At 46.0% G+C, this 144179-nt stretch overlaps 1 protein-coding gene across 7 annotated transcripts; it reads left to right on the plus strand.

The window, feature by feature from the left end:
- Positions 1 to 62246: 62246 nt before the first annotated feature.
- Positions 62247 to 118021, plus strand: FGFR3 (fibroblast growth factor receptor 3). Of its 7 annotated transcripts, none has more exons than XM_064448959.1 (18): positions 62248 to 62452; positions 62633 to 62858; positions 84681 to 84944; positions 89366 to 89419; positions 95474 to 95643; positions 100167 to 100290; positions 100718 to 100908; positions 104610 to 104760; positions 108713 to 108906; positions 109813 to 109958; positions 110050 to 110171; positions 111393 to 111503; positions 111660 to 111850; positions 113265 to 113387; positions 114967 to 115037; positions 116469 to 116606; positions 117061 to 117166; positions 117253 to 118021. In XM_064448959.1, the coding sequence occupies exons 2-18, from the start codon at positions 62681 to 62683 to the stop codon at positions 117415 to 117417; spliced, it is 2499 nt and encodes an 832-aa protein (XP_064305029.1). In that variant the 5' UTR covers positions 62248 to 62452; positions 62633 to 62680; the 3' UTR covers positions 117418 to 118021. The 7 variants fall into 7 exon arrangements, with proteins under 7 accessions (XP_064305035.1, XP_064305029.1, XP_064305030.1 ...); XM_064448960.1 differs by having other exon boundaries at positions 108713 to 108900; positions 109810 to 109958; XM_064448962.1 differs by having other exon boundaries at positions 108713 to 108900.
- Positions 118022 to 144179: the final 26158 nt, after the last annotated feature.

Here is a 144179-nt window from a genome sequence, read left to right on the forward strand (position 1 = left end):
TCCCTCTCTGAGCTGCTGGGTGGAAGGAGAGCTGTCATGCTGTTCCCCATTAACACCACCACCAGCCTCTTTCTCACACCCAGACTTTCTCACAGAAATCCAATGCCTTGCATGAGCTGTAGGTGGATTTCTAAAACCTAAATTTCCCTGGAAGCATGTTCATTACTCATAAACAACATTTTACAAAGGCCTATCTGTAACTCACTCTCGACTTGGGTGCCACGTATCTCCACGGGCTTGCTCCTGTCCTGAGCTTGTTTCCAGTAATCTGCTACAAATAGCATCATTTCACTTGCATGCAAGACACTTCAGTCAAAACCTTAATCTGAACCCTATGCACTGGTTCTGAAGAGCTTCCCCCTCCCTTTCAGCATGTTGATTTTAACCTTCTGCATGGAAAATGCTGTTAAACCCATATGGTCTGATTTTGCCAGCACCAGCACCATTCCAGCCTTTATCCTACTGTGAAATGCTGCCAGATCAGGAGAGTGGTGTTTTACTGTCACCCTGCCCACAGCAACTGACAACACTGGACAGGCAACAGTCCCATGATCCATGTTTAACTTAATCTATGGCTGTCAAAATTACTGGATACTATCAAAATTCAGGAAGAAAACAAAGGAAAATCTTACTTTCACAGGGCTGTGGTCAACTAAGTGTTGAAACTGATATGGTTGAAATGAGAAAGAGTCAGAGTGAGGCAGCATATAAATAGGAATTAATTAAAATGAGAATGAGCTGTGAGGATAACCCAGGTCTGCTGTGTGTCCTGCAGTCCAGGCTGCAAGGTAAAGCTCCTCACAATGTTAGGAGGGCACCAGATGAGCCCAGACCTGGGGCTCAGGGCACCAGAGCAGCCAGAGCTCTGCTCTGTTCTCCCAATGGAAATGATGCCATGGGCAGGGATGTGATCTGTATTTCTGGCTCTAACTCTCTTTGTAGCTAATGTGAGACTTACGCTAGGTGAATATATTTTCAGGGAGAACCACTCTGGTTTCTAGCTGAGGTCACCTCTTGCACGCCTTAACTTTGTTGTAGAAAGCGAGGTCCACAGGGTGAAACACTTTGAGACGAGGACAATGTAAAGTAATGTACGTATGGCTATACGTCATCTTACACACCACACGCAGACCTCAGCATGCTGTGAGCGTTTTCATACCTGTACCCACCCTCCAAAAGGTGCATCCTCATGGCTTTTTATGTTTTAGCAAAATGTCTGGGCAAATAGTGAGCGATGATTTCCTTCAATTGTTGCCGCCATCCTCCACCACCCTCAGAATTATTCATTCTAAAGGAAATTTTAAAAAGCTTTTGTTTGAGAATTCCCTCCCTCTAATTGAGTGCATTGTACAGAGATCAAAGCACTGTTTTTAGTGGGTCTTGGTAGGCAGGAGTTTTTCTGAACAGACTCCAAGCTTTTGGTGTAGAATGGGTCAAAATGACCTTTGCTTTCCCCCCCTCCAGCATTCATACATTAGTGACTGTTAATTCACATTAGCTGGCATGGACTAGACTTAGTTTCTACATCAATTATTCTTACAACCTTATAGTTTTTGCATGGAGTGGAAGAGTAAACAGCACTCCTATATTGCACACATCTGAATCTGAGAGTGTTGCTCTAGGAGGGACAATATCCCCCTCAAAGTCTTTTTGAGGGATACATTTCACCTCTGCCAGCTTTCTGCTTATGGGACCAGAGTGGAGGGAATGGAGGGAAGTGGAGGGAAGACTGAACCCACAGCAAGCTACCATCAAAGAGATTCAGATTTCATATGTGGGTGAGTTTCCCGATGCATTACTCTCATTGGTGGGCAGAGCAAATAATAGCTCATTTTATACCCCTGAACACAGAACTCTAATATCAAATTTCAGCAGAAACATTCATCACAATGAGGAACATGGACTGCAAAAAAAAAAAAGTAAATTTTATACATTACCCCTGGGGAAAACCTCCTCCCACAAAGAAGTGTCTAGTCTTTGCTTGACTGTTGCCTTAAATGCTAAATCCCTAAAAAGGGAAAGGAGATGGGCACCTTAGCCTGGCTGGTTTTAAAGCTTTGTGTAGCTAAGGAGCTTTGGAAGGAGCCACTGTCATCTGCAGGAAGTCCTGCATTTAGAAGGGCCAACGGGTTATCAGGGGAAAGCAGCGGTGGGATGGCTCCAGAGAGAAGTGCTTAATGGAAAAGGGCAAAAAAGAAGAGCAGAGCAAGATAATGTGAGGGTTTACTCGTAAACAGACGCATTTCTGTGCTGAAAAATTAACAACCTTACTAATGAGGGTTTAGAAAGTCTCTTGCCAAATAACTAATATTACAGTGTGTGAAAAAGCTCAGGTTTTCTAAATGCATGCCTCTAAATCTCCAGCCAAAACCAGCTGAATGCTTCCTCATTTAATACTCAGTAAAATATTTTATTTAAATGTACCACAATGCATTCAGTGTTTCTATTACACTGAAATGCAATTTGTATCGTTTAAATCCTGAAAATACCACCACTTTGCAGGTTTGTTGAAGCTTCCAAATACATCACATTGCCCACCGCTGCTCTATTGAGGAGTATTTTGAGGAGACACAGTAGTCCAAAACAGTATTCATGTTACAGTAGTTTCCCAGTCTCAGACAATTTTTTTCCCTAATTTTCGATGTCTGCAACAATCCATCTGGAATTTTACATCCATGATCTTCTGGAAGAACGGGCCTTTCTTTCTGGAAAGTTTGAAGTAAAAATGGACAAAGCGCCTTTGAGACCTGGAGGTTCAACAAATGAGGTGTTTTCATTCTTGGAAAAGTTGCCCCGTTTGTGTTTATTTTGGCTCGTTTGATCGTATATGGCTAAAGCTACGGACAACCGGGGAGGATCAATGCTTTTCACCAGCTCTTAGTAATGTTTAGAGACAAGGACTGGAGGCCTGGCCCAACAGACGCAGTTAAAAAAAAATGGGCCAGCATGCTTGAGTTTAAAGCTGAAAATCTTAACACGGAAGATCACTGAGTCCAAGAAACAACTGAATTACATTCACCTCAATGGATGAGGTTCCTCATATGGTACTCGGTGGTGGTTTGAAAGGGAGGACGACTGTCAAACTCAAATTAAACACAACACAATTTTACTACTGGTTCACTTAGACCTTACTCCCTTGCAGAGCTGTCTCCTGAGGCTGTGTGAGATGTCCTGCTGGGCTGCAGCTCTTCCCTTAGTGCCACCTCTCCTTCCCAGCAGTGCGGTTAATGTTCTGCCTCTGCTGCAGATCCCCAGCTACACGCACAATACCCCTTGGCTTTCTTTGACTTTATACCTGTTTTCTTCACCTCCTTACTCATTGAGGTCAAATAATTTTTTACTTTTTTAGCAATTGGAAGTCCATTTCCCCCCCGATCCCGCAACCATCCATTTGTGACTATTCTTGCATTACATATTTGCAAAGATGCAACCAGGCTGAGAAAGTCTCTGAGCCACAAACTGTTGAATCTTGTTGCATGCTTACCCTTCTCCTATGCTCTTTCTTAGGCATCAACTACTGGCCAAGGCTCAGAAACAGGCCGATGGGCTACTAGGGCCTTTATAAAATCATTCTCATGATCTTGTGCTCTTATAATGCAGCATTTATGCTATGGTATAATAACTGTAAAACTGTGTGAGTGATGAGGCTGTGTTATTTTCAGGAAAAAGGATGTTTCTTCTTTTAGGTGGAGCACTGATCCATGTGTGTTTATAAGCTATTCTTTCTGTCTTATCCACAGAGGAAGTGAAATTGAGACTGTCTACTCAGCAAAAGGCGTGACTGCAGTCATGATAGCTGGATCTAGGGAGGCTGTTAACAACAGCACTGACAATATGGTGATGCTGGCTTTAGCCATGGCACTGTAAGTAGCATGGTCCCAGGAGAATTCATATGCTGTCACCAAAGGTCTTGCTGTGGGGCCTTTGCTGCTACTGCAATTTATTCCAAACATGTACCATCTGATTCCATTTTCTGCTGGAAAGCTAAATCTGGCTTTAAAGACTCCTGCTCTCCCAAGCGTCACACCCAGTGTGAGCCCGAACTAAGGGTATCCCAATGGCCAAAGTCGTTCTACACCTCTACACACAACTTGGTTTGTGGATTGTAACCCTAACTCAACCTACAGACACTGGAAAGATGAAAGCCCTGCTGAAACCATGTGGCTTCAGTTCCACAGGACTGCAACAGTCAGCCCTATGGCCTTCGTGATTCCAAGATGGAGGAGTCACAGGAGGATGAATCAACCCCTCACCCTTCCTTGCCATGCTCTACCAGTAGAGGGTTAGACAAAAGTTTGCTGTGTCATATTGCCCAAACCATTAAAGACTAGCATGAAATGACACATGGCAAATGCCCCCTCCAGCCAAAAGATTACCAACATGTAATCATGTAAGATTTATGTAATGATAGGAAAATAAAGCAGATATTTTTCTTTTCTAATGAAAAATATGCATATGCAGCTACACTAATAATGTTTGCCTGTCCTTGGCAATCCGCTTCAGTAAATGCCATGCAAAGTACCCCCTAGGAAGAGTTCAGGACACTGAAGAGTTTGGAAATTGCCTAGGATAAATCATAAACAAAACAGCCTGCCCTCCAAATTAAAAGCCAAGCTGATGGAGGAGTAGAGTTCCCAAATATGACACGCCATGATCACAAGGTTGCCTGTGTTTGGTTGTACACACACGAGCGTTGGTGAAATAGCAAACCATTTACGAGGAGGAAAAACATCATTTCAGGTCCTGGATGGGAGGGTAGATGGGAGAGGAGCTGCATAGTCAAGGCCTGTGTCACTTGATCTGCAGCCTTCTAGGCAATGTAACTATTCTTTTCAATGTACCGCATAAGCTGCCTGGATAAAGAAGCTGTTTCTCCGCAGTGTGAGGGTACTCTCTGTCTCTGGAAAGTCTCAGTCACTTGGAAACAGAAGTGGCAAATGCTGGCAGTGTTAGCATAGTCATTTTTCCATCACCCATGCTGAAAGTTGTTTTCTGTCTCCGATCTCTTCGACATGAATGGTCTGATTTTGAAAAAAAAAAGTGTGTATGCAAGGGAAACCACTGAATGCAATAGCAAGAAAACATGTTTAATGTGCTCACTTGGGTGCTGTCATAACCTGGGTACTTTCAGGGTTCACAAGCTGCCCAGTCCATAGCTGAAAAATCATATCTAAAAGCCTTCAAAATTGTGAGATCATCGTAAAAAATCATGAGATGGTTGAAAAATTAGTAACAGATTTTACTAATTTGATTTCTGAAGATTAAAGTACCATGGCTTATATTCTCAGCCTCTTCTTTGCAACAGCTGCTTGTATTTTTGTTTTCATTAAAACTTGAATTCTTGTGTAGTTGCCCATAGGAAAACAGTCATAAAAATTCATAGAGGCTAGTGATTTTGGTTTAGTCACACACTTGCCCAGATATACGCAGACAAAAATGTCATGGTCTTACTACAGGTCTCACGATGTTCTGTGTTTTTGCTAAAGGTTCACCAGCTAGAACAGAGATGTGTATAAAAATTCAGCTTTCCATTAAAAAAAAAAAAAAAAAGAAACCTCTAGGAATTAACATTACAGAGAAATATTCATATGCGTGAAGCTGAGAGTCAGATGGTAACTCGGAACTTAAAGGCTTGACTTGTGCAGTGAAATGTCACAATTTCCAAGCAAGTCCCTTAGATATGAAGGCCTGGCTCAGGGGTTAGATCATGGGGTTGCGATGTTAGCAGTATTCCAAAACATTCAGATGATCTGGGGAAAATCTGGTCTGGAGTTAGGTGCACGGGCAGGACATTGGTTTATACATGTGCCTCTGTTACAGGAGGGAGTGTATAAACGCAGACCTGTCTGTGCACATTAAAAAACCCCCTGTGTGTTAACAGCAGCAAGTTCTGGGAGCATTGAGAAGCCAGTCCACCCCCAGTTGCTTACGTGACTGTAATGGTGTAATGTAGTGGTGCTCCTGGCTTGCAAACCTGGGATACAACGGCTGCGATCAAGGACTGCACAGCCTGGATCCATCTCAAGCAGCTGTGAAGGCCGAATCCTAAAGCTGCCATGTAAACAGCAGCACATGGAGTGAATTCCCAGCAGGACTGAAGCTGCAGCAAACTCCCTTTCTGACAAAGGGAAGGGTCCTCAAGCCCCAGCAGGTGGGATTCAGTCCTGAATAAGCAATCTGGCCTCAAACTGGTCCTCCCAAGTAAAAAGTTTGGCTGTTCATTGTGTTGCCTTCAGAGCCATCCTGCTTTTGGAGAGGGATCAATGGTTTACATCTCTGAGCCTTGCCATTTGGGAGGTGACTGCAAGAAGCCAAGTTCTGGTGCTTTCAGAGCATCCAGAGGCACCCAGACAAAATCACCTCTCATACACACCCCACAGCAGAGTCCCCATCCCAAGTCTTAAAGGAAGAGGTCACACTGAAGGGGCAATGATAAACCAAAGGCTAGCACATGAAAGCTGATATTTTGTGATATTTATAAACCATCCACAATGAATACTTCAAGATCTCTCAAATCAGTTTCCTTTTACCACTCATATGAGCCACTAACCAGGTTTAAACCTGCAGTCTTTCACTTCCTTTACGCTAAGTGCCTGCTCCTTGTGTTATGGTGTAGGTAGCATCTGTCCCCAGTGTCCCCACCAGTGCAGGATGACACAGGCATATATGCTTACACAGTTACTTGTAGGATGCAATATGGTACCAAGCACTGTGGTTTGGGCTATGCATCCTTGTAGCAGTAAGCAACTTGCAGACAGCCAGAGCGATGGCTTTTCTTGGTGCCTCTGCACAGAGGAAATAGGCACCACCACATCTACAGACACAAGCCTAAGAATTAGCTCTTCTGCAGCAATCGCAGACAGAGATTCGTAAGTCTGTATGCAGCATGAATATGGGCATGTAGCCCAACACCAAAATAAAATTCCAGCACCAGGCCCCTGAGGCAGCAAGTTGAGCCCATGCTTTCTGAAAGCCGCGGGACAAAGCGGATGAGTCTAGCTACGGAGGGTCAGACCTTTGCTCAGCTCCTACCTCTGCCCACAAGGACCTCAAGCAAACTATCTGTTAACTTAGGTGTCACATGGGTGAATGATGGGCAGCTCCTCCACAGGGCAGAGGCACAAGGTCATGGCTCTTAATACAGCTATGAACAACACATCAATATTCACTCCAGGCTGCAGAAGTGCTGGGACTTGTACTGTCTTTGAGCTGGTACATGAGCACATTCCTCCCAGCTACAGCGTGGCTGCGAAGCCTCTTCAAACACAGGCTGGAGCTCTCTGCATGGCTGCAGGCCTGCCAGCAACAATGAGGAGAAATCCCAGTCAACAGCCCTGGGATGGAGCAGCCTGAATCCATTTTCCCAAATTTTTATTCGGGGAATGTTTTTGTTTATCCAGCTCACCATTTGCTGCTTTGCTATTTCATCTCATAAGAGCTTGCTAAGCAATTCTTCATGGCTGTGAGCATTGGCAGGGTGCAGCCTTCCACCAGACGGTTACTGGGACTTTTCTCCAGCTCTGCAGAGTGAGTCATTCCAGCACCCTCCTCCCCTCTTGTCTCTCTCCCTGTGCACAGAGACATTTGTGAGACACAAAAGGATAAAAGTCCTCCTGTGAACTGCTGGGCGAGTGCTGACACTTCTTGCTGCACAACTGATAGCACTGAGTTTATAAAAATAAAACTCCACCATAAAGAGCTCAGGAGATTGTTAAACTAGAGAAGAGCCATTTTGTCAGCTGGGGAAGTCTTCTGGAAATCTCCCCCCAAGGGATTTCACCCTCATTTCCTTCTGTTGAGCCAAATCACTTTTATTTTGATCGAAGTATGACTTCCAGAAAAGTGTTTAGTATTGATTTGAAAATGTCTTGCTTCTCCTTCATAGTTTGTGCTAAGGGTCAATCAGCCTTGCTGTTTTAATTATTTTTTACATGCTTTATTTCCCCTGTGAATTTGACTGCCCTTAACTTCCAGGCTGAGCTTCTTCTTACTGGTTCTTGTTGTGCTGCTTTTTGGCTGAGTTTGAAAAGCCCTTGTAGTGCCCGGTATCTCTGGAATGTACTTGGACACTTCATCAAGTCAACTCCTCGATCTTTCTTTTTATTGTCCTACTTATCTGTGGGACAAGAGGGAAATCGGGCATACACTGGCCACCCCAGGGAAATCACAGGTAGCTGGGGCTGTGTCCAGCTCTGGAGGTATTACCCCTGCGCATCACAAGCTCTTTGCAAGCCAGGAAAACCTGTGGACCATTCTGGTGAAGTCTCCTTTCTTCAGTGACTCCCATCCCTGACCCAGAGAGCATATAGGTGGCCTTACAGGGAAACGAAGTGACATGATGGCACATTGGGAGGACCGTGAGCCCAGCTCAGTAACCAAAACACTCTACCAAAAACCTACTTTTATTTGTTTTAATTACTTCATTCCCCTTCACATAGCCAATTACCTTTGCTTTGGCACCTTTAGCCTCAAGGTCTGTTGTCTTCATTTTTTTTTGTCTTTTCTCTCTGATTCATAGATTACAGACTCCTGGGAGAAGGATCACGATCCCATTATGTCTACACAGCACCAGAGGAATCCCCTGTGCATTGTGGCGGAGCTGTGCTCTCAGCATGAGTCATGCAATGTATCAGTGGGCATGGGCCTCCAGCCCTTCTCCGGTGCGTAGCTCCTCACATGAGTCTGCTTCCCAACTTCTTCAGCAGCTTCCCGTGCAATCTGAAGTAGGGGTCCCTGCCTCAGTTTCCCCAACTTGTGAAAGCATTTCAGCGAGGTTATTGGTGTTATTCATGGGGGCACACACTCTCATGATGGCAGTGTGACCAGAGGTCTCATGAAGAGGTGCTCGAGGTGGTAGTGGTGAGATATGAAGTTGCTCTAGTTCCCAGCAATCCACCTTTTTATTCTCTTGCTCGTGACCTGGCTGGTTCCTTAGATTTCACAGGGAAAGGAACAGCCCTCACCACTAGCAAAAAAAGGGCACTTTCAGCTGCAAATACAGAAAGCTCCCATTTTGCAGGCTATTGGCAACTGAACTTCACACCCTTTCACTCTGAAATGGACCTAGGATTTCTTCCCTCAATTTTGCTGCCTCAAAATCCAGGTTGGTTTGTTGAAATAAGATGTAAACATAATGACTTTAATGTGATGAGCTTGTGGGGCTGTTGGCTGACTGAGGCCACCCAGCTAGAGTTCAGCATGAGACAGTCTGCACCTTATAAGGCCAAGAGATGAAGGCATTTAAAACAAAAAAATAAAGGATCTGAACATGTTATTTAAATCACGGTGCAGGCAATTTTTTTTAATTCTTTTTTTTTCCTTCTGGTTCATGACAAAACCTGAAATATGCAAGTGAATAAGTGAATATAACATCTAACATTTGTTAAACCCAGACTGAAGGCCAGCCAGATAGCACTGAAAACAAACTGTGAATATTTTAAATGGAGTGAGATATACATGACAGAGTAAATAAAGGGCACATACCACATAAGAAAAATTGGACAAAGTTCAAATGCTATTCATCTTGGAGAATGACTTTTGAGCAGAGCAGTGCAGCTTGGAAACACTTGCATGTGCATTATGGTCCATTATGGTCAGACAGCTTTTGGGTGCAAGGGGACTCAAATCATTAAAAAGAAAAAGGAAAAAAAAAAAATGACATCCCAGGTATTGCATGCTATTAGGTAATCATGACTCTGAAGAGCTAGGAAAAGAGAATAGGGGTTGTATTAGGCAATAGATGGAAGTGATCCAACATGTCAAGAGTTCAATGCTACTTCTAGGTCTTAAGTGCTAATAAAATAAGCTCCTAAACTGCTGAAGGCACATGTCCAGCCCTGAATGCTTTCCAGTTCCTTAGCAGCTATTATTTTTTCTGTCTGATACAGCATTTTTAACTCTACTTCCCCAAGCCCAGAGATAGTCCCACATTTTGCTTGTTTTATCTTTCTTTGGGTGCTTTTTTAGTTGACTCCACTTTGGAAATTGAAACTATTGAACTGACATTCCTGCTATGCATAGTGCCACTTTTCCAGTGCTTAAAAACGTATCTCACTCTACTTGTGCATTTGGTGGGAATCCCAGCTATGAAAAAAGGCAACACACAGAGTACATACAAGGTGGAAAAAAAACTGGATATGATCTACCCATAAATCAGGAGTTTGCTCTGTGCAAGCAATAGGCCCAACTCTATGACAGGACAGAAGTTGCTCACAAGAAAAAAAATGATCCTTCACACACACAGAGAAGGATCTGAGAATAAAATTTGTATTTCTGGAAATGTTAGGACTGGGCTTTGGAGCTGTCAAAGAGAAGTGGTAGCTCAACACTCCGGTACCACTGATGGAAATTTTGAAACTCAATGTAGGGTTGAAACAAGCTGCTTCGGGAAGTTTGCAAAGAAGTTTATTCTTGAGAGAACTGGAGGCATACTCGCAGGTCAGCAGGAGAGTTAACAAAACTCTACCCGTTAACTTGTGCTCCTGAGCCATCCTCGCAGCCCCTTCCCCAAATCCTGGTGCATCAGCCTTCTCCCTCAGCCAAAAACTGACAGCTCTTGGCAGCTCGGCTCAGCCTGGCTGTTGGTTTTAATCACATTGCTTAATTTCTGTTTTCACTTCATGCTCGTGTGTCTGTTGCCCGTGAACTCTGCATTTTAATAGCAGCATGTCAAAAGAGCTGTTTAGATGTACTTTGGTGTATGAGCAGGGAACGCTCATTTGTCATCTTCCACAATATCGGGCATCTCTGGCCTGTTTGGCTATCTCCACGGGACCTGTTTGCAAGGGTGGAAGGCGACAATATTTTTCCAAACACTCTTCTCTCAATCAAATGACAGGGGTCTTTGTGCTACCTCATGGGAGTCCCTCTCACCCCACACTGCCCTTGGAATAAAAAAGCAGAGAAGCACACTGTTTAAATATGCATATAAAGCTCTGCTGCACAATAGATTAACTGCCATCAGCTTTCTATTTGGTGCAAGGAAAAAACAGTAGAGATTTTTAATTGATAATTCAGAAAGACACCCCATTGAATGGTGTTAATAATTACATCTGCCTATTCTGAGCTCTTCATCTACGCAGGGGTAATAGAGCCTTGTCCCTCAGGGACTGGAGCCCAGCTGAGAAGGCGGGACACCAAGCAAAGGAGTTGTAATTTGTATTTTGTCAACAAAAGCTGCTTAATCCTCCAGAAAGGCATCCTTCAGAGAGGCAAGCCTTTGTCCCAGGGTTTTCAGAGTGGAAGGGGAGGATGGGGAGGGAGGGAGAGAGGGAGAAAAGGGAATTACTGGCCACATGTAATTTATGGTTGAAAAGGTTCATTTATAGCTATCCCACTGTTGTATGCTTAGCCTGAGACCCTACTAGCTTCTCATTCTCTCATCAAGTTTGCCTTTTGTGGCTATATGAATGGTAATGATTTGAGAAGAGGTTGGTCATGGTTGTTAAGAGTCATCTAGCATGATCAGAACTGAAGTCTCAAATTGATATTCATGTTTAAATACATTTCACCAGCATGAAATTTGGGGTCCCTGCAATAATCATCTAGGAGCAGGCAGTCATGATGCAGTACTATGCATATATGTATTTATTAGCCACGTTTCAGTTTGTTTTCAGTAAGTTTCAGATGACACAAAGGGTCTTTAACATCTGGTAGAGATTATTAAGTGTATGGGAGGAATAAATAAATAATAAAAAGATTAAAACTGGAGTCTCAGAGCTGAAGCCCTCTGAGCTCTGGTGACCTGAACATATCATCTGGTTTTGCTTTCAGGTCAGATCCAAACCAGAAGACACCTATTTCTGTTTGGGTACAGCGTGAACCCCTGAAACATGAAGCTAGAAGCCCTGTAACTGCAGCAGCTGTGTGACATTTGTGCCACATAAGGCTGGCGTCTCATGGGAACAGACCCCAAAGTAGCATTACCCTGTTCTCCCGTCTGACTTCCAGCCTGGAAGACCTACTCAGGTTCCCAGCCCAGAAATAAGAGCAGGCATATACAATCATGAGAGGTGTATCAGCAGGCTGGCTATAGGCTAACAACCAAGCTGGATGTAGCCACAGCTCTGACTGATGTGCTCACCCTGAACCTTTGCAAGGTGTGACTCCCCATGCGTGGAGTCAGGCTCATGTCCAGACCAGTGCAGTGAGGATCCTCTGCCTCAGGAGGTTTGCTCAGAAAGGTGGAAAATAACCCACAAGTGTTTACCACGGAGTGATCTGCAAAAATGCTGGGCTGGAGCCAACAAAACTTCTGTCATCCTCAACTTAAAGCCAAGGGCCCGAGCCCTTTGCTGTAGTACCTCTTCAAAAACACTGTTTAGATGCACTTTGGTATATGTGGATCATCATCTATCCACCGATGGGTGCCTAGCCAGGCTGGTTTTAGTAGCATGTCCTTTTTTGCAATGGGCTCCTCTTGGCTTCAACTCAGAGAAATGGCTGTGGGATAGAGGCTGAAAGAGGAAGATCCTCCTTCGTCAGTACAGGACAAAGAAGATGTCGGTAGAAATGGAGGTCCATATAAGCACGGGGCATTAGTGAAAATAACATACGGGCATTAGTGAAAATAACATACAACAGGATTTGATTACAAAGCACAGCCTGGCCAACAAAGTGTTTACTCTCCTCCATTCTCAAAAGGAAAGCAACCTGTTCTCCAGGAGTTCAGAACAGGGTGTATAGGGCTGTGGCTTAATGATTGTTCAGGCATCTCGTTATTGGAAATGTGATGCCAAACTGCACATCTAAACACACCCTGATCTGAGGACACTGGAAATGCAAACATGCAGTTTGATCTGCATTTTGACACTGGGTTCTGGTTCTGTGACCAACCCAAAAGCCTCATTTCAATATATATCAACTTCACACCATGAAAATCAGTTATTCCAAGCTAGGCTGGCACCTATATCAGCCAGGCTCCAGAACTGGATCTGAACTTGACACTTTTGATCCATCTTTATGTGGTTTCCTTCCCTCCAGCTTCCTCCTTTCTTCCTTCGTCTTCCCTCTCATCCTGCCCGTCTTCTCTCCATCTTTCTACATGAAATTGCACACCCTGTCCCATTTCTAGATGATGGCTTTTTTTTTTACTTCAGAAGCTAATTGTCATAGAAACTGTAAGTAATATGAAGTCACCAGCCTAAGTTCAAGAGTAGCTTGAGGGTTTCCATTCTTCAAAGAATTTCATTTTAAAGGATGAACAAACGCAGCAAGGGCATTTCTGGGACAAAAAGAAAAGTCACTTTACAAACCAAATCAATAAGTGTTCCTGCAACACACCAATCATTAATCGATTCATACGGCATTTTATCAGTGCACCCGTTCAACAGGAAATTCACTAATCAGGCAGTTATTCTCCTCTGTATAGTACATACCACAGATTATGTTTTCACTCATTGTTTGAGAGATCGATGGGACTAAGCAACTGTCATGCCACACTTATTGCACCACCTTCACTGAACCCCTCACCCTCAAAACCTCTGTGAGGTTTTACCTAGCTTGCAAATCTGCGATACCAGTGCTTCTTTATGTCCTGATACCTACCCAGTCTGTAAGCATGTTAGAGTGCTTTTTCATCTCACTTCTTAGCAAAGAGAGTGTAAGGCCATTACCACATCCCTATATTCTGTCTAGCTTTTTCTCAGGTTTCACTGCAGTCTGAGTTTCAAAATGTGGACAGGGACAAATACTAGTATGTGCATATGCACAGGGCAAAAGTCACTTCTGGAGTGAATCCACTGAAGGCAAATACTAATGTAAAATCATTACCCAGGTAATGAATTTTTCCCTTCTGCATTATCCCTGCTAATACGTGCAGTAAATGTCTCTGAGTAAATGTCTCTTAGCAAATGTCTCTTAGCAATGGGTTGTCATGCACCTGTAACTGTGTTTTAACGCAGCAGCTTCCTTGCCTGTACCTTTCTAGCCACCTTTGATCTTGCATTTGAACCATTAGGGCTAGGTTATTACCTCGTTACTCATCTTGGGTCTGAGTAATTTCTCCATGGCATTACCTGAGTTAACAACTGAATCATAGTCAGGGAAAAGAGGGCATGGTGCATCATGTAACCAGGCTGGACACCTGGGACCCTTCTGCATGGCTGAAGTACATATGGTATTGGTGTATGGTACAGTATTGACTGATATTGATGTATGCTTGTGTTGATATGCTGCACTCGCAGTACCAGGGGTTACTTGTCTATTTAGAGGCGTCACGCATTGTTTAGTCCCTTTGGTCATTTGGTAACTATTTGCATTACCTTCCTTTGCCTTTATTATTACTGAAGGGGGACCAGTATGCTCTTAACTGTAAAAAAGAGTTGGACAGGTACCTGAGAAACCAGAAAAACAGGATAGGAACAATGTCTTGAGGGAAATGTACTGCTTTTACAGAGCCACCGGTGACTAAGCAGAGGAGCTGCTGAGAACGGGACCAAGACCTCCTCCCAGTTATTTCCCTCTGTATTGCCATATCTCCATAAAGTATGAGAAGTTTTCCTGGTCTGTAAAAAAAAACAGGACCAGAGACCTTTTTTTTTCCTCTCGTCATTCACAAGATGATGACGGAACATCAGATCACTTAAAAACCCATTAACTAAAAGCCTTTTGCTCAGGCGGGAACAGAATCAGCTTGATGAAAACACTCTGCTCTGCACCTGCATTTGTGAGAGGATGACTCCAAATAACACTTGGAGTTTACTCACAAAACAAAAACACTGTGTTTCTGTTGAGCCAAAGCTTGTTTAAGGTTTTCATATGCAGCAGACCAGCTTCAGCCGGAGAGACAGTGCCAGACTGCTGAATTCACTTAGACTTTCAGTTTGTCTAAATCAAAAGGGAAAAAAGGCACTTTCAGCAAGGGAATTAAATAGCTGTGCTAATCTTACCCCTACCCATGTTCCTTAGGCAGTGTGTCGAAGGGAACTCTGCCCATGTTTTTAATTTTGGTCATGGGAGGGGTAGGAGGAAGAGAGAACTAAATTCAGTTTATCCTTTCATAACCTACCAAACACTGTCTGCTCATGGCTAACAACTAAGGTGGTCCCTTTCCAGACTTACAGGGTCTTATCCTATATAGCTTTTCTGGTTTTTTGCTACATTTCAGGGAAAAAAATTCATTTTGTCATTAAGAAATAAGGTTTAGGACCTCTGAATTCTGTCCCCTGCTCTCAGGACATGCCATCCCTTCCAGAAACTGCCCAAGAACCATGCAAGCTAAGCCCAGCCCTTGCTCCCTCCACTGGTGCTGGAAGCCTGTTTCAGAGCTACGCTGCTCAGGTGGCTGGAAAACATCTCCTAATTTCCTGACTATGTTTATTAGTGACCAGTTTATATCCATTTGTTCTTGTGCCAGCCCTGCCTTTTGCTTTAATAGCTCTTTTCCCTCCTTTGTATTTACTTCCCTGATGTATTTATAGACAGCAATCATGTTCCCTTCATTTTGCTAGGCTTAACAAGCCAATCTCTTTGAGACCTCCCTCATAAAACAGGCTTTCCAGGGCCTGATTATGCTCCATTTTAGTTGCTTTTCTCTGCACCTGTTCCTGTTTGAATTCATCTTTCCTGATGAAGTCAAACCAGTTTAAAGTCACTGAAGTATCCCATTGACTAAGGACTGGGTTTGATTATTCTTCCAGCCAGAAGCATTATAATAGACCTCAATATTATTTTAAGTGCTACGAACAAAGGCTACCCATTTTTTTAAATTCAGGTATAATCTAATTAGTACTTGAAGGACCATGATATTAATAAAGCGGCTGTTCTGACTGCCCAGGAGACATGTGACCATGATTGGCATGAAGCAGATGCTTGCTCTGCCTGCGACATCGCTCCACTCAGTGCTGGGGGAGAATCTATTTATTTAACTCTACCAGTTAACCTTTATTTTTTAAGGTTTGCCATATCATCCATCAAATTGGGAGGATTGCTTTTCACAGGTGCAAATGAGTCATCACATGTTTGCCAGCTTGGAAAACATTTAGAAAATTAGGGGCTAGAACTTAAAAAAAACAGGAGAGACAGGAGACATTACAGCCAGTCTCATGGCCCTTGCTGGGATGCGGCTATCCTGCAAGAAGTAGACATGGGTTTTCTTCCACCACAGGTTTTGTGCTGGTTTCTGAGATCCTTGTCAGCAAATGTCAGTGGCTCTAAAGCTGAGCCAGTCCCGCAATGAAACAGTTATCCCAGCCTTAAAGGCGGGATTAGCTACCCAAAGTGAAGTAGAGAGCCCCTCTGCACTTTTTAACACCTCATGAAGAGATCTGGCTGCCAACAAAAGGAAAATCCTAATGTGTAAAAAATGCATAATAATAAGGGCTTTGGCTGAGTGGAATTCCATCACGGATCAGATGAAATTGCCTTGTGCAACTTGCTGAGGGCTTCATGCTATGCTAAATGACCTTTGTACCATGTAAAATGGGCACTGCTGCAGGATGCGGGGAGAACCAGGGGCTGGGCTGCTCTTTTCTCCCCCCGCCCCCCCCCATGGAGTTCAAGCTTGTCAAGAATACAACAAAAACAAGGGGGAGAAAGAGGGGGAAGAAATGTCTTATTGAATCTTTCATGAATGATTTTTGTCAGAGGAGAAGGAACATCTGTGTTTATGAAGGGTCTGGGGAGGGGACACAGCAAAAGCAGGATGTGACCGTCTAGCCCTGGGTACCCAAGGACACATGCAATGCCCCACACAAATGGTAAAATCCAACCTGTGCTGCAACTTTTTTTAAGGCTACAGCTGCAAAGCACCCTGCCATTTCCCTCTGCGTTGCCTCCCAAGGCTACCTGCTTTGCACTTCTGAAGGGGCAGTGAATCCTGGAGAGGTTTGGGGCTGAGGTTTTCAGTGGTTTTCACTCTAAAAATCAGACCCTTGCTGCCTCAGAATTATGAAGAATCCATGAGTGCCCGATTTGTTGGTCTGTCCAAGAAGGGCTGTTGAGTGACCAGGCTGGGTCATCTCCCTGTCCACATGGCACTGATCATCACCCAAGGCTGTTCATGTGTGCCTGCAGAACCTGGGAGAAGCTTTCCTTTCTCCTTTTTTTGCTGGGGTTTCCTCACCTTCCTCAGAGGCACCTGAGAGTGACAAGAGCTGGAAAGAGGAGGCAGGGAAGGACATAGGTGCTGGTCCTCCTGGAGGTCTTAAACACTCCCAGGACAACGATCCTCTTGGATCACACACTCGGGGCTACACTTGGCACCAGATCTAGGACCAGGAATCAGTCTCCCTGAGCTCAGACTGGGCAGAGCTGTGGGGCTCTTTCCTTTCGTTTGCAGTAAGGGCTGTGACCCTTTTTGTAGAGTTTTACTTAACGATTTACTTAACGATTTCTCTCCTGTGTCATGACTGAAGATGCCCTTGAGCTCTCCTGCGTCTTACAATGCGGCTTTGAGTCTTCGACTGTAAGTCTAAAGTTTGTCACAGGGAGCAGGGTGGCATATTTTGTCCCATGGAGGTGAAGACATGTGGAATAGCTCTTCAGTGGCAGCTCTGGGGCTGGCGGTTGCAGAGCTGCCTGTGGTGGAGGAGCACTGATCTCAGCACCAGCATGCCTATTGTCAGTTCTGCCTCCATCCTGTTTACTCCAATTAGGACTGGGACTGATGTGCTAGGAGCTGTACAAACACAATGCAAAAGCTGATGCCTGCCTACCCAGGAATATTGCACAGAGAGTGCTCCTAACAAGTAAACAGCACAGGATGTTCCCTTAAAAGAAAAAAAAAAAAAAAAAAGGACACTCAGAATCCAAGATATCTCAACAGCCACAGTGTACATGTCTACAGAAGCAGGCTATGGACATGTGTTGTCATACACCCAGTGGTTTTGTATTTGATCTGGCTATCTATCAAGTTCCCAAGAGCTCACCATTCAAACCATTATCAGATTTCAAAATAAATGGTTTTAACCAGAGCTCACCCAAGTCAGCAGCCCCTGAAAGTTTGCCCAGGAGGGTGACAAAGGGCTCTGAAAGAAGCAAGCTGACTGCAGGTACAGAGCACTTGAAAATCAGCCCTTGAGTTGTTGTCAAGACTTGCATTTCTGATGTTGCCGTCTGCTCCCAAATAATCCCATACTGCCCCACACATACACACCCATATATCCCGAAGGGTGAACAAGCCTGGACAGGTACAGATGAGTATCTGCTCAATGGCATTAGATACCTAAATTGCTTCAGTCTCCTGACAGCTCTTCATGCTGCTTTGCAGCTCTTTAAATAAAGATGCCCCAAGTAGAGATAAAAAACTCGCAGTACAGCTGGAGTTCCTGAAGGTCAAATGGCACGAGGAAAACACAGCCAGAGAGAAGAGATGGAGCTGGGCTCCTGCGTTCTTCTTCTACCCGCTCCAGTGCCATTTTGCATGACTTGAAGCTGTTTATTCGCTCTACCTCCAAATCTCTTTCCACCTATCTGTGGAATTCATACTGACCCGCCAGGAATTTTTCATGAGTTAATTTGGTCTGGGAACGTTGGAAAGGCCGCTACTTAAATGCAAAGGGGATTTTTTAAAATATTATTATTATTTTTATTAAACATTGTTCCTTCCCCTACCTCTCCCTCCACCCACTGCCTGTGGCCAGAAGGTAACTCTGCACCTTCTGAGAGCATTACAGAGCAAGTGCTTCCACAAATCTCCTTGAACTTTCCTCCTGAAGGGCTGGTATTGCATACTGTCAGAGACCTGATCCATCTGGAGATAACAGAAGTAATTTATCCTTTGCAGCAGTTCATGTTCTTGCCCAGACATCCTCAGTGCTGAAGCAGGGTGGAGTCCCTGTCTTGGAGGACAAGCAGAAGTTGCCCCTGATGTCCCTTTTTCTGGTGGTAGCAGCAACATTTGATGACAGTGATGTCCAATGCCTCTTCCCTAGCTGAGCCAGCCTCTGAACAGACACAGGGACCGCATGCATTGGCCTCACAGCTCCTCCTCCCATGCTAGCATCTCCTTGGAGAGGTTTTTTGTTCTTGATGCCGAGTTGAATCTCTGGGCAAAGACTAAGGGGGATGGAGGTCCCCTATGACCCATCAGTGCTGCTCATGGTTGCACACCCACCATACTCAACGCGGTAGCAGCAGGGTGGCTGAGCAAGCTCCCTCCAGCTCCCCAGTGCTGAACAGCAGGCCTCATACCTCTTAGGAAGGACCATTCCCCAGGGCCATTACTGGACACTCAACCCCGTTATGCGTTTTTTTTGCCAGCACATTGCAAGCATCATACTGTGCCCCGCAGTGCAGAGTTAATGGTGCTCTTCCAGACCGCACAACTCCATGGACACAGCACATTTACCCGCACGCACTGCACAGGGCAATTCTGCACAGTGCCTTCCCATTGTACCAACCAGTCCCCGCACAGCAACCTCTTTCTTCTTCAGTTCAAAGTGCTCTGGCACTTCATCTGGAAAATCCTTTAAATCTACATTACCTCTGCCTTATTTAATCTTTTCGGGAGCACTGACATCCAGTGCATGAAAAAGAGATTTTAGGCTGAAAGGAAAGCTGTCTCTGATCACTTCTTGGGGCTAAGTTGCAAACTGAATTGGAAACTGGAAGGTGAAAAGAATAGGTTACCTTTTAAGTGTTACATTTTCCCCTGCAAAAATGCCTTTTAACTGAGCCATTGCAGAAGGAGTAGAAATAGCATCAGACCACAGCCTTAGATTTTGCACTGTTCTTTGAATGCTCCTACACAGGTGCCTTTGTTATCTGGTTTGGTTTTCCAGAAACACGGGCCACTGGGCACATATTCAGAATCTGAAAATCCCTCAGACTGCAGAAGGTTTACAACTCTCTGTTGAAGCGCTGAACTGAAAATGCCCATTGCTTGCAACACTTCATAGCACAAAACAGATTCATCCTCAGCATCAGCAGCAGAGGAACAGCCCTGGGCACACTGCAAATATCAGAAAGAAAAGCACAGAGAAATTTATAGGCAACACCAATGTAGCTGAACATCATAAATCTCTACTTATTATACCTGGAACCCAAACCACAATGCTGCTTGGAGCTTACCTGGTTTTAAACTGAGGTGTTGCTGACTTTTTGTGTCTGAGTTTAAGGATGGGCAGCAATTTGTTGAACAAACAGCCCCTCCATGCTGTAGAACCCAGGGCAGACTCACATGATCCTGGCTGGATCCCCATCAGCAGAACTATTTTAGGACACAGTCAGCAAGGACACATCCTGCAGCACATCACTTCTCCGGCAGGCACAGCTGCCTCCTGCTAATTATTGACCATAGTCTATTTGAGGTCGCTATACTCCCAAAGCACCTTCCTGCATCAAAACATCTATTTACCTAGGGTGGAAAAAGCATCAGCTGGCCCTCTGCAGATCTCAGCAGGCCTGTCCATCCACTTGTCCTGGTAGATACAATGTTTTTAGGTACCAGTGACAGAGAGGAGATGGGCAAAGGTGCTAGGACAGGACAGGGAGATGCACTGACTTGCTAAGCAGATCAAAAGCAGGTGGGAGAAAAGACTTGCTGAAAGCAGCTTTTCAGGGCTGTTTCTTCTCTGTGTATCTCAGATACCATCATCTTCAACCTCCTTGCTGCAGCTGCCCCTTCAGCCTGCACCCACAGGTGCACCAGGGCTGCCTGACCAGGCTCGCACCCTCAGGGTCACCAGCCCCTGCGGAAGCTCCTACACGGTGGCTGTCTCCTGGGCCCCTTATGCAGGGCACCCTGTCCTCATGATTCTCAAGTTAGCTTCTGACAAAATGCTGTCTGCTCCCTTTTCTTTTTTTCCCCCAGGACACTCACCTGGGCTGGGACCCATGCATTTTGATAGAATTTATTTTTAGTAGGAATTTTGTCCAATTAAGAAAAAGAAAGCCCTATAGAAAATATAATCACAGTTGTTTGTGAGTGAACAGACTAGGATGCTGATAACATAACAGAGAAGCGTAACAGAATAAAATACTATTTATATATCAGACAGGCTGACAAATGCTGATTAAAAAGTCTACTTTTACAGTCAAATGGCAAATATAAAGACATATCTTTTTATCTGTGAAGGAGCTTTCAAAGCGGCCCAGGCCATAAACCCTTTGATATTATACAGTATCCAGACATGTAAGTACTCTTTACAGAAACAGGCACAAGCCTTTGTTGCAGGAGATCTTGGCTCAGTCCTTCCCTCTGACAGTGACTCACTTTAAGAGGTCCTACTACGGCTCAATTCAGTTGCTTATGCATGGGCATCTAGTGCCATTGGGCATGGCCTTCAGTGTTCCTCCAGCCTCCAGAAGGACACAGATGGCCCAAACCCTTCCATCTGATGGGTTGGTCACCTTCAGGTGTTTGAGATACTCCCAGTCTTGTCCAGAGGCAAAAGATAAGCAGACCAAGGTGGTCAGGTTGACCGCTTAATCCTGCCATGCATCAGGCTGCTGTCAACAAAACTTGAAATATCTTTTCCTCTTCGTTTTTTAAAACAGTCAGCAAGATCTGGGGATGGAATCTACAGCAGGGCTCCCTCCTAAGTGAGAACTATTATGTCCGTCTGTACTACACATACTGAAAGCAACTTCCAGGACAGCTCTTTCCCGGTGCACTGATTAAAGTTTTATTGGTCTTCCTTGGGAGGCTGGTGATTTCCCCATATGTGTACCTCCTCTGCATGCTGTGAGCCCACTGAGTACCAAAAGAAAATACAAACAATCAAGAACAAATTGCTTTTTATTTATGCAACAAAGCTAATAGACGTGCAGGGCAGAGGCAAAGGAAGATCCATCTCCAGCTGCCGAAGCCCTCCCTGCGAGCATCAGGCAGAGCCTGCCCTGCCCTCAGCTTGGTGAGGCCTCATCCTGATCCAGCAATCCCAGGTAAAGCGCTGGGGTCCAGTTAGTGGAAGGAAAGAGGGTGAAGCACAGGTTGTGTTTGCACCAGAGTGCTGCATCTTGAGACCTACCAGCTTGCACGTTATGACAAGTGGTGGATGCATGAGCAAAAACTTAGGAGCAAATACCTGACCTGAACAGATGCAGACAGCCAGGAGCTGGAAATGAGCATCTGCTACCAAACCAGCAGGGCTTGGCTGTAGCTGGAGGCAGGGCTATAAGGAAGGGCTATGTATAAGCAGCTCCATCAGAGCAGCCCCAGGACAAGCTCTGGTTCAGACAGCTCTGATTCACGCATCCTCCCAGCTTTGTCCTGGAGCAGGAGTGGAGAGCAAGCCAGCACCAGCCCCAAAATGATGGTGCATGTTGCCCCGTGGCAGCTATGCATAGATGGGGGCAAGGGAAGCTGGAACCATGTCACTGCTCATGGCTTGCCATCCTTTCCATCCCACCTCTTGCATAGAGAGGATGAACAAAGGAAGTCCTGCTCACCACTGGACCTATAGCCCAGGACTCTCAACAGGGTGCTGGGCGGCAGCAGACCAAGGCCAAGAGACTTAGAGCACAAAAAGACAGTAGCAAAGCAGGGAGCAGAACACAGATCCCTTGGGACAATCCACCCCCTTGACAGGAGAGATTCCTTCTCCTCTATAAGGGAAAGCACTCCGGTTGAACACCTATTTTTCCAGTGTTTATGCATGCCCGAGTTTGCCTTTCATCACCACCAGTGCCCACCTCTCCCAGAGCACCCCAAAGGTGCAATTCATACCTAGAGCTGCCCGCGGCAGGACGGGCTTGGCTCTGACACCGGGCAGACAGGTGAGCGCTGCTGGTACCTCAGCTCCTCCGGGGGAACGACTACCTGATTTATCTCCAGCCAAATCCTTCCTGATGTAAATTGTAGAAGCTCTCTTGGCAGGGAGCCCTATCCCCTTATATAAGCTGAAATATTGGCCTTTGAGATTTATCCATTACTGCCAGACTGCTGAGCCGTCTGTCTTCAGCAAGGGCCCCAGAAGAGTAGAGGATGGTTGTGTTCGTACCATTTTTGTCTGTGCAAGGTAAATATTATTGCATATTCTCCACTGCGGCAGAGAGCCCAGCGCTGCTTGGACAAAGATGCCTCCACTCTGTTGTGCTGAGACACTGACTCAAGTGCTAGGAATTTAATTTGACCCTGTAAATATCTTTCACAGTTAAATGTTTGATCTTGGGTGGGGGGGAAAGGCTCTTTTGGGGGACTGAAATTTATATACACACCCATTTACACACCCAGAGAAAAAGATTTCTTAAGAAAAATTGAAAGCAGCAAATCACTGTGCACAGAAGAAAAGGGTTTTCAGTAAATGAATCCCATACCCTTTCTGACCTTCCTCCCCTCCTTCCCACCCACAGAGATACGTGCACACACACAAGCACCCTGCGACACCTCTGGTCCCCACCAGAGCTGAGTTGACACCTGGCCCCCGCCCGGCTGCTCTTCTCCTCAGCCAGGATCTCTCCAGTCATTTGTGCCCCTGTATGTCAGAGGGATCTGCTCCCCATCACCGTGCTCCCATTATGACTAGATTATGCTGTTGAACCAGTTGTGTGTGGAGAGCTACGTGTTTAAACCGTTGGAGAGATGACAAGCCCGGAGAAGGAAGGTGGCTATTCCCTCTGCAGAGCTCTGATAAGGTCAAGGGTCTGGTTAATAGATCTGGAGGGGCTGACGTGGTCTGCTGAGTTTTGAAGTGCTTATTACATACCTGCAGATTGCAGGAGAGCAAAACTGGTGCCCAAGCAGTGTAAACCCAGAGATGGTGACAGGTAGCCTGGAACTACACCAGCTGAGACATCACTTCCCTCATCTAATTTCACTTAAGCTGCCACTTGAACTTAAAGCCATTTCCTTGCACTGAAGTTTAATAAGTGCCCTGTGGCTGTTATCATCCCTGAATCCACTGTCGGGCACTGCACAAGGGGAACTGGTTCAGAGAGGCTCTCAGGTGGGACCTTACAGCAGAGCTGGTTTGGGTCTTCCCGACTCAGTGACAATTCACAGCTCTGACTGAGAACTATTGTCCAGGAAAGGACACCTCTTCCCTTTCTATCCTTGACTTTTGGAAAGACCTATTTCAGCTCATCCTGCCCAATCCAGTGCTTCAAGCTGGGCTCTGCTCTGCCATTCCCACATTGCCGAGGCAAACCACTGCCTCTCCAAGGGGAAGCTGGCTCGGACATGATTTTCTCTAGCTGCAAGGGCCGAGCGCGGCGGCAGGGAAGTGAACTGCTGGCTGTACTGGCACAACTCGCTGTGCCCCTTCCCGGTGCTTCCTCTGTTTGACACCTCTCATTTCAGACCTCTGCCAGCTGGCTGCAGGGAAGAGCCTCACCTGAACCCAAAAAAAAAGTAAAACTGGGCTTTGAAGCATGAGATCCTAGACTAGGTAAACCCCAACTTACAGTAAGGCAGCCCCCCGTCCCCTTCAGCATACTGTCGTGTTTCTCAAGGGCTGGGGACCATTGTTAGAGAACAATGCAGCATTTTTATAAACGAGGAGAGCACAGTTAATAAGTTCACTAACTGAGAAAAACACGGCCTTTTAATATCTCTCTTTGTGACTCATAGTGTGAGAGCCAGCTGTTACTACTGGAGTGAAATTCCTTGCTGATTAGTCTTTTAAAGGGCTTCCCAGATAATTAAATAATGATTTCTCTCCCCATTCATTCTAAGTGACAGGAGAGCCTGGCAAAACCACTAAGCATGGAAGGGCAGCATGTTTTCCCAAGCCTTATAAGAGCTTAGCTATTCTGCAGTTAATCCAGTGCTTCACAGATCCCTGCACCAAGGGACAGGCTGTCCCACCTTCTTGGTGCTCCAGGGATGACTTGGGTTTTGCTGCCCAAAACACTGAAACAAGGCATTAGGCCAGGGCTGTGTTTTCAATATGAAGATATGACAGGAGGGATGGCCTCACCTGGGCAGACAAATGAAGGGTTTTTTTGCCTGAGCTTCCAGGTTTTTTCCTGGGGTTACATGAGCTCAGCAATGCTGAAGTTTAATTAATCCCAGTCCTTCCCCGGGCTGTGTTCAGGGCCACAACTAGAAGGAATGAGTGACCAATCTGGAGGCCATGTCGGGGTATTTCTGGGACAATCTGGTCTTCAGCACATCTAATATTTCTGCTGCATTTCCAAGTCATGGCACGATTCACAGTGATGTGCTCAGGCAAGCATTTCAACCATACGATCGTGTGGCCTCTCTGGGCACAGCTCCATTGGTCTGATGGAGCTATTCTGGACTTTCACCAAAGCATAAAAGCCAAAGGAGAAACTGTATTCCCCGGGTGTAACACCATGGTATAGCTGGTCAACACCAGCTTCAGAAGCAGGTGTGCCTACACTGTAGTAACTGCATCCTCACTTAGTTTCACTTGTTTGGCTTTCAGAGAGGCTCATACCTTACTAAATCAGCAGGAAATGTCAGGACTCAATAACCTCTGGAAAAATTAAGGTCAGAAATTTGTTATTTTCACCACCAACAAGAAAAAAAGACTTAAAACGTATTTTTACCAAAGAAGAAGTCTGGTTTGTAGTTTCAGTTATGCTGAGACATATTTCCAGTGAGCAGATGCTTTTATTTAATTGAAAACCAATCAGAAATATCATATGAGACAGTAAAACATTGACCAACCATATAAATATGTGGAAATGAGCTTGCAAGGTTTGCCCAGTCCTAATTAAGAATCTGTTCCCATGGTTAATTGAGAATCTGTTTAAGGGCAAGACAAGGGTGGGGTAGATAGAAGGGAGAAAATATTTAAGAAGCAAGTGCTCTATCAGCAACATACTGTAATGAGTCTAGCAAAAAAAAAAAAAAGTATGAATTTTATTTTTTAACTAAGAGCCATCTGGCCATCTTGGCAAGAAGAAAAGATGCACCATTAGCAAAAGAGTCTGAAGAAGTTATTCCAACCTAAGTTCAACCTACTAGGCGTGTTCAGGCACTTGGAAATGTTATGCATGTGTAATGTCCCCACATGTAATGTCCCCACTGTTATAACCACTGAATTGGCAGGTGAACTGAGGTAGAAGGTGGTTAGCCGACACTACTGCCGGACAAAATCAGTCAGTGGTAGAGGCAGAAGTGCTTCTCCTCTCTTTGCTCCGATGCTGAAGGAAGCATCCCCCAACTACAGTGTAACCTGGAGATGGACTGAGCTCTGTCATGGCAGGAGATTTTAGATTAACTCTCCCCAGACCTGCAGCCATGAAAGCAATGGGCATTTCAAACCTTTGCATGAAAGCCTGCTGGGGGAGGAGTCTTCTATAGAAAACTTGCATTTAAATAGCATTGAGCACTTAGCCTGACAAAAGGCAGGAAATTCAAAGCAAAGGGTGACACTCTGTCTTTAACGTACATTTTTATGCCTTTTATTCCTTTCTTCCCCACAGTGCAAATCAAGGACAGGGGGTCAAATCGATCCCTTTGGGAAGTCCCTGCATTCAGTGGTGTTCCACCAGAAATGTTTGGTGGCCCAAATCATCAGACTAAACAACTTTTCCTGGGAATAGGAAGCTTAGACAGAATTTTCTAATGCACAGCGCAGAAGACCTCCGTAGCCACCCTTGTCCCAGGGTGACACCGTGCTGCCCAGCAGCATGGGTCCCAATCCCTTGCCTCTGGAGAAAAGGTTTGGGAGACAGAAGTCCTGGAGACAGGAAGCAAGGAGGGATGCTTTGTAAATCTATAATGTTCCCTTTGATCTGAGAAGAGTGAAGGAAGGCAGAACCTTTTTCAGATAACCCATGGAAAGAGAGCAGTCTAGAGCATGAAAGCTGAGCTTCAGCAGCAGCTGGAAAAAAGAGGGACTTCTTGCTAAAAGATAAATACTTCAAAACTCCAAAGCTGAGCTTCCTGGGCAGGAGATAGCTTCTCTACCATCATCTTTAATTCAACAAGACATGTTTCTTTACACCTGTTGAAACCATTTTTTAAAAATGCTAAAAAAACACCAGCAAAAATCACATGAATTCAGGGAATTATAGAGCTCTGCCTGGAGTCCCAAACATTGGGAAGAAGTTACAGTCAAAATGCTACCATCCCTAGTTCTTTTTTATTAGCTGAGTTGTTAGGAAAAAAAATTACCTCTTAAGCATCACCACATCATTTTCCACATGAAAGGCCCTTTTTTATCTGCCTGTGAAGTTTCTAAGGACTCTCAGAGTGGAGGCATGACAGAGGACTCTTCTGCCTTTCTCACCAGAGCAGTTTAGGATGCTCTTGCCCTCAGCTCCCTCTCCCTGCAGCACAGCCCTGACTCCCGTGAACTGAAGGGAAGGGGCAATGTGAGCACTTGTTAGTCTGCTCCTGTGCAAAGGCAGCCACAGACCACCTTTCCTGACGGATCAGAAGGAAACTGAACCTTGCTGGCAGAACCAACAGTGCATACAGCAACCAACATCTGGGAATTAAGGCTGGCTATTTAGCTTTCTATTGTTTGCAGATTTTCCCATGCCTGTAGAGTCCTCTATGTGCAGATTTAAAACAGGTTGAGATGAGCCATTGCTTTGCTCACGTAGGGCTGAAATGCGACAATTAGTTTCCTCCCATGGCCTTAAACATATACAAGAGCCTCCTTGTTCAGGGAGCTGTGCCAGGAATCACAGGGCAGGTGTTGTGGTGTGGAAGTGGGGCAAAAGCAGGGGTCATAAGGGTAAAAATGTCCAGGGGATCAGAGGCAAATTTAGGGACTTTGAGAGTGAGGCTGCAGTTGCAATGCCTCTTCATTCCCTGCACCAATAAGGAAAAAACAAGATAACTGCAGACTGACCCAGCTTGTGATCAGCCAGCACACTGAATAACAGGTTAGAAAATCCCCGCTATGCTGTGAAAGGTGCACTGTGATGAAGTCTGCCCAGTCTTATCCACTGGACCAAATTCTTGTGGCAGGTACGTGGGACAACCTCATTGCTCTGAGCACACAGTGCCATTGGGCAATGCGGCAAGGTTGTGCTGTTCTTGTACACTGAAAAGTGGGTTTTACCAGCAGAAATCTGCTCACTAGAGAAGGATGGGTTTAGCAATAGCAGTTTTGCTGCCATAAGTGCGACACACACCGATGGTGTAGCACAGGCCTCCTAGCACAGGCTTGGCTCCTGCACTGAAAGAACAACCATCAGTTAACCAAAGGGGCTGTCACGCTAGCAGGAGAAACCCTCGAAAGGATTTGCACTGCTTTTTTGAAGAGAGCCTCCAGGTGAATGATTATCCTAGGTTGAATGTTGGCCTTCCCAGTCTTGATGGTCCCTTTTTAACTGCACTGGGAAGGGAGCAGCAGTGCCACAATGATGCTGTTCATGTTTTCAGAGGGAGCTGCGTGTCTAGATAACTCCCCTTCTGTTCACCCACCACGCACAGCCCTGGCATTGTGGCTGACAGTAAACGACTGATTTTTGGTGCCTTCAACTGCTTGTAGCAAGTACACAGCAATCTCAGCTGGTAGCGTATTGATAAAGTAATGGAACCACGGACATGAGGAACGGTATTTTCTTCAGCCTGGGGATCTGGGGTGGGTTGGGGCTTGGTTTGGGCTTTTTTTAACTACTAGGGGGGGGAAATTATAATCACATCTCTCTGCCACTCTTAATTAGCAAAGGGAAAAAACAGTGCAAGAAATAATTAGCAGAGACAACTTTGTTTTAATATGAGACCACAGTTGGCCACTCCAGGCGATCCAAACACATCTGATCATGCAGGGGCATTCAAAGTCAGCTACAAAAGCAGAGGAACCCCTCCACATCCAAATGTTACTGCCCTCCTTATATTGCACTATAAAACGGGGGTGTCAAAAAGGCTAGAGATTTTACACTTAGTGTCAGTGTTTTATAGTCATTAGACTAATTATGCTGGTGTTTTTACCACCTTTATTCTACTAATTGGCCTAAAAGCCAAACAGGGACATCATTACTTTACACAAACAAGCAATTATTGGGCTATAAACACACCCTGGTTTGTGTTCCCTGGGTGAGGAGGGAGCTCCTAATGCTCTCTCTGTGGTGTCTGCCACAATAACAGGCATTACAGATGCACTTGACTTTAGCTCTGCTTACAAAGAGGCCTCAAAGCTGTTGATACAGGAGAGAAACTGGATATTTGTTACCTCCCTACAAACAGATTAAGGAAAATGGCATAATTCCAGGTTCAGCCCATGCATTGCTCTTTCAGTGCCAGGGTAGCTTGGCTTCATTTTTGGTTGGGATTCATCGTGTATTTGCTTTCCTAGAAAGGGACAGCTCAGTGAATGTGGCCAGAATAATTTGTTTATGAGACACTCATGAGAAATGTTTTATTTCCAAGAAATTTGGTCTCCTTGCAGGCTACTGGGTGAAACATTAGCTACAACTTTCCAAGACTTGTCATTGCCTAGAGCCCAGCAAAATACATCTGCTTTGTCTGAAAGGGCAGCGTCTTCCCAGGTTACACTCCCTGGCAGTTCCTCACCAGCTATTGCTCTCCCAGCTGCACTGTTTCAGTAAATGCTTCCAAAAAACAGCAACCGCACTTCGTTCCTCCTTGCATTCCTGGGAAGGCCATATCTGCTGGCTAGTACTTTGTTCTAAGGCTTGATACACTTTGTGCATGTAAGCACTGCCTGCATTTGGAATTAGACTTATTGGAGAGCAAACATTTGCACGGCGTTAGATGAGCTGTGTTATGTGTCGCCTGGCAGTGGGACTGCTGGGGCTCAGAGACCTGGGCTCTGCCACCCACAGCAAAGCTTTTCAGTACTGTAACTCCTCATCGAACCCCTGTCACACCTACTGCCAGTGGCCATGTCTGCAAGGGGAATTTCAGTGAGGTATGAAGAAACAAACGTGAAATCCACCCCAATATTACACACTGGCAATATCAGTAATATCTTGGTCTAATACTTTATTTTACCTCCAGGGAGACAGCTCCTCCTCAGATGCGGTTATAAACTTGAGTTTATCTTCAAGTAGACCAAATGTTGACCATTCATTGTCTTGAAGATGCCATAGTGCCTTTCTGTAAGCACCGGGATATCAGTGAAAGATTAGGGCAGTTTGGAAGGGGGAGGTTTATCTCAGGCAATGCAGGGAGTGACCTTGCACCTCCTGAAATTCCCTCCTTAGTTTCCCCCTGGTGTGACAGTCCTCAACACCAACACCGACAGTAAACTGAAATGCAGCATTGCTATGAACTAATAAATAATAGATGTGCTTCCTATGAGGGAGATCTGCTTTTAAAGGTTGGTTGAAACAATCTGTGTGATTAGTCTGAGTTCTGATGCTGAACACATCAGTGTTTTGCCTAAATAAAGTGCTCGTGACTGAGGCCTTTTTAGGTTTCTGAATGGCTTTGAAATCCTTGTGTCCTTACCGTGTCACTGGTTTTTTTAAGCCCTTTCCCTGCAGACTTCATCAAGGACTCTTCAAAACTGATGACACAATATGGTTCATTAAAGTTAAATTACATATGAAGTAAAAGTCAAATGCTCAGTATTTCGCAAATGTTTTCTGCAGCATGACTCTGGCTGCTGTATTTACTGAACGCATCAGATCTTTGACTCTATAGTTTCTCAAACAAGCCAAGTTTCTGTTTTGTCTTGTTTATGTTCCATAAATCCATTTAAACTGAATTATAATGGTTATTTTTAAGCTATCTCTCAAATGTTTCTAAGGGACTTCTGGAATATCCAACAGAGCTGGCTCCTCTCCTTTGGAAACAAGAAACTGCAGCTTCAGTGAGAAACACTATCTGAACAATGTCTTCTTTAAACAGCCCCCAGAAGCACTGCATTTCCAACTCTAAGGGGAATTTGCATGTGTTTCAGCATCAAAGGTTGATACGACCCTATCACCTAGGGACTGTCATGTTATCTAAGTGCCTGCATATCAGGAGCAGGATAACACTGTGTGGTTCACAGCTGCTACAGAAACTACATATTTTCTGAATTAACCTAGGCTCAGATTTATATAAACTATCCCTGATAACATCTGCCCAGGACCCTCCTTTGAAAATGCGCAGAGATCCTACCCAGGCAGGCTCACGTCTGCATCTGAGAGCCTGCAGAATAAGGCCAAATCAAAACACCTCTCTCCCTGGAAAAAGTCACACTTGGTTTCGTGATGCCCACCCCAAGAAACGGTGCAAAAAATGTTTAGCAGTGAAGGTAGAACAATGAAGATGTCAAGCGGCTTCTTGGGAGTGAGCTGCTGTGTCTTGTCATGCTTGGACATGAACGGGGAAAAAAATGTCTTTATTACCCAGAATGGTAACCTTGAAGTGCACTGGCTGCTTGATCCTATAACTTTCCCATTAGAAGAGGGCGCCCGCAATCCTAATGAGGCACAATAAGTAGATTATGAGACTCCTTTTGTTTTGCTAAACAGCAGCTTTTTCTGCAGGGAGTATCACAAAGGTGTGCGGGGCCCTGGTGCATGGGGCCGCTGTGACTGATACGCCGATTTGTTCGGTAGGGCCGGGGAGAAGAATTGAAGAAGACAGCAGCAATGTGCAGTAGAGCCATGGGGGGCGGGTGCCAGAGCTGCCTAAATTAGACTCATCAGTATAGAGGCTCTGCCCATTGTATCTGGGCTATAAAGCTGTCAGAGAGGAGCCCGTTTGAATGTTCCCTCATTCCTATCCTGGCGCTTCCTCCACTCTCAGCAGAGAGCTAAGCCCCTGAATCTTTTGTTTGCCTGAGAAACCACTGGCATCTCACATTTATAAGGACTTTTAAGGCTCTGCTATGAAAAATAACTTTGTCTCGAAAATACAGAGGATTTTGTTGTCGTTGTTTTGTTTCTTTTAATTGTATGCAAACCCACTAGTGAATTTGTGTGCTCCTCTGAGAAGTTATTTTTACAGAGAGATCAGTGGTCGTTTAAGATGCAAAGGAGAGCGCAACTTTTTTACCAGGCGGCAATCTTTCGACCTTGCATATTCATTTTGATGCCTAGAGGATGAGACTGCTCTAGGGGATTCCTGCCTCTGTGAAGGGGATGGATCTGGTGGAAAGATAAGAGGGAATAGCAAGTGGGCCCACCACCCCTGAAATGGGCTTCTTAGCAATGTTCCTTTAACCATTCCTGTGCTGGACAGATGTGGCGAAGGTGTTAGGAGTGGTCAAATTAACTTGCAGTCTGGGATGCAGCGTGCAAAATTGCATTCTTGTTTGCCATTGGTTTTAATTAGGCTGCCCAACCTCTGAGGATTGAGGTTGTGGAGTTGCAGGTCAAATGAGGACCCTGTAGTGTGGCTGTTGATGTGAAAGGAGAAAGGCTGCACAGCCAAGCGGGAAGTTTCATCACAGCCGGCTCAGATGTTAGCTGGCTGCTTGTCATCACTCTGGTTGAACTGGAGATACATGGAGAAGAGTCTCTCCTATTCTACTTTGGACTCTCCATGAGAATCTGGCAACAGACAGAGAGATCTTGAGAAAACAAGTAAAAGTAGCCAGGCTTTTGGATCTCTGGGAAGCTCTGATTTGTGTTACAAAGACACTCCTGGTGCACCATCAAGAGGGAGAGGTTGCCCTGGTCTCTGGACCTACTTGCTCACAAGGACAGGCTGTGCACATGTGTGCAAATCTCATTTCACCAGCAAAGTACTTGAGTGTCTGGACACAAGGTATATGCAAGGATTTTCTCCAACTAGAAGAAAACTTTGATGCATTGAGTTCTTTGGATGGATCTGGAATTATTTGCTGGTGATTTTCCCTGCCAGTCCTTAGTCTGGAATTGCATCTGAAATACTGTTTTTCTGTGGATTTAGTAGGTTCTGAGTTTTGTAATCCCCCAGAACCAGTGCAAGTGTTTCTACTGAACTCGAACAGCAAGAAGGAGAGGAGGCTATTCAGTTTGTCACTGCGTGCTCCTTCTTCAGTATGATTACTACTTGCTATCTTAATGCTGGTATTAACCCATCACGGATTGAGATTCCACTATGTGAACCACTGTATGAGGACAGATGGACATTGGAAAGCTAGCTCCTTTCCCAGAAAAGGCTGACCCTAGGCACCAGTAGCCAAACATGAAGGCAAGTAACCAACTATGCCACCCTCCAAGAGCAGACTTTTTCATATCTAGCCATTTCTCACACCCCAGAAAAGAAGATTCAGTTACATGGTCACATCAGACAACACTTGAATCAGTGGCAGGGATCTTAGTCAGCTGAGATAAAGTACAGCATAAATGTAATGGAACTCATCAAAGCTATACCAAAAATGATGCACACAGAAGGATTTTAGATGTCATATATTTTGAATCTTCTCTGTATTTGCAAAAAAAACAAGCAATCTTTTCATACCTGATCCAACACTGAGACATGTTACAGGTGTATTGTTTGGACCTACCAGTCCTGCATTCGTTTGCTGCAGTCTTGGTCTGGACCCAAGCTGTAATGATTGACTGAAAAAGCCCTTCTGGATGCATCTTTCTTTAGACTGTATCAATGAAGTTTGTAGAACTTTTCCAAAAGATTTTTTGTCTTTGCTCTCCCAAATCCCTGTTTGGTTTTACTTTTTTTTCTCCCCATCGCTGCCCCCTCCTTGCTCTGCACTGCCAAAGGGCTCTGGGAGCTGCCTCCGTCCAGTGCTTCCATGAGGATGCTACTCACAGTCACAACAAAGCCTCAGCATCTTGGCAAACACACCATGAAGCATCACAGTACAGGCAACAGTATTTTTAAAACCTCTCTTTCCATGGTATCCAAAAACCATTGCAGCCTGATTTCTGAGAAACCAGGGAAGACCTCTGCAACACTGGGCTGTGGGATGGATTGGAAGGGGGTGCCCAATACCATCAGCATGAGCGAAGGCACCTTCATTATCCCGCTCTCAGGGCTGTACATCCTTTACAAACTACTCCGGAGAGGCCAGCCTAGAACCCCTGGGGACAGCAACAGCTGTTGGCAAGCAGCTGGGGATGTTGCAGCACCAGCATCTTCCACCATACAAAATGCAGCCTCAGGCTGCCCAGTTGCACCCTGGTTTTCTCCATGGAGCATCTAGGGATGTGTTTAGATAAAACATATTGTTGAAAATAAATCTTGCTTTACAACCCCCTTTATTCTTGGCAATGGGTGAGCCATTGGAAAAGGGACTGTTAGAAAACAAATCTGAATCTGCATTGTTGGCCAAGGCATAAAACGATTGTCAAAAATAAAGCACAAAACTTGTTAACAAGCAAAGCACACTATCAGATTCAATGGCAACAGGAGCAGGCAAAAAAATATTAAAACCTGCTCCAGGCAGTCTGAATGCAGCCCTTATGAACTAGACCATTTCAGACATGTCATTTTATTTCTTTCCCATTTTTTTAAGGGCTTTGTTTTATCCTTAGCAGCAATCCTCATTTTTTCCTTCTTCTGATATTTTTCTGTAAATAATAATTGGTTCCTTTGTGGCAGCGTTTCCACATTGGCAGTGGCGTTTAGTGCTTTCTTGGAGGTGGCAAGAAAAAAGGGAGTGATTTGTTTCAATGGGTTATTGTTGAGTGAATGCAAATATCTGCAGCCACTGGAGCAAATAGGAGCCGCGGATTAGGCGCAGGAAGCTGGCTGAGTGGCATAGGCCATCTGTCCCGGTCCTGAGAAAAGAGGAATCTCGTTTGCAGTGTATGTTAATTAGTTAGCTGATTGGCTCAGCTGTCACCTTTGCAGAGTGAAAGCGCACGGGCACAATTAAATTCATGTCCATATATGTTTATCAAAGCACATGTTTTTAGACAGCCTTGGTTTTTAGGTGTAATTTTGTCTTCTCAGGGACCAAGAGGATTCTTTGTTATTGTGCCCACAAATGGAGGGGAGGAAAAAAGGAAGAAAGAAAAAAGAAAGAAGAAGAAATAAAATACCTTAATTAAGACATGATCTGGATTGTTTGCTGAAGCGTCTCTGGCCGCATTCTTTAATGCACTTGAAATTACCCATTTGCATCAATAGGCGTTAGCTGAATTTATTTCCATTCAAATGTATTCCCTTGATGTTTCTACAGAAGGTGGTAGGTTTGGAAATACATGTATGGCAAGTTTGGGCTCCTACAGTGCCCCTATTCAAACACAATGTCAATATCCTACACTTAAAAGGGACCCGTTAGTTAAAGTAAAACACTCCCTGGGTTGGGGTGGGTTTTGTTTTTGTTTTCATTACATTGACATCTCCAAGGCAGCACCCCCAGAAACTTTCCTTGGGAAGAAGTTGTCTGCTTGCAAGCCCCAAGGAGTTATTTCCCATGGTGTCATTTCAATTATTTTTGATTTATTTGTTTACTATCTTCCAGTCCTTGTCAATGCACAATGGGCCACATCTCCTCTCCACAGGCGCACAGGGCCCTGCCTGTGGGATTTTGGGATGCTGCAGAGCACCATAGGAGCCATGAGCATCTGCCCAGCCACTAGCACACTTTAGGGGCTTATGCAGAGAGGGCAGGCAAGGGGAGAGGGCAGGTCAGGGGCGAGCGATCCTCCCCAGTCAAGGACACTGGTGTTGACCTTCACAGAGAGACATGAGAGCTGCAGAGACTGCTGCTCTCAGGGCTAGAGGAGCAGCCAGGAGCTGCTCTCCTGAGGCTCCTTTGCAGCAATGGGCAGCAATGGAAGATTTTTTTCCTTACTGGCATAGGAGAAGAAACCTGCCACCTAGCCCACACGGCTCAGGCAGGTCCTGGGGAGAGGAGCTGCCTTGAATTGCTCCAGCCCAGTGCCATCAGGCGACATTTGCAGCCTCAGCTCCCTGGAGGAAAAACCATCCTGTCCTTCCCATCCTCTGGCAAGGTCTGGCCACAGCTTCACAGGCTACAAAATCAGCCAAGGGCCACATCTTCATGCCCTGGGGAGATGACCCCCTGTGTCTGCCTGCAGGGACTCCCCAGAAGCCAAGAAGCTGATTGACAAGGCAGGGAGGGAAAATAAAATGCCAGGAACTCCCTTTACTGAAAAAAACAAAAAACAAAAAAACCCCAAAAAACACACACACACAAAAGCAAATGCATTCAATGCTCTGGCCAGAGGCAGAGGAGGAGATGTTTATATCCAAAAATTGCAGCTCCTAGATGTGAGCCAAGTAAAAGGAATACACATCTCTATGCTAAGGGCTTGTGTCGTGCCCAGGGATAATGCACTCTGTGTGCTGCCTGGGGTGAGGAGGAACAGGGCTATGAGGATATCATAGTATCATAGAATCATAGAATAGTTTGGGTTGAAAGGGACCTTTAAAGGTCACCTAGTCCACCCCCCCCTGCAGTGAGCAGGGACATCTTCAACTAGGTCAAGTTGCTCAGAGCCCTGTCCAACCTGACCTTGAATGTTTCCAGGGATGGGGCATCTGTCACCTATCTGTGCAACCTGGCCCAATGTGTCACCACCTTAATCATTAAAAATTTCTTCTTTAAATCTAGTTTGAATCTACCCTCTTTTATTTTAAAACCATTACCCCTTGTCCTGCTGCAACAGGCCCTACCAAAAAGTCTGTCCCCATCTTTCTTATAAGCCCTCTTTAAGTACTGAAAGGCCACCATAAGGTCTCCTCGGAGCCTTCTCTTTTTCAGGCTGAACAACCCCAACTCTCCGATCCTTTCCTCAAAGTGTTCCATCCCTCTATCTGCACCTACATGGTGATAAGGCTGCTTCCAGCTGATGGGCCATTTTAAAACCCAGCATGCTGGAATGTTCAACTCTTCAGAGATAAGACATCTCCCATGTGCATTGATCGAACATGTAGCAACCTCCAGGAAAACATATGTAATGCCTTCTTTCCTGTTTCACAGGGTTTTCAGCCTTTACCTGATCAGGGTTTGCTTGCTTGCTTGCTTCCTTCCTTCCTTCCTTCCTTTCCTCCTTTCTCCTTCTTTTTGACCTGGGCCACAGACCTCCAGCCACATGAAGCCTCTCTGTCCCATTGGAAAGATGAAAGCTGGCTTGGGTGAAACGACTCTCCGTAAGAGATGCTGAATCCCACCAGGAGAGACACCTAAGCAATGTCACCAGCATGGGCTTTGATGGGTGAGATGGGCTGTCTTGGAAACATGCTCAGCCTCTGGCAGAGCAAATTAAACACACACATCCATCTAGCCGTACTATGCTTTAACGTGATCCACGGGTCCTGGCAAACTATGATCATTTCCTAGTACCTTTCACTGTCATCACACTCTTAGGGTTGTGTGTGTAAATGTGTGTCTTCTTCCTTTTTAAGACAAAGCACTAAACCAGCTATATTTATAGAAGATCAGCAGATGGCCAGCAAGCTGTGAAAAAAAATTATATTTGTCAGGCTTATAAATCTGAAAGGGGAGTTTAAGTGAACTCCACAGCACTTGATGTGATTAATTTCTGGAATGATATTTTGTCTCTGCAAAATTATCCCAGGCTTTCAGTGTCCAGAGGGTACAAAGAGTTACATGGGCGCCACAACGGCAGCATGTAAGTTGTCCTTGGTCATCCTCCCAGCCCCCAAGGGAGGCATGGCACTGCCGTCCTCACAAAACAGAGGGAGGCCTGGGCTCCCACAGCTGTGCTGAGGAACCTGCAGCAAAGATAGGGAAGTAAAGATGGGCCAGAATTTGGGTTCAGCATGAGATGGGAGACATGGGATGGGCACAGCCCTTTCCATGCACCCTACACCAGGTGCTCATCGCTGCGTGATGCATCCATGCTGACTCTACAGTATCTCACTCACTAGCTCTTCTGGAGATTAGTGAATGTCCCAGGCCCTTGCAGGGGCTTCAAGGAAGCCTGGAAGAAGCCCTACCATGAGCATAAAGAGAAAAGCTGGTGACAGTCAAGAGGGCAGAGGCAACCTGTGACCATAGTCCATCAGTGGGAGTCCTGGAGGAGTGAACAGATGTGCTCCCAGCATGGCCCCAGAAATGGCACAACTAAAGCAACATTGGAGTCACCCCTTTTTTCTTTAACCACTTTGTGAAATGTATCCAGAGATTCATATCACGGCACTGCAGTGTTTTCTCTCGTGTGCTAGCTAACCTATAACCAGTTGTACTCCCTTCCACTACTGGAGACATAGGGTCTGACAAAACAGGCTTAAAAATGCACATAACGTATTAGCAAAGATTGCCAAAAGTCCTAATTAAGACAGGTAAAAGCTCTGTATTAACATAAGCCAATCAGAGCAGCCCCTCGGAGTTTCCCCTGAGTAACACAGCAGGTGTGAAAATATAACTTGTCCCCTCTTTGGCAGGCTTTAGGATGCATTAGCTGAAATGTTTTTAAAACACACTTTTCCTTCTACTTCAAATCAGCTTGCTACATCAAGTTGCTTTGGGGTGATAGTTTTTACAGGCAGAGGGTCCAAGACACTGTTTTATGAAGGGATTTAATTCGGCGCAGAGCGTGGGATGACAAACCTGTTCAGTCATCGGAGGTGGGACAGCAGCGCTGTGCTGGGGAGATGCGCTGTGCCAGCAAGCATAGAACACCTGCTGGTCCTTCCTTACAATAATTCCCTTTCCACCGAGGAGGAAGAGTAAGTGCAAGTACAAAAAAAGCCAGTCCTCCATGGTCATTACTCTTAATTACATTATTACTTTATTCAGGACTACCACAAAATTATCCTGATTTGCCATTGCCTTACATAGATGTTTATACCAGCCCAAATTGAGTGCTAAGTGGGTGTAAATCAATACCAACCCCTGAGCAGAGATTCCTGGTGTGGCAGCATTTTACATTCAATTTCTGTAGCAGCAAAGGATACCATACAACAGTGGAAAACCAGTTCCTCTCTCCCTAATTTTACCTGCGAGACCTCTAAGATGGGGAGCAGCCCCTGCTTGCCAGATAGTTCCTAGCAGTGAAACTTATATACCCACACGCAATTATCCTTGCACATCTTTTTTACTTCACTTTTTTAATCCTCAGCCCTCGCATTTCCAACAGTAAGTGATAACGATGCATCTCCCAGGTCGTTTGACTCCCACAGGGGCTGGCAATGCTCTGCGTTTCATTTAAGAGCTCTCTCGCAACAGCCAGAGTTTTCCTCTGAAAAAATAAATAAAGCTTCTCTCCCCACCCCTTGGAGAAAACCCCTCCCCAAAACCCAGCAAGAATCAAAGCTGAACCATCCGGGAAAGTTTATTTCTTAAAAAGGACCAGTGAAGTTATTTTGGAAGACAACTGCCGGAGGTACTGCGAGAACATTGATATCCAAAGCTGTCATAATATTTGACCCTCAGAAAATCGGAATGTCCATCCCTTGGGTAAACTGGCTGCAGTAATATTAAACGGGGAGAGGGAAAGAAAACACTTGTTGTCTTTCGGAAGAGGGATGCAGGGCTGCAGCAGCGCTCCTCTACTGAGCGTGCAGGCAACGCGGAGATCAAAAGCTAAGCTTCAAGTGCTTCCAGTCAGGACCCTTTCATCTGCGGCTCTGCAAGCATTTAGAGATGAAAGTCCTAGAGTTTCACTGGGAGTGACGAAAAACATTCCTTAGGACCTCACTTGAAAGCGTGGCTGTCTGCAGAACGGATTTATATTTGGGTTTTGTGCTCTTTTTTCTTTTTTCCCCCATGCCTAGAACTTCAATTATACACGTTGGGCCAAATGCAGAGGTAGACCAGCTGCAGGTAAAGGAGATGGTGGTGGGATGCAGGGTCTGCTCCACCAGCTGTGGGTTGCAGTCCCAGCCCCTTCAACCAGATGTGTGCAGGTAGGGTGGTCTTATTCCTCCCAAGAAGAGGGTCTTGGGTTTAATCTTCCTCTGTTGCAGGCCTACAGAGACACACGGCTGTCTCCAGGAAAGCAGCCGGGGAAGGAGACGATCAGACCGCAGCCACCGCGGAAAGCATCGGGTATGCAACTATTCAGCGAATTCTCGCAAATGATGGTTCTGTTCTCAGAAATCAGGATCACTCAGCATATGCTTCACAAACAGGGAAAAAAAGAGGCGGGGGGGATAAATTAATGGGATAATTTATTCACGATGAATAATTCAACCAGCAGAAGTGACTACTCCAAAGATCAGGTCAAAAGTTGACTGCTTGAATAAATGAATTGCCCTTTCACAAATATAAAAAGCAGAAATCTCAATATTTATCATTTGCAGACATACAAATATTCCAGAACAACATTTTCTAATGAAGTGGGGAGGGGTGTTAATAATAAATTCTATTGATAACGGGAGTTAGAAAAACAAATGGAACATGTTTATATATGAAAAGTGACTTTTCAAACGAACTGTCAACAGTGGGCTGCATTATAAGACTATTAGGAAATAGGAACTCTGTAAATAACTTGCCTACCCCAGGAACTACTGAACCTACTGCCAGTAAATAAGCATTACCTTGGAGCACAAACCAAGCTGTGCAAGCTTGGAGACACACGGTGAAAGTGCAAGCAGAGAGGTTCGAGATCCACAGCTGAGTTGATGCACAGCTGACCACGGTGAAAAATGAGAACCATTGGAGACCTCTCCCAGTGTCATGCCCTTACAGGAGTCACCTCCCCTCCCTGGTTGGGTTTTTCAGCTGCTGCTGCCCAAAGACTCTAATGTGCAGCCTGGGCAGTGTCCCTGCACAGCCATGTGGGTCCCCACCTCAGGGAGACCAGAAACACGTCCCTCAAACCCAACCAGCATGGCATCCACACCCTTTTCACCTTGATCGGCCTCATCTAGGCTGCTTCTGGCTGGGGCAAACACATGTGAAATGCTCAGCTGTAATGTGCCTGTCCCATCGGCTGTGGAAAGCTGCCCATGGAGATTCACTGTGCTTTCTTAGAAAGACATTGTCTACAGTCCCTCCAAGATTTAATTCCACAGGGGTACAGACCGGCATCCCTAGATGGTGTCATAGCATGAGCAGATGCTGAGGTCCCCCTGCACACTTCAGAAAGTCTGTCCTCATGGCATTTCATTATTGGCCCACCTGCTGTGCCATTGTGGCAAATCTGCTCATTTCCAGTAATTATAGGGGCAGATCAATGTAGAAGTAGGAGCCGATCTGGGCTTATCAACTCATTTCACCTAAGTTATTGTCAGTCACGCTGGCTCATGGCTGATCTAAGCCATGACAGGAATTCATCAGTCCTGGGGCTGGCAGCAGTAACTGAACTTCAGCCAAATCAAGGGGAGTTTGGTTGAGTGCAGTTTGGGCTGACCAAAATTAGGGTGCAGGTCCTGCAGGCTGGCTTAATCCAGTCTTGAAGTCATGCCCTGAAATCACGTTTGAAAAGATGAAGGCACTGGGTGGAGAGTGAAATTCAATTTTTCCTTATACTGTACGTAGCTGTAGTAAACACAGCTCTCGGCAAAGATCGGTCTCTGGCACATGGGGCACAGAAAAAATTACTTGAGGCACTAACAGCCCACAAAGGGGGAAGGAGGTTGATGAGAGGCAGAGGCACAGCCAACTGGGGTTGGAGCTGAGGTGCTGCTTTCCTTTTGCAACGGAGGTGCAGACTAAAAGCCTCCCAATACTGCCTTCCTACGGCATCCTTTGCCTGCCCCAAAGATCTCCTCCAACCGACCCTGAAAACCAGCTTGGTGTTACTGAACTACAAAGAACTGTGAAACGCCACTCAGATGGTTTGACAATGCAGCCAGGGTTTATGGCCTTGAGCAGGACAGAGAAGCAGCTCTGCTGGGAAGGGGAGCCTGGGAAGGCTGGTATGGAAAGAACCACTTCACTGTGCCACGAAGCCCTGCCTGCTGTGACCAGCCACGGGCCATGCAGCAACTTGGTGGCCAAGGCAGGATTCTCACTTTGAGTCCCCATCCTCTCACTGCAACCCAGGCACAGGCTCTTTGTCTGACTGCAGACCCAGATTGCAAGAAAGTTGGCTTGATTGGATTTTTTTTTTTAATTCTATTTTATTTCTGGAGGGAAAAAAAAAAAAAAAAAAGACTGTTTTCAACTTGGCAACAGGAATAACAAACACACGAGTACGAGAGCTGACAGCCTTAATTTGTGGTTACATTTCTACAGCTTCATCTCAACAAGGATTCTGGATGCAGGGGAGGCAAATAGTGCTCCTACCCTGTAAAAGAGGTACAGGGGGAAGAATGTGGTCCAGTAATTATAGAATTGGTCTGGAGTCAGGAGGACTCCACTATGAGCAATTAAAAGGAAAATTAACCATAAGAACAGTTTTCTTTCAGTTTTATAGCTAAATCCACAAATAGAAAAAATACTGTAGAGTCAAACTCCAGCAAACAAGCATGCCTGATTTTAATGAGCAAAATAAAGGGCTTGTTTTATGGGATATGTAATATAATAGTCCCATGGTAAGGGAGCCTATTTCTCCATTGCTCTACACTGCATGCAGTTATTCCAAGTGGTGTGAAGTGGGTGTAAAATGCTACCGAAACCAAATTTCTTCCTTGTATCCTCCTGTGGTCATATTCTACACCCCTTGTATGCATGTGTGCACCACTGTTCTGTGTGAGAATCAACAGATTAAAGAAAAAGGACTAGTACTGTGGTTAGGAAAGGAGGGGAGAGAAGGAGAAAGGTTCTGGGCTCACCCCTTGCCACAAACTTCCTGCATGATCCTGGTTGAGTCACTTTATTTTGACCAAAGGTGGGATGGTAGGGCTCTGGCAGAGGTCCAGAGGTCCAAATTGCTGGTGAAGATGGGATGCACATGGCTGGCAGACCATGCTGTGGCTGAGCCATGCGCCTTCCCACTTGTTGTCCCTTAAATGCCTCTGTGGAGCTGTTACTTGGCTCTCAGGGATGAAATAGCATTTCCTCTACTTGCTTCCTATGTTGTGTGCTTACAGCCATGATGGCAGTCAAATACCCTTACAATAGGGGTGCACCAGAGTTCGTAGCTGAACTTTACTGTTCCTGTGGCAAAAGATACTGTTGTCCATGAATAGAGATGAAAAGTGAAAATCTGGCAGCAACAAGCATGCAGCCTCAAAATTTCCCTGGGGGAGCTGCAGAGTTGGGGACTCCCTGCACAACAGCAAGCACCACGGACATCTCAATTTTCTGTGCTAGTGAGGGGCACACAGCACCATCGCACACAACACAACCTCATCCTTCCCCATCACACACAGCCCTGCGTTCACTGAGCTCTTCCTCACACCAGAGTCAAAAGAAACTAACTATGCTTGTATCCCCCACCACTGCCACCACCCTTTGCCCCACAGACTAATCTGTTCTTACTTGCCCAAACTTACTGCAATAAGAAGGCAAGTTGGTGTTTATAAATGCAAAAGAAAATATATGACTTGTTTGCCAGGTCTTAAGGCTATATAGCAAAAATTATTTCCAGTTGACTCCTTCCGCCCCATCAGTTTCAAAGAACCAATTTGTTGGCCACTTTGTTGTTTCATTCAAAGAAAAAAACATCAACTTTTTTTTTTTTATTATATTCCCTCTCATATTTCATGTCATTCTTCTTGTGGGCAAGAACAGAGCAGGGGCAATACCAGCACAGAGAAGACAGAAAGGTGTGACCAGCGGCTGGGTATTAATGAAAGCAGTAACCTTCAAAGCTGGCTTTCGCCTCTCACAGCCCATACAATACGAGAGAGTGATCTGAGAGAGTCACACTTCTTCTCCTTCACCTCCTTCTTCTCTCCATTTTGGGTGTTGCCAGGAAAGCCTGCCCTGTTTAGAAACATATAACCCAGGGTTGCACCCCTCAGAGCATAACACATAGCGAAGCTTGCTGTGATGCTCATGAGCATCCTGGACTGCACCTTCCAAGGTGGTGACATCCCAGGGCCTTACCCAAAAGATGCATTTGGCCGCACAGCAAGACCAAATGGCCAGGATCAGCTCCAAGCAGACTGTACTGCATGACCTGAGGGCCACAAGGCTTGTGGAAACAGATTAAACATAATTATCACAACCTCACTTGTCCTACATCTACCACCAGCAGTGTGCTTCTTGCAATTTATACTGAACCACAAATACCTCCCACCTGTGTCAGGGGCCGTGGCTGGTGTTGATGAAGCACATGTTGTGCTCGGTTGCAAACCACATGGCACCTTCTGCCAAGCAGCAGCTGGCTCTGCTGGAATGGCCCCATCCTCTGCAAATGGCCAACAAAACTTGACACGTAAATGCATCACACCCACAAACCTACTCCTCAAGAACTCAGTGATATCGAGCAACGATCTCACCAACTGCATCACCCTTCCTACATCCCCTGGGAGCTCCTCACTAGCGACCAAGTCACCTTCCCCAGCAGGTTTGCTGGAGGATTGGACTGCTGAAGAGAGGGACAGGAAGGCAACATCAGTTTGGCATCCACCGCCCAGAGCGGGGAAAAGCTATCTTGATGTAATCACTGCGACAGAGGTTTTAAAGGCAGGGCTACCTACTGCCCATGTTCTGGGCTGACAGAAAGTCCATCTCAGAGCTACCCAGCTGCTCTCCCCTCCTTCATCCGTATCACAGCAGCATCCAGAACTGGTTGTCACAGGTAGGACAGGGCATTTTTTGTTTGTTTTTATTGCGGTTTTTTTAACTAACAGCGAATATGCCAGAAGCCAAAGATTTGGGAAGATGAAATTCCTTGAAAATTCAGTGTGATCTGAGCTATTATTTTCATCCAGAAGTGGGGGAAAATGAAAGAAAAAAGAAGAGAGTGGGAGGGGAATTCTGAAAAAATTTCGAAACACATTGTTTCAACATCTTCTGAAGAAAATGGGTTGGGTTTTCTTCTGAAATACCAAAATGTTTCATTTCAACATTCTCACATTCATGTCACAAAACAGCCTTTTTGTTTTATAAACGAATATAAATTAAAAGAAAACAAGGTTAAATGAAAAGGTTAATAAATACAATAAAACATTTTGGTTTTGGACTGCAGAAACTATTCAGGGTTGACCCTACAGGAACATCTTCCTTTTCTTTTTCCCCCCCAGTTTGCGAAGTAAACACAAATAATTTGTTTTGGTTTGCCCTGAAGCCATTTATTTATCATTCTTGGAGCCCAAAATGCCATTATTTACCTAGATCAACTCATTGGCTCCTTGGCACCCTTTTCTTGGGGAAATTAGGAAGATGAAGGGGATGAAGAGAGACCACACTGAGTTGGCTGCAAGAAGGGTTGCTGTGGGGTCTGGGCTTTTTCATCCTAGTCAGGGTGGTTAGGTGCTGTGGTACGCACAGCACACTCAGGACATGAACCAGATGTGGGGAGAGGTGAGATCTCTTATTAGACCAAAATAAAAGATCTAATAAAAGATATTAGCTACACCCACAAGATTTACCTTGCCTGGAGGATGAGGCACAGCTCCGTCCCAAAGGGCACTGTAGCATCCCGACCAATATATTTTAGGGTTTTTGGAAAGAAAATCAGGAGGGCCAGGTTTCATGGTTTGCCCCCTCTCAGGGAGAACAGGGAGCAAAAATGTCCCTGTCCAGACATGTGGGAGATATCTGACAGGCACAGGGACAATGTGGAGGCCCCAGAAATGGAGCTGGCCCCAGGTTGCACTCCTCGCTGCGCCATGCCAGGGGCTCCTGCATACATGCTATTCATTTCAGTTGCATAATGCTGAGCTGTAAGACCTCATCAGCTGCTACTCATTACACAGGCACAGCCCTTCTTGAATAGAAACCATAGCAGAAAATAGATCTCGGGATGTAAAAACTGACATCTTGAATTCATAAACCGAGCGACAGCATTCTTGTTTAGAGTCTGAGGGTGGCCTGTTCTGAACTCGCTTTTTTTTATACCAGATGAGTCTAACCTCAGAGCCAGGATGACTCCAGTGAGTATCATTACCCTAAAGCAAAGAAAAGAACATGACTCAAGTCTAGCAGTGCTAGAGTCACTACAAAGCGCCCAGGCAGGGGTACACTGAGTCTGACCCTGCCATCTACCCAGTCCCATCGGCTCTCTGATGATCTCCTCGGTCCCAACAACAGCAAAAACAAAGGGTGCAATTCCAGGCTGCAGTCAGACTGCGTTGCTCACACATGATTTCCTAACTGGGGAAGTGTCTTGGAAAACCCCAGCCACCAAAAAGGGACAGAAAAATAAACCAAGAAACCACCCTTCTCCACCTACACCACTACCAAACCAATTTCACTTCTGAAAGCAGGAAGGGCTTGTCCCACGGTATGCTGCCCTGTCTTAACACAAGGCTAAAGGAAGACACAGGCTGAAGTTGTTTTCATCCAAAGACCAGACCTAGAGACACAAGACCTTTTGAAGTTCTAGCATCTCTTGGTGAGGCTGTGACAAAATGCCAGCCCCACCACTGAAGTTGCTTCTTCCTTGCTGTTCTGCTTTAACTCAGAAAAAGGAGAGAAATAGTTTGTCCACAGGTAGGTGGATGCCCAGCCACAGCTTTCAGAGCATACTTGGGACACAGAAAGGCTACAAGAATCGACACCCATGTAGAGGAGAGGGGCAAGATCAATTATTTTCATTAATGAATGGAGGGGCTGGGGGAAGGACTCACTGACCTCTCAAAGTCTTTCACAACTCGATTTTTTACAGTTTCATATACCTGTTTCATTAAGAGATGGGTTTGGGGAGATTGGGGGTTTATGCCAGGTCTCCTGTATGAGCCTAGGTAGGACATCTAACCTCTCCCCACCTTTCCAAAACCATGATAATGTGTAATGACAGACACATTCATGTTAGTGAGATAATGGTGCTGGAAACAGAAAATTTGCAGAAGTAACCTGAGAAGGCATTAATGTGTCTCATATACCTCATCATTGTCCCTAACCTGCCCATATCTAATCTTCACAGTGAAGAGACCACTGAAAACAGCAAGGTCTTCTCCTGCAGCTCCTTTTGAAGCGTTTCATGCCTCTCCGCGCTGTGCTGGTATCACCCTTTCACAGACTCTTTCCTAGGTGGCTGGCAGTGCAGCCACCACTCACCTGCTGAGTGGGAGGGAAGAAATCAAATATACAAGATAAAAACATACCCTATGCAGCAACCTGGCTTAAGCATGCTGTCACCAGTTTCTATTTATTCTTTGTCAGCTCTTTCTACTTGCTCCATCTTTCCTCACATATTTCAAATCTGCATCTAATTCAAGTATTACATCCATTTATTTTCTTAGTACTTTATTCCCTGAACCGTGTTTTTATGGTGGGTAGCCGTCATTGCAAGCACAGTGCTGAAATACGGCACTTATTGGCTGCAGCTCCAGGGATTTTAACCGGATATCTGCCTTTGTTTAAATTAAGTAAATCAGGATGTTTCCTAAACACCATAAGGACAGAAGTTTAGATTTCTACTGAATCAACTTTTTGACCTAAAGCCAGCAATGTTTCAGTCAAGGGCATTCCCTGGATGCAAGGAGTCTGAAAATCCCCTTCATCAGGCCTCAGGAGCTCTGCGACTCATCCTTTTGGGGACACCAGTCCTGCTCCCCTTTGAAGGGGATGCCTACCCCTATAAAATGACTAATTGAAGACAAACTTATACTCACTCAAAATTGAATGAAATGCAGCCCACCCTTCAAATGCATTTTTTGATACAAGGCTGTAGTTTATATACTTAGAGACATACTCATCCACGCTCCCCAATGAAAACAAACCTGCAGCTGTGATGGGGTACAGCTTTAGATGTTGCTATAGGGAGCACTTCAGTAGAGGGTTTGACAGAGCCATGGGCTGATGGATGGGTGTTCCTGAGAACCTTTTCCTACAGAAATGTTTTACCTTCAGTTTTTATTAGGTGAGGAGTTTTCAAAGTGCTCAAAGCTGGACATGAGACTGAACTCGAAGTAAAACAGATTTCAGCACCATTTCTTATGCTGATATCTTTCTGGAAGCCCAGAAGTTAAGCATACAACTTCCATAAGCAAGAACAAATGGCAGATGGACAAATCTTCCAAGCAGATCGATGGCCTCTGAAGACTGGAGAGTCCCAAAAGCCTTTAAAGAATCTGTGCATCCTGTGACTTGCATTTTTATTTTCTTCTGAAGAAGCAAACCCCAGTGGCCCAGATGTAGTCCATGGGCACCCAAATGGACTGTAAAGTACCATGTAAGCAAAGGAAACAGGCTGCTGTAAGCAGCGATTGCTGGGGGAAGAGGGAGGGTGAGTAATTCCTACCAATTTCGGTCCAATTATTGGAAATGCTGACAAAAGCTAAATGCACAATAAACTACGGTGGTTCCCAGCACTGGGATGCTTTGAGCCAGCAGGATCATTGCTGTCCTTCAGCCACAGGCCACCGACAAAGAAAATAGAAACTGCTGATGAAATTAATCATTAATCGTCTTAATTAGCTGAGAAAAAGCTTTGAAATCAAATATCCACCTTCCTTTTGTTAAGAAAAGCTAACATGTTTGCAACACAGGGATTCTAGAACAATCTCGCAAAGTCAGATTTAGATTGCTTGAACTGATTCCTATTTGAGGCTTTATGGTGCTTGGCTCAGTTGTTTCCATGTGAGAGTGTTTCACCCTCAAACCGTTTCCTGGGCTTTACTTTTCCAGCCTCTCTCCCTAAAGTCAGCTGATCTATTTAAGGAAAGAGATGCTTTTCTCTATGAATGATGCTATTAAAATATGACCAGCAATACTGACTGTGGCATATCTACAGAGGTCACTGGCTTTGAAGACCTTGTTAAATACACTTTATTTGTCTCAGCTAATGTCAATGTGGTGATTCATCCTGTTTCTCTATGCCAGCAAATGAATGAGCATCATTAATGTTTTATATCAAGGTGCAGAGTGTGTAGCCAAATGCCTTCACACAGGCACTGACGTCACGTGAGGATGTTTTCCTTCACCTCTCCTCCTTGGCATTGCCCAGGATTTCAGCGGGAGAAAAAGAGTACATAGATGCAACACAGGCCTATGTGGCTCAGCAGCAGTACCCTACAACACTTAGATTTTCCTAGCAGTGCAGTTTTTTAGATGAAAGACGTACTGACACAAGCAGAGCTCAAAATGTTGTCCGGATCAGCAAAAAGGAGGCTAAATAATTAGCTATAAAAACCCCAAACCTAACGAGAAGCCAGGTAATGCCTAACTTGATGTGATATTAGAAAGCAAAGGAATCTAAGTGAGGCAATTTACATATCTTGGCAGCAATGTGCAGCTCAGTAGGAATGTCTGGAAGGAAATCACATCCACAGTCAGCACAGCAGTGTTAACCAAGACTTGAGCCTCAAAAATCTACAGCTTAAAGTTCCACCATTCAGGCTCCAGTTCATATGTTATTCCTATGTTAACAAATGGGTAGAAAACCAGAAAAGCTCTCTGAAGGTCCAGAGAGCCAGCCAAATGACTTTGGATGCAAACCCCTTGGGAAGAATGATGTATCTGATTAAAGGAATTTATTGCAGAAAGTGCAGAACTTGATCAAAGGCTCCTCTATAGTGGAGATAACCTGCAGACATACCTCCAAGCAGCTTTAAACGCTGCATCAACAGCAGTCTAACCCAGCAGCACCATGGAGTGTCTACCCATGTACTTACCCTATTCTTTGGGTGGGTTTTTGGGTTTTGCCACTATTTTAAACCTTCACCTGCTGCTAAAGGTATGCGGTTTGGATCAGTCTGCTCTGCATTATGGCCACAACAGTGATGGCAGAGTGGACTTGGAAAGTTCATCAGATCTGAGTCTCCAGCATCGCCGAGTAAGGGAGAGGCACACAGCAGATATGTGCTAAAAATGAAAGTAGAGCATCTGCAGAGGCCATCCTGCCACCAGACAACTGGAAGAAAACACAGATGGGGATGGCTGCGAGCCATTCATCAAAGCAAGATGCAAGGGAACGTTTATGGCGTTTAAGTAACTCAGAGGACACGCAAAGAACAGCTCAAGCTAGACAGGGATGACCAAGAAGTTGCCTTAAGCGCCTGATGGTGAGGGAAGTATCTAAACCCAGACTCTCCAAAGTCTTGTAAGTGGGTAAGCAGAAGCACTGAAGACAAAAGGAAATAATTTATTTTCCAGCTTGTTTCCACTACTGTCCTTCAGTGCCTTCAGAGATAAATCTAAGTGACTGAAGCTCAGCTGGGTAAACACAAACCAGACTAAAAACCAGCCTGCTTTTTGAAAATATCACCACTAGCTGTGAATTTGCATAGTTTGACACCCGAGCCTATGCTGTGAGAGTTTAAAAACTGGTGGACCCCCAAGGACATGTCTGCATGAATGCAGCCACGCTCCCAGCTGCTTGAGCAACCTGCCTGGTCCTGCTCACCATACCCCTTGAGGTGGGCACCGCCAGACCTGGGAGCAACAGGCTTCCCCAGCACTGCTCTACGTGATGGCCCTTGAGCAAATGCGCTTTCAAGAGCAAATGCCATATCTTTTCTTTCACCTCTTTAATTTTATCAGTACTGCCTAAACCTGGTCTAACAGGCCATCCAAGGGACAGCGATTGCCTCAGGGGTGGACGTGCAACTGGAGAGAGACTGCCAAGTATGCAGATGGTTGTTATCTGCAACAGCATTGCTGTGCAACAGGCGGAGCCAGGACCCTCTGGCCATCTCCTGAGGAAGAGCAGAGTATGCCCCAAGAGTATGGGGTTTCTGTCCTTCAGCCTTTTGAATTTGGCCTCTGCAAAGGCTGCCTTTGATCAGAGCATCACCAAAGCCTCGCCAGATTAAACTCCACCAGGCAGATCCTCAGCTGTGGTAAATCAGCATGGCTCCCTTGGGGTTGATGGAGTTATGGTGTAACCACCCTGCGGAGGATCCAGCCCTGTCTTTCATCCAGCTCGAGCATTAGTGATAAATGCAGCTAGTTTCAAATGCCTTTGTCTGTCTTGCTGGAAGAATGCTGATTGTGAAATGGGAATTTGCAATGCTAACAAAATCCTGAGGAAGGGCTGCAGAGAGAAATAACCGCAAACAAACAAGACCAAACCCTCTCCTTGCCTGGAGAATTCACAGCATCCCAAGAAAGTCATAGCAGGGAGGCAGAGACTGACAGTGTTTGAACCCTCCATCTCACTTTATGAAGATGATCTGTGGGCAAAGGGCACCCGATGCGGCAGAGGCGATTGCCAGCTGCTTTGCAAGACCCCAAAGCATCAAACACCCATGCTGGCTCCAGCCCAGGGTGGAGGTGTTGCACCACAGCAGTTCGATGCCTGCACTGTTTTCTCCTCACATTTGCACTGGATCTGGACACAATCCTTGCCTTTCTCCTAAGTTCTGGTACTCCCTTGGCATGTTGCACAGCCGAGGTATAGCATTGCATTGGTGGGTGGAAACGATCCCCTGTAAGGCATATGTAAGCAGAGACCCTCACTCCATCTGCCCACTCAGCTTCTCCCTGTTTTCTTGCACCTTCTCTCATTTCTGAAAAACTCACCCTCCGCTCAGTTACTCCTTCTGCAATGTCTTTCATCTGGAGTTAAAAATAGAGTTGGTGCAGGCAATTTCTAAACTCATTGTGAATATGAAGAGGTGAGAAGTGAAAGCTAACTTTCCACCAGTTCTGGCCCAAATTGCCTGGAGCTCACTTGGATTTTCTGCCTAAGTGAAAGGGCCATACACATAGCTTTGAGGATGAGAAGGGTTCGCTTTCATTGCTTATTCACAGAGATGCAGTCCTCAGGCTATCCCTTTAATGTTTTAGCATGCTCAGGAAGTAAAAATTATAATACAGACCAAGGTGGGAAACACAGAAAAGAGCAAGTACCAAAGCAAGTACCTAAAAAGTAACACCAGATAGCTTTGGCAAGGCAAGACCTCCCCTCTTCAGAGGCCACCTGTTTCTTCTGCAGACCTCAGCAGGGATCTCCCACACCTCTCACCCCAGATCCTCTCTCGTAACAGTCCTCAAGATGTCCCTGCACTGCTGCTGCCATGGGGCAGGGAATGCCCACCAGCAATTATTTTCCCCAACCAACATAATGTCTTCTAATTTGGATTTGCCTGTGGTGACCCGTGGTGGCAGAGCACAGCGGCGGTCACAGGACCGTGTCCAGGTGGGGTTTGAATGTCTCCAGGGAAGGGACTCCACACCTCTCTGGGCAGCCTGTGCCACTGCTCTGGCACCCGCACAGTAAAGAAGTTTTTCACACCAGGTGAGGTTGAAGCATTTCAAATATAGGCTGGGAAAAAGACTGAGTGCCACAGAATAAAAGGATCCAGAATAAAGACAAGTGATTATTGCACACAATAACCAAATGAAAAATAACATTTTTCAATCTTCTTCTATCACATAACTTCAATAGGGAAACAGTTAAAGTCAAACCTTTCTCTTTTTTTTCCATGAATAAGTGTCGCAGTCTTTTTGCAGTATGAATTTCGCCCTGAAAATTTCACTGACCCCATTCAGTTAAATTCTCAGATCTTTTAAAGTTTTCCAACATCATCAAGCAAAAAAATAAACATTCACAATGTTAAAAGCGCTCCAAGAGACTGTTTGATTTGGGGAATTTTCCTTATTCACTCTCAGGCCCGAGCATATGGTTAGCATTTCAGCATCTGCCGGCAGCCGGGGACCAGCTGGAGGTGGGATTGCCCCAGCTTTGCTCAGTGGGCACCAGCCATCGCTGAGGCTCCCCGGATGCAAAAAACAAGGTAGCCATTTCTCAAAGAACATGAAAACCCTTCAACCACCTGCAAAACACACAGTGCGACACCAGCATGAGATCGCTAAATGAAACAGCTGCTTCAATTCGATGTTGATTGGAAAGGGAAGCCACAAACCTGGCAGAAAAGGAGGGGCAAGAGCAAGGAATCCAGATGGCAAATCATTATTTGTTGCCCTTTAGACCAATGTTGGACTGAAATCATGGCCCTAGGCTGCTGTTTACAAGTAGATGAGCTATAGGCGATGTGGCCATGCTGTTTGCTTAGTGTAATTCATGTATTTACAGCCGTTGCCCGTACAGGTTCCCAGAGCAGGATGGGCTCAGGGCAGCATACAGGCAGCTTTCCTCCCACACACGGCTGCAGGGACAACCGTCCATGGATGGAGACGATGCTCCAGTGTTTAAGTATCCTGAAGTGAAATACTGTTTTCATTAGGTATATCCTGTATTTTCACTTCCAAGTAGATTTTATTTTGCTTTTAGCTGGGAGGTTCATTATGATAGGCCACAACATCTTATTTTAAGTTGTGTTTATTACCAGTTTGACACATTACACTAATATTTATTTTTCAAATCATTCCATGAAATGCTTTACTGATACAATTAAAATGGATATTAGCTTAATGTTTGGCCTTATCAGGACCTATATTCACCAGGCTTCTTAAATCTGTCTAAGCCTGCTTACAAAAGGAACATTTCTCAAAGCCGCAGTGAGGTAGAAGCAAATATACTATAGTTCACACATTGTAAGAGGCTGAGAGGACTAGAATTTAAAGTTAGCATGAGTCCTTTTCCTAATGCCAAACTCATGAATGCCCCCCTAATTTCTCTGAACACAATACTCCTCCTGCAAAACGATCCATAACCAGCCATTTGTCAGACTTCGGACCTTCCAGTAATGCTTACCATGTCCTCAAAAGCCAACATATATTTTCAAGTGGCTGAGTCAGGCCACAGGTAGTTTATTGGCTGAAATCAAAATATGAAGTGAGGCATTTTGAAAGCTAATATGTAATACTGGGTGAAATCCATAGTGCCACAATGTGTTTTAGATAGCAGTAATATGTATGGATAATGATTGTCATCGTCTGTTGTGTTTATGCCTCAATCACTGTGTTATGTCATTATGTCATACGCTTCTGCGTAGTCAAAATCAGTGTTTTAATTTTAGAACTGCCTCGCAGCATACCGGGAAAAAAAATGTATGAAACATAAGTAGCATACTTTAGTCATCTAGCATGTCTCTCCATCAACCTTATCTTTCTTATCTTTAAAGAAAACTATAATTGGATAATCTTTACTTAATGTAAACTTCTAAAAGCTGGAAGCCATTTCAAGATTACACAGATTAACTGTGGCTACCTGTGAGAACATGCTTCAACATTTCTGTGAATTCAGGGTGGATAAAATCAAGTGTCTCCAGGATTTATGAAACTATTTTGGCAAAGAAGGGACTGGAAATTTGTCACACGGCCTTCAAGAAAAAATGATAACTTTTCTGTAGTGTCCTTGTCTCTCTTATTACCCTATGAGCCAGGCAGTTGGCTGGAAGCAAACAGTGGTTTTAATTTTCAGTTGGTTTGCAGACAGAGTGCTGTCTGGCTCCCAGGTTAACTTTAGCACTGTCAGCTGCAGAAAGGAATATATTTTCAAAGTTCACATCGTTTGATTTTGCTGTACTTTTTACAAGTACAGATATTCCTTGTTGTCTAGCTGCACAGCTGTCTGCAGAGGAATCAGCCTGACAGCGGATTATCCCCCTTCCACTGTGTAGTAAGATACAAACTATTACAAATATTTTCATATTTCTATGGTTTGAGGCATCAACAGCCACAGAGAAAATATGCCCTTTTCAACCAAGTTCTTACTTGTGTTCTCAATTGAAAGAGGAGCTAATATATTCCTGGCAATACGCAACCCTTTTGTCTTACCATGGCGTATGATTAATACTACGCCTGAATTTTGGAGAAGGACACAAATTTGCTGTCACAGTCAAGTGACTTGTACGAACCAGAGTGGATACTGCAGCTGCCTGCTTGTTGCTGTTTCTGAAGTGCCCCGCTTTGTACACTTTTTGTCCCAGAAAATGAGGTTTGCTCTCCAGCGCTAGACTAGAGAGATTTGTAAGATCTGCACTGTTTGCACGCTGTCTCCCATGAGCCCACCATGAGCAATTAAGAAGCAATTAAGAAGCAATTTCTGGGTAAACTACATAAAGCCTTTTGGCAATTATTGCTATTTTCCTGATTTATTTAAACTCTTTTCTTCCCTCATTGCATCAAGTTTGGAAACTAATGATTAAGAGGAGTAACTGGATCTTGTCCCTTAATGTTAGTTCCCAGTTACTGTCAGAGTTACACTCCACATAGGGATATCACTAAATAATTGAAAATACCTAAATAATATTTAGATTCAGCCTTGGAGCAAACCTCTGTCCCCCCTAACTAGCAGGTCCACAGATTCCAGACACTATAGAGACTGAAGTAGACAGTCTATATAAATATATGGCCAAAAAACCCCCATATTTAGTTACAGAAGAATAAGTATATAGTAGTTTCCAATCGGTTTCACTGTAGTCTGTGGGTCTCCGGGGTACACTGACTTCTTCTGAATGGTCTACAAAACTTAACAAGAAAAATAAGCCTATTGTCAGTAGGCTTCAATTTAACTATACAAGGGGCTGAAGCTCTGCTGGAAAAAATGTGGATGTCTGCAAATGAAAAAGATTGAAAACCACTGACTGAAAACCACTGGCTATTCTGGCTGCATTTTTTTAAGGAAGACTGGAGTTACGCTGTGAAAAATGCCTTCAGAAGTATCTGTTTACCTCTCACTAGTCCTGAAGACATATTTGAGCAGGATTTGCAAAGAAATTGCTATCTTTCAGATTTAAAGGTGATGCGCTGATGTGAAATAGCACTGTGTGTGAAATGGAGGGCACAGACCCTGACCTCAGGCAAGACGGGGGTTTGGAGAAATGAAACCTTGAGCGATCATGGGTCTCCCACCTTGGACCACTTCCAGCAATACCAGCCAGTGCCTGTGGGCCAAGGGGGATGCTGTTTCTCTTTACACCCCCACAGTGAAGCCTTGAAGCCCGGTCCACCCACAGAAAACAATACCCCAGGCTGCTAAAATGGGGTGAAAACTCCCCCCTTCAGCAGCTGAGCATCCAGGATCCCTCCATTATCAGTGTAGAGAGGCACCATCGGAAGCAGTTTAAGTTCAAAAAGTCATATTTTGGAGGCATCCATTGACCATAGGAACAACTGAGGTCCACCAGGTTCCTAAGTCAGGTGCTCTAACTTCACTTGAAGTTATGTGGGCTTTTCAACCTAAGCAGGCATGGGTGACAAAGCATTGCAGAGGCAGGAGATGCTCAAATCGGGTGGGGAGTTTTCAGAGACACACAGTTAATGGCAAATCTGGGGGTAAACCTTGGGTCTTCTCCATAAATAAAAACCTTTGACCAGTCAGTGAATCTTTTACAAGGTGCTCAAGATCTGGCATCCAGAGTTTCCAAATGCTTATTAATGATTCATCTGATCTATTGACCTAAAGCAAAATTAGCTGTGAAAAACATGGCAAAGCCATGCAGGCTTTGCAGGGAAGATTCTTAACCATATAGCTGTCCCCCAGCACTTTTCCGGTCACATTTTAAATGACTCGGGGTTTTCTTTCAGAACATATAGAGCTGGCCTGTGTTAAAAGTACATGCAAAAAACCTGGGACAAAATGCAACAGAGGAGAGGGAATGTCACCAATTTCTGGAAAAATGCATCATGAACAATTTCTTCGTATAAAAGGATGATAAAGAAGTGAATTTCTGTCCCAGGAAGAGCTCCCGGAATTGAGTACACTTCTCTTCGAAGAAGCCTGCAGGATGCTTGTCCAGTTTAGGAAAAAAATGCTCTCATTTATTCAAAATATTCATCTACCCAACTCCCCTGATGCCACCAGGACCACCGCCTGCCCCTGCCCACCGCAGCATCCCAGCTCAGCAGGCACTGGCAAGGCTGTTTGCACATTGCAAACTGCACTATAACTTGAGCAATCAATTCCCTCCCTAGGAAAGAGGCTGCTAGAGCATCGCAGTGTTCCTGGAATGTTTGGAAATGCTTGTCAAAACATGACTCCGGTTTCATTGTTAGTTCTATTAACATTCAAACATTTCCCTTGTTGATTAAAGGCATTGGCTCCATGCAACGTCTTAAAGTCAATATCTACCTGCCTCCTATCCAATTTCTTATGTAACTGCTGCTTTCCACACCACAAATGTTTTTCTCTTAATGATGAATGAAATTATTTATGCCACAATTATTACGCAGAGGCCTTTCAGGGCTGACGAAGGCCAAACCTCCCTGACCACAGGTTGCATTCTTCATGATGTTTGATCTGGACATCCAGCACGCTGCATGAGGGGAATCACATTTCTGCAAAAGCACAAGATCCCTGAGGTAGTTATCACTTTATTATGACAGAGCTGGATGTGGTCCCACAAGACAAGCTGCAGACCAGGAGTTGATATTTGGGAAGGCAGTTCACCTTCCTGGGCTTTGGAGTGACCGATTGTACCACATGGATAATAACACTTAACTATCCCCTACGGAGTTATCTCTGCTTATAAAGTATCCTGAGACCCTCAATTGCTTTTCCACTGCAAAACTGCTGGATGTGCACATCAGATCTGGAATGCGTGTGCATGTTGCTTCTTATTTCAAAGGCCACCCAATTCTGCAACATGTCCTGCAGCTTTTAATACACCGACATGTGTCTGATCAACTCACCCTATCTCTGCAGCGGAATATACCCAGAGGGGAGCTTGCACCATGTTCTTTGGAAAAATAAAACTACAACAGGAATTGCATGGAGATAGACATACAAATCAGGCTATAGATGTGGCTGGGCTGGAGTCAGACACAGCACTGTGTCAGCACTGTCTTGTGGGAGCACACAGGCTTTATTAAAGCAGAATTAAGAATAGCTGATTTGTCCCCGTATTCAAGCCCTCCCCTGAAGTAAGACAACATGCCACTGAGAAAGAGCTTGCCTAAAAGTTGTATTAATAATGCCCTAATATTGACTAAAATTCTGCTGTCCCTAATAGATGAAAGCCCTCAGCTCGTATTTATTTTAGGATGTGGCTGTTTATTCTGAAAGTTCCCATGCCGCTCACTTCTCACCCCTTTCCCTACCTTGGAGTGAGGTAGAGCAGGGAAAAAGCCCCTGGAGAAGGCAGGGTAGGGATGTGGGCACCAGGCCATAGAGCAGGGCCATGACTAGTGGAAGAGCCGGACATGAGACACCTCTGAAGGGCTGGAGACAGGGGTGTTTCCATACCCCCTCTGCTGCGGGTGGGCAGCTGGGGTGGATGCGCAGCAACGGGCAGACTGTGCCCTTTGATGGTGTGGTCAAATCCAGGAAAGAAGACTTTAAGGATGGCCATCGGGATCCCAGAAGCTCATCTTGGCAGCGTGTGGTTTCTCCTCACAGGCACCGGTCTGCACGACGGGTGGGGGATTGAACAGGTTGTGCTTCGTTTCAAATGCCCCCCAAAGTAAGGTGTCCTGCTACACCTGCTCCAGCCGTTTGCTTGCAATGTCCCACGTGGTGATGGCACGAATGGGTCCGGCAGGCAGAAGTGATCTCTGCCTTTTTCTCTCCATGCTCCAGAGCATTGTCTTGGTTTACTCTAAGGACAGGGAACACCCAGCCTGTGCTGGCGGTCAATGTCACCTCCGAGAGCTGCCTGTGTCCCCAGCGCAGTCCCCAGCCTGCGCATGCAGCAGCTGTGCTGAGTCAGCATTATTTCAAAGTCTGATTTTAAATCTTTGCTTCTCACACCCTCCACAGGCTCTCTCCAGTTGTTTTGGGTTTTTTTTCCTTTTTTTTTTTTTTCCTCTGCTTCCTCCAATCATCTGCTTTGCTCTCCAGGCTGCCAAATTATTTTACCTCTGCCAGCACCTCCCTGTACACAGCTCTTGCAGGAGAGACTCGGTGTGTCTCTCCAGCTCACTCATTCCTTCTTATTTCACTTCAAATCAAAAAATTCACCCCTTGCAGAGCCCTCGATTCCTCATCTGTCCACACTGTTTGGTGGGAAACAAACCCCACAGGATGCAGTTGTGTCACAATTGGCTCACAGAGGGTGCAGACACAGAGGGAGCCTTCACAGGATGGCTTAACTCTCACAGCGTTTACCCTGACAATCAGGATCCTTAATCTTAGCAACAACGACTATCGGCTTGAAATTCAATAAACCTGCCTGGAATCACAGTCCTTTGGGCTGGCTAGCTAATAAAAAACGGTTTAGCCATTCCAATGCACCTTGTTGATATAAATGGATAGTGACATGAGCTCTGGAAAATTTAGCCCAGCATCTGCATCCGCTGATGCTATTTAACCCTTGGAGGCGAAGGGGTGAGCGGCTTGGGCTTCTACCCGCGCACGCTGACACTGATCTCTGAGCCAGCATTTCAATTCAGCCTCATGTGAGCTCGTAACGGTCTGTTGGGCTGAAGGAACAGCTCGTTACAGCGCTGCCGGGCTGCAACACCCAGTCTGGCTCACAAGTCAGCCAACTGACTTAGCAAACATCGTGCAGTTCTGATAAGAAATATTTGGTGGTGTTTATTGTGTGTACCTAACCCGATACTATTCAGAGACTCATGACTACATCTCTGATCAAACTTGCCCAGAGTATTAAAACTTGCACTGAAGTGTCTCCTGCTTCATACTTTGCTCCAGCTCAGCAGCTCCTGAGCTCAGCTCAGGAATCGCTTTCTGCCCGCTAAGGAAGCAAGGTCTGCAAGGATCCACTGAGGAGGTTGTATGGGGGTACTAGTCCCCGCTATCATTTTTGCAAGATCCTTACTGAGCCCAGCACTGCATCAGCTCAAAGAGGTCGCAGTGCTCCGCTGTCTGCTTTGCTGAATACGACAGCTCAGATGTGCAGACGAGCAGCTTGCAACAGCGCACGGGCGAGACTGCAGGGGGAAGGGAAGCGGCTGGTGCCACCACACCTGGTCGCATGGCACGCTCTCCTCCAGCAATGTCACCAAAGGTGATGCACAAGGAGCCTGGGCCCCAAGGGCTTTCAGACAGGCTGTCCTGTCCCTATCTCCTGGACGGAGAGGCAGAAGGGTCTGCTGAAAGCATTCACGCCTGGAGCCGATTTTGCTGACAGCAACCTGTGTTTAACTTAAGACTATCAACAGGTTGCACTTTCAGAGGGAGAGATTAGCAGCCTCCCTTCTAGGCAGGGCTTCGGAGAGGCATGAAGGGAAAGAGGGGTTTTGGCTTTGCCTGCCAGGCCCCCCCCCCCCCCCCCCCCAATATCTTCCCAGGACAGCTGCTCTCGGTGGCTGAGCCCCTGGCAGGGTCTGGGCAGATGGAGGTGCTGTGGCAGCATGAGGGTGAGAGTCCCGGGCACCAAGAACACCGCTGACCATGTTGTATTTCATCCGCTTGCTTGGAAAAGGGCAGCCGCCCACCACCCCTGAGCTGCTGAAAGGGGTTTGATTTTCATCACTGACAGCTCTGGATATTAAGGGGATAAACAAATATAAAGTTCTGGAAAGGGAATGTTTATAAAGGGTAAAAGGAGAACAAACACATTGGCAGCAAAAGTATCCCTGTATGAAGGGGAGTGCACGCTCCTAGCTTGAGGGGGAAGGAAAGCTTTGGGGCTAGTATGTGGCTTATGGCATAGTAGTCCTAAAATAAATGCAGTTGTGTTGTGCAGGCTTTACTAGTCCACGTACACAGATTTTTTTATAGTAAGAAAGTGGCTGAGACAGAGTCCAGAGCCGTAGTTTTTGCTGCACAGCACTACATCCCAGGCTCTGTTATGGTGGCCACCGCAGTGACGAAGCAGCATCAGAAAACCTGCGCTTAATCGGATCTGTGCTCCCCAGCCCCATGTGAGTGTGCTGCACCAGAGGTTAATAATCGGGAAACCTAAAAATATCCCACTCTAGGGAAAACTGCGAACCTTGAAGTCCTTCATACAGGAGTATCTCAATACCCCTTTGATTTCCTGTTGTAAAGGGCTTCCAAATGTTATAGTTTTCCTCCAAATGAAAAACAGTTCAAAACCATTAAGGGGCTGAGCTGACTTGATCCGAGACGCAGACCTTTACATCTCCCAGCAACCTTAAAACTCCCCGGGTTCGGATGGGCCGTTTCCATCCTATTATTCCTCTCCAGGAGCATCACGAAAGCATTTGCCTTCGCCTGACATGGAGGAACAGTCACCGCGGCACCCCTGAAACGCAGTCACGGTGTGGGAAACTGCCCTGAGCTCACTTAAGTTTCTATTTTAGCTGTGGGTTTAGGAAAGCTCCCGATCCTCCTTTGCTGCCCTTGGAAAACAGGGATCACAATAGTAACTATAACGGGTGTTGCTCTTACCCTGCTGACTTTACATGAGATCAGAATTTGGCCCTGCTTTTGCAAACAGTCATCTTCAAACTAAGGACGGTGACAACTCCCCATGCCGCGTTATAATTATGCTGCTGCTGTTGTTTTTCTTTTTATCGATATTCTGGCACCTCCAGCACAGCAGTTGTGAGAGCAAACATCGTGCAGTTTGACGCGCTGCCAAGCCATCTCAGTGACGGTGAAATAACCACACTTTATTTATGTCTGCTTTTCCCCCCATTGTTTTCATTTAAACCGATGGTGTCACTGGCGAGGGTCTCCGCTGACATGTAGGATTTCCTCGCCGCAGCCCTGTCTCAATGCTTCCCCACACAATGCGACGGTATTGAGATGTCAGAGTCTCTGTGCCTGATAAAGGTGTCAAGAGAGACCCTGGTCGCAGCGACAACAGCGCGAACCCCACAGCGGCCGCGAGCGATCCCCGCCGTACACCCTCGCTGAAAGCCACGCTGCCGCGGCTTTTTCTCTGAGCCCAACAACCTCTCGGCATGACTGTCCGGCGGGTTTGTTGAGGCCCCTGTGCAGGGCGCTTTCAGCTCTGATAATATGTGCCTCTACTTTCGGTGAATGAGCTGCTACCTCAAGGGGGATTAAAGCGGAGCTGTGACTTCTCTGTGCGGAGCAGCTTGGATCGCTTGTCAGTGGTAACTGATGCATGTCACCGAGGCAGCTCGGCCATGCCGGGGGTCTCTGAGATGACCACAGTATCCCAAACCATAACTACGATAGCGATTAGATCATCGCAATCACAGCTAGATTCAAGTGACATTTAATCAGATTCTATTGAAGTAGCTAGTCCGGTTAGTGGCAGCAAACACACAGAGTCCATGGAGGCTGCGATTACTCCCACCAGTAAAACACAGCGTTTCTGGGTGTTCAGTGGGCAAAGTCAGGGTGCTCGAAGCAGGCTGCACGCTGGCGGCTTCGCCTCGGGGCACGCTGTGGCAGCCCTGCCGTGGGAGGGGGTGCTGCCCGTGTGCCGTGCGAGTCCTGAGGCTGCGCCAAAGCTTCGCATGCGGCTTCTGAGCTGCCCCCGACCCACGGAGCCCCTTCAGCCCGCTCCCGCCGCCTCTTTGCAGAAAACGCGCTGTTACAGGGCCAGAAAAAGGAACCGCCCGGGTGTGTTTCGCGACGCTCGATGCCCTTTGGGGCCGCAATCGGAGGGCGGCCGGGGGGTTCTGAGCCAGCTTTAATCTCCTGTATACGGGAAAAGGGCGCCTGCTTCACCCCGGGACTTGGCGGGAGCCGCGGCCTGCCCCGAGCGGCACCCGGCCGCCCCCTTCCCCCTCCCTGCGGAGTCCTCCCGCCCCTCCCGCGCAGCCCCGGGGGCCGGGCGCGGAGCGGAGCGGGCGGCGGCCGCGGCCCCCCGCGGCGGCGGCGGCGGCGGGGCGGGGCGGGGCGGCGGGGCGGGCGGCCCGGCCCGGCGGGCGGGGACATCGCGGCCGCCCCGCTCCGCGCCCGCGCCGCGACGAGCAGACGCAGGAGCGCCGCGGTGGCGGCGGGCGGGCGGGCGGGCGGTGGCGGCGGCTCCTGCTCCGGTTCCTGCTACTGCTCCGGCTCCGGCTCCGGCTCCTGCTTCTTCTCCTGCTCCTGCTCCTGCTCCTGCTCCGGCTCCGGCTCCGGCTCCGGCTCCGGCTCCGGCTCCGGCTCCGGCTCCGGCGGGCGCTCGCTCGCTCCCTCCATGCGCGGTGCGCGGCCAGCCGCGGGGCTTGCGCAGGTAGGCGCCCCGCCGCCGCGCCGCGCGTCCCCTTGCGCTTTTTACTCCCCCCCCCTTTTTTTTTACTTTCCCTTTTTAGTTTTCCTTTTTACTATTACTTTTTTCCCTTTTTCTCCTCCGTGTCGGCACCAGGGGCGGGGGTTCCCCTCCCCCTGAGCGCCTCTCTCCCTCTCCCGGCAGCGCGGCGGCGGAGCGGAGCGGTGAGCGGCGGCAGCATGCGGCCGGGGGATGTCTGAGGCGGGCGGTGCGGCGGCGGCGGCCGCGCTGCCCCGGCGCCGTGCCGGAGGCATGCGGGCGGCCTGGGGCTCCGTCTGGTGCCTGTGGCTGGCGGCGGCCGTCGGCGGGATGCCGGCGGCGCGGCGGGGCGGCGGCGCGGCGGCGGAGAGGAGCGGCGGGCAGCCGGCAGGTAAGGCTGCGCGGCCGCGCACATGTGCTCCGCGCCGGGGCGGGGGGACGGGGGGCGGCGGGGGACGCGGTTAGGCCGGGTTTACCAGCCCCTCTCGGAGAGAGGAGCCGGGCGGGCGGGACCGGCGGAGCCGCCCGCGGAGCGGGAGTTACGGAGGCGCCGGGCCGGGGAGGTGGCGCCGGGCCGGGGTGATCCCGCTCTCACCGCGGCTCGGCCGAGCCGCAGAGGTGCCGAGGAGGAAAAAACTGCTTTTGAAACGATCGCTGTCCCCCAGGAGCCCTCTCCCAGCCGTGGCGGTACATGCAGCACCCGGGATTTTACCCGTGTCTGCGCTGGGGAAGGAAAGATGCCTCCGTGCACGTGTAGCGCGCATCTTCGGCGCACATCAGAAATGCTCTGGCTGCCTGTGTCCGGGTGGGAAAAATGAGGAGAGTCCCTTATACCCACATCTTGGGGCCACAAGCGGAGTTGCGACAGCTCCGGGTGCGCACACGCTGGATCACAGCTTGGTAACTGCGGCTGTGCCGAGAAGGGAACAGCATTTCGGGGAAGACACTAAAAGATCTCCCCTCGAGTGGCAGCGCTGCAGTTGCGAGTGCAAAAAAAGTTCACACGTCGGACAAAAGCTGTTGGTTATTGTTTTTTTTTTTTTTTTTTCCTTTGGAAATGTCGTGTCTCGCTGATACGCCTCAGCTGCTACCTGAGTCCCTGTTTATTTTTCAAAGCTCTTTAATGGAAGGGAGCCCCCTCGCAGCCCCCCGTCTTCGGGATTGCATGTACCCGGCAGAAAGTTTCCATTGTTCAGGAAAGGGTTTGAAGCCTGTTTGCCAAAAAAGTGACAGGGGAATAAATGGGCTTCGTGGAGGCTGGGGGGTGGGGGCATTACTTTCATACCCCTTTTGGTTAAAGCTATAAATCACACCGGGGGTTGGTTTTGTTTTCAAGAAAGTCCCAATAAAACACCAGATTCTTAGTGTAACTCGTTTGGCTCATTTTTCACAGCCAAAAGAATTGATTTATGGGGCAACATCTCAGGGACTTGGTCAGAGCAGATGAGGTCGGTGCGCAGGAAGAAGCGAGCAGCCTGGGCTGGCCCCAGGGGTGGGAAGTGGCAGAAACGAAGTGTCCCCAGTTCTCCCCATTTTAGGCTGAAGTACGTATTGACGCTGTCCCTTCGGGCACGGCTGAACCCACGGGGGTGGGGAGCAACCTCGGCAGCTGCCTCGGCGGTCCCCTGGGCTTCTCCCTGCATCTCCAGCCCATAGCTTGGGGCTGATGCTGTGTTCGAGTGGCGCCAAACCCTTCCCGTGCTCTGAGGCACCTTTGCACGTGAAGGCTTTGGGATGCTGTTTGCATCGTAACAAGTGGCGTACCCGGAGGTTGCACTGAGGGAAGGGTCCCTCTGGTGATGTCTGTACACTGAGTGATGGGTTGGGATTTCCAGGGGCTCCGGCAGAAATCCTCAGGACAAGCTCCCTCACTGCTCCGGCAGCTTCCTCCAAAGCAAAGGTGTCGCTGTCAAACCCCCCCGTGCCCCCTGGGAGCAGGATTCGGCCCCGAGCAGAGGGCTCCCGTTAACCCCAACACCCAGCGCTGTCTCCGAGGGTTGCCCCGTCACCATGAGCTGCTGGAGGCTCCCCTGGGCGGGGGGCTGCGAGGGCAGGGGGAGCGCCGCGATGCCGGCAGCTCTCGCACCTCCGACCACGTGCGTGGGGAAGCGTGAAGCCGGCGCTGCTCGCTCAGCTCCGCGCCGAAGCCGAAGCCGGCGGCCCCGCGAGCACGGGGGCACCCGCTGCCCGTCCGACCTGGGGGGGAAAAGGTTGTGCAAAAGAAACTGTAAAGAATATAAACCTTCAGAGCCAAGTAAAAACACGTTTTACTTTTTCAGTGTTTTTGAATTGAATGGTAAAAAGCAAATTCTTTCTCCTAGTCAAATGGGCCATGGGGTATTGGCTCATTACTGAGGGTTGTTGTTCGCTGGGCTTTGCATTTACAGTCTAAGGCCTTATTTTCCATAAAGGGGCTTGGAAGGATTTTTCCCCAGTGATCTAATTCTCCACACGGGGCTGTGAAGGCTATAACAGCTACTGCTTTGTGCCTATACTCAGCTACATAAAACACACATTGAAGGGAGGCATTCTCGAGGTATGTGTATGTTTGCTAATATGAATACTCGCTATTAGCGGAGGTGGAGGGGGTGCAGGTTTTAACATCTCCGCAGGGAGGTGTTCGGCTGTTGGCAGGAAGGAGGCAGATGGCGGGGCTCTTGCTGAATAGAAGCTAAACTAAAAACACCAGGGGCCTCATCTGGGCTGAGTTTCTCTTCTCTCCCTTTCTCGGGGCTGCTGCAGGAAGAACAATGTCAAATTTCCTCCCCCCCCTTTTTTTTTTTTATGAATGAAAGTAGAGAGGCGAGGCAGGATTGAATGTGTATGTCATTCAGGGGCTATGACAGAGATGATTAGGGAGGTCAGTGAACTCCTTTGCAGCCTTGAGCATGCGGTCACTCTATTCAGCAACCACAGAATAGACATCAATATAAAAAAGCCCGTCCAATTTGCATTGGTATTCAGATAAAGATATTACTTCGTACGATTTGTGAATGTCAAGTAACACTGGCTGCTCTTGGAGAGCAGACCAACTGAAATGGCAGCGTTTTGCTTTTAAAAACTTCTGATAACCGGTTTGTCTCCTGTCGCTGGTTTGTATGTGTCTGTCTGCATACGGTATTCATGAAAAAGGGAATTTCTGGACTTCTTAGGATTTGTATTGCACTAGTTAGCTGCTAAATCTGTCTCTGCATTGGAAGAGTTTTACAGAGAGCTGCTAACGTTGGAGCAGGTTTGTGCGGGAAGGGGACAGCTCTCGCAGTCTGGCAGGAGCAAGAACCAAAGTTTCCTTGTGCAGCCCTGTAGTCAAATTGTCTCCCAGAGTCACTACACAGGCTATTTTCAAGCCAAAGAATGGAAAAAGCGCCATTTTGGGATTTTGTTTAAGTTGAATGGCAGGGCATGTACCAATTCCTGTGCCTTTTCTGCTTGGGAAGAACTGGTGATGCACTGGTTGTGATGTTTTTCTTCATGCAGCTGATGGCAACCTGGGCTCTCGTAGCCCTCCAGCGTGCGCCCAGCGGAGGGTCCAAGGTGCAGGGTACAGCGATCCACGTCGCTTTGCTTTGTGTGTCTGAGTGTTTCAAAGTTCACCCTGAAATTATAAGGGTATTGAAGTCAGTGCCAAATGGCACCGACCATTCCTGGAGCCAACCTCGGGGTTTACGCGTTAAAACGCTCTAAAAAGTGTCTCTTATATATTGATGGTGCTTACTACTTCGTGCCTGAGATGCAAAACCCTTTAGATTCAGCGGGCAGCTCTGAGTAATACAGTTTTGGGATTAAAAGTTGATCCATTTGTTCTCATTAACAACAGCAGCTAAAAAAGCTAATTAGGGCTTTAATGTTGAGACTAGCATATTTTACTGAGCAATAAAATATGAGGTTGATGAAATATGGGCACTTTTTAAAAAAGTCTATTTTTTCTCTAGCAAATAGCAAACTAGAAAGTCTGTTCCAATGTAGAGATGGACTCATTAATGTATTTGGTACTGGCTGTATAACATTATGTCTTCTACACGTATTGACAAGGGTCACTCCAATTAAATCTGAGGGTTTTTTTTCTTTTAATTAAGACTTTATTAACAACCACTGAGTAGGGAACGTGATGAAAGTAAATTTGAAAATTGTATAGTGAAGCGTTGATCTGGTAATTAAATCATGCAATTAAAGTAAGCCACTCTGACCAGCATGTTAACTTTTACAACTCACTCTAACAAATCTTCAGCACTGTTTGGGAAAGCGTACCTGTCCCGAAGACTGCTTGAGTGTGGTTTTTGAAGTTAGGCAAACACTAAAGAAGTCTTGATTGCTGCATCCCAGTTACATCTGGACCATTTCCATCCAGCGGGACCCAATCTGCTGCCTGGACAAAACTGAAACTTCAAGTGAAGTTTTGGGAGGACTTTTTTCCCCTCAATAAGGCTGGAAAAATTTTTTTCTCTTGAAGTATGGTCAATAAAAGCGTCCTTTGATATCCAACTACATGCTTAGAAAGCTGACCTCCCTGAAAACCTACTGCGTACATCTGCTGTTTCAGTTAGAGACCCTAAAATATAGGGAATCACCCCAGTTTCTGAGCAGGTAATAAAATTTCCAGTCTACAAAAGCATTTGACCAAGACATTCCTGACATTGATCTGTCAGCTGGCACACAGAGCTGTGACTGAAAACATTAGCTGAACCTTAATTTCAGCTAAGGTTAGGGCATGCCTGCTGGTAGGTTTTTCTGGCTGGTCACTGGAGTGTGCAGGAGCCTGGGCGTGAGCCCTGAGGCTTCAGAACAGGTGGAGAAGGGTCTATGTTCTTGTAGTTTAGCTTTTGGCGATTTTTAGTATATGTGGAGTACAGTGAGCAGGAATGTTACAAATTCAGATATTTCTCCTAAAAATACAGGTGAAATTTCCTCATCATTGGGTGACTGTTTCCCAGCTGGCTGGACCTGATATACAGCTGATCAATTAAACCAACTTTATTTTTATTCTGTTTCCCTGTTTGAATAGACTTTTCTTCCTAGTGTGCTATGTGCTTGTTACTTTTCCGATGTCCTGGGGGTTTGTCTGGCTCTACATACTTGTTTCTTCTTTTTTCTGACCCTTAAAACAAAACAAACCAAAACCCAGAAAAACCCCAAACCCAACAGCTTGAAACTGCCTGCTGTCTCAGCACCCTCCAAGCCATTCGATAGCGTGGTTTGGTGGAGCTGTTTCAGTGTTCGTCGTTTCATCTCTTTTAATACTGGTTAGTTAATAAAATTTATTCTTCTCCACGTACCAGGCTGGATGCCAGAGAGGATGGTGGCTTGGTAAAAATTCACCATGCCTCCTTTTTTTGCAGGAGACGGGACTGCGGTTCAGCAAAGCCATTCGTGGTATGTGAAAGCGGGCAGTCTGGGCTGCTAGGAGGAGTAAATCCGATAGCACCCCCTATGCAAGCGCTGGGCTAAAACCATGTCTGAAGACACGTACGATGCCGAAAGTGCCTTAAAATACCTTGTTATGCCCTGACTTTTTTTTCTTGGCCTCCTCCATAGCTTATCAGTTTACTGTTTGCCCTTCTTTTGGCTGTTTACCTGGTAATCTTTTTTTTTTTTTTTTTTTTAAAAAGGTACTTTTTCTCTGAAGTAGAGCTGACTGTCCAGGTGCCCCCTTTCCGATACGCTCACAGCTCAGGTTGCCAAGTGCCATAGATCTGATTTGGAACCCTGGATGTATGAGGAAGGGCTTTTATTCCTGTGGTGAATGTGGTATTCCTGGTGTGCTTACCCCTAGAGTATCTGCTCCTTGGCTTGAATGACCAGGAAGTTTCTGAAATATCAAAAGCAAACAAGAACTGTGAGATTCGAGCTAAGTAAAACCTTTGGTAAACTTAGTAGTTAAAATGTGAAAGGTAATCAGACGTAAACCTGCCCTATTATTCTGATAGGCTATCTGGGGGGTTGTCGCATTCAGGTGGACAGGGACTAGCCAGGTAGTTAAATCAGGTGTGATTTTTTTGGTGTGTGGTTTTTTTTTTTTTCCCGTGACACTCAGGTTACACAACGTAGGGAGGCTTTTTTTTTTTTGAAGAATAGCAGCACAGTCAAGTAAGAAAGCATTTCTCCGGTAACTGCTTCAGTTTCAGACATATTAGTCTAAAAAAGGTGTGGTATTTATTGCAGGGGGGCGGGTAGGTCTTGGTGCTGGCCTTGCTTTCTCAAATCCAGAAAGCAGGGGAAGGTAAAGAGTTGGTTAAATAAAAAGGTTATATTAAAACTTGGAAGGAGATTTCTTTATCACGTAGAACTGTATGCAAAACAATTACCATGTGCTTACACGTTTAGCATCTGTGAGATTTTGGGGCTGTGCCATTTCTGCAGGTTGTGAGGGGGTTAAAAGTATTAATGACTCAGAAGTGAAAAGGGTTCCAAGTTTTCGGGTGAGGAAAGGACGCAGTCTAGGATTGCTCTCTGGAAGCAAGCGAAGCTCTGCAGGCTGCGGTGTGTGCTGAAGGCACGCTTCCCTGGGAATGGGCAGCAGGAGGACCCCAGCGTCGTGTTCGCACCCAGGGGTTGTACTGTGAGCTGTTGAACTACCTGAAAATGTCAAGCTGACACATGGCAGCATGTTGGTTTGAGATTTTCTTCCCTCTTTTACTGTTACCCAAGGAGCCAAGCCATTGCTACATCCCTTAGTTTGAGTATAAGTTTTTTAGGAAAAGGAAGTAACAGGCAATCATGGTGCACCATGGCGTGCCAGAGACGCATGAGGGTGGCCTCCCAGCTCCTGCTCTTTGATAGCTGATGCAAGTATTTGTTCGCTTATCTTCATTTAATGCTTTTGCCCCCAAAAGTGGAGTTTTTCACGGCTGTGCCTTTACTGCACTGAACTGCCATGTGCTGTTCACAAGGAATCTCACTAAATTCTTTCAGCTAATGTAGTTAAATCAATAAGGCTTTGGAGACCAGATCACTGCTAGGTTTATAAGAATTGGGCTAGTACCCAGCAGTAAGGGAGTAAAATGCACTTGAAGCATTTTGGAGTTGATGTGGGGTGAGTTGGGTGTAGGGGAGTCAGCAAAACATCTGGGTATTGCTTAGGGGCCAGACCTTGTGGTGGTTATGTGGTAGGTAGGCGAGCTCTCGCTGGTGCCAGGAAAGAGGAGCAATGAAAGTAACAGCCAAGTGGAGAACTTGACTTAGAGCTCTGAGGAGGGTGCTAAGGATGAGAGCATCTCTGAGGCTGCTCTCACAAAATGCAGGCGACACCTGGCCTCTGCGGAGATGGGGTGCAGGTGTGGTCCCTGAGGCAGGACTCACACCCCAGGAGCTGTCTGGTCCCCTGTGGTGGTGTTGGTGGCTCTGCAGAGGCTTACTGGGGGGTTTCATCATGGCATGGGGCAGGGGAGAGCAGGGGAAGTCCTGAAGGTGTTTGGTCTCCATGGGGTACCACAGTGTAATGTGCATCACCCTGGACTGACAACTCATCCCTTCTTATTCACCCCCTGGGGAAACCAAAATACACATCTATGAAGGCTTTTCTATTGAGGAAGAGGGAGCTATGGGAGGTGTTCCTGGATCCAAATGATGAGACCAGCCCTTATGCTTTTCCTGTAAAAAAACTGAAAAGGTCCCAAGAATTGGATTTTTAATTTTACTTTGATGCTTGGCAGAGCTTGTAAAGACCCTTCAGGGCAAGTTTGGCTCTCAGTTTGGAGGGTTGTTGCTTTGTTTGGGCATTTCACTGTTCTCTGCTGCTTGTAGTCCTGTAAAAATAACAAGGTCCTGATCTTGTGCCTATTGAATCCTAAGCAAAAAAGCCCCCATTGATTTCCAAGGGAGTAGGCTGAAGCCCTTCACAGATCGTGGTGGGAGCAGCTATTTAGCATAAGCAGGGATTGTTTGGAAAGTTTTCTAATGACCCAAACATTTTAACAAGCAGAGGAAACTCAGCGGGTAAAAGGGCTCCCTGGTTTGGGGGTGGGAGATGCCTGGTGCTGCTTCATGGGGGTGATCCCTGGCGCCAGCACTCTGTGACCTCCCGTTCCTTTCAACTTGCTGTAACGCAGACCTTCGCTTCCCATCCTGATTTTTATAACTTTGATGCAAGCCAGCGGCAGCATCGCGGCCCAAATGTGAGTGCTGAAGGCGATGGTGACAGCCACCGCCCGGGGCCCCCGTGACTACGGTGCGAGGCCTGCGCGGAGCCAAGCTGCAGCACCGGCCGCCATCTCCTCATGCCCGTCCTCATTGCCATCGTATCAGTGTCGGCCGGCATTAGCCCCCAGCGCCGTGGTCTGCGAGTGCACAGTGCGCTGGGGAAAGTGTTAATAATCCCCCGCGGGGGTCCGCAGGCGAGCTGGGGCCGAGCTCGGCTCTGCCCACGGGTAGGATGGGGCCGCCGGGGCCGCTTGCACGGGACAGGAGCTGACAGAGGAGCTTTCCTGGCCTTCATGGACAGGCAGAGCGAGGGAAAAAGAGTTTTCTCAGAGGTTTGGGTTTTTTTTTCATATCCCCCTTTCATGTGCAAGACTCAAGCACAAGAAATTCCTTCCCAGCAAAATATTTCAGCAGCTTGTTTGGAGACTGTAGGTGTTGAACTAACCGGTGATTCGGTTTTTGTTTGGAATTTTTTACCTTCTCTATAAAGATTCCCCCAGGCAAGCATTTTTGTTTCTAGCTGGTAGCAGGATCTGTGCAAGATGAGCATGCTGATTCCCTGAGATGTGCTCTGGGAGATGGGGGTATCAGAGCTAAAAGTGAAGAAGAAAAACCAGTTGCAGTGGGAAGATTAGGGAGTGAAGAGTGTGCCTTGACAACTAGCATCTGCAACCAAAGATAAATCCTCCATGAGCCTGTCTTTAATTAAAAGAATGATTGGAATTGGGCATAGTACCATCTCTCCTGATCTGTATCATGTGTATGTGTATGAATAAAGCATTTTTTGGGAGGGAGAAGAGAAAAAACACCAGATTTTAATCTTTCTTTGGTAGCCGATATGTCTGCCTTTTGAAAGGGTGTATTTCTCCCTGTCGTAGAGTACCCAGGCTTGTTGACAGTAAACAACTGTCACTTGGCAGTTTATGAAAGGAGAAGAATGTTTAAGAAAACATGTCCAGTTTAAATAGCTGTGTTAATAGGCTGGGGATTCATGCAGAAGTGGGGGGCTGGTAAACGGAGGTGCATAAATTAGCTGGTATTTACTGCGTAAGAGATGAGCTGTGAGTCAATGCAGTTGGAAAAAAAAAATACATTCATTTTTACAGCCGGTGTGTTATGCATGATTTCGCAGCTTTCTGTGAAAGCATTTTTTTTTTTCCAGGGAAAACTCAGAAAGCCTCTTTCTTGCAGCGTGTGGTGATGAGGCCCCTGGGTGGGATGAGCCTCAGGGCTGGGAGCCCAGCGCTCCCACTGACCAGCCCTAATGCTGCTTCACACTCCACGAGCAACACGTAGACCTTGCAGCCGCCCTGACGTGTCCTTAGCCTTTGCTTCGCAGGGGTGACGTGAAGAGGAGGCTGCAAGGGAACTCTGCCTCCCAATTTGCGAACTGATTAGTTACAGAAAGAAAGGAAAAAAAGAAGTAAGAAACGGCAGATGGTGTCCTTTCTGCATCCCTGCCCGGAGTTGCTACAAATCCATCACCCACTTTCTTCTGAGTTAAAACACTCATGAATGTAGTGAGTGATGAGCAAGTGCAAAGCGTTTGTTCCAGCTCGGCCCAAAGGCATCAGTGTCAAAAGCATAATGAGTGAGGGCCTGGTGTCAGGCACTTGAAGTCTGTAATGAAGCATAAAAATAAGTTTCAGGCTTTCCAGGCTCCTGATTTGCCTGGCTTGGGAACAAGGTTATAAGTGGCTTTTGGGGGGTGCTGACATCAGTCTTGAAGATTCTAGGTAAAGCCACCTTCCTGCACCCCCAGCTCCCATCCTAGCTGGGTTACAATATAAACACAGTAAATACTGTGGAATTTAAATACAGTGTAGATACTACTCCACCTTTCTTTCAGCCTTGGGTATCTCGGGGGGGCACCTTGACAACAGCACCTTCTCTTGCCCTCGTTTCAGGTAGAGCAGAGAGAGCTGCAGGAGCAAACGGGAACCCCCAGAGTATGGATGAAAGGGTCACACTTAATTTCCTTTTGGCCAGTGGTTCATTAGTTTTGCCACTATTTGGACAAGGAGGCAAAGGAAACCCAAACCTGGTGCCGCAGAAATGCTTTGAGATCTGCCCGGACAAAAAGGAAAATAACTCCTAGAAAGTGTTTATTGAGTTGTATTGGGACTCCAGCCTGTGTATTATTTAGTGAAGGAATGAGACCTCTGCCTCATTTTTATGTGTAGGTGTGCTGGCACTTTGGGACTTGTGAAAGCAGTGGGAAAGTCTTCATGGAGGGATGAGAACCACAGAAGGGGGTGGGGGGCACAACAGGGGTTCACCTTTGCACCATCTTCCTCAGCGTAGGAGCAAAAAGGGGGCAGATTTGAACCCACTGCTCTGGTTTTGACAGTGGGTCACTGCCCGCCTGTGCTGCATCCGTTGACCCCACACAACATAAATCCTTCCTGCGAGGAGCCATCTGCTCTGAACAAGGTCATCTTGTGGGTAGAATGTGTTAGTCCTGGCAAAAAGGGCCTGAAACCTCCTCGGGTGCTTCCAAAATACATGTAAATGTTTGAAGTGAAGTTTTTCTCCCCACTCTGCCCCCCTCCTCCCAGTGCATAGCAAATGAGGTCTGGACAAGCAGTGCAGTCTTTGCAAGAATAACTTCACCTGGTGCTCAAGTCTGGTCATTCTGGGAATGAGAAGGAGCAGTTGGAGGGGCAACACATGGTGTCCTGGGGCAGGGAGGGAGGGGAGACGACCCTGAATTAGTCACCCACCCTTGGAGAAGGTGTGGAGGGACCAGACTGCTTTGGGCAGCTATTGCTCCACTTACGGGTATATACATCAATGTGGATAAATGGGTATAAATGTGTGGGGAGGTTGTCCAACTTCATGCCTTCACTAGTGAGTGCTACAAGGTGGTGGTTTATGCACCTCACCTAACCAAGGGAGCGTGGCTGAAGCTTAGCTTCGGTGCCTGAGTTTCAGACAAATCCAGCCCTTGGGTGGCTGCTGGGCTCAGTTTTTACCATCCATGTTTTCTGTCCGCAGAAGACAAATGTCTGTTTTCTTTCTCCCTCTGCGTGCCTGTTGCAATGACCATTCCTGCTGTAGCAACAGTGTCCATCTCACTCGGGCACTCGAGTGCTCATTTGCAAAGAGAAAGAGGTTTTAGAAGTGTTTCTGGTGGGGAAGGAAGGGAAAAGCTGGGAAGATTATACCGTAGAGGACGGACAGGGCAGGTGTCTGAAAGTGCCTGAGGAAGGTCCTGCCATGTCCTGCTGCAGGACACTGGAAAAGACCCTCTACAGGTGGTGCATTTCCTTACAGAAGCATTAAAATAGTTGTGTATAGAGGTGTCTAACCTGCTTCTGGCATTATTGGAGCCTGAAGTAGTACAGTTTGTAGATGATTATTTGGGAGCGTTAAAACTGTTTGAAGGGAGTGGGAACCGAGACATGCATGACTTCCTTGAACTCTCTCTTAATTTATTACGTGCAGTCCGAACCCTGCTGTAATAGATACGGTTGCAGGAGACCATTAAAAGGCCCGTTCTGGTGAACCTGATGCCCTGCTGTTGCTGCTGGAAATGATAAACCGCGTTTGGGTCGGATGGTATGCGATGCCCTGTGTGCGCGCGCGTATGCATGGAGGCCGGTAAGTCCTGCTAATTTAGGGATTGTTTTCCAAGTCTGTTTTCTATAACTCTGTAGACTTAATACAAATAAAGAACGGAACGAGTTTCCTGTGGGAAGCACAGAACAAACGCTAAGCGCAGGATTTGAATGCAGAAAGGTGAAAACACAAATGTATACAGAAACAGCAAGTCAAACAAGCTGAAAAAATATTGTAAGGTTGATTTAACAGAGCAGTGAACTCAAAGCTGCCTGATCCCTTTAGCAGCCTTCTTTAAAGAGGAGAAATAAAAGAATTTTTGACATCCACTTTTCTTTTGCCATCTCTCCTGACTCTTTCTAATAATGCTGAAGGATAAAAGTTGAGTTTAGCGCAAGGACAAAGTGTTGCAGCTTTAGTTAGATGTGCTTTCTAAATAACAAAATCTTCGTTTGTCATTCATGACTTCAGATTAAAGTGGATCAGACTTCCCAAAAGGAGATTACTGTTAAACTTCTCCAACTCGGGTACCTGGCACCTAAATCTCGCTTGAGGCACTGAAATAACAGGCTTGGTTTTGAAAGATGCTGAGCCAGGTCAGGCTCTGCATTTAAATCGCTTAAGCACTCTTAGAATCTGGCTATTCATTTTGATGCCTAGATATGGATTTCTGGGCTTAATCACTGACCTTTGCATTTCAAATGTTTGGCCTTTGTTTTCTTTACTAAGTATGCAGACAGTGCGGCCCCCAAATTATTATTTTTCCTTTTACACAGCTGAAAAGAGCTAGCAGAGAAGACTTGAAGTTCTGCACCTTATTACGGAGAAATAGGGATCTTTGAAAAATACCATTTTATGTAACTCAAGGGAAACTTGCAAAAAGGGGAATACTGATCTACTTTCATTCACGTGAACATGATCCGTCATATATCTAAAACCCACAATTAGTTGGAAAAAAACCCACCCAAACTACCCTAAACCTTTGCCCTCTCTTAATCCATGTACAAGAGGGTTTTTTTTCAGATGTGCTTTTTCCCCTCCCTGAAATAGAGGCAATTGATAGGCTCATAAACAAATACCAAACATTAAGTCCTAATCTCCATATAGAGGAGCCTGACCCTTTTTATGGAGAGAGAGGGTAGAGGGAGGAAACGGGGCCAGGAGTTTGAGGTTTAATGCTTATTAAAGTTTTAGTGGGTGGGAAAATGCGATCAATAAATTTTGTTTAATGCCTCGAAACTGGTGTTAGTTTTCACTAGCTACACTGGAGAGTAGTTTTCATTTTGAAACTAGGACACTCGTAGTTGGAATGACAATTAATGTGGAGTGAATATGGTCCCAGTTGGAAGCCGATTTTCTGAATAGCATGAAAACTCCCCCCACCTCCCCGCCTTGGCTCCGGAGTGGGGTAGCTTCCGTTTTTAATTAGCAAACCAGGCAAAATTTAGCTCATTGTGTCTTTCTGCTCCTTTGGCCCAGTGGATAGCTTGGATTTCTCCATCTTGCTGTCATGACGCTGTTCTTTTTATTTTTTTTCTTCAGTTTTGATGCGGGGAAGAAGGGGGGCTTCAGGATACTTGGGATTAAAGTCATTGTTCTGGAGTATTTGCAGCCAGCTGCCTGCATTAAACGAAGATTAGAGGAGCACACATTAAAAGTGCAAGGGAAATGCAGAGGAACTGGGATTTGGGAGCTGCATAGCTGTGAACCGAAGGGGAAAGTTTGGGGCTTTATGGCAATTTTTTTCTGATGCCATGTGATCTCAAAGCCCACTTCTGAAAAGCACCATGTAACTGCCAGGGCCAGGCCTGCCTGGGAAGTGTAAAGGACCGTGAGTCTTTGCATCCCTAAAAAGTTCTTCTGAGGTAAACCTAAAATTTTGGGCCTGGTGAACTCGTGTATTGCTTAAAAATTCATCTGCAAGAGCACTTGAGGTGGTGAAGAGGTGGTGAACATTTTGCTAGAATTCGCTGAATAGCTGAAAACCCACCCTGGAGGTCAAAACTCCAAAAGTAATGAAGTTTTGAAGGATTTTAGGAAGGAAATGAGGGTGTAGAGGAGGAACCCAGGAAAAATTACTCTAAGAAATTATTCAGCAATGCATACTTACTCTTTTAAGGATTTAATAAGAGAGTTTAATAAGACCTCCAAAGACTGATTTTCTGTCCTTTCTTTATGCTTTGTGGAGCACTCATTTGTGCAATCTGTAGTTCTTGTTGCAAACTTCACTAGTTGCTTGGTGTGTGTCACCTACAAAACCCCGCCAGGTACTGGTCCAGCGAAGCAAGAGGGATGGCATGGAGCACTGATGCTGGAGAGCATAGGTTTGCTCAGGGCCTCCACACTTTGGCAGGACCCATTCCTGCTGCGATGGAGGCTGGGGACAAGCTTTGCCCGGTCCATGGGGACACTGGGAAGCCTCAGTCTGTGCCTCAGTTTCCCTAGCTGCCTCCACTGGCTTTGGAAAGGTGTTGTGGCAGTTGCTTGCTTGCTGCCACGGTGAGGTTTTTTTGGACTTCCTCAGGCATGAGAAGCAGGAATGCAAAAACATGAGCCATTTTGTGGTGGGATCTGTCTGTAGAGATCAAGCCGGAATGCACCTGTTGTGCTGTGCAAAAGCTAGGGCCAAGCTGGCCACCATTCTTCAGAGGCAACAAGAGGCAGACACCAAAAGGACGACGACCCATCAGCAGTCTCTTGTGCTCCACGTAGGATCAGCCCAACTGGTGTCCTGTCACTCTGCCTTGAGTAGGGAGCAGTCTGGGTTGACCACGTTTGGCCACTGTGGTTGGGTGAGGTGGGCTGTGTGACATGTGGGCAAAGCAGCCGCAAGGATGCACTCACCCACCTGCTGGGCTGGGACTGGTGTCATCCCCACCACAAGCATGGGCTGCTGAGATCTGGTGCAGCTCATTGCTGCTCTCCCCTTGAGTAAAGCACAAAGGCTTCAAAGCACAAAGGCTTCAGCACATGGGAGAGCAGGAACCATCTGCATGGGCATCCTTGAGGTGCTTCAGCACGAGGTAGCAGCTCACTTAGGACACATGGAGCAGCACAGCCTGGGGACCTCAGCATCCCCATACTGCCGTGTCTCCACTCCACCATTCCCTGTCCTTAGGGACTATGGATGAAGAAGCAGAGGACATTTTGTACCGGTTCTTTAATTTCTGTTAAAAAGAAAAATCAAGGAGCACAGAACTGTGAGATAGCTAGATATGGGTAGTGATTTCACAGTCTGGCCAAATTTTAAGGACAACTCCCTATCACTGCCTGTTCCTTTAAGCCAGCAAAGCCCCAGCGGAAGGCTGGCCTTGGGACAGGCTCTGGGCTCTCAGCAGCAACCAAAGCTTTGTGTCTCTTGGGTCTTGCATTCCCATTTTTGTTAGGTGTAGCCAGGAGACCCCTTTGATTTGTTCTCTGTTGTTTTTTGGTTTTTTTTTCCTTCCCTCCTCAGGGCTTTCCAAGTGTCACAGGGAAATCCTCCTGGCCAAAGTGTTTTTGTAACTATTTTAGCTTTGTGACGATTTACTTCTTTTTCTGACTCTCAGCATCTGAATTGGGTGATTTGAGAAAACAGTCCATTAAAAGGAGGATACTGTAGAGTCCTGATGAATCCTGTTTTCTACTTGGCCGGTGGAACAGAAAGCTAATTGCCAGTAGTAAATCCATTCAAAGGAGGGCTGGAGGGAGGGAGAAAAGCTAATATTCCTCCTTGAATGCCATTTAATCTCTGAAACCTTTCATGCAGATGTAAATTAGGATTTGCACAACAGAGTCAACAGTTGCTCCATAGATAAGGCAGATTTGCAACATCTGCTTTTCCATTTGAGAAGCTCTTCCAAAGTCGCTGTTGGGGATAGCCAAGTTAAACACTAGAGATTTTTTTTCTTTCCATAATCTCTTGTTTATGAAGAAAGCTGCATATGACAGAACTAAACCTGGTTATCGTTCTGCTAATTCTCTAGGAAAAAACATTGCTTTCCTCCTAACACAGATCTCAAAAAAACCCCCAAAAAACCACTGGGTGGTAATACAGTGCAGCACACTTGTTAACATCTTTGGAAGAAACGTTGTCTGGTAACAATTTCCTAGGCCACTCTGGTGGTAATACAGTATAAACAGTTAGCCTTGCATTATTATTAGGAAAGCTATTTTAAGCTTTTCTAGGAGAACTACCCCCGCAAGCAAACACATTCAATAGGTGAAAGATAAAGTGGCACCTTCAAATGATGGAGTCAAACCCTTTTTGGACATGGTTTCCTAAAGGCACATTTCTGGATCATGGTATAGGCTTTTACAGAAGCAACCAGATTTTTTTATTTTTGCTGAGGTGTGAGCCCCATTGCGCAGGGGACATGGCCCAGCTGAACACCACCTCGGGAAATGATGTTGCTTCGGCAAAGCATCCAGTGCTGCTGTGATTGCCGGAGCCCCTTCTTCCCGGGATGGCTACAGCCTGTCACTGGGAAGTGTGCTCCAAGAGGGGTCTTGACCTTGGAGAGGGAGAAAAGAGGGGAAGAGATAAAACAGGATATATATTTTGTATAATACTTTTATTTTATATATTTTCTATATCATATACATAAAATGGTATAAATTGTATTTATGTACGTATATGTTTATATAGTTATATATAGACATATATTTAATATTATACATATAAAACATACAAAGCTTCGATTTTCTTTATTATATTTTGCTGTGCTGGGCTGTTGATGTGCCCTTTGAGGTGGCACGGCCATGGCCAGGCCAGGACGCTCTGCCACTGGCACCGTCCTGGCTGTGGCAGAAAGGAGAGGAAGCACTGCCAAAAAAAACATACATAAAAAATACCCCATCAGCTCCCTGGGGTGCTGTGAGGGTATGCGGTGACTTTAGGTGAGCTCGCTTTGCTGCGGGGGCGCTCCCTTGATCTTATCTGCCCTGAGAAGGCAGGTGCTTGGGGAAAGAGGCAATTGCAGGGTCTTACCGTGCCCATGCCCGCCTCTCACAGGGTCTGCTGCTCTGTGCGGCGCCTGCGCCTGGTTTGGTGGTTTTCAGTGTTCCCCCGGGGCCTGTCTGCCTCTCTGGGGAGATGGAGGGAACAGGGACATCGCAGGGCGCTCACAGGGAGGTGGCACTGCGGCTGCTTGTCAGCCCGTGTCACCCCTCCTGGCTGCTTTTTAAATGAAGGCAAGTCCCAAATGAACAGTGTTTGGCAAGAAAAGTGTCTTGCTTCCCTTCTGGGCAATGGGGTTTGCTCTTCCTGGCGCAGAAGTCCTGAGGTGAGGTGGGGAAGCGGCCCCGTCCCATGAGCAGTGACACAGGTATTAGGGAAAAACACTGTTGTGGGTGTTGAATAAATACCATGGGCCCCTATAAACGCAGGTGGAACACTTATATACAGGACTCGGCGCTGGTCTGAGCCTGGAGATAGCCTGTGTGCTCTTTGCCATCATGGCCTTGTTCATCCCACCAGTGCTGGGGCCAGGGGAGGTTTCCATATCCCTACAGCAGTTAGCCACCGACTCGGTGGCTGTGACCATCATCCCCCTGGGAATGGGATACCAAACTCGACAGGAGAAAGCTCTGGCATGGTTGTTGCTCTGTAATCCTATAATATATCCCGTCACAGTGGATTTGGTGCAATATAATACATAGAACAAGAAATGTTTTCAAATCAACCTGAAGAGAGAAATGTGTGGAGTGCTGCTATCTTTCAGCTTGTTAATATGCCAAATACAGCTTGTCCAGCTTGAAAAGGGGAAAATATGATCCACTTAGAAATGAGCTGCTTAGTCCATTCCACCACCGGGCTGTGAAGCAATGCTGAAAAGCCTCTCCGGGACTGCCAGGGTTCAGGGTGAGGTGAGGAATATTTTGCTGGTGGTACTGAAGGTCGTGTGCCTTGAGCCCTCTGTGGGGGCAGTCCCGGTGGGGTTTTGGCTGCGTGGTGGATGTGTCCCAGCTGTGGGATGCTCGCTGGAGGAGGAGGATGATGGGGCAGGCATGTACCCTACCTGAGCAGTCCCTTGGGAGGCTCCCAAACCCTTTGATGTTTGAAAAAGCGGAATTGTGGGAAGCTATTCCAGGAAGAAAAACACAGGTGAAGGGAAATAACCAGATGGAGTGTTCTGGAGCCAGGACCCAGCACCCTGCGAGGCAGTGCAGGGCCCAGGGGCTCTCCCACCCCACTGAACCTCCCGTGGGCACCCTGGGCCTTCACCACCCAGGAGCAGCCCCAGGCTTTCTGCCACGGCACCTGGAAATAGTCCCTGGCACCAGGGAGGGCACCAGCCAGGCTCTTAAGTTGGCTTGAAGTTTTTGGGGGGTCATAAGCAGCCCAGGAATAGCCCACCACCCTCCACCCCATCGTCCTTTTCATGCCTGAAAAACAAAAAACTGCATATCTTCCTGACATTCTTGAGAGCTGCCTGTGTTAAAACAAAATAAAACATTTCCATGCTCAGCCAGGAACAAGTATTGATGTCTAAGAGGAGCAGACATCTGATGGAAATACTGACACACTTAAGCACTTGGAGCTGCGAACCACACAGAAAGTGAATTATTGCTGGGATGAGCCAAGCAGCTACAGAGATGAAGTATGTTACCCTTGTAAGTGAATACATACAAAAGCATTTTAGCGTTGCTGGGCCAGCTGCTTCTCGTTGTGGAAGGTGCTTCCCAGCTAGTTGCTGCCTTTTTGCTCCTCTGAACAGCTTAAAAATTGCCTCTTTTCTCTGTAGCATGCTTGATACCAGCAGCGGTGATGATGCTGCAAGTGCTGATCTCCATTAGAAGCATCTCTAGGTGATTCTCAACTCATTACTGCTTTGGTTAAACTCATAAGTGGTTGAATTTTAGTCATATCTTGGGAGCCCACAACCTAGATTGCCTCCTCCTCTCAAAGAACCCAATAAAGCTGCAAACTCATTAATCCCTGCTCTTCTGGCGAGTGGTGGAGTGGGCTCCCATAACTCCTACATGAGTTAACTCCCCAGTAATTTATACCTATGTCTGCTGGGGATTTTGAAAAGATGCTGTTAATGTCAGTTAGATCCCAAATGGGAGTTTCCTTTGGGAGAGTCAGGAGGGACCTTTGCAAACTGACTTGCAATAGAAATGCTTTAGGAAGGTTTTAAAGGATCCATGGGGATAGTTGTTTGCCATCATCAAGGACGGTTTTCTTAAGATCCAGTTCTGAGGTCCGGGAGGTGTGTGTTTGTAGCTCCAGTAAATCTGAAACCTGCCTCCCTGCAGTGCTGCTTTGCAGTGGGAAGATTTCTGACTGCTTCAGTCAAAGGTGCGTGTCCAGATGCACGATGCAACCGTGTGAGGAGAGCTTGGCGGCTGCTCCCCTGTACTGGTTTCCGTATTATTTAGCAGTGGGAGATGCAAGATGAAGAAGGGGGCCAAACCCTTGCCCAGGTCCCCAGGAGGGCTCATCCCATCTATGCCCAAGTGCACACAGCTCCTGCCACGTGGTTAGAGATGATGATTTCTACTAGTCAGTCTGATGGCTGGATGCTTGGCCTCAGAGAGAGCAGTCTCATGTCACCTTCATGTCTTGGTGTCTCATGTTGAGAAGGTGTTGGAAACACCTGGCACTTGCAGCTGGAAGGCAGGAAGGAGGTGCTGGGCTCTACTTCCCTGCTTTAAACTCCAGCTGTTCTTGACATGGAAGCAAGACTGTCTCCACTTTCAGATTTATCATCATATTTGAAAGCTATATTAGGAATAATAAGAATAACATTTCGTTCTCCAAGATCACAGTTGGACAAAGTGCTTAAGCACTTAAGCGCACATTTTAGTACTTTATGGAGGTGTCCAGTTTGGGGACTGTTTCTTTTTTAAGCCATAAGCATATAAACTGAAATTTGAAAAACTGTGTAAAGCAGTGAGATTAAAACCATTAGTAATATTCTCCTTTTAATTCACCACTCTGTCTTTCCAGATACTACTCCCTGTCAGTAGGAATAAAGTCATTAGGGCTGAACTTTGCATTTAACAGGCATCACGGTACCCGCTCATAACTGGCTGGGGAGATGGAGGGCAGAGGTGCCAAAATAAAGTTGTCAGAAACGAGATGATGCTTCTTTCCACAGAAGAAGCTTCAGACCCCAGTCGTTCTGCTCTGAGTCTAAAGCAAATTTCCTCTTCATTTCAGCATTCCCTAATTATGGTTTATAAAAATAGTTGGTCACTTTGTCATTAACCCCGGTTTATTACGGCTTTCAAAAAAGCTTGATTTCCTTTTAAATGGCTAAGCAGTACAGTTCGGGTCGTGCTTCGTCTGGGCTTGTTCCTGTTTGGTAGGTTTATGATGCAAAAGCCAAAATATACAAGTCCTGATCATTTAGCAAACAGCTTGGGTAAAACTGTGTATTTTGTGTGGAGGGATTGTGCAGCTGCATGGGGTTTGTTTTCCAGTAGATTAAATTAGCAAGAGCTTCCATCAGAGTCAACAAACAAAGATCAGTACCCAGTCGTGCAAGTGCAAAGCTGTATACAGGGCCTTCTAATTAGAAGCCAGAGTTGGTACCACTGAAAAAATTCTTATAGTCTCAAAGAAGGAGGAAAAAAACCTGAAAGGAACATTTAAACCAGAATATTTCTCAGTTGAATTTTCCCCAAGGATATATCCCAGTTGGAAAGAGACCATGGGCAAACACTCAATGTCGCAACAGGTGCTGGTCTGATAGGAAGGAGATGCTGGAGCTCTGTCTTCTTTTTCTTTTTATAAAAGTACACACTTCCAGGGAAAATCTTTTCATTAAAAGAGAAGAAAACCCCCACCCTAAATCTTTGACTGTATGAATACCACAAAATTCTGGCCAAAACCTAAAATATTTGAGTTGGAAGTGCTGCCAGGGTATCAGAGGAAAGGTTCTTTGTAACCCCAATGAGTGTGGGCTTTGCCTCCTGCAAGACGATACCTCCCATGAAATACCACATTTTCAGACCCGAGGATTCTTTATTGCTACCCTGCAAGGCTGTTGACTGAAATGTTTTTATATTTTTAATTTTTACATTTCCACAAGAAAAAAAAATTGCATGACGAGAAGAGAAAAAGCAATACATTTTTCTCTCATAATCCGCTCCAACTCTTCCATTTAATGGCAAAAGAGCAGCTTGAAGCCAGTGCCACATCCTCAGGTATTCAGAGCTCCTGTAATTGCATTGGTTTCATAGTCAAATTGTAATCTGTGAATATGCTAAAGCTGTAAAATGAGGATCACCTGTCCGTGTCTGATTACTGTCAGAGATCAATTCAGGCCACCTGGGTTTGGATCATAGGATTAGGGTCAGATGGATCTGTTTTGAATTACTTTTTGCCCGCTAATTATGTAATCATGGCACCAAAGCATCTTCATCTCGCCGTGGAATAGGATCCTCTGTGATACATATTGTACAAACTAAGATGGTTATGCCTTATGGGCATAACCAGGCTTGTGCCTGGTGGAGCATACAGTCTCAGAGCTGGTGTAAGCCAGAAGATAGAGATGGGGCAATGCCAAGCGAAAATGTTGGTTAGCATAGACAAGGTGGGGAGAATGGCAGTCTTGCTGTTGGTCTAACTGAGTTGAGGGCAGCTGTAGAGGGCCAGTTCTTCTTTATTAAACTGGTGTAAAGGATGAATAAAGCATTCAATGTCAAGAGTGAGGTTATGTCACTAAAATGAGCCTGAGGACCATCAGACCCAAGAACCGCACTTTCAACATGCCCCACATTCCTCCATGGGGAGATTTCTGAGCTTGAGCCTTCCTTGTGTCATTATCCTGTGGTAAAACGAATACCTCCAGCCTGTGGCAGGTTCACTGTCATCACTCATGGAACAAACTGCCACAGCTGGTAGATCGACTGAAAAAACAGAGATTTCAGCTTTCATGCTGTCTTTGGTTCTGCACTTCTTTGTTGCGCGGGGGGTAACTCCAACAGGGAGCTAGTGGTGGGTTCATTTATTTGAGCTATTCCAACCTGCGTCTTCTGTCTGGCCTTCCCCCTTGTTTCCTTCAGCCCACAGAGGTTCCTTTTGGGCCACCCAGAGTCACTTGAGAAATCGGGTTTATCTCCATTTCTGCTCCTTGTATCCTCTCCTTGCTGGGTCTCACAGGGATTGTGGACAGACTCACAGAAGTAAAGAAATTGAGTTCCAGAGACTGAACTGTGAACTTCTCAGCACACACTTATTTCTGCCAGATCAGCCCTTCATGCAATGTTGGGTGTTGCAATGACCCTGCACAGAGGTCTGTGCAGTTTGTGGTGATGCACCTCGTGGGATGGCCATGTTTTGGTCACTACAGGTTTGAAGCCATCCTTGTAGAACAGCCAGAGACCTGACTGTAGTGTGCGCAGCTGTCTTTCTGCATTACTACCTATCTGGTTGCAGGCAAGGCTTACCTCTGGCAGAGGTAAGGAGGAGCTCTGGGCCCATGGAAGCATCAGTGGGGCTAATATAAATTTCTTTTTAAAAAGCTCTTTCATCCTCTGACGCTTGCTCATATTTACTCATTTCCATTTCTTTCTCCCTTTGCAGAATACTTGAGGAGCGAGACCGCCTTTCTGGAAGAGTTGGTGTTTGGAAGTGGAGATACCATTGAACTCTCCTGTAACACCCAAGGCTCTTCAGTGTCTGTTTTCTGGTTTAAAGATGGTATCGGGATTGCACCTACCAACAGAACTCATATTGGACAAAAACTGTTGAAGATAATCAATGTGTCATATGATGACTCGGGGCTGTATAGTTGCAAGCCAAGGCATTCCAGCGAGGTCCTGGGAAACTTTACAGTCAGAGTTACAGGTATGTACAGAAATACAGATGTCTCAGGGATTTTTTTTTTTTTTAAATTTTTGCCCCTTCACGTGTTCAGTACAGCTGGTGCTTTGCGGTGTTCATCCGTACTTAGTAGGTCTCTATGTCCCTGGTAACTCCTGGCAGTGATTAGACTGACAGAACAAACCAGTCGAAGAATTCTTGCATGTCCATACCAAATGTTAAAGCTTGATGTTAATACTGAGCGAGACTTAGAAACAGTGCTGGTCAGATTAAACCCCAAATCCCCCTTAACACTCAAATAGATGCAATGCTACATGTGCCTTTGAAGTCTTTTGTGAGTGAGTGAACTGTGGCTCAGGGAGGTTAAGTGACTTTTTCCACTTTATGTGACAAATCAGTGGCAAAATTACATGTAAAAGCTGGACGTTCCTGAAAACTGTTTCCCTATTACAGCTGATAAATCTCTTCCCTCCATCCTGGTTATCACAAATTACTAGTTTGTTTCGGAAGTAGCTTATCTGTAAACTGTGTACATCTCAAATATGTGCTTCATCAAAGGTACTTATTGGGATTCATACAGTGCAAACAAGTGCTGTGTTAGCAAAGCACATGCTGTCATTTGCTTGACCATATTTTCCATGATTAGGACAGTAGGACAGAAGAGCTACAAGCTGTGCAAGCCTGGATCAGTAACCAGAGAGTGTCAGAAAAATACGTTGTTCCCAGATAGGTAACCACTAGCACTAAGATCATCTCCATGTTTTCAGGGTGCTGCATTGGTAGATGGAGACCCATCTCTGCGAGCAGATAGAAAGCCTCCTGATCACTCAGAGTAAAACCCTGAATTTTCAGGAAAATTAACCCCTTGTGGGTCTACGGTTTTGAAAACTTACATTTGCCCTTGGGCTGTTGGAGCTTTTTCAAGCATCCCTGAACAGTAGGTCCTTGCCTCCAAAAGTTGAGTTCTCTCAAAAAGTAAGGGGCTCTGTCTGAAAACCAAACACAGAGATGTTTGTGATTGTAAATCACATCCAGTCCATAAAGGGCTTTCTCGTGCCAGAAATAGGATTTTGTGTAAGTGAGAGAATCAAACCATCATGAGAATAAAAGCTCGTTTCAGCAAGCCTTCACCAACATCTGCTTTTCATTGAATGTTACTGGAGATTGCTGTGAATGCTTCAAGGTCATATCAATTAAATGGTTAAAGAAGTATTTGGCCCTTGAAAGGCTTCCTTTAACTAGGTATGATTATTGGAACTATCCAAGGAACTGCTGGTTGTTAGAAATGTTGCTCTCCTTTTTTTTTTTTTTTTTGGTGACATTAAAATGCTTTTGAGTTCAAGGGGCAGCAGGGAGGCAGAAGAGGGCAGCTGGTTACATGCTCAAATGAAACAGCTGCCAGCCCCAAAAGTTCGTAAAGTGAGAAATTGTTTTTAATAGTGGGAGGGCTGATAATCCTCTGCTTTTAAAAAAGTTTAAGCCCCAGTGTTTTTCCTCTTCACTAATAATAGCTAATAACAGCTTAAGAACAAGCGAGTAACCTGAACCTGCTTTCTGACAGCATTATGAGTCTTTGATTCTATTAGCCCACTGTCATTACCACCAAAGTGCGGGTAATGTGGGAGTCTCCGTTTTAGCTGTCAGCAGCACTTGTTCTAAACTTTGAAGCCCTGCTCTGTGTGGCAATAGTGGCGCCTCTCGTATGCTCAGTTATTTCTTCATAATTAGTATTGATTGCTCAGCGTGGCACTGCGGAGATGAGATTGTATTCGGAGATTTGTGGTTTGTGTTCCCACTTCTTAAAGGTAACGCCAGCAATTGGTTTGGGTATCTGGTCAGGTGTTTATGTGGATATCTGTGTTGTTTGGGGCTGGAGTTGTTCTTTGTGTTAAATTGGTTTAAATCTGTGCTAACAAAGTGGAATTGCTCTGATCTGTATTCTAAAATGAGCAAAACTAGGCTAGGTACATTCAGAATAGCTGATATACACATAAGTCCCATTTTGAGAGACGCTTCCAGATTCCAGGTGCATATCAGGATTTTTCTATGTGGGGCCATGAGTTTTGAGTCAGATTGGCTCTTCTGCAGCGACTGCCGTTGTACACTGTGAGATGCTTTATGCTGAGGGTAGAGCAAGGAGATGCTGGCATTACAGGGTTGAGATGAAGGCTGATTAATGGCAGGGTTTGATCTCTTTAAAATGCCTCCTTTGACAGAATGGGCTTGAGTGTTTTGCTAGTTTACAAAAAGAAACATACTGTCCTCTTAAAGCTTGAGCACTTGAAGAGGATCACAAATGGAGGCTGCATGCCCAAACTGATCTCCAGCCCTGTTGGCAGAAGCTCCATTTCTGCAACCATTTCACGCACAGAACAGCCTTTGGATTTAGTAGCCTCAGCACCCCCGTGGTGAGCACATACTGCAGGCTGGTACCAGTGAAAAGAGCTTTCAAGATACCCAAGACTAAGCTCTTCAAAACAGGTGACTAAAAAAATTAAACCCCTTTCTATTCATAATTAAAGCCCTTTTGAGAATAGCATCTAGCAGTTCTTGCTGACACCAGTACTCGTCAACTTCTGAAAAGGATTACTATTTTACTAAATGATTAACAAATAGCTTACAAATTTTTAGTCACCTATTGAAAAAGGTGATGTTTTGGTAACCTGAATAGGACAGCAGCTCTGAACATGGGATGTTTGGTCTTAAAACCTAAGCTGTATCTCTCATCTGAACCACAATCAGGGTCAAAGACTCATCCCCTAATCTTGTGGAAATGTTTCTGAATTGGTTTAAAAATTGATTCTGCTCCTCTGGTCACGGTTGGTTCATTGGAAATCAGAAGTAAACTATAATCACATGCTAATATATGGGTAACCAAATCTGAGAGTGCAGGGCTGAGAATGTGCTGGTTCCTCTGTCAATGCTGGTGGGGATTTGGCTCGGTTTCTGCCTTCGCCAGGACTTGAGTAAACCTATTGGTTCAGCCAAAACACCTAAACATCCACTTCACTTTCAGCAACCCCTGTGGCTTTTCCCTAGTTCTGCTGCCAGCAGGACCTCAACTGTGGATTTGCAGCTAGATATGTGCTTCAAGTCTTCCTTGAGACTTTGCCAAAGAGAAAGGTGCAAAGCATGATATGCCACTGCAGTCCAAAGCAGGGAGATGATTCCTGTGTTACTTGCACCTGTAGATGGTGAATATATCTGGAAAGTCCTTCCCAATTGTGCAGAGAAGTAGCAGTTGTTGTTACCTTTCCCTTACCTCTTTTTTTTTTTTTTTTCCTCTCCAAAAAAAAAAAAAAAGCCCCCCCCCCCTTTTTTTTTTTTTTACTTCCACTGAGCTGGTCAGAGAACAGCAGAAAACTCAAGTGCATCTTGACATGAAGGAGGTTCTGCCTGGCTTGACTTAAAGCAGTGCTTTACATTTCTGGCCGCATGTTGAACACTCATAAAGTTTCATATTTTCTAGTGTTTAAGGCCAAGTTCTTTTACCCCTGTCTCAGAATATAAAGGCTGCTGGGTTGTTAGCATTTTGCCTTTATTTAAAAAAGAAATTCATGGAGGTTATACGAAGTCAGTGATGCTAGATCTTCCAGACACTGAATTGTATTAAATTGCGTAAACTAAATCTACTAAGCTGGTATTTTATAATGGGATTTACATTTACAGTAGACATTTGGTGGGGGTACAGGGACTGAGACTTCATTGTGGACAGCTTGGAGAAGGTGAGATGTTAGACCATATTAAGTGAAGCTGTTCAGGATGTTTTGGAGAGATACAGATGGAAAATTTCCACCTGTTAACCTGTATTCAGTTACAGCCTTGAGGTGCCTCTGTAGGAGGAATATAATCAAAGGGAACTGGTTCACGGAGTAGCCATCAAAATGTCCATCAAGAGAGAGGTTTGATTGCAAGGAGAAGTTTTAAAAACTTTGGTCTGAGTGGTTGAGCAAGGAGTTAACGAAGGGAGACGTGGCAAGGGTATATTGAGTTAAAAGAAAAATGCAGGGACAGTGAATTAGAAATGCTGACCTGTCATTTTGAGACTCGGTGAAATAAAAAGTCTTCAGAGTGAGTGCTAGAGGGGAAAAACATGGGGGAGAGCTTGTTCTGCAAAAAGAAACTTCCCCTTTTGGAATTGCTTTTGTATTTATGAGGAGAAGAGCACTTCACACAGGGAATAGTATTTGGCATTGGACCCCGATCTCTGGTGGCAGGGCACTGGCAAACTCATGACTTCTCTCCCAGTTCTGAAAGCTCCTGGCCACTGGTCCCTGGCCCAGCAGTGTGGGAGGGACAGGCTGGTGGAGCTGCAGGGAAGGGTGACCCATCACTTGGCTGTCCTCCCTCGCTGGAGCCCACTGTGGCACCAACAGCCTTGCCCAACGTGATGTCCCCATGTGCCATCCTCTTTCTGCTTCACTTCTTTCTGCTTCTTTTCCTAGATTCGCCTTCATCAGGTGATGATGAAGATGATGATGATGAGTCAGAAGATACAGGTAACTTGTTTTTCTGGGATACAGAGGGCTTTTCTTTCCAAGAGATGCTCCCAAGTGGAGCAGCTCATCCAGATGTTTGCCTGCTCGGACAGCAGCTCTTCCTCTGTGTTCAAATCAGTGACCTCAGGATAGTACTGTGATGATGTTTATCTGAAAATTTAGAAATAGCTGCCAGAGTAGTATCGTTGCTATAATATCCTAGAGCAGCAGTAGCATAACGTTTTTTTGAGATTTGATTCTGTGAATCTGACTTGATGACTTAGAGTTATAAATTCTCCTTGCATGTAAATCCAGACAAACCCACTTATATATTTTTTTTACTACACTGACGTTACACCAGTTATACACCATTGCAACCCTTGCCCTGCTTTATTTTTAGCTGGTTTGGTTCTGGTCCTTACCAGCATCTTGGCTGGAGTCAGGGCATAAAATTTACCCTAGCCAAGGGCCAAATGTACTGATGCCGTAAGTGGGAGCAACCTCTTTGGCTTTACTGGCTTTTTCTTTCCCTCACATGGGGAAGGGAGCCCCAGGCCAGAGCCTCTCAGTGCTTTTACTCTGAATCTCTTTCAATCCCAGTGCTTGTTTCTTTAAGGGCAATAGCATTAATCAGGATCATTACATGCTTCAGAGGCGTTAGTGTTGTGTTTTATTATGCTCTTTATATTTCTGCAAAGCGAGCTGCCTGTGTGTATGTGTTTTTAATAAATAAATGTCTTGCATTTGAACTCCCAATCAGCTATGTACATTGGCAGAAGTTCAACGTGACTGGAAAATTTCTCCTGCCCATACCATTGGACATGCAGGACTCTTTAAAACAGGTCTCCCACTGTAATAAATTCATACCACTTTATCGTGCAATATGTGGACAGTAATGGTGAGTTACGGTGCCAGGCGACCCGTCAGCAGCAGTTAGTGGTTTTTGATAGCTTCTAATTAAGGGCGAGATCCTGCAAGGTGACAGGCACCTTGGCAGAGGTGCTCAGGGCTCCTGATGCCTGCTGAAGCCTGGTAGAGGCATAGGGAGGGTCAGGTTTGGTCAGGATTTGTTCCTGCTGCAGAGCAGCTTCTGATGAGCACAATTAATCGTTCTGTACTTTTAAAAATGTGGTTTGTAGTACACTACATCTCTTAGCAACAGGTATCACAAAACATCAGTTAGTTTATGGTACAGAAAGACATGGGTTTTTCTTCACTGAAAAGGAAAATGCACGTTTCACCACATGTATTTATAGCCTGTATTCTGGGTCTTCTTGACTTCAAGGCTGTCTCTTTTTATAGACCCGAAGGTAATGACTGGCTTTGCTTAAAGGTCTCGTTATAAAAAGTTGGATTCTCTTCTGCTTTAAAAAACGGTTGATTAGCGTGACGTGCTAGCATGGTGAGACCTCATGGCGCGTCGTGACGTGGATGTGCTTTATGTTACTTTGACATCAGACCTTCCATTTAACCTTCACAGATCTTCTCTTGAGTCTGGGGAGCCATGTTGTTAACCCTGGCACCACCACCGCTGGGACATCCCACCGGGGACAGGGGCTGCAGGACCATCCCGGGCAGGTGGACATGTGGGTGTAGCCAGTGCCATGTCCTATGGACGGCCCAAAGAGCTGTGTCCTCCATCTCATGAGGCCATAAGATACCGTGCTAATGAGGTGTATGAGCCCCTGCTTGGCTATCAGACGTAGCCATGGTCAGTAGTTAGAGGAGTGAAGGCAATAAACACGCTTTCATGCAAAATAACTGATAGTTACTCACATTTAGGGGGAGGTAATCCATGCAGGACTGGCTCATTGCGTGTTGCTATATTGCACATCACTGAATAAAACCACTGCCTCCTGGCCCCTTGTGATGATAAGCTAATTTTCTGGCTTACTTGTGTTCAAGACTTCCTTATCCTCATGTTTATAGAGAAGAGCTTGGAGAGCTGATTCTAGTAGTGTCATGAGTTTGAAGCCAGTTTCGTTAATTTGAGGGTTTTGACCCAAAACTGTTGAATGACAGGAGCTGGAAATACCAAAGGAAGAAAACAAGAGCAAAGCTGTTCTAAAATAAATTAATATATCATGCAAAAACCTTTGGAGAGCATGGAGACAGATCCTCCACATAGAGTGCCATGCTCTGCTCACCCTCCTTTAAGCATCCTTTCCAAAGGACAGTACAGAAATGGGGCATCCTTTAGGGATGGGCAGCAGAAAAGAAGAAAGAACTTCAGCAGCTTCAAATCATCAGCCCGTTTGTTGCAGCCTTGTCACAAACCAAGATCTGCCTTTGCAAAAAGAGGCTTTCCAATACCGCTGTTCTCTACAGCTGTTTTTCCTGGCCCTGAAACAAAAACAAAACTCCCTTTTCACACACGGCTCTTCTGCCCCAGTGCTCCCTACCCCTCTGTATCTGTTTGTTTGGAGCCCCCGCTGTGTAGCCCCAGCACCTTCAAAGAGCCCCTATAATCTCCAATTAAATCTGGCTGTGTACTCAGAGGCGTCAGCTGGGGAAATTACACAATTAGGGTTGATTCTGCCTGCCGCAGAATTTTGTGGCAGCTCCTAATTGCTAAATGAGCGCTCGGCTGTATTAATTATTCCAAGTATCGCTCTCGGTTTTTTTTTTTAATTGGTCATTCAAGTCGGATGGGTGGCCAGTGTCTTTAACGAACAAAACGGGCAGTCGGGTTTAGTGTTTGATGATGGGAAAGGGCCGGTGATAATGTTTGCGGGTCCCTTTTTTTTCACACCTGCGCATGCAAAATCATTGCTCGTAATTAATTTAGAGAGAACGGGTCTAGAAATTTTTCCTGTCTTTCATCCTTCCTCCTTCTTCACTCCTGAAACTCTCTGGAGCTTTGCAGCTTTGCTTGAAAAGAAGAGTTAGCAACATTTTCTCCCCCTTAAAAAGCAGCAATGAAAGGACTCTGGGGGCACAGCAAACTGAAAGCAGTGATGTTTTGTTTGCTGTCCTGTGAGTGAGAACAAAGGCACCGTTTTCAATGTGTAGACACTCTCTTTAGTTCCAGTTCGACTTGAGAGCGATGCTCTGGTTGTTCGAATTTTGGCACATTGATCCAGGGGTGCCCAGGCCTGAAAAACCCCAAATTGCACGGAAGAACATCCAAACAGAGGGGAGGCTCTCAGAGAAGAAGCTGTGACTAATTGCAGGAGAGAGGAGCGGATCCTGCCTTTGCTCCATGTGGAGATTATCCCTGGGTGGAAACTTTCCTGGGCCCCATCTTGCGCCTCTCTGATGTCCAATGGCAAAATCCCCCTTGGCTTCAGTGGCAAAATTTGCAGCCAGTGGGTTGATGGGTCTCCTATGAAATTCAAACTCGTCTTTTGAGTGAGAAAACGTGAAATATCGCCTCGCAGCCCACACAGCTAGTGTGGAAGGGGGAATGCACCCCAAAAGCACAGCCCAAGGAGGAGCCCAGTCCTGGCAGGGTGCCCAAGCAATCTAGTTACACCCCCGTGCCTGGGTGAGTGTCACCGATGCTGTAAAATGGGGTTTATTGTAGGCAGATACGTTAATCACACAAAACCAGCAGGTTATTTGGCTGCCCTTCATAGCTGTGGCAAAGGGGGACTTTTCTATCCATGCCTGGCCTTTTCCTGAACTCTCCCCTACAGCCCCCTTACCCTCTGGTAAAGTCCCTGGGAAACCTGGGTGCTTTGCCAAAAGGAAGTGTTTGGCCAGAAAATAGCCTTTGCTTCAGAAACCAAGGACCAGGTGTCTCCCAACATGTTTTCTGCAGCTCCTTCATCTTCAGTCTTCCCAACACCACCCCAACTGTCCTCCTCCAAATTCACGCCCCTGCTGCTGCCTGGGCTTTTGCCCAGCCTTTGCTTGGTCCCTGCCCTTCCCAATGCATGCATTAGCAGCATCTTCCTTTACCATCAAGACCTGCTCTTCTAACAGTTTCTGGAATATTCCCCCCTTTTTTGTGCAGTTCTTCACCATTTTTCTAAGCTTAGACGTTGGAAGGTGGATTGTTACGTGGTAGAAGCAGAAGGTAGAAGTTACATAGTGCCCCACTTTAGCCCATGTTCCTGTGTAGCATTTGAGGCCTTTTCTGGACGTGCCGTGTGTTCACAGTGAAGTGTCCTGTAGCTGGGATTTTGCAGGAGCACGGGAATTGCAGGGATTCCTCCTTTTGCTTTTGTTTGTGCTGGTGGTACTCCTGCTCTGGTGCCATCCTGGCAAGAAAAGGGCCTTAAGCAGTTTTGTTGTTTAAAAAAATGAGGCATATTGGCATGGGTGAACACCAGATCCCTCTGATATGTGGAGCTGACTCTGACAGGCATCACGGCATGTTGTGCAAGGCAGTCTGAGGGCAGATGGTAGCCCTCAATACTGGATTTCAACCTGGAACAGCATTTCTGAGGCACCTGTGTCTAGCTGTCCAGCTGCAGAGGTGTGAAAGCAGGTGAGTGGGAGTGATGCACCCAGTGGGGCCGTCTCCAGCAAATGGAGGGCTTCCTGTATTTAGCTCCTGACATCCAGTTCCTTGTGGCCAGGTGGGCTTTGTAGGGAGTCCTGGGAAGCGGGGACCATGTGGAGTGCGTTAGCAGGTGCTAAAGATCGGTGGGTGCATGGAGTGCCTTGGCTGAGCTATATGACCTTGCCTGCAAAATCCCTGGAGTTGAAATGCAGCAGGGAGCCTATATGGGGGATACTGGCAGCTTAGACCAAGGTGGGGTCATCACTGACTTACCTGGAATTGCAATGGGATGGGCCTTGTGGAGCCAAACATGTCAGGGCTAAGTACATCGGGGAGTGCTGGAGAAAGGAAGCAGCTCTGGTACATCTCAGAGGGATGCAACAAGAGGGAAAACTTTGTACACCCTTGTCATTAAGGGGAAGTGGCTTACAGAGACATCAGAGTAGCACTGAGGTGGGACTGTGATGCTGGGTGGTGTTTCTGAGCATTGTCACTGCTGTGGGAGAGGCCAGCAGTGGTGCTTTGGTGGCCATCATGTTCTCCAAGGTAATGCTTGAAGGACCAGCACCATCAATTTGTCTTGGCCGGAAGCACACAGGTGTCTGCGACTGCTGGGTTTGGGTACTCTGTGTCTTGTGGATGCTTCCTTCCCATCTGGAGAAGATGCCCGTTACACTCCTTGGACTCCTCTTTGCTATTTTGCAGCCCAAACGCTGTCTGCCCCCATCTCCCTTGGCCTTGGTGTGGAACATGGAGCTGGGGAGCTGGATATGGCCCCCAGCATGGCAGGGGAAACACCCCACGTGCCGCTCTGCAGTATTTCCTTAAGCAGAAATGAAAGCTTGGGAGGCTTTTTAAAAAAAAAACTTTCTTTATTCCCAGTATAATGAGTTTGCTGCTGCTGCTGCCTTAATTTGGAGTTAATATGTAATGTTTGTAACACAGCCAAGAAACATCGCTATAGTTGAGGCAGATTATAAAAAGTATCTCATGCTAACACTGGTGTTTTAAAACTTATCCCTGTTCAAAGGTAACAGGAATCTTTAAAACTAAAATGACTTGCACTTAAAGAACATAAACATGATAAACCAGTTTGGCACTGTTGGTTTTTTTTTCCCTTCCCTTAAGGACGCTACACTACATTTGTGCTCACCGAGAAGCAAAATTTTCCAGTACACTCAGCTAACACTTTCTCTCTGCTCCCTTTCTGGCCCATGAACATTTTTTTACAGTTCCAACATCTTTCTGCTTTTCATGTTTCTTGGCTACTATTGTCCCGAAGGTACATCTGTATCTTTTTACATGCTGACATCAGATTCTCATCCCGATCTGGGATAACTCTCCCTGTTGATTTAAAAGCAGCTACTCTAGATTGATACTGGCATTACCGAGACAAGAACCTGGTCATGAACCTTTCATCACAAACCTAAAATGCAAACATGCTGTCTATGTCTATGAGAGTCATTTAGCTGGAAAGCATTTCTGTGTCATTTATCTTAACTGCAGCAGGTAGCAATTTAACTGTCACTCCGCACACGTCAAAGCCTCCTCAAATTCATCTGCTCACCAGCTGATATCCTCTGCGGCAGAAATGGGCCTGTTCAACTTGCTTTTTCCTTTCTCAGGTGTCCCCTTCTGGACCCGGCCAGATAAGATGGAGAAGAAGCTGCTGGCAGTTCCCGCCGCCAACACCGTTCGCTTCCGATGTCCGGCGGGTGGAAACCCAACTCCTTCCATCTACTGGCTGAAAAATGGCAAGGAGTTCAAAGGAGAACATAGAATTGGGGGCATCAAGGTACAGCCTTGGTTTGAATCTCTCTTTTGATCACTTTTCCAAAGTGTTAAAAAGGGCTGCTGTCCCTTGGGAATGAGGGCTAATTCCCTCAGAGTTTGTCTATAGTAGTCATTCAGGGACTACGTAAAAATGAGGCGGGGTTTATGGTTGCATTGTGGACAGCGATGGAAAGCAGGAGCAGAAATTTCTGTCCTGATTTCTGGAGATCAGCCCAGTGTGTTGAGATGTGTTAGACCAAGCCGTAGCTACTCCTAGCTTTCAAGGAAAACCACTTCTGCATCCTTTGAAGGTGTAGAAAGGACCTCACCAAAGAGCTGGACCGTCATGCTGGTGGTCATTAACATTCTTGTGGTATAAATCACTGACCCTTGGTCAAGTGTTGGATTCCCTTGTAGCCAGAGTAGTAGCATCTGCTCCTTGGCTGGTTTCTTCTCCCTCCTTCGTTTTTACCATAAGGTGTTCTGGAAAATGCTCTGGCTTGTGTTTACAGATAGAGCTAAGGGACTACACTAAAATGGTTTAATTAGCCAGAAGCTTCGGAGCTACTGTGTATTATGAATTATGGCAGGATTTTAACAGGAAAATCGGCTCTTCTCTGATGTTGTTGTTGTTATTCCATTGTCCCCTTGAGGTCACAGTCAGACTCCTTTCTGCTTTTACTTGGGGGGAATAAAACTGGCAGCAGCTGATTATAACAAAATCAGCATAGCAGGAAGGACTCCTGAGTAACAATTTTTGCCTGCAGTCTGCCAGCCCCGGCATATCCCTGGGCTGCTGCTAAGGAGAGAAGGTGATTTTTAGGAAGGCACTTTCATCAGTACTGTGCATAGCAGTGTGCTGATGCCTACCCCATCTCTAGCGTTTTGAAAGCAGGGCCAGGCATGCAAAGTGTGCCGGGCTCCAGAAAACCAGCAAAGGATTCAAAAAAGTCTTTCCTCCCTGCAGTTTTGGGCTGTTGCTTTCCTGTTAGCTCAGACCCATTCCTGAAAGAGCCTTTTGTGATTGCTCCAGTGAAGCCTTTGAAGCTCCCTCCTCTGCCCTGTCCCTGCTCCAGCCTGGACGAGGCTGAGGACACGCTCAGGTTTGGATCTACTGAAAACTTAAGGAGGAAAAAGAAGTGGGGAAGCAACTCCTGTGGGTAAACAGCCTTTCGGGAGATAACATTCACAAAGCACAAGCATATTTTACTAATTGCAGGCTGTAAGGATCATCATGAAGTATTTCCAGGCTTGCGTGCGCCGTTCGAGTGGCTTTTTACAAAACTATGTGACATCAGCTGCACTAAATTATGCTTGCAGAATAAAATCTAAAGCTGAAAGCAATTCCCCATCCCACTTCCCAGTGGTTTTAATCTACCCTTGAGTTTAAATTGACACGTTTCATGCTCTGCAACATGGTAGTGAGTCTTTGGCATCGCTGTGCTTCGTTTCTCTAGGGGCACCTTCCAGCAACAAGCCGATGCTTAAAGAGCTATTGAAGGCAATGTCAGGCCAATTACAGCAAGATTGGTTTAAGCTCTCTATCTGTCTAGGTGTAGTTCTTTGTCCCTTTCTCAATATAAAGACATCTTTCTCTCTGTAATTTTCCTTCCCTTATTTGCTTGCTTTTGCTCTTGAGCTGCGGTTAGATATAAGTAGTCTAATGTAAATCTCATCCAGTATAAATATACTGATAGATATCAGCTGAGATTTGAACCAGAAAAAGAGATTGAAAACCTGCTCAGTATCTCATGTATTTAAGATTTAAATTCCCTGTTACATCTTAGCTTCATAACAGGATTAGGCAGCTTGAAAAGAATGGGCAAGATCCAGATCTGGCAGAGTTTGGTTGGCTTACTTCATCTCGAGATCTGGTCTTAACCCAGAAATCCTTAAGCTGGGAATGTTCTCATTTGTTTTCAGCGTGTGGAAGAGTTTAAACGTTGATTGTGAAAGGTCTGTGGTCAGCAGATGAAAGCTGACCACTCTTCCACTTCTGCCTCTTGCAAACAGCATTTAGATCCTGTGATTGCCTGGTGTTAAGTCTGCAAGAGGGAAGGGTGAGTGTTGAAAACATGAAGTCCAGGCTAACCTAGTTTTGTTACAGTTCATCCTTAACTAGTAAAGAAAAGAAATTCATATGACTTATCATATGAAATTTCCCAAAGAGCATTAATGGTTAAATCCTTGTTGGAATCTCTAATATTGTAAGCCTCTGTGTGTTAAATGACCCTAGAAGGGAAGATGGAGGGGGAGGGGAGATAGAGGATTATCCCTTCCCCAGACCATTGCACTGACTTGCATACCAGTCTGGCAAACATGGACTGAGGTTCCAAGTGTGTCTGCAAATGTTTGTTTCACAAGGAGCCAAGAATGACAACACCAAATAAACCAGAGGGATTTCCAGTATCTCACCCACTTGATTAATGCCTGCACTAAGTCACTTCGTGTTTCTAGTGTTTTATCAAGTATGGCAACTATCCTAACTTGGGAACTTCCCTTTTTATTATCCTTTAAATCTAGACACCAGTCTCAACCTTGAAAAAAAAATAATATTGCTTCTAGAAGAGTTTCCAAACAAGCTCTGCCCCATGAGGCTGTGCCCCCCAGGTTCTCCTCTCCATTTGGAGTCCAAAGTCCCCATCACAAACCTGATGAAGAGTTCTTTGAAAGTGTCATGAAAGCATCTTTGAAAGTACATGCTAAGTAAAACACCTAATTTGGACCTGATTTTATAATGCAGGTCTGACTAGGGAGTCATCCATATAACTGGAGCCCCATTTCCTTGGAGTAGCTCCTAGGGGTTCTGGAGGAAAGTGCTTTGCAATGCTGAAAAGTGGATTAAATGAAGTCTTTATACACAACTGTGAGACAAGCCAGTATGGAAATGAGCCACTGAGCAGCCACAAATTTGCATCGAAACTTCCTTGCCAGTCTGGTGTGTTCAGCTGTGAGCTCAGGGTCCAAGCTCTCTGTTCTCACAGCATCTCTTACCCTGTAATTGCTACGCTGTTACAGAGGTGCGCTGAGTGGGGTGTTGCTTTACAAAAGGTGTAGTGTTGGTTCTGCATCTGCGCTGTGCTGGGTGGGCAGAGGGTGCCGTCAGACATGACCAGACATCTGCAACAACTGAGATTTCTGTACAGACTGCTTAGCCACAGCCTCCTGTTACCTATAACCTGAAATGAAAGGAAATGCTGTATTCAGTGGCCCCTGGAAAGTGGGGTGCTCAACAGTGCTGTTCCCAGGGACGCAGAGGTCTACAAAGCAAGGGGCTTTGTTAAGATGGCTTTTGCTTGCTTATCTTGCAACTAAGCTGTCTAGTCCTATGGCTTTAAACATTCTCTTTGCAAAATTCTGGCTTTAATTGCAACTTGGCCCTTTAAAGGAAAGCATGTGGATGCAATTTATGTGTAGCAGAAGAGGTTAAATGACTTCATATTTGAGTTCACCTGCTGCAGCAAGAAACCTCCAGGAGCAGTTATGCCCTTGTTTTTTCCATCAGCCTTGACATTCTGTAGTGTAGCGTTATTGTAATCTCCTGCTTCTGTGTCCTTGGAGTCACCTTCAAAATGTTTAATAAAGTTAAATGTTCTGCTCTGGGCGGCAGAAGGCATCAAATTAATATACAGAGATTTGGAGAGCTTTCGTACGCTATGCATCGTGAAGTCATCTTTATTAGTGCTGGTTGCTTTCTGTATTAATTCAAGATTTGCTTTCCATATCCATAATTTCCTTCATACTTATTAGAAACAAACATTCTAGCTGGGAGCACAGGGCAGCAGGTCAGGGTGGAAACATGGGTTGTGCTTTCCGTTCTGCTACTGAACAACCAACAACTATGGACATCAGCCACACCCAGAAAACCAGCTAGTATAAAACTCGGTGCCAAAAGAGAAGGGATGACCAGGCATCCTAGGGACCAGACTTAAGGTTGGGCATGTTTTCTCATGTTTTTTACAGGGAATTCAGGGGACTAACTTTTAGACAGCCATTTCTGCTCAGACAGATGCCATGCCCTGTTGCCTCCATAGTACATATCTTTAAAATACGTTATAGATGGGGGAAAGAAGTACGATCTTTATTGTTTCTAGACATCTCACCTATATGTAGCAGGTGGTAAAGGTCTGCAGACAGGAGTATGATATTTTGAGCTGACAGAGTCTCTGGGAGAGAGTAGTCTGGTAGAGGGGACCAGCAGATCAGAGTTACCTTAGCTGATGCCTTCTAAAGTCATTATTCTGATGAGAGGTGCCACATTCAGCTGTCAGCTGTTTCATTGTTGTTATCATTGTGGAAGCATCTACAAGTCCCTGTTGCAATCTCAGCATGTTACATTGTGTTGCATTGTTCATGCATTGGTAATAGTTCCCCATCACATTAAGCCTTCAACGACCCTTGAAATGGGTCCTTGTGATGTTCAGGCCTACTCTGGGGTCCGTTCATGCTGGCCAAGTGTGTAGAAGTTTACTGATTGTTTGCTGGTTTGAATGGTCTGGTGACGATGGCACTTGACCGCAGGCTTGATGGTTTGATTTCTTCTAGTTGCGACACCAGCAGTGGAGCTTGGTGATGGAGAGTGTTGTGCCGTCAGACCGAGGAAATTACACCTGTGTTGTGGAGAACAAATACGGCAATATTAGGCACACGTACCAGCTTGATGTATTAGGTGAGATTCACTGTTTTCCCTCAACAGCTGATGTGTGGTGATGTTTGTTAAACAGGTGCATGATGGGATATGGGAAGCAGAAGCTTGGTTTCTTTCCCAAAGGGCTGAAACCCATCTTCTGAAACCAACATCAAACTTACTTTTGGTCAACAATTCAGCCTCAGATCTGTGATCAATAAATTACTTAGCTGGTCTGCTGAAGGGTCAGAAGGAATGGAAGGGCTGAGATGCCTCCTACATTCCCAGGTGGTTCTTCCCTGTTTGGCTTGAGAAGTACTGGGTAGAGCGCTGCCCAGGACACCTAGGGAAGACAATCCCAGTCTGCAGCCTTTCTGCTGAAAAGCCAGGAGATGAAGGGTTCAGAGGAAAATCCTTCCCGGAGGAAGGAGGGGCAAATGAGGATTTCTCTCTTTTCTCTTTTTTTCAGAAAGGTCACCCCACCGACCAATCCTACAAGCAGGGCTCCCTGCCAACCAGACTGTGGTGGTAGGGAGCAATGTAGAGTTTCACTGCAAGGTCTACAGCGATGCCCAGCCTCACATTCAGTGGCTGAAACACGTGGAAGTCAACGGTAGCAAATACGGACCTGATGGGACACCCTATGTCACGGTGCTGAAGGTTGGTACACGCTCCTTCTTCTCACCCTCAGGGCAGGGCTTCCCCTGCCTTCGTCTCTGTGTTAGAGAGATGGCAGCTACGTTGTGGGGATGCTCTTCAAAGTAACCCACTGCCATACTCATGGCAAGAGAGACCAGCACTGAGTAAAAGGTGCTTGCCATCAATGGAAACCATAAACTTTATTTACTTGTTTATAAATAAGCCTTAGACTTACAGTGCAATGCAAACCAGAAACTCCCAACAGAGTATGTTCAATGCCACAGTTCCTAGAAGGATAATTTTTATTTAAATCAGATTTTTGGGAACTCAAGGACCCATTTTCTGTAATTGTTTCATATCTAAGAAAAAAGTAATGAGAATAACCCAAGAGCAGCTGTTGGGATTGTTCTTTCCTTTAGGCCTGCACAGTGGAATACTCTGCTTTTTGGAGGGGGTACAGCAAAAATGTTCTAAAGTCAATCTTCCAGACTCCTCTGTTTGCCAGAGATAACACAACTACTGTAGTGGCACAGATAAGCAAAGTAGTTGTAAGAGCTGAGGCAACTGTGAGAAATGCAGCATAGTAAAAGAGAAGCTGACAGATTGCATTTGACATAAAAATTGTAAAAATAACCTTTTTTTACAGCTTCAATAGAGGTATTTTCAGGGCTTATTAAAATAGAAGGCTCCCAACTAAAACACATTCTTTCCTTTTCCAAGTAAACACACTGCAGCGTGCACATACTAAATAATACTGAACTACCAGCACCTGGGAGCCAAGATAGTCTTGTTCCAGCCACTAACATTTGTGAGCATTGCTATTATCCATGCTCAGGAAAGCCTTGGTTTTTATTGAGCAAAAACTCCCTTGGTAAGACACTACTTGGTAAAATGCTTTCTTGAAAGGGAACTTCCAGATTATATCCAGAATCAGCGGGTCTGGTTATCCTCAGCCTATGCAGATATAAGAAGTAGAGAGTGAAAAGCACATTGGACTTTTTAAACCCCATTTTTTTTCTTTTAATAGTTAAAGGCATCCTGTGTTGGTATTTATTAAAATATATAGGGCCAAATGCGTTTTGTCTGGCTCTGCAGTTACAGCTGAAAGCAGATTTTGTCCCTGCAGTTTCAAGCCGAGGTTGTCCTGTGCATGGACGTTCCCCATGCACATCCTGCTGCACGCACCCTTCTCTTTGTATGAAGTTTTTTTTTGTTTTTTTTTTTAAAAAAAACCAACACTTATCAGACAGCATCTACAAAACTGTAACTCAGCCAGATACATGATAATAAAAGCCAGAGACCCTGGAAATAATTACACAGATTGAAATAACAGATTGGTGAAGAAATGGCTGGAGACAGTTCTTCAGGATTGGCAACATGCGCTTCTCGCGAGTTGATAAAACGTTTTATTTTCTTGCTGTCTCTCCAAATGTGTTTGAATTATGCATATTTGAATTTCCCCCTGGTTTCACAGCCCAGTACCAAGCTCTGAATAGCTGGCTGTGTCACATGCCATCTAGTATAGTCTCCGAGCTCCGTGTGTGGTCCCCTTGGGATAAAGTGCTACCTTTTGGAAGTTTGCAGAGCTGCTGCGAACAGTGCCTTGTGTCACAAGCACAAGCTCCCATTTTGCTGTGGCAAAGAATATATAAATAGTCCGTATAAATAGTGTTTTAAAATTAAGTTGGAGCGGCACCGGGGTGGCTAGGTAATTAGAATTGCCAAATACCTTCTCTTCTGTGGACGGCAAAGGCTCCGCATTCCTCGAAGGGGAGCACAGGCAGGCGTTTGAAAGCACAAGTTTTGTTTGGTTTTATTTTTTTGCTGAATAGGACCAGCACACGTCTATTTACTACTTCTGGTTAATCAGGAATGCTTTGAATTGTATTAATGCCGGCATCAGTGCTGGGGCACGGAGCATTTCCATTTTGGGATGCATCTTTTGTGCGCCAGTACTGGGCCTCCGTGGAGCTGTATCAGGCCCAGCTTTGCAGGGTTGTTTTTTTTTTTAAAGTGTTGTGTGCTTGTTTTTTAAAAATAAAGATCTGATAAAATTATCTCACTGTCATCTTGGGGCCAGTCAGTTGGCTCTATGGGCTCATTCCCCTCATGCCACACAGTGCTGTTGCTCTCACCCAGCACCCTGGCCATGCTGCTGGAGCAGGGTGCTGCTAACAGCCCTTTCCTGCCCACAGCTGCTTTAGAAGGGGCTCCCTCCTGCCTGGTGCTGTGATGCCTGCAGGGAGATAAGGCTTTTTATCAGCCTGCCCTTCCCTCCTGCCTTCAGGAGATTTTGTGGAGTGTAGGAGCTGCTGTGGGGCAGTTTGTATGTGGGGAGCGCTGCGGTCTCCATTGAGTGAGGGGGAAGGAGAGGTGCCCAGCACATTAAATTCTCCCTTCACATCTAAATGGGGTGGGGGTGGGGTGGGGTGTCAAAACCCTCCCCAGTCCAGATGGATAAATTGAATGCTGTACTTTCAACCTATTTTTCAAACAGCCTGACAAAACCAAGCCATCACCTGCGTCAGTTCCTGAAAGCCTGGGCTAATTTGTGATCAAAGGAAACCCCTTTTTCTTCGCAGAAGAGCACTAAATGCATTCCAGTGACAGAGGGGGGCTGGCAACACTGTGCCCAAGCTTTGTCAAAGGCTAAATTGTATGTTCTGCATTGAAACATGCCCGGTTTAATTATAAACAAGGCAGCAACAGCAGGCAGGCACGTTTCCCCACTGGTCAGGACAGACAAACTTACCAGCACATAAGCTTTGTAGATGACAGCAGGTCAAAAACAGTGATGTTTGTCATCAGACATGGACATGGGGGCTCCTCTCTGATGCTACCTCTGGGTTCAGTCCCCAATAACGTATCAGATCTGGCAGTCCTATTGATTTTAATGGGCTGCAAGTCATATTGGCAGGATCAGGCCTTGAAATCAAAGGCACTGAGACTGGGCTGGGGAGCGTAAGACCAAAAATGAGAAGATCAATTGTTTTATTTTAATTTCCAGAATTGAAGCTGATATTTTTTCCTAGACTTTCCCTAGGCCGCTTCTGAGGCCTCCCAAAACAGTTGTGCATTTTCAACCAAAATAAAAACAACTGTTTAGGGAAAAATCTGATGTGCTGTTGTGGCAGCGTGAAAGAAGAAAAATAAAACCCTTGCTTAAGAGTCTGAAGTTTGTTTGATTTATATGCACCACTTTATTTAGTAAAGAAGAGGCTCCTATAAGCAGTGGAAAAAATTACAGCTAATTTCTGAAAGGCAAAGTCAGCAGCGAGTTTCAGACCGCCACTGCTTATATTTTGTTTCCAAATTCTATTTTGGAATCTGATAATTGAAACAGTATTTGCCTGAGCTGGGTTGCAAACACAAATCTCTACTTAAGCCCTTTCTCTGGTGCTCCTGTCTGCAGAGCTATTAAGAAACTGTAGGGCCTTTGACTGCTGTCAGATGGAGAAGTGGGAAATTGGTCTGTTTTAAAAAAAGAAATCACATGTATGCTGCTAGTGAAGGGAAGGGAGTTCACTTGCACGTGGTTTGGGGGCCAAATGCAACTTCTCTTCTTCACCCAAGTCCTGGGTTAGGTCTCTCACCACGGGGTGAGCCGGGGATGTTGCCACAGCCAAAAAAAAATAGCCGTGAACAGTCAATCCTAGCTAATGTAGGTGCGATGGAGGTATTGTTTGGTTTACTGAAGTTCAGGTTTCTGTCTATTCCTGCAGTCTTGGATCAGTAAAAACGCTGAAGCCGATGCTAACCTAAATCTGTTCAATGTGACAGAACAAGATGAAGGAGAATATCTGTGTAGAGCCAACAATTTCGTAGGCATAGCCGAAAAACCATTTTGGCTCCACATTCGCAAACCAAAACCAGGTAAACCACAGACTCTGTCCCAAGGCCGTGGCAACTGCAAGAATGAGCTATAACATTTTAAAGAAGCTAGTGATTAAAATTACTATTCATTTTGTATTATACCCTGTCAACTGACGCTGAATGGCTTTATCTTGTTTTCTTGCTAATTTTTTTTTTACAAGAATGTTACGCCTATACAGCAATTGCCATGGAAAAATTCCCACAATAAAATGACTGTCAAATTTTGCTATCAACTCTTCACGCTTTTATTCCTTTCCCTTCCTTACAATTGAGTGCTGATAACAGAATTGCATGTTAATGACATGTGATGTTCAAAGCTCTGGAAAACCAAGCTGTTTCCAGATTTTCACCCGTAAAACTGATCTAATCAGTACACAGATTTCTGTCCCTTGGAGAAGTAATGGAGAAATAAATATCAATGGTGGCTCGTGCAAGCAAACACGGTAACAGAGAGAAGCAGCAATCTCCATGGGCTCTGGGGTTTGACTCTGGCCTGGAGGGTTTGGCTTGCTGTGTTGCTCAGTGCCACTGCAGGAAAGTTCCTTACAAGCACCTTCTTGTAATCAACCTGAGTTATATTACAGCATCAAGGGCTGTGTGATGAATGTATGGCTGTGAGATGCTCACTTTGAAACAAAATCTAAAAAATTGTAAAATTCTGTTATTTTCCAATGAACTGATGAATCAAAATGTATGTTCCTCTGATCAGCACTTGAGTCTTCCCCACTACATCTCCCCTCCTTTGTCCTTTCTTTCTGTCTTTCCTCTCTATTTTACCATCTTTCTTCCCCCCTCCCCCCCATACTTACCCTACTAACTCAAAGTCAGTCATATTGTGGGGGCAATTTTTCATTTGGATGCTTTTGCTTGCATGCTTCTTTAGTGGGACAGAGTAAGAACCTGGTGAAGGGAACTTTTTTTTTTGCTTTTGACTACAGGTTGCAGAGGGGAATGAATAAATAAATGTGGAAGATGGGCCATTGGAAAAAAAAAAACCAACCCACCTTAATCTGCTTTTAAAATTTGCCTGTGGTGTCCTCACACTTGCTGGGAATGTGGCTTGTTCTCTGTTTTCCCTCTTTCTATATGTGTGTGTTTTTTTTCCCCATAGACGGCAGGTGTTAACACAACGGATAAGGAGCTAGAGATTCTGTACTTGCGAAATGTTACTTTTGAGGATGCTGGGGAATATACTTGTCTCGCAGGGAATTCTATTGGGTTCTCACATCACTCTGCTTGGCTGACGGTGCTACCAGGTATTTCCTTCTGTGCTGGCCTCTCTTTCCCTCTCCAGAGTGCCTTAATGTTTTGCTTTAGAAATGCCAAGTTCCTGCAGACCGCCCCTTGCTTGGAAGAGGGCGCGTTATCCAGGGAGGGCTCTCCTCTGGGATTTGCTGTGCGGGTGGTAAATCCGCACAGCAGAAGACCTCTGTTGCATATTCACAGCTGACACTTTTTGCATTGCGTCTCAAGATCTAAATTATTTTTGCAGTAATGATGCAAAACGTCCAGTATCTTTTTTTGACCTGGATAACAAGGAGAAGCATTCACAGCCTCTTTGTTAGGAGACTGTTAAGTGCCAAAATTAGGAGCTTTGTCTTCTTACGCTGCCAGTGGGAGGAGGAAACCTCCCCGTCAGATGATCCAGGGCACCTAAATTGGACATGGACTGTGGATCATCTTACGAAGGAACCTTTCTGTCTAACCTCATATCTTAACCTAAAATTAGATGCATAAGTGGTTGGTGTGAGTACACCCTTCCCTCCCTGTAGCATTATTTCCGCTTCACGGATGAACAGACCAAGATAGCGATCTCAAACAGAAGGTCGAGGAGAGTCATCTGCAGAGAGAGACCAGGAGTCCTGGCTCCCAGGGGCGTTGCATGCTGCCTGCTCCAGCTGGGACCGATGAAAGCTGCAGTGGGCTTGAAACCCGAGGCCAGAATGACCTCAATTTTGTGGTCTTTTCATGTGCAAAGCTCTCATTGACAATGAAGCCAGCACAGAATATGCAACAGAGGGATCTGTTCTCCCAGAGAGAGGGACAAGGCTGTGCTGTCCCTTCACCTGCAGAATCTGCCTTCAGCTATGGGGGAGGCACGAGCATGGTCCAAGAAAGCACCAGCACTATTCATATTGCATCTCATAGGTGCTGTGCCTTGCAGATAGTGCAAGAACAGACCTGGAGTATGTTCAATAGACCCTTACTGAAAGGGCACCCAAAATCCTATACACCCCACTTTGGCTCACCCAGTCATAGACCACACTGGGGTCCATCTTGCAACACATCCATCTCAGGATGTGCTTAGGAACTGGAAACTTAGGCATTTCTAATCCTCACTTTATCTGTGCAGTGATTTGGATGTTACCACTTTTACTGGGTCTCAAGAGGGTTTCCTTCATGCCCAACCCTGCTGCCGGAGGGATCTGCTGGTCTTTTCTCTGTTTATTTGCCAGCTCTAAAATAGCTGATCTGATCTTGTTTCTGCTTCTGCCATCCGCTGGATGAGAAATCATTTCCTTTGTTTAAGAAGACTAATGTCTCTGTTATTTTGAGAATCTCCTGATACTGTCTCATCCAACTGTTACACTGTTTTTACAATGTATAAACTCACACCTCTTACTTAAACAAAGAATAATCGGGAGAAAACCCACAAAAAACCTGAAGTGGAACTTTATACTGAAGTCAGACACAGTGAAGGGCAGCCGTCCATGCAGCAGCAGGCCCTGAAGCACTACCTGCAGAGGTGGAGGACACAGCCTGTCTGGGGAACCTCTGCTTGTAAACCCCTGTCTACACTAAGGGAGAAGGGAGACGTGGAGCAGAGGGCGGGATGGTGTGAGCCAAGGCAGCCGAGCTGTGACACCGGCCGTAGTGCCTGATCGTGGGAGATCTGGTAACCCTTCCCCGCAGGAGGAGATGGCTGCTTGGTACCATCAGGCCTTGCACAGCTGACGCGCAGGCTGGCACAGCCCGCAATGTCACTGACAGCCCTTTTTCCATGTCCCCTGGACACAGCCACCGAAGACCTGATTTGGAGCCTGCTGCTGCCAGGGGCAAGGCTCTCGCTGCTTGCCGACGGTGCTGCTTTGGAGCAGCAGTGATGTATGCAAGCTGTTAGCGAGCTAACCCCATCGCCATGACTTCATTATAAAGTTTCTTACTGCTGACTGTTCCTCTGATTCCCGCACACCCTTGGGGGATAAAAAACTAGTCCCACCATGGCTCCTTCCTCTGGTCTATGTGCCTGTCCTGAAAGGAACAAGGAGAGAAACAATAGCTGAGCTTTGCTGGTCCCAAAAAAGTCTTGCTAGCAGGTAACCACTGCTGATGGGCTCATGCCATCACCCTCCTGGCTCAGCCACCTCTCTGGGCCAGACCTTCCAGCCTCTTCCCAGCAGAACTAAGTTTTTATGAAATAATGATGCAGGTTGGTCTTGTGAGGCTTTTCCCTGTGTGATACCTTATCCTTGGGTGCCCTTCAAGCCCCTTGGTCCCTCAGGGCAGGCACTGGTCAGGTGGAAATCTTTGCTGGAGAAGCTGAATGAGCAAAGTGCAGCAAACCCCAGTCCTACAGCCTTTGCACGTCCAAGGCATCCAACTATGTGACGTGGATATGTGGGAAAGCAAGATCTGGGTCAGAGGGACAGCACAGACATGTGAAGAGGTGTTCAGCCTAGAGCAGTGCTTTTCAACCTGTGGGCTGAAGGTTCTTAGAAACCCCAGGGTTGCAGCAGAGAGCAGTAAAATTACCGCAAAAAAGGCAAACTGAACTAGTGTTTTAGCTACAGCCACAGGTGGAAAACCACTGGCCTAGGAGAGTCCCCTCACTGAAGTTACTCAGAAAATTGGGGCTGATGAGCAAGTCCTCCCCAAATTCCTTTTGCTGCGTGTAGTTGCATGCGGCCAGCTGCCCACCCTGTCCTGACCACCATCTCTTGTCACCCCGCAGCAGAGGAGCTCATGGAAATGGATGATTCAGGCTCAGTGTACGCTGGCATTCTCAGTTATGGCACTGGCTTTGTTCTCTTCATCCTCGTGCTGGTCATTGTGATTATCTGCAGGATGAAAATGCCAAACAAAAAAGCCATGAACACCCCCACTGTACAGAAAGTCTCCAAATTTCCACTCAAGAGACAGGTAACAGAAAGTAGATACAAGATTCCTATTCCCCGCTATGGTCATCCCTCTTTTTTATTTTTTCTTCCCCTCCTTGAAATTTTCTCTCTAGGTGAGAAGCTCTGCCAGAAAAACATTGCTCAAGAGGGACATAAGTTGGCTGCAGTCTAGGAGTTAAACCCCTTTTTAGTGATTTGTCCCGGCGGAGCAGTAGCTGGTGGCAGATGACTCTGGTTCATGAGCAGCCCTCAAGCAGCTGCATTTCTGTCGCCCTTGTGCAAGAGAGGCTGGCAGTGCAGCTGTGGATGCCACAGATAGCACACCTTGCAGGGAAACAGTTTAGTCTAGGCACCCTGGTGGAGTGGGGATTTGGGGAGTAAGAGCATGTTTAATTGTGCTCAGTTCTGCTTTCACAGAGGTCACTGGTGACTTGAACCAATTCTCATGGAGGTGGGAGGGGGTCCTCTCTCTCCATGCAGTTAGAGATGCTCTGCCCTGTGTAATTGCAGAGGGGCAGGAGCAAAAGGCATTATGTAAAACCACATAGTGAAGGCTACAGATTTCACAGCTCTGGGTGCAAGCTCGTGGTGGGCATTTACAGAGCCAGAACAGGAGAAATCCCTCCATAGCCTGTATGTGCTAAAGGGATGCAAACAGAGTAACGGAACAGATTATACCTCCTGCCTGCTGGAGGGCACTCGCTGACCTGTCTCTCCTTTCCACCAGCTAAAAACCTGACCACAAGTGCCTACATCAGTGCATTTCTGCAAGGGTGAGGGGAGAAGTAGAGCGTGGGGGGATTTCCCATTTAGAAATGACCAGAAAGGTGACGGTGGCCAAAGATGGCTCAAACCCCCTCAGTGACCCATCTCAGGCACTGCTTTCCCTAGGAATACAGTTGGCAATAACACTTCATTTGCTCTACCCAAGCAGGTGTCGTTGGAGTCCAACTCTTCCATGAATTCCAACACGCCCCTGGTCCGGATCACGCGCCTCTCCTCCAGTGACGGGCCGATGCTAGCCAATGTATCTGAGCTGGAACTGCCTCCTGATCCCAAGTGGGAATTGGCACGCTCCCGGTCAGTCAACCCACGGGTCAGGGTCCCCTTGCCTCCCGGGAGTGTCACCACCCCGGTACCCACTGACGCACCTGCTTGTTCCTCCCTCCAGCCTGACCTTGGGGAAGCCGCTCGGCGAGGGGTGTTTTGGCCAAGTGGTGATGGCAGAAGCGATTGGCATTGATAAGGACAAGCCAAACAAGGCCATCACAGTTGCTGTCAAGATGTTAAAAGGTATGGGGAGTCTACAAAGGGCAGATTGCACTGGGTTTACCTCTTGTTCTTTCTCAAAAGAGTCTTTGATACAAACAGATACAACAGAAGAAAGCAAGAACATCCTTTCTTTCCCTTCACCCACGTAGCCTGGGGGCAAGGGTTCTCTCCTTGGATAGTATGTAAAAGTGCAAATCCCATCAGGAAGAGGGAATGGGAATTAACCCAGTTCTCTGCCAAGGGGAAATAGCATCCCTGTGAAGAAGGGGGAACCCCCTTCACTTCTAGCCAGCTTCATAAATCAGCCCACTCCTTACTCCTGTAACCAGCACTGTCTGTTCTAGCAAAAGCTTATGCAACAAGCTCAGGTGGAGTTTGCAGAAATTCGGTTGACAAACTCCTTCTTGAGGAGTTTCTTCATTGAAGAAACTTGATACCAAACTGCTGAGAGGTTAAAGGGAGGCCAAAAATGGGGGAGTCACTGGGCACCTTCGGATGAGTCTGTTTCCCATCGTTCCCACACACAGAGTAACCACAGACAACACAGACAAAATCACCCTGAGGAGTTCAGCTGGAGCAAGCAGGGTGGATGCTCCAACAGTGAGCAGCACGGGTTTGCAGTTACATGGGATGACATCTTTACCAAAATAGTATTTCTTATCAGAAAGGGGTTCTTTTAATTTATATTTCCTTCAGTCCATTCTGAAGTTGTTTTTGGAAGCAGGAACATTTCCATCTTTCCAAACCAAAGCATTGATTTGGGGAGGTTTTCCCCCATTTTTCTACTTTAGTAGAAAAATTACAGCTTTCCATGTAAAAAATATGTTCTTTTGCTAGTCCCTCTCCCAGCCCTGACTGTCCCCCACCCTTCAGTCTTGGCCCCTGGAGATAAGGGAGGGAGTCAATTAGAAAAGGAAACTGGTGCCAGGTACCAAAACTGATTTTTTTCTTTAATACGTGGCAGGATGAAACAGAAGAGGAAAGGTTTTATCGATTTCCGTATGAAGATTTCTCTCGATCTGTTTGTTTTTTCTCTTGAACAAATATTCTCCTTTTTTTGAGATAGTATTTTTTTGTTTTGATTCTTCTTCCCAAAGTAGAATAAAAACAAACACTGCCATATTTTGAGTACCGTTTCCCTATCAAAGCCCCGCATGGCTACACAGCAGTTGCATTAACAACTACACAAAACACTTATTTTCTTCCTGACATTCTTTTGCTTTCGTCTCTTGCTTTCTCCAGACGATGCCACAGACAAGGACCTGTCTGACCTGGTCTCTGAAATGGAAATGATGAAGATGATTGGGAAGCACAAAAACATTATTAACCTCCTCGGTGCCTGCACGCAGGACGGTACGTAGCAAAGCAGCCCGGTGCTCACAGGGCCGTGGGAGGCTTAGGTTTGACATCCCTTCTGTGTAATTGCTCAGTGGCTGCCCAGAAGGTCCCAGATAAAATTTCAGTGGTTAGCTGTTCCTCTGCTGGATGCTGATGTGCTCTTGCTTGCAGGACCGCTCTACGTGTTGGTAGAGTACGCGTCGAAGGGGAACTTGCGGGAATACCTCAGGGCACGTCGCCCACCTGGCATGGACTATTCCTTCGACACCTGCAAGCTGCCGGAGGAGCAGTTGACATTTAAAGACCTGGTTTCCTGCGCCTACCAGGTGGCCCGTGGCATGGAGTACTTGGCATCTCAGAAAGTGAGTTGAGAAACCTCATTTGGTAGGAGTGTTGGTCAGTCCCGTGTGTTCAAAGGCATGCAGTGATCTGTGTGTCCATGTGTAAGGCAGCTCAGGCAAAGCATTACAGGCTTTTCCCTTTAGAGACCAGATTTTTCAGTATAAAGTATCTTGGGTTTTTTGCAGAAGGCTTCACCCCATATGCAGAAGTTCCCATATGCCAGCTGCATCCATGAGCCATGCAGCTGCACAGCCCTCGCTGTCACCTGCAGGCCTGTTAGCATCCCCAAAACACCTACAAAAGCACAAGCCATCCAGACCTTGGTGCAGTTCCTCAGCAATTCAACCTCTACCACTCGGAGAGGTAACTGGCTTTCAGATGTGATCCTGAGGCTCGGGCAGCAGTGGTCAGGGTGAGCGTCACACCAAGTTGTGAGTTTCCACTGTAGAAGTGCAGAAGACAGTACTTCAGACAACAGTCAGGAGCTGCATGCTTCCCTGTCCCCCTCATGTCCTTTCTGAGATTGCTAAAGATGCAGAGCACCTACAAGGAAGCTGAGGTCCTGGGTGTAGCTTGAATGTTTGTGGCTGTCACCAGCTTGGTGAGGCGCGGAGCTGGCGGTGGATTTGGCTGGATGCATGGCCATGCCCAGGATGCTCCCTGAGGAGCACTTTGTGTGTTGAGCCTGTTGCTGCATTTGCTTGCATCATAGCCTGGGATTAGTCCTGCTTTACCCTGCCATCAGCAAGTGGAGAATCAGGCTTTGGGTTCAGGAAGCTGTGCACCAGCTGGCGCGACCTCTTTTTGTGGGCAGGGAGCACTACAGCAGGAGCAAGTTCAGCTTCAGCTGTCAGATGTGTTCGTCCTGTTACTGCAGTTCAGGGTGGATGGTTCATGGTGGCTTTAAATTCCCTTTCTGCACAGTGCAGGCTAATTTGTAGTCTTCCTCAGCTAACAACTATGATGTTGGGGTTGGACTAAATGACCTTTAAAAGTCCCTTCCAACACAAACCATTCTACGATTCTATGTATTTTGGATGTATCAGGGATATCGTAATTTGAGGATTTTTTTCCTTCAAACATCAGCCCTCACTCCTCTTTCTGGAGGAAGAGCAGGGCAGAAATAAAGCTTCATGTCCCAGTAGGCACCCACAGAAGAGGAGGGTTGGCTTTCTCATCTCAGCATCCCCTTTGGAGAGAAAAGACACGTGGCTGTGTCAGCGCTGAGGCTGCCGATTAGGTGTTGCTAAGAGGTGGCTCCCACCAAGTATGCATGATGGGGCAGTGACACATAAAGCGAGGAGTTAAGCAGTGCCCACAGCTTTATGAGCTTGGGAGTCAATGAAACACCAGCTTAGAAACCACACGGTGCTGTTGGTTCCAGGCGCAGGCAGCTAACAAGCCCTTATTTATTGACTTGCTCACCTTTCACAGTGCATTCATCGCGACTTGGCAGCCAGGAACGTGTTAGTCACTGAAGACAATGTGATGAAAATAGCTGATTTTGGCCTTGCTAGAGACGTTCACAACATCGACTATTACAAGAAAACCACCAATGTAAGTACAGAGCTGCCAAACACGTGCAGTTCGCCTTCTGGCAGGGAATTTGGCCATCCTTGCAGCAAGTGGCCCTTTCTAGAGAGGCTTAGGAGGAAGAAATCTGCTGGTGACCTTACCCCATGGGAGGGGCTGTAGATAGGATGGCTGCAGAAGTCCACTTACCATCCATTTTCTTCCTGACAGATACTGCTGGTGCTAGCATCCAGTTGAGGGGTCTTGGCGCTGGCTGGGAGGCTCTAGACTAAGAGAAACCAAGGTTTTTACCAAAGGGGAATGAAGCCCTTTCCAGTCTGCTCCACTACTGTTCATAAAGGTCCCAAGGAGCCAACTTCTGTCCCACCAGAGGCCTTGACAGAGCAATGTCACTTTTTGTATACCTGGAGCTACCTGGCTTTCATGCATTTCTCTCTCCTTTTTACAGCTGAGCTCCTTGGCTCCACTGTCAAGGCTGAGAGAGAAGATGGTCCCAGACAAGGGCTGAGTCCCAGGGTCATTTGTATTTTCTGTAGAGATGAATTTATGAATGAAGGGCTGGAGAGAAGACCTGTGCCTTGGTTCAGAGCCCTGCAGCAGATGTTCAGCTCTGAGCAAAAGCTGCAACTACGCCAGAGTGCAGAGAGGGCAGTGGGAGAGGTTCAGGTTACTGCAGAACCTGAGGGCTTTGCAACTGCAAGGGGTCTAAATGTCCAGCAGTCCTATGAAGCCCACTGATCCTTTCCAATGTCATATCTGAAATCTTTCTTAATTGCTGGGATTTCTTAATCATAAATTAATAAAAATTCTTAGGAATTTTGGTCCTAGATCAGATGGATTTTCCCTGTTTGAGTTCTGTTGGACAGCTGAGAGCATAATCCCATTTGTGCATCCTGCCTATGTCCCATGTCTAGTTGTCTCCCCCAGTGAGACAGTGGGTCAGAAGAGGACAAAGCCCTCCCATAGCCAAATTATGCCTCAGACATGACACAGTCCTTTCTGACTCCCTCCAGGGGTCAAGGAAAGCCCAGAATAATTATAATTAAGCTAGTCTTTACTTCTTACATGTGACAGACCATGTTTATGACCCTGATGTAGGCTGTTCCCCTGGGAACCTGGGATCAGTCCTCCTCCTTCAGCCTCCAGTGGGATTAGGATTTCATTCTTAGAGGATCTGGCCCTTGCCTTCATTCTTGGAAGTTTCCCTTCAAGTTCAGCCTAACTTGGAGTCAAACTGCTTCTTCCAACCAAAGAGATGGAAAGTGTTGTCCCGTGCTCCGCTGCAGAGCTCACTGCATTTATGAGCAATGGATGCTGTTCCCGTGCAAAGATTTAGATGCTCTGATCTGTTAAACCTGCCTTGGCAGTGAAATACAGTCCTCTACAGAGAGCATTTACTGCAAAGATTGTCAGCGAAGATCCAGGGATCAGATGCTCTAATCTGTTTGTATGTGGCCACTACTGCTTTGCCCAGTGACTGAGAAGGCAGATGCGGTTGTTAATGAAAATGTTTCAAACTGGATTAGAAAAGAAGATTCAGATGGTGCCGTTGTGGCTGGGGGAATATGCTGATGGGATGTTCCCATTGTCTTCCTAATTACAGGGTCGGCTGCCTGTGAAATGGATGGCTCCAGAAGCCCTGTTTGACCGGGTCTATACTCACCAGAGTGATGTGTAAGCATACCCACACTTCTAAAAAAAATATATAAAAAGACAGGGGAATCAACACCTATAGTATTTTAGAGACAAACGTGCTGCTAAGCACCAGCAGGGCTCGTTCACTGCTGGGCAGCCTGGGGATGCAAAAGCAAACGAATTGATTCCAAGTTGCAGCTTTGCACACATGGTTTTATTTTGCCCTTATCTAGTTGCTTTCATCCAAGGATGTGTAGTGAGCTGCTGGAAAACTATTGGAAGGCAGGCAGGTATTTCTTGTCCAGTTTATAGATGAGGAGATTCAGCCTGCAGTCAAACTAATTTATGCAAAAAAAAACTGTGCAAAAAAACCTACCCTCAGCTTCCTCCACACTTTGCTCCAGACAGTTATGCTTGAGTACATGGATGAGCTTGAAATACTCTGTCTGCTGTTAGTAGTGTTGAACAGAGAATATTCAACAAATATATTCTCAGATTAATTTTGCCACTTCATTTATTTGCCTTTATTTTTCTTAATCCTGTCTTGTCTGTTCTGGTGCCTCTGTACGGTAAGCAAACAGCAGAGCCTGCCTTACATGTAAATCGGTATCACATCTAAACTTTGCAAGGACTGAAGTAGCTCAGCATGTACGTGGCTTTTTTATTTCAATATTTGGTCAATAATGGCATTTGTACAGCAATTCAGCAGCCAGCCTGCCTGTTCCTCAAGGCTCACTGCTTGCAGTTGGACAAATGAATCTTTCTATTTCTGTATTTTTAACATACTTTGGCTTTTATTGATCTTAAATCATAGTTTCCATGCTTAGGTAATGCAGCAGCGGGCATGACAGATAAATCAAAGCTAGAGAACGGGAGAGCAAGCATGTATGGAAGCGAAACAGACAGATAATCCCTGTTTTTAAAAAGAAAATGAAGAAGGCAAAAGATATTTTTGAAAACGAGGACTTGTAACCAGAGCACAGCTGCAGGAGTGGAGTGTGTAACATTAGTGCTCCGCTGATTTTTGTTGGGGTATTTTTCTCCCAGCTTGGCCAGTGAAATGAGTGTTGTAACAAGCAAGTTTTGGTATCAGCTTGCACAATTAGTGGCCTGTGGTTCCAAGCCTGCAATTCAGTGAAGCTGTGCATGAATAATTTGATTTGTTCCATTCACTGGAGCTGGTGGAAGACCTAACAAAGAGCTGGGGGTAATAGATGGGCTGTCACCTATCTGATTAAATGCTCATTTCAATTTCAGACTTGGTGCCTGGGATTTCTTTGCTATTGAGTTGGATCAGCAGAGATCTCCAAGTAACTAGTAAAAATGGCCTAGGCAATTAGTCATGCTATTGATGACTTTGTTAGCTATGCATGGCTGCACAGAAATAAAGCCGAGCGGGGGGGGAGGGGATATGGGGGGGACTTGGAAAAAAACCTCATTGAATTTTAAAGATCTTTCTTTGGTTTCCAGCTGGTCTTTTGGAGTACTACTATGGGAGATCTTCACTTTGGGAGGCTCTCCATATCCGGGAATTCCTGTTGAGGAACTCTTCAAACTCCTGAAGGAAGGCCATCGGATGGACAAACCCGCAAACTGCACCCATGATTTGTGAGTGTGTGGTGGGGCGTGACCGCCTCGCCCCACTCCCCCTTCCCTCTGCGCCAAATGCCACCCCAGGCCATGGTTCAGGCAGAGGGACATCCCCACCGTGAGGCTGTGGAGCTGGCAGCGGGTGGGTTTACCCACCCCAACATATTTCGGCTGAGCCCCGTGACTCGTTTGGCAGGTCGCAGTTGGGGGTGCAGGTCTGGTGTGTCATCTTTAAGATGGTTCCTCCTCCTGCATCAAGAGCACAGACGCACATGAGGAGATCGATAGTGAGGAGCATGGCTCCACAAACCCCTCCTCCTCCGCCCCCAAGCTGGCCATACGCCAAGGCCACCATTGCTGAGGTTGCGTTGGCCGTAGCTGTTTTCTCAGGCAATTTGGGGGTGAGTGGCCAGGCAGGTGGGCAGCGCTTAGCCCCACCATGGGTGATGGTCTCCTCTGCCGTCTCACACAGGTACATGATCATGCGGGAGTGCTGGCACGCCGTCCCCTCGCAGCGGCCCACCTTCAAGCAGCTGGTGGAAGACCTGGACAGGGTCCTCACCGTGACGTCCACCGATGTGAGTGTGGTAGGGTGGGCGCGGGGAGGGGTGGCTCGGGCCTCAGTGTGGGGCACGCAGCGTTGATGGGTCTGTCACCCTGGCAGGAGTACCTGGACCTCTCGGTGCCCTTCGAACAGTACTCACCGGCTGGCCAGGACACCCACAGCACCTGCTCCTCGGGGGATGACTCGGTCTTTGCACATGACCTGCTGCCCGACGAGCCCTGCCTGCCCAAGCACCCTCCCTGCAATGGCGTCATCCGGACGTGAGGGCACCCTGGGCAGACGGACGGACAGGTGGACAGGTGGGCAGGGTGCCCACGGAGGCACGAGGGTGGGGCACCAAGGATGAAACCGTAGTGAAGGATCTTCCAGTGGAACTGCGTGGTGGTGCCTGGAGATTTGTGGTGGTGTTGAGCTGTTCAGGGTGAAAAAAAAAAGTTAACTTTCTTGGGGGTTTTGGGTTTTTTTTTGGTTTGTTTGTTTTTTTTTTTTCCCATTTGCTGTATAAAAAGTCAAGAAGCACTGTTTGGCCTCAAGGAACTAATCTATTGCCAAGATGACCTATCATATATGATATTTTTTGTTTATTTTTAATTTTTGGATGGTTGTTTTTTTTTTTTAATACTAAGGAGAATGTTGAACCTGGGGGGGGCGCAGACCTCCCAGCCTCCATGCTTGCATTTTGAGTGCCAGAGTAGCCGTTCTGTGCCTGCAATACGAAGAAGAGGAAGAAAAAACCTTTCCTTTTAAAAACAAACAAACAAAGTGTAAAGAATGTAGAAATTCTTTGCTTATGCAATCTGTACATGAACCTTTTTGGTGGAGCTGAAAAGCCACGTTGCCTGCAGGGATTCATATATTTATAAAAATATCTATATTTTTGTTGTCGTCGTTTTTATAGCTTCATGAGCGTATTACCCAGCTACATAGAAGGAATCCTTTTTGGAAGAAGAAAAAAAAAGTAAAATGCAAATCATCATGGAGAAAGGAAAAAAAAAAAAAAAAAGATAAAAAGAGACAGTCAAGTCATCTGAAATGGCAGCGCTTTGGCCAGGCTCGGCGGCTGTCGGCCCTTGCGCTGGGCTGGGAGCGACGGGGCCGAGCCAAGGCGGGCGCAGACCCCAGGGACGGGCAGAGACCCGCCGGCGGCCGTGGGTGTGCCCGGGGAGGAGAGCATCGCCCATCCGAGAGCGCCGGGGGACCCGGCGTGTGGTGCCCACACGTGTCTCAGGCTGTATCCGACCTTTGGGAACAGCTGGTTGGGGGGAGTGGGGGGGGCGGGAAGAGTCTTGCTTTTGGGGGTTTGCATGGTTTTGCTTGCCAAGGGTGAGGGGGAGAGGAGCAGCTCCTCCATCCACCCCTTGATGCCAGCGGTTTGGCTCCATCTACGTGCAGTGACTTGGAGAAAGAAGTTACGGGTACCTGTAGGCAAGAGCCTTTAACTTATATCAAAAAGGTTTATTCCAGAGAATCTGTATATATCTATAAATATATCCTGTATATATATAAATAAATATATTAAAAGAAAGAATGTATAAAACTAATGCAACAGAAAGCAGTACTGAGAGAGAGTCTCAAAATCTGAGCATTGCAATCTAGGATATACTGATCTGGGCGAAAGAAAAGATTGTTTGTTTGTTTATTTTATATCTTCACAGTTTTGTTTTAAAAATTGTACCTTAACATGTATATTTGTAAAGTTATTTATAGACATTAACATATCTGTTCATCGGTTTAAATAGTGTAGTGTTACTGTAAACTTCAAATTTCACCGCGTTTAAGGGTGGTTTTTTTTTTTTAACTTATTAAAAATGGAGAAAAAATATATTAATCAAGTTTTTCTTTTGTGTTTATGGGAAATATTGAAAGAATGTATAGGTGTACAGTCCTTTAACAAATTACATTTAATGTTATAAATATATATATATATGTATTCATTAAAAAAATATTAGTTTATCCTGGATTGCAGTGAGCAAAAGTAAGTTTATTTTTCACTACATCACCAGTGGTTAAAGCCAAACAAATAGCAGCAGAGAGATGATTTTTACATATTTCAGAAAAACAGGGCCAAGAATTCTTCCATCAGTTTAACCACTGTGCATTAAGGGGGCGTGGGTGTTTATTTTTCTATTTTCAAATGAAGGTATTCTTTGTGGTCGATTTAATAACAAGCATGCAGCAAAGCGAAATGTTGACTTTGGATGATGCGGGGTAATTTTTTTCCCCCCTGTGCCAGCACCGTTGTATTTTGGGCTTCAGAAATGCCAAATGAGCGAAATAGCAAGAAGAGTGACACTGTTTGCAGGAAAGGTGCAACAACTGCGTATTTGTTTTGCGTTTAACTCATTGGAAAATGCCAGTGATGCCTGATTTTCTGTGTTTGAAATGCTGTGCTGTTTTGTTCCTCGATGTCGGATAGCCGTTTAAAAGCACAGAAGTGAACTGGGGAATTTCAGCGTGGATCAAGCTGACAAGGGGAGAGTCAGGCTGGGGGATTTTTATGGGTTGGGGTTGTTTTTTTTTTTTTGTCCAGAAGACATTTATCTCCTACCACAAAGAGGCAAGGCACATTGCAGCCTGAATTCTTTCTTTCCATTTTTCTCTGGTGCACATTACATATCGATGTTTCAGAATAACAGGATGACAGCATCTCATTTTAAGATATTTTTTCTTTTTCTTAGAGCCACAAAATCCTTATCCTAAAATAATTTATAGTTTGAGGTTATTTCAATGGAAGTTTGAGAAGGTAGATTTCTATAGATTTTTGTTCTGTTTTGTTGGAATAAAAAAAGAATTTTTTGGTATTTTCTTACAAATGTCTGCTAATTGTGTACATTCCAAGTACTCGAAGCGTTGAGTTTTCCTGTACTGAAAAAAAGAAAATGTACAAAACTGTGCATGATTTCAAATGTTACTAGATATTATAAATATATATATAATTTATTGAGTTTTTACAAGATGTATCTGTTGTAGACTTGTTGACTTTAACATTTCTTATTCAATGCTTATATAGTTTTATAGCCTGGACTATTATCTTTAAAAGCTTAAAAAAATTAAAAATTCCAATTTTGTTACATTTTATACTGTTGATGTTACAATCCACAGGTTTGCATAGCGTGATTTTTTCAATGAGCAACTCTGTTCAGTTTATTTTAATACTGTATTTCTGTGCCTGACAGCTGCAGCTGTCGAAGGTGTGAGATGAACACTAAATAAAACTATTCTGCTTTTGTTAACATGGCAAAATTACTTTTAAAAAGAAAAAAATAAACAAGTTGTTTAATTTTGGGTTTTATTCCCAGTTGTGAGGGTCCTTTGCAAATCTTCGAGGCTCTGGGACTTGTAGTGCCAGGAGGGTTTATTTTTTATAGTGCTGCTTTGTGAGTCCTGGCCAGCACAGGTTTTATATTCATAATAAAATTGTAACCATTTTGGGTCAAGGGCAGTATTACTTCTTTGTTAGTGGGTATATTTATATCCACGCAAGCCATTGTGTGCATGCAGGTATGGGGGTATTTATCCCCCACCGTTCTACAGGATTTAGCATATCGCAGTAGCCCAAGGGCAGGGATTGCGCATTAAACCTGTGTTACGGCTTTCGTCCAGACCAGGCTGTCTCCCAGCGTGATCGTGGAGGTGCTCGTGGCCTTGCGTTCAGCTCTGCAGCTGCTGGAGGCGGTGCAAGCGCCACAGGAGCAGCCCATCGCTGGGAAAGGGGGACGGTAGATGCATCCGAAGCGGGCAGCCAGTGCCTGGTGGGGTGGGCACAGGGGTCTGGATTCTGCCTGGCTCTGAAGGAGCAAGGGAAGCCCAAGTTTGGTTTTGCTTTGGCGGGGTTGAGCAAGGGAGCTTAGTAAATCCTTGCTTTGCTGGTAGCAGACAATGCAGGGGGATGTTTCAGCTTGGGAAACATTGGGCCAATTCTACCAGCATCTCCATATAATATTAATGGATTCCTACAAGTGATCCTGTTGAACTGCGTCCCAGACACCTCAATTTTTGCATGGAAGTTTATCTACTTACGTATAGCGTGCCTACAGTAGCAGGCATTTGTAGTTTTAAGTAGCTGGGCATGGGAGTGTATGCACCTGAGCAGGTTACATCTGCGGTGCTGGGACTGGCACCACCACTCTTACAGCCTAGTAGCATTTGAAAAAAAACACCTTTTTTTTTTTCCCTGTAAACTTCCAAAACCTGCCTGGATGTGGTCCTGTGCCCCCTGCTCTGGGTGTCCCCGCTCAAGCAGGGGGGTTGGACAAGATGATCTCCAGAGGTCCCTTCCAGCCCCTACCATTCTGTGATTCTCTGGTTCTGTTTTAGGTCATTTCCTTGCCATTGTAAGAAAAAACCAAAACATTCTTTTAGCAGTACTAAGATGCACTGCACTGTGGGAGGAAAAGCCTTGCTACCTGGAATGGGTTGTTTCCATGCTTAGATGGCCAGCCCCGTGCCCTGCCCCAGCAGGAGCGGTGTGGGCCAAGGGATGATCCCTGGCCATGCAGGGCCGCAGGTGGAGCGCAGCTAAACAGCCTTTTGCTGGCTCGCGTGCAAATGCCTCCATCATAGCAGGGTGGTGAGGATGTTGTGCACCATTTGCCGCCAGGACTTGAAGAGCAGGAGAGGGATGGATAGTTCTGCAGTTGGCTGCGGTGTGTAGCATACCCGTGCTTTATAGCTGCCCAAAAAGTCTTCCGAGCACATAGCACAGAAGTTAAAGTCTCAAAGAGGCCAGTCTCTGTCCTGGCACGGTGGCTGACCCATGCGTGGAGCTGGCGTGGTGTTTGCTTTCCCTCTTGGGTCTCATGATGTCATTCTTCCACCTTCATCCACAGCAGTGTTTGCTTGTGGATTAGGGAGGAGGGGGTAATATTTTACTTTAATTGCACTACAGTGCAGCCAGTTCTTAGCTGAGGATGAATATTTGGCTGCAGCATGTGATGTACATTGAGCAAAGTACAAAACAATCTCAAGGAACGTTTGCAAAGCTGCTCAGCTGGGCTGCGTCACTGAGCGAACGTTCCACCGCAGCCCATCCTCCCCTTCGGTGGCCACCCAAACCGTATGCCCTTTCCACATGAGAGAGGTGTTTTTCAAAGCAGAACAAATGTCTTTTTTCCTCTGTGGGTGACTACACAAACAGGGCCTTGCACTGGCCCCTGTGACCTGTTTCATGGCAACATTCAAACAAATTACTAAAATTGCGATTTTTTTTATTTTTAATGTTTTCTCATTGGTCATGGCTCCATGGTGAGACAGGGAGGATTTGGCAAAAGGAAAGGAAGTCTGAAGCCCTGCAGGTGTCAGTAAGAGATGGCAATTAGAACTAAAATAGCAAAGTTTCCTGGTGGCTGGTGCCATTTAAAACTCTTGAAGGGGGTGTCTCACTGGTGGACTCCTCCGAGCCAGTTCATCCCTCCCAGAGACTACATAACCTGCAGAAAGGGAGTAAGGAGACATGGGTTGTGTTGACATGAAAAAAGGAATATAAACAGTGAATGATGGACCTGCTCAACACCACAGAGCTACTAGCAATGGGAGAACATGAGGGAGTGGCCAGAGGAGATGCCAGGACATGAAATGCTTTCCAGGGCTTCACAGCCCAGGACTACGGGCTTCCCAAGAGACAGGGAAAGGATTTGTCACTCTTGCCTGTACCCTCTTCTTAGAATCATAGAATCGTTAAGGTTGGAAAAGACCCTTAAGATCATCAAGTCCATCCGCTAACCTATCACTGCCAAGTCCACCACGAAACCATATCCTCAAGCACCACGTCTACCCTTCTTTTAAATACCTCCAGGGATGGAGACTCCAGCACCTCCCTGGGCAGCCTGTTCCAATGCCTGACAGCCCTTTCAGTGAAGAAGTTTTTCCTAATATCCAACCATCTTCCTCCATCTTCTCAGCCATGCTCGCTCTGAGCATGGTTTCACTTTCTCATGCCTCTGATTTGGTTTCTCTGCTTCATCACAATCATGTTGTTTTTCACAAGCAGCATCTCAGGTGTGGGCAACATGTCAAGCAGAAGCAGCAACGTGCCCTGCCCCAACAAGATTATTATCTAAAACTAGGAAAGAAATTGGTGTCCTAGTGCATGGTGATACAATTGGCTCTGAGCCCTGAGGGGACATCTGTGCCCACATGCGCCACTGTGTGATCAGCTCCCCTGGCTGGTGTCCGCCAAAGACCAGACCAGAGTCACTGTACCTGTCCCAGGCCCTTTTGGGGGACTCTGGCAGCATGCAGGAGCAGGGGATGGGGAAGGAAAGTACTCAAGCAGAAGAAAGAATGATTTTGCTAAAGGCCAAAGTCTGCATGCATCACCCACCAACCATGGCTTGCTCCAGGTTCCTTACCAGTACAGACAAATGGGGCTTTGCCATCAGGGAGGAAGGACCCCAGCTGGGAGGGGAGACTAGGGAGAAGAGACAGAGTCAGGGGGATTTTCCAAACAAGGGCTACATTCAAATAGGCATCGGGCACCAAACTCAAGCAGTGAAACCAAGTTTGGCACCAGCAGAGTGAGGTACCCCCACGGCACTGGGGTGCACTCCCTACACATTCAGCCAGAAAATCAGGCAGCACAAACTAAAAACAACACTGGGCAGAACATTATAACGCCGTGGATAATCAACACACAGCCTTTCCAGTGATAACTCACCATGTCTCGCAGTTATTACCGGCATTTAGCTAAATGCCGCACACGCTCGCCTCTGGGGCTGCCTCACCACCCTCTGCATGCCCTGGGGGCATGATAGACTGAGGCAGGGATGGAAGGTGGTACCACCGCCTTACATCAAAGGTAGGCACTGCGGTTGGGTTCAGTCCACCCTGAGCCAAAGTCAGCGTGGATGTTAGGGCAGAGACTTCCAGATGTTAGAGACTGTATTAAAGAGCAGGTTGCAAGCAGGGGTGGTGAAAGTTCTTACCTTCTGACTCATACTGACAAGACCTCTTGAGAGTAGAGAGCAAAACTGGATGTACTGATGGCAGAAAATTAAGGCTGAGAAAGGCAATATAAAACATAGCACATCCCCTGAAGACCCTGCCAGACTGTTAGAACGGGGCAAAAAAACCCAAAAACATTCCTACAAGCCCTCACTGAAGGTGACTCAAGGAACTATCTGCTTTGGAGTGTGACTTTGCAAACACAAAGTGACCCCAGCCTGCACAGACATAGCACGAAGCTCTGTGGAGAGGTGCTGTCGTGCACTCCTGACATGCTCATGCAAACCCAAAATGGCTGCCTGGACAACCAGGATCCAGCCAGCAGCTTGTCACTCTCTCAGGAGCCAGCATGTTTGCTCTGTGCGGTAGCTTTGGTCCTACCAAAAAAGCCTGAACACAATCCAAGATAAATCACTTCATGTCTTTCCTGGGTAGCGCCACAGGTATCTTTTTTTCCCCAATATAGGAAATAACTTGTTCAGGAGATGATTCTTTGGGCTGACCTTCCACCAGACACTTGTCTAGTGTGCTCAGCAAGGCAGAAAACCCATTTATTGGTTCCAGCCAGTGAATGTCAATTTTTCCACTTCCACACCAGTGATATGAAGGAGACAGACAAATACAATTTTCCCCCACAGTAAAAATCAGCTAGACTTTGCAGAAGTTTTTTTCAAGCAGACCCTGGAATTAATGCTTTAGTAGTACTGACAGGTAATCTCTTGTTATTGCAGGAGAGATCTGTTTTCATCCTCTTGTGCCTCCCTGCAGTGTTTACCTCCCGCAGCCGTTTCTGTCCTGCAGAACATGGCAGACTCACAGGTGATGGTGCTTGAGGCCATTCTAGAGGATCAACCTCAATGAGCACTGATAGGGCTTCATTGCACACCACCATTACAGGGTCCCAAAACAATCATCTTCCTGTCCTGGAGCGACACCTACACATCTTCCACATGGGAAGAACATGCACTCAGTGCTGACGTGAGATGGATGATGCCCACCACACCTTCACTGTGCACCACCATGAGAGCTGAGCAGCTGGACAGGATCAGCTCTTGAATGTGTCTGATTGATTCAGTTTGGCCGGTGGCTTCAGAGGACTCCTAGTTCTCTGCAAGTCTTAAGCTTTTGACTAATACAGTCTCCTAGGGCCATCTTTCATTTGATGTCAGTAAGGAGTTTGTCTTGTCTCAGCAGACAGCAGTCTGGCCTCTACCGCACACCACCTGGTACAGGCAAAGGAACCACAGCAGAACATTAACTACGTGACCATGGACCTCGAGCCCTTCGGAAACTGCAGAACAGGCGTTGCTGAGCACATCAGCAGAAAGGCACCGAGATGTTTGGCTGGTGAGGGCAGTATGGAAACCAACGGAGAAGAGCAGAGACAGGCACATGGATGGTGAAACCTGAGTCATCTTCATAAGCGGAGGGAAAAGACCAATGCCAGATGGTTTCCTAAGAAAGATGCAATACCTTTCCAGGTACTTATGAGCTCACACACTGGGAATGTGCTGCTGTCAGAAAGGGGCACTCTTTTACAGCCTGCACGTGAGAATTTCAAAGTCATAGCAGCCTGAATGTCATCTCAGAGCTCTTGTTATACGAGTAATTCAGATTTCTGGTGATTATTCTTCCTTGGACAGAAACCATGTAGCCAACTCTAACCTACACAAGAGATGGAGGAGGTTAATTTTAGGACTGATTTATCAGTGCATTGTGAAATGCGTTTGCGGAAATGCCATCATCAGTTTATACATCCTACCTAATGCTTCTGTTGGAGGTTTGTGGCTTGCACACGAAAAACTTCTGCAAATACCTCCAAAAGGCATTTATGGCCAAACTCTTGGAGAACACCAGGAAAATCCAGAATTGGACCATCTTAATGAGACCCTGCACAGTCTCCTTCTTCAGGAAAGCCATTCGACTCAGAATAACCCTCATCACCTCAGCCTGGGGTGTACAAACACCCAACTAATAAAAATCATCTGCCAAGCAGCCCTTCACAAACTAACCAAGGAAATATTCATACACCAGCAGGAGAAAAGACAGAAACGCCTGAAAATTAGGTAATGCCATTGCAAGTATTATCACTTTCCAAACAGCCCAGGATAGAGAAGGAGAGCATGTGCAATATACCCCTGATGACCAGGGACTTTCATCTGGCAAGGCAATCACCGAGGTCTGGAACCATCACACTTGGCTCCTGAGCAGCACAGTGACTCCCAGATAAAAAAATTCAGATAAACGCAACACACATCATGAGGCTGATGCTAAACAAACACCAAGATCCGGACAGGGGTGCGGGTCCAAGGCTGCAAGTGAGGAAGGAAAAAGAGCTTCCGGCTCTCTGTGTAGGCTAAGCAGAGATGTTTGTGGTGGGTGAGGGGAGCTGACCAAGCTCTGGACCTCCTCCAGACCAATAATAGCAAAAACTTGGTGTTTCTGCAAAGATCAATGTCTGTGGAGAGGGCAGGCCAGTGTGCCTGGAGCTGTGCCCCTTTTCTCTGCAACAGTGTTTTTTTTTCTGCTAGTTATTAATACATGGTTATTAATACATAGCTATATCTATATGCTTGCTAGTTACAATTTCAGTATACGAAGAGTTCTGCCGTTAGGTAAATATTCTGGGAAAATGAATGCTTTTAATATTGCTTACCAGTTTTATTGATGTTTACTATTAAGATCCTAATTCTACCTTAAGCTGGAGGAAGTCTCAGACGGGCTAACATTTTGGATACACCGCTTCCACCTCCACCTATGCTGCCTTTAATTAGCTCATCATGAAAAGGTCCCACGTGCTCACTCACACCACATTTTATTTTTATTCCAAATTATTATGCATTTGTGAGGTTCACTTTTTCTTTCCTCTTTTTAAAAAAACAAACAGGATTTAAGAAACCTGATCCAGTGGGAGCCTTTGGATACCAAGTCCATTTCACACAAAGCCCCACGATCAGCTTTCACTCTTTGAGAGTGATTTTAATTACATTTTCAGGAATTAGATTTGCAAAAGCAAGGCTGTTATTGGATATTCAGAAAAGAGAAAGGTAAGTGCTGTATTCATTACAACATTACAACGCTATGTTGGCACAGAAATAGTCATGACTTTTCCATCAGCCTTGTACTTAAATATAGAATTTAAGAAATTTTTACAAGGTACAGAAAGGGCAAGAAATTATTGGCAAAAGGGGTGGTTCTGAGGTTACAGCATCCAAAATAATTTTGGTTGGCTGACCAAAAGCTAATTAATTTTTCTGAATGTGCCACAGTCCTCATGTAGGTGGTACTAACTGACATTTGCCTTGCCCAGATCGGTGTATCACATAGATTTTATGAACAGGGAAGAACGTAAGAGCAGTATGAGCCCAAGGAAAGTGGGCAGCTCTCCAAAAGGGAGATACTCATCCTCATCATTAAAGTCAATCTTAAGAAACCATGTAAAAGGCCATCATTTTAATTGTTAGGCAAAATCTCCGGCAAAGCCAAAGGAGGTTTGCTTGTGTGGGAGGGAGTGGAGAAGGAAGGCCTCTGTGCATGTGTGAGCGTGTAGAACAGGGCAGAAAAACAGTTGTTTATGCAACATTAAAGTTGAGAAATGAAGCAGTCAAGCAACGCAGTGTTAGGGTTGAATGCTCAGCTGTAATGTCACCTCCCATTAGTTAAGTGTCAGCAATGGCGGTTTTGCACATCGATACGACTCCGTGCAATAGGCAAGATCTGTGAAATATGCCGTAGTTGGGGTTGTTCAGTGACAAGGCAACGTGTGATTATCCTGCAAGGGAGAAAAAAAAAAAAAGCAACAGTTTAATCTGAGACCTCACCATCCTTATGGCCCCATGCTTTGCCCCTGGCCTCCAGGCCTGTATGAGCTGTGCCCTGGTGCAGGGGTCATTTCACACTCTCAGCAGCAGAGAGTTATGCCTAAAATAAGACTGCCACTTAGCTGACTGCGAAGTGTTTCAGTCTGGATGCCAGCATCCAAATAAGAGTCTAAAACTGTCACCGCTGATTTTGGCTTCTGCCTGCTCTGCAGATGGGCACCGGCGAGCTGAGTGTCCCTCGCTGCCTGTGCAGCCCCACACACAGCACATCGCAGGACCAGCCTTTCCTGTTCAGCATCTCCTAGGGAAGCTGTGTCTGCACTGCAGTACCTCATTTTTCGTTATTCACTCAGTAATTAGTGGCTCTTGATCCAGGATGCTCCTCGTAGCTGACATGTATCAAGCCAACTGCTCCTCCCTGCAAGCACAGGAGCACCTGAAAATGGTGCTGCAGATACTCCCTTACGAAGTCCACATCATCCCTTAGAATTCAGCTGTGCAAGACACCCAGGGCAAGCACAGTCCCATGGCTTCTGATGAGAGCTTTTTTTCTCCCTGAAATGAGAATCTGTGGCTACAAAGGGACAGATCTTCCACATCCCTGTGCCTTTCAAACTTTCCAGCTTATTTTGCATATAATTCCAAATGATCAAATCTAATGCTGATCTGACCTTTGTTTATTTTTCTTTCCTCAAAGTCTGAGTGATTCGTTTGGCTCAGAAAATGGATTTAACTATCATTTCAAGCAACCGCTAATTACAGTGACTGAAACCTAGTGCTTAATTCCAGCCTCGAAGGAGCCAATGGTTCACGTTAAATATCAGATGAGGCGAAACATCTTAATTTAGTCTGGCTATACGTTTGTCAGGTTTCTGTGCGGAATGCACGCATAAGCAAGATACAACCAAGACAGAGGAAATAAGATACCACCAAGCTCTCAGTAACACTCAAGGAGCATAACCCACACCATTCGTCTTTGGTACCTTGAAGTTCAGGCACCGATGAAGCAGATCTCAGGTGGGACATCTAATGTGCAGAGAGTGGGAATTTCAGCAGTGAAAAAAATTATTAATCATCAACCTCTCTATTTTCATATCTTAAAGGTGCTGAAGCAAGAAAGACTTGCAAATTTAGTAGAGCAAGCTCAAGGAATGATGTGAGTTTGCAGCACATCTCCAGGTACAGAGAGGTAGACAGGGTCCAGTGACAAGTGGGGGCACAAGAGGGGCTTTTCAGATCTCTTTGTAATCTTTCAGGATGGTGCCAAAAGTGCCAAACTTGAGAGCTGAGTTTCTACAGCTAATACTGCGGTGTACAGACACTGAAGCTAAAGTGCATGTTTTCAGAAGGCCTGAGAGCTCAGGCTCCCAGTACGGTGCAAACTAAAGCAACAGATTCATTTACTATCTGGTCATACTTGTAACATATTGCAGCAGTAGCTCTAGGAGCTGGGGCATGGGGAGCACACTGGCATGCAGCAGAGGATTAGTTTCGGGGCTCTTCCCCCTTGCCTGGTTGAGGTGGCAGAGGTGTTTCGTATTTTTTGTCAGCCCCTTTAAAAAATATAAGACTTACAAGCCAAAAATATGGCATTTTACTATTGTCAATTAACATGTGGATTTAGCTGGTTTATCTTCAAATGCTCAGGTTTGAAACTTCTCTCCTTTTCTTTTTACAGGCACTTTTCTGCCTGACATTAAACCTCACATTATTCAGTGTTTTGCTTCAAAAAACCAAACACCGCCATTTGAGCGAGGCTGCAAACTGGACACAGATTATCCCCGTAATCCCATATACAACCATCCCAATCAGCTCCCTCAGCAGGAAATCCCCATATGCAGCATTTCAAGGGTTCGGGCACATCCCAGCAGTTATTTTTCCTGCAGTCCTGATGCATCTGTGACTCTCATGCTGGAGTACGCCTAACGCATCCAGCTGCCCTGGAGCCAGGGCTTTACCTGCGCTCATTCACCATAAAACCCTGTTGTTCTGTGGGAACATCTGCTCATTTGTGCTCCACCCAAACACCCCACACATTCTTCAGAAATTTCTCTTTCTACAGGTCTGGTTGCTTTTTGCCAGCAGCAAGGTACACACTTGACATGTTAAGAAAAAGTATTTAACAGAAGGGAAAGTGCGTTCCTCATAAATTATTCTCACTGCAGGATGGAGAGGAGCAAACTAACTCTCTTGTACTTCAGGAAAGCTGTTTGCAAAAGGAAAGGAGCTTAACTGAGTCAGTTAAGGTGACATACCTGCCATTCCCTCTCCATAATATGCTTCAAAAAGCATTTATGGTGATTTATCTGGGTCACTACTGGACTAAGTGACCGGGTGGCTGTACCGCACCCTGGGAACCACACTCCCGCCATGTGAATTCATGCTCACCGAGAGCCCCGGAAACGGATTTCTACCTCTGCTTCCACCTTGGATTCTGTGAAATGGGCTGTGAATTTGGGGCTGGTTTCTGGCCAGCTAGGATAATCTCTTTCCTTAGCTCGCTCGTAGTGATCCGTACCTGACACCAAAGACTGAATTTGCGTGGCAGAGCAAGACCCTACTCTGGTGTGGATGGAGGATACACTCTGCTGTGCCGGACAAATGCAGGATATGGGTTTTATAGTAGTTTTCTATTCTAACAGACCCCCACATTTACAATTCCAGCCCAAAGAAACAGGACTTTTAATTCCTACTACTTTTCAGTCTAAGTGACCAGTTGGAGCTCTTTTTATCTGACTTTTCATTGTTGAATTTGGAGGGTACTTTCCAAGGACCATTTACAGTTTCTCTTCACAACTATAAAATCTAAACATCATTTAATATCATGGCCTCAGCATCTGAGGTTTCAAAGAAAGGAAGCAAAGATGACAGTTACCAACTCTGCTTTTCAGTAGTCTTTAACATAGTGGGGTTTTTTTTCTTAAAAAGACAATTTTCAGACATGGAAATATCTACAAGTTTTGCAAAACTAGCTAATGGTTTAGTTCTGACAGCACTTCCCCACTCTGACACTGGCATTTCTGGGAGTAGAACAGCCTTTTGGATGTGTGGTGGTCACTGGCCACTAAAACCTCTGTGAAAGGTGGTATTTCAGCCACACCTGTACTTCACACTTGATCTTCAGCCATGTGAAAGCAAGTGAGTAATACTGTAATATTTTATGGCTAGTTATGCTAGATTTGTTGCTAGAACTTCTCTCAGATGACCCAGTGCTCTTCTTGGGAGCTTCATTTTGGGTTTGTAGTTTCTGTGTGGTTTTCTTACCTGGCTGCAAACAACAGACGTAGGTGGAAAGCCTTTTCTGGGCTCCTTGGTTTTAGTCTTACTATTTTATTTAAGTATCACAAGATTGCAATCTCACGACATTGGGCATTGCACAAACGCATGGCACCCAACCCCTGCCCTCCAAATGCCTGCTCCAGCAGGGGCTGAGATAGAAAACCAGGCTGTAGACAGCACCAAAGAAAGTCAGACAAAGGGCACAGGTCCTCCAGCACCGAAAAAGCCCAGCTCTGAACCTGGGGTTCCTCTAGTCACATCACTGCAAACCCCTTTACTTAGTCCTTTGCAGAGTTACCCAGCTGGTCTGAGCATTAAGCAAAAGGGGTCATTTGTAGGAGCTACCTTCAAGCCAGATGGTTACTCAAGAGTTGCCTCTGGTTGGATGCTCAGTATCAGGGAGGTTTGGTGGACAAAGTTTCTGTAAAACCTGTTCAAACTGCACCAGTGCACTTCTTCCCTTCACTCCTGCAGTTTCAATTAATCCTACTTGATTTAATCTCTCATAATTGTACAGTGCATTTTTATTTAAATTTGCCTCCAGTCTGCTACCTATTAGTACATCCATGCATGAGTGATGTCGGTACCTCAGATCTCACCAGACTGCCCCACTCACTGTTTCATCATCTTCATCTCCTAAAATGCTCCAGGTGGCTGCCAGAAGCTGAGCGAGGCCATTTCGCCCTCAAATTCCAGACCATCTCGTGAAAGCCTTTTGCAATCACAAGGACTACCCTGAAACACCTCCGCATGCAGGGAAGCCTTGTTAAATCACTCTCAGAGCCATGTGTCTTACCAGCCATGCTTTCTCCCTGTGACTGTCAGAAGTGGCTCCACAGGAAGCAATGTGCTGATTTTGGCTTGCTGGAGAAAATTAAGGCTGAACAACTGTTACTGAGTTCTGTGAACCCAGTTCCAGCTTCATCTCTGCCATGTTTAATAACCTCCGTAATCTGCTTAATTCCTCTGTAAGATTAAATGGCTGGTTATGCATGGCTCTTTCTGGCTTCCCTGGTACTAGAGTGGTAATGCTGGTATTTCAGCCATGAACTGGGATGACCAGCTGATAACTGCCATCCAGGTATAGGCTGCAGATTCATGCAGGGGCCCTTGCACCCATGTTGGCCTTGGTTAGAGAAAGTTTGGCAAAACTATCTTCAAAACCCACTTTCCTGACTCCAGCTAGGAGATTTACCAAGTCCCTTAGAAGTGTATACATTGCGCAAGATTAGGCCAGAAAAGCACGCAATGAAAGGCCAAGCTCACACTTCTCAGCTCCTCACTTTATGTCCACCATGGCCTTCACCACCTTCTTAATGCCTGCATCCCACCTGCCCTGATGCTGGAAGAGACGCTGAGGGAGCAGCAAGTTTTTCCCTAATTCCCCCCACTGTTCCCACTAACAATGTTGTTGAGATAAATGGGTGAATGCTCTGCGCTCTGACAAAATTCTCCATAAAAGCGGCTGGTAATTACGACCATAATGAGCACAGACACCAACTAAAGACGAATCAATTATGTACTCTTTACTTGTCTGGAACTACAGATTATGTCTACAGTGGAAAAGTTCATCTTAGCAAATATATTCGTTAGCATGATTAGATCAACACCACCACAATACTCACTATTACTTTGCCTTTGGCAGCAGCAAGGACAGCTGGGCAAAGCTTCATTAACATGATGCTAGTTAAGGCATGTTAGATAGATAGTATGCTTTCCAACACAAGGCAGTCTCCCACAACAGACAAGCCATAGCAAAGGAAACTGTTTCGGTGGTCATTGAATAATTGAAAATCTCCCTGAGGTCATATATATGGGATGGGTCAACACCGACCCCAGTAGGAGCCTCTCATAGCAGAGGCAGTCCTACGCAGTGGCAGCTCGCAGGAACAAGCCCTAGAGCACCATGCCACTGGCATCAACAGGAGCTCTGCACGCTCCCAGAGAAGTTTGAAATACATAACTGGGCATTGCTGGGGGCTCTAGCCTATCTGGGGGGCTCTTGGAAGATGGCTTCCAGGTAACCAGCAAGGTGCCCCCACTACAAAAGGCTTCTTGGACACAAGAGCAGTCTGTCTGTGCACTTGCCACAGCCATGCTCACAAGCACAATCCTCCTGGGCCTGCCCCACTTCTCTGTGCACTTCCCCAGTCCTGGGGCACTATCTGCACCCCAGTTTCCATCAAATTGTGCTTCTTCCACTCTGGTCATGCTTTCTGAAATCTGATGTTGTGAAGGTCTCAGTTGCAAATGCTGCCTCATATTATTCAATTAAAAAACAAATGCTTCCTCTCAGGTGGTTACAGGCACTCTATCTGTGCAAGCAGAGAGTAGATGAGGTACTAATGCTCCAGTTGAATATTCTAAATCCTCAGGGATAGTTTCTTGGTCTGAAAGAGCTAAGAAACTTTGCTGTGCCTTTAAGACATTTCTGTAAATTGCTCCTTATGCCTCCCCCCATCAACAAGAGAAACGGGTCTGTTAGGTCAAAAGTGTACACACACACACACACACTGTAACCCATTCGGGAGATGTAGAGACCTAAAAGCTCACAATAGTGTATTACTGCAGCAAAGAAAGTATTCTTCAACAATGGCAGAGATCAGCATAGGTCGGTCAACACGGCAGCATCGGAGCAGCACTGGACCCCAACCGGTGAGCATCGCAGCCATTTGGGCTTCACTCAGTGAGCCACAGACTATGCAAAGCCAACTCTGCCAATGCATAGACCAGCATCAGAGGTCTCCGAAGGCTCCTGTCATCATCTGAACTACATCTATATAAACTCACTTATCATGCATCAGGATAAAGGCACCACTGGCACTTTCCCCAGCTGTAACCCAGTCCACATCCTGGCAGTGGGAATTGTCCTGCACTGACTCTGCCCCACCAGAGGATTCCCCAGTCCACAGGAACTCTTTCCCTTGGCAGCTTAGCCAGTTTTTCTGGTTTGCTTTGCATTGCCATAGTGGAACAGAGCAGCTGGTATGGCTACTCTGACTCCTACCCAGCTGCCTAGGAAAATGCTACCATGGGAGCATACAAGAAAATCAATGTTTCAGAAAGATTTGCCCTGACTTGAGAAAAGCCAGAGACCTGGGGCTGCAAAAAGCCTGGGGCAACAGTCTGAAAAGTCCATGCAGCAGAAGTTACCTTTCCCTCATGGTTAGGAGGCATTTCTAACCAGCATTTCAACCTTTGCCTTATTTGCCAGCCCAGGTGTTTTTATGGATCCTCTCAGCAGAAGCTCTGCACACCGCATAGATATGCCTAGGTTAGTGCTTCCTCTTGCCTTCATTTTAAAGATGGCTAGACTAGGTAAAGGACCAAAGACTCCAAAAGAGCCTGTAGCAGAGTGGAGATGGGAGCTTAGCTGAGCACCACTTCAGAACCCCCACGTGAAATCCATCTTTCCTCCACAGTGGAGCATCTGAGCACACTGTCTAAATACCTACACACAGAGGACATGCTGCTACAGACCAGCATCCCATCTGTAGACCCAAAAGGAAAGAAAGTCCTCTACAAATCTTTGTGGATTTTTTTCTGCCTATAAAAATCAGTAAACCCTGCATTCCTTGCTATTAAAAGACAAGACTTGGTTGGTTATCTGCATGGATACAGCCCCTGCAGGCAATCATCTCCCTTTGCTCTCTTAAGATTAACTCTTGTTTACACCTGTAAGTCTTTTTCCCCATGACAGGTGTCAAACATTACCAAGAGGTCTACAGAGTTCTCAAGAAACCTGAGTTCCCAGGTTGCAATGCCAGAAGACGAAGCCAGTTTAACTACTCATGATCTTTGAAACCCTGGGGCATCATATCGACCTCCTACTCCATCTCCCATCTCCTGGCCACACACCCTTGCTCTATTCCCTATCAGACTCTTCCCTGAGCTTATTCAATACACTTGACCAGCAGAAGACTAGTCTACCTCTTAAAGAAAGGGGCAGCTCACTGCTGGGCTAGGAGTGTACGTCTCCGAGAGAGGGCTGGCAAGCCCTACAGCTCAGGAGGGGCCATGAGGCCACATAGCCTGGGGCAGAGGTGGGAGAAAAGAAAGGAGTGAACTAGGGGGTTGTCCTGGGGTAGCACTTGGGTTGTCCTTGGAGGGGCTTTTGGGTTCTCCTGGGAATCCTGGATTGTGCTAGGAATGGCTCCTTGTTTCTACCAGGAGGGTCTCTCCTCGTCCTTCAGGTGTTCTCCATATGAATGGACAGGCAGGTTTACTGTATAACACCTCTATCCCTATGTCAAGGGTTAAAGATTTTCCCTCTGCAGCTGGGGACAGAATGGGAGGCAAGAAGCCCCACACTGCAGGAGGCAGTTGCAGCCTGAATCTGATATGCAAAGTGTCCCCAACAGAGTCATGAGCTATACCAAGAGAGCTCCCCCACAGCATCAGAAACAGCAGTCCCGCAAGAGAAATGTCTTTCCAGTCACAAGTTTCAAAATCATTTCTATTTGCATTGCAATGAATTTGCCACTGGCGGGGGTTGATACTCAGGAGTTAATGTACTGCAGGTTTATGGTAAACGAATGCTGCTGGAGCCATAATTCATGTTAATTGACAGAAGCTGTCTACAACACTATGAAATATGCACATCATTGCTGCAAAACAGGAATCCCTGTGTGCATCGGAAAACAAACAGTGCCTTTTCCTTCAAGGGCTGTGATTAGTTCTCTTTTTCACATCAAATAAAAACTGCTAGTTATGTTCGCATCTGAAATGAGGTGTGAATAGTCAAAAGAGCATCTGTAACAAACCAGCCAAACGCAAGAACTGGAAGAGGAATGTAGGTGAGAAACAGACGACCATTCCCATCCATGCCACACTTTGATCATAAAACACACCGAACAACCGCTGAGCTCAGGGCAATGAAAATCATCAGGCAATTATAATTTGTGTGACCCATTTTCATCACGTCATTAAAAAAAGGGGGCCAACTGGGGCAATCTGGCTTAGCTCCACTGACTAGAGTACAATCAACCTCCTAAGATTTATCTGCTTGGAAAATGCATATATTCTGCAAGTAGATCCACTTTTAATGACTGAACTGGATTTACAGCCTTACAGATATGTTTAGGAGAAAAGGTTCAGTTCCTCAGTGTAGAAATTAGTGAAACCAGTCAGGGTCTTTACTGGGAGAACTGAGCCATGGATAAGTTTGTTAGAAAGAAGGGCTTCAGGGCAGCAAGGGAAACACTCTGAAAAGCATCATTTTGTCAAAATGTGCCATCATCAAAGCACACCCACCCTGCGAAGACATCTGGGTTTGACAATGTATTAGATTTTCTGGAAGTTTGAGGAATCCCTAGCTGAGAGATGCATCATGGTATGGCGTGGATTTTTTTCAAATGAGCTTTTTGACCCCAAAGTAGTAATATTAAGAAATCCAATTTTAGGAAACCATTCTTAAAAAATCTGTCTTGTTCTTACAAAAAAACCCCAAAAATTAGCTTTGAAGCTATGAAAGCTGTCATAAACAGAATTATCTGCTTACATCAATAGCCACAGGGGACAATGTCCGGCCTTAGAAAATCTATCCTAGACTAACAATCCCAGCTAATGCAAGTTAGCTGTCACTGCAGTTGTAGATAGAGGTTTTTTCCCCATTCCCTTCCTTATTGATATTATTGAACACTAGTAACTTCAAGAAAATGTTTTGGGAAACAAAGTCCTCTTTCTAGATTATACACAGTGAAGGTTTTTTGCCACCACTGAACACATCAGTATAAGAGCCTAGGGGTGGCCTTAAGGAAGAAGGTATGTTCACCAGGTTTCTCTTCTTTTTGCAGTGACAAGCAACATGCTAGCTAACCCCACCTGGCCCCACCATCCAAAGCATCTTTCCCTCATCTTTCCTGAGACCTGTGAAAACCCCTATGGATTTCCCGTTGGCTGGGATCCCTTCCCAGCACAATCCACCATCTTCAGCAGAGCTCCCACCAAAGCGTGGTGCTATGCGGCTCCAGGCTGGCAAAGCAAGACCTGGGTAGACGCAGGTTGGGGCACAGCATGAAAGGGTAGGAGGCAAGAGGCAGCATTGCTCAATCTGGGAGAATGCACAAGGCTCAGGAAGCGCTGTCACATAAAGGGTGGTTCAGCTAGGTTCTACCAGCTTTTGCCTTGAAATAAATCTTGCCGTAGTCTCTCCTAAATTTTTGGACCCAGAGTCCACCTTTATATCTTACACTCCTTATGCATCGGGAGGAGCAGTATCTCATTATTCATTCACTAGCTAATGTTAGGACTTTGCTAACTTTGTGACTCCTTCACAGTGAGTCGTTCCTTATTCCCAAGAGAGGACCTGGTACGTTCAACATGAGCACCTGAGGATCGAAGTGCTGTGAGTGAGCCCACTGCAGGCAGGATTCGGCCCAGACAGGACATCGTTATTGAGCCTCAACTTGCCCCTTTCATTAGCAGAGCCATTCTGCTTGTTCACTTCTGCGTAACTAGTGGAGAAAACAGTGAACGATGATTGCTTCTCCAAAAGGTCTGAAACCCATGAGTCCAGCCCTGCAATCATCATTCCCAAAGATCTTCCTTGACTTACACAAGCAGTTCCACATATGGATGAGGTTGGAAGATTTTCAGGATGAGACCTCAGGTAATCTTGACCTGACCTGACTCACAAAGGGGGAGGAAGGAGTTCAATCCAACTGGCTTGGGAGGCAGTTCATCTTGCCAGAGGTATCTGATGCCAGTTCCTTTGAAAATAAAGAATTAATCATCTTTCTGATTAAGTTTAGATACTCTTATATGGGCAAGGAGAAACGCGTCAAAGCTGAAGACACCATCAGAAAGGAGTGGAAGAGGAACAGTAGATGTTGGGACAAATTGTTCTCATTTGGAAGCTCAGCTGAAAAGAGGTGTTAAATTGCAGGAGGTAGGTGTTCACAGCTAACAGCCTGGCCTGTGAAGCTTTCCTCTCCCAACCCAGATGCTGACTGAAAGCAAACAGGGCTTTTCACTCATTTCAGAACTGATCCTGCACCATTCAAATGAGGCAGGCTTTGTCATCAGCCCCAAGTTCACAGGTGGGGAGGGAACACAGCCCCATACGTCCTGTCTATCCTGCCAGTGGCGAAAAAACATTTCTGAAACGTGTCAGCTAAAATATTAGAACAAGCCAGTTTTCAAATCCCGGTGTGGACAGAAGGAGCTGCTTCTTAGCAGGTGTTAGCACGAAAAGATAAAGCTGCTCCATTGAAAATATGTCATCTTTCATTTAGAAATATGTCAGTACAAGTGTACTAGCACCTTCGCGCCAAGTCTGGACAAGCCCTGGAGGAAGAGAATGGCTGAACTAGTGAGGAGAAGGAGTCAGAACTCACTCTGGGGGCAGCCAGCACTGCAATACTTTGGGTAAGGGAGAGAAAGCAGCTATCCTCTAATAGGAATATCTTCAAGCCAAGGGGTTTAGGAAAGGCGTTTGCAACAGCCAGCAATTTACACCTGCTCCAAGCAAAGTCTGAGGGTCGTGTTTGAGGCAGCTGTGGCCACATGGAGTTTTTCTGCACTAGGATTCCCCAGGCTGATGCTATTGTGGGAGCTAAACCAGGTTCAGCAGCAGTGGGACACTACAGGAGCCAGACCCAAATGGACGGAGCCAGAGAGGAAAAGGGTCACCTCCGACAAGCTCAAGCTCTTCTTGTGCTAGCCCCTGCTGCTAAACTGCTTTGGCATCTGAGCTGGCATTTTGGATCCTGCACAGTCAGATCAAAACCCAGCCTAGGTATCTTCAGGTCCCTCCATCAATAGCCATAGCAGCACTTCAAGTGCAGGGTTCGCTTGGCTTGGTTTTCTCCATGTAAAGTGGCTGCACAGTCCCATTCACTTGGCATTTACCCAAGCAGATGCTGATACAGTCATGAAGAGACACAATAAAAAGGTTGGGGGAATGTACAAATTCAATTTAATATGGAACGAGGGACCAGTTAATCTGATCCCCGAAGAAAACAAAGATATTTATTTTCATGACAGTATAGTGAGGGCTCCTATTCCAAGAGAAGAATAGCTTTCATCCCTTGGATTCACACTCCCTCTGTGCAAACATGCCCTAATGACCAGTTTTGAAACCAGCTCCCAACCTGCTGCTTGCAACGAGATTTTGTATTTTGAGCCATATCTTTCTTTGGCATAAACAAATGGGTGTAAACCCAAGCCACAGAGATATCCAACAGCAGCAAAGACAATGTGGATTGGGATGCTTAGATTTCTATCCTGTTTCCCCGTAGTTCCCCTCCCACTCCAACAAATCCAGTGCAACGCATCAAGTGGAGTGTCCTCTTGAATGGCTCTAAAAGATTATTAAACATATTCATGAGGTCTGAATGGAGTTATAAGTAATAAATAGCCAGTGTCAATGCCTCAGTATCCAGAACAGAATTCTAGAGCTGTATCCCAATCCACAGCTTGCAGGAAGAAATACTTAAACAAAGTAGAGCGCAAACAGAACTATGAGAATATTAATCCTGATGGTCCTCTGACTATTAACATCAGCATTAATTGCCATCACTGCAGCTTTCAGCCCAGCCTGTTCCTCCAGGTCTGTACATTAGCTCACAGTTTCCCAAGTGAAAGAACTGCAGCCTTCCCTGCTTTGCCACACAGCCCTGCAAGGTCTCCTAAGCCTCCTCTCCATGCTCTGTGCCATGGGTATCCAGATCCTGCTGTGCCCATGCCATGCTGGGGCAGCTGTAATTGTGTTGCCACAATATTGGATTAACAACGCAGCAACTCTGAAGGTACATCACATTTTTAATTTCCTGCTTGATGAAAAAGTAGTTCCTGAAATGAATTACATTTTCGTCGTATTTAAGTGGGTGATCAGAGTTCTGTTACTGTGCATGACCAGAGCTACCTTCTCCTTGGATAAAACAAGAAGAAACAATTTCCTGTCCAAATCCACTTGGGACACACAAGTCCCCTGAACAGAGATTTCCACCATCACATAATATCAGGGCCAACTGGCCATGGTGTGCCAGCATGATGCACAGCAGCCACTGGCACCTTCACTGAAAACACATCCTGAGGGGTAGGTGGAAGCTCTCGGCATGATGGCAGCCATGGCACCGGGCCAAGAAACAGGAAACTTGGATTCAGTTCCTTCCTCAGGGTGAGGGGGCTCAAAGACATTGCTTTCATGACCCTGCCTCGACCACCATCCCAAGGAAAAGCCTAAGAGAGAAACCTTCAGCATGGGAGTCAGGTCCTCTCTGCAAGCAAAAAGCCCTAAGTGACAGTCAAAAATGAAAACAGAAAAGGAAGAGCTGCCTTTAGCCTCCTGGCTGCAGCACTCAGCCCTGAAGAAAGTGGAGATCAAAATAATTTAAAAATCAGACCTTTGGGAAATACAAGACAGCCTCAATTCTTTACCTCCAGTGATTTTAATGGAATGACTCAGATGCTTCAAGTGCCTCAGACACCAAAATCCCCTGAAATACTTTGAAAAGGTGACGCATGGGGAAGCAGTTTTCTAAGAGGCAGTGACTGTACTGGGGGTTTAACTCTTTCCAGCAGTTCTGATTTCCTCTTCTTTCAGGAGCAAAGGCAGTTTTTAGAGCTGAATAAAACCACTTCCAAAGAAAATCCTTCTTCCTGGCTCTTCCTGAGCCTTCCAGTGCTCACACGAACGCCCACATGGTGCCAGCAATGTTGATGCAGAGGCAGGGCAGGCTGGTGATGGGGACTTGCAGAGCAGGGCCAGGCTGGGCACACTGGATTTTTGCTGTCCACAGCCCAAAGCTGGCAATGGGATCCCCTGAGAGCTCTGGGCAGGCCATTACTGACACCATGAAAAAGAGGAAAACAAGCCTATGGTTACCTCTGGGCCAAATTTCCTTTCTCTCCATGTAGGAAGACTTCTCAGCAGTTTTGGAGAAATAGTGTAGCAGGGTCTAACCATGCCATCAGCCTGAGCCCAGGTGAAATAACATGGCGGTGCAAGCTCAGACATTGGTCCTCCAGAAGTCCGATAATTAAAGCAGATAAAAGGAGCTTCCTTCTCTGGGGCAAAGAGTTCTGAGCCATCTAGGGACAGATTTAGATATGCAAAGGAGGTAAGACAAAGTCGGTGTATCATCTCTGTGGCTATGTGTCAAGGCTTCTCCACCACTTTGTGACGTGAGAAGGGACAACTACCTGCTATTACACCCCGCCATCCTAGGTAGCATGAGCCTGGTAGGGTGCAATAGAACAATACCTCCTAGGGTAAAACTGAACAAGCTCTTCAGACACTGTGGTCTGTGTGTGGTTCGGTCCTCCCCAGTCTCTATGTGATGGAGCCAAAGCAGGTATACTGAGGATCTAGTCACCAACAAGGCAAAGGAAACTTAGGGGAGTTAAAGGAGAAAAACAACGGAGCATGAGTTGTTTAAAGAAAGGGTCATCTTTTTCCTTTGCATTTCACAATATAGGGGACTACAATTAGTGACTGGCAAGCATAAGCACTTGTGAAATAAAATCAGAATAATAACAGCAGGTATGGTAATTTTATGGAAACTGAATGAAATATAGTACATTTAGGATCAGTATGAGTTGCTGTTTCCAGAGTTCCTTTAATAATGGAGTAATTTGTTAAAGGACATTACAGAAGTCATATTGCAGAAGGTTTTATGGACACTGGATGAAAGAAGACAAAAATATTTAAAATACAATCCTACATTAGTAGGAGGGAGTGGAAGAGTTGTTTTTTCTTCATCTCTCGTTTCTGTGCATGCTCAGCCTTTTACTCAGGGGGATTATCTCTCTCTTAAGATGTTAACATTAAGACTGCATACTTCTCTGAAAGGTACAATTCAGTGAAACACAAAGTATTGAGCTTAATACAAAAGTAAATGGGTGACGTGCTGTGACCTCTGTATTTTATAAGGGGTGAGACCAGATGATCTAATGGGTCCTTCTGGTCCTACTGGCTGTAACACCATCAGTGAATGACTTTTTAGAAGTGATTTTTATTTTTGGATCCTATGCCATTCTTTTTCCATCTTTACTAGGAGATTAGAGGTTTAGGGAGACCAAGTTGAATTAAAGATCCATATAACAACAAATAAATAAATATGCAGTTTTTTGCTGACAAATTGAGGGTATCATGGATCAGCAGCTTTATTATAGTCTCAGAGAGAAAAGATCAAAAGGCAGATCAATGCATCAGCTTTTAGTTGGTTTTAGATGGCACACTGAGGGATTAAGAACTCAAAGGATTTCCCTTCAATCTCAGAGAGTTTCCAGAACATGTTACAGTTTTAGGTCAAATTATAATAATTAGCTTGAGATAGAGTGTTGACTGGAGAGGAACTTTGCCAAAAACAATTTTGTACAACTAAATACTGACGTTTCAGTTCAGAAAGGAAACTTGCTTTAGCTCACCCACAAGTTTATACAGGTTCAATCATTAAAAGGGAGGTTGGTCTTTGCAAAAAACAAGAGCTGAAAGTTGTAACGCTTCCCAAGTCAGATGGGGAGTAGTCCCAAGAGAATGATGCATAATGCAGCGGAAAGAATGTTTAAACTTACATGGGATCGTGCTGCTGTGCAGATAGACATGGCCTCTTAAAACTGTAATAATTAATCAGTGACAGGATCGTTAATCAGCACTTCTATGTTCTTAAGAGATCCTCAGGAAACTGGTAAATGTAAATGCCAGGGCTTACTTTTAGTAGGCGACTCATCTTTGAAAATGAATAGATGGACACTTGGCAGGAAAAGAAAACACAATCTCAGCCTAAAGCCGAAATTTAACATTCTCATTAAACAGCTGCTCTATCTCAGCTAGGTGGGATGGCCCTGCTGCAGGAGCCACCAGGTGATACCACACAGCCTGCATTAGACAAAGAGCAATGCTGTATTAAGAGGAGAAATATTCAGTTTTAAGGCCACGAGTAGCTGGTTTTGAAACAGAAAATTTCCATCCCCTGTTGCTCCATATCCAAGTGAGCAAGTAGCGGGGAGCTCAAATATCTGCACTGGCCAGACACAAGCTGTATTCGATTTTATTTCAACCCACATTCCTCAAGCTTCAAACTGTCATTACTTCCTATCGCCCCTGCAGGCTGCTTCACCCCTTTAGAGGAGACAGGCAGCTGGAGAAAGTAATTTCATTAAAATAAAACCACAAAAAAAAAACCCAAAAAGCGGGCATCTAGGCTCCAGCTTGAAGAATTAGACAGTCCAACAATCGCCGGGTCAATTCACATTAAGCTGAACAAAGAGCAGACGGCAACAAGAAGATGAGCTAAATGGCTCAGTGGCCGCTGCCTGTCCCTAATTCTCTGTTGACTTTCGCCAGTGCCTTGTCAGAGGGGGGCTGCAGCATTTGACCCCCCGTTTCCAGGCGCAGGCAGGGAGTTGGGGACACATGCAGCAGCGTTAAATAGGCGGCTCCATCCCTGCGTGCCCCGGCCCTGCCATGGGTGACTGCTCTCCCAAGTCAGCCTATCAGAAATTTATTGCCGCTTCTCCATCACCCGGCAAAGAAACTGTCACACAGATGTTGGCATTGTAACTCATTCAGTGTCACCGTGGGGTTCTCCGCCATTGTGTCCCCGCACAATGGGGCGGCATTCAGGGAAGGGCATGGCGGGGCTGCGAAGGTAGCCCGGGGCCGGGGCCGTGCTGATGCGCTCTTTGTTGCAGCTCCTTCGCCGAGGGTATCGCCTGCCCTTGCACTCCCCTGCGCCGGAGGCAAGGCCTGGAGAGGAGCTGGCAGGAAGGAAGGATTTTCTGCCTTTTGTGGGCTCTTTCTGTGCTATTTTTGTTCTCCAGGACGGCTTTTGTTGCCCAAGGTAATGATCCTTGGCCCTTATTCATATCTTTGCTTTTGTCCAGGGGCCTTTGTAGGCAATGCACCAGGGGTGAAACCCGCCAGACACAGCACCAGGGCCAGCCCCTGCTATATATATAGCTATAAATAAGTAGTTGTGAGTTATATAGTATGAAATCATCCTTGTATTGGCAGCAGGTTGTGCAAAAGGTTTCACA

The sequence above is a fragment of the Phalacrocorax carbo genome, chromosome 4 (assembly GCF_963921805.1).
Source record: "Phalacrocorax carbo chromosome 4, bPhaCar2.1, whole genome shotgun sequence".
NCBI classification, from domain to species: domain Eukaryota; kingdom Metazoa; phylum Chordata; class Aves; order Suliformes; family Phalacrocoracidae; genus Phalacrocorax; species Phalacrocorax carbo.

Bases quoted from the DNA above. Each gene is read 5' to 3' on its own strand.
- FGFR3 (XM_064448959.1), top strand. From the start codon at position 62,681: ATGTCTGAGGCGGGCGGTGCGGCGGCGGCGGCCGCGCTGCCCCGGCGC. The intron at 84,945-89,365 runs GTATGTACAGAA...TTCTTTTCCTAG, and splicing joins CTTTACAGTCAGAGTTACAG to ATTCGCCTTCATCAGGTGAT. The intron at 116,607-117,060 runs GTGAGTGTGTGG...CGTCTCACACAG, and splicing joins GCAAACTGCACCCATGATTT to GTACATGATCATGCGGGAGT.